We start from the raw sequence: 138,786 nt of genomic DNA on the forward strand, positions 1-138,786 counted from the left end.
AAAGAGGGGCGGACAAGGGCAAAGAGGATCAGACAAGGGCAAAGAGGGGCGGACAAGGGCAAAGAGGGGCGGACAAGGGCAAAGAGGGGCGGACAAGGGCAAAGAGGGGCGGACAAGGGCGGAGATTACGGGAAAAGGGCAAAGAGGGGCGGACAAGTGCAAAGAGGGGTGGACAAGAGCAAAGAGGGGCGGACAAGGGCAATGTGGGACTGAGAAGTGCGGTTTATATGGGACAAGGGCAAAGAGAGGTGTAAAAGGGCAAAGAGGGGCGGACAAGGGCAAAGAGGGGCGGACAAGGGCAAAGAGGGGCGGACAAGGGCAAAGAGGGGCGGACAAGGGCAAAGAGGGGCGGACAAGGGCAAAGAGGGGCGGACAAGGGCAAAGAGGGGCGGACAAGGGCAAAGAGGGGCGGACAAGGGCAAAGAGGGGCGGACAAGGGCAAAGAGGGGCGGACAAGGGCAAAGAGGGGCGGACAAGGGCGGAGAATACAGGACAAGTTTAAAGTGGGGCGGACACGTGCGGAGAATACGGGACAAGGGCAAAGGGGGCGGAGAAGGGGAAAGAGGGGCGGACAAGGGTAAAGAGGGGCGGACAATGCAATAGAGGGGCCGAGAAGGGCGGAGAACACGGGACAAGTGCAAAGAGGGGAGGACAAGGCCAAAGAGGGCCTGACAAAAGCAAAGGCGGGTGGACAAAGGGAAAGAGGGGCGGACAAGTGCGGAGAATACGGGACAAGGGCAAAGAGGGTTGGACAAGTGCAAAGAGGGTCAGACAAGGGCAAAGAGAGGCGGACAATGGGCAAAGAGGGGCGGACAATGGGCAAAGAGGGGCGGAAAATTGCACAGAACACGGGACAAGGGTAAAGAGGGGCCGACAAGGGCAAAGAGGAGCGGACAATGGCAAAGAGGGACTGAGAAGGGCGGAGAATACCGAACAAAGGCAAAGAGGTGCGGACAAGGGCAATGAGGGGCGGACAAATGCAAAGAGGGGCGCAAAAATGGAAAGAGGTGTGGACAAGGGCAAAGAGGGGTGGACAAGGGCATAGAATATGGGTCAAGGGCAAATAGGGGCAGGCAAGTGCAAAGAAGGGAGGACAAGGGCAAAGAAGGGCAGAGAAGTGCGGAGAATACGGGACAAGGACAAAGAGGGACGGATAAGTTCAAAGAGGGGCGGACAAGTGCGGAGAAGATGGGACAAGGGCAAAGAGGGTGGGACTAGGCAAAGAGGGGCAAACAAGGTCAAAGAGTGGCAGACAAGTGCGGAGAATACGGGAAAAGTGCAAAGAGGGGCGGACAAGGGCAAAGAGGGATGGACAAGTTAAAAGAAGGGCGGACAAGTGCGGAGAATACGGGACAAGGGCAAAGACGGTCGGACAAGGGCAAAGACGGTCGGACAAGGGCAAAGACGGTCGGACAAGGGCAAAGACGGTCGGACAAGGGCAAAGACGGTCGGACAAGGGCAAAGACGGTCGGACAAGGGCAAAGACGGTCGGACAAGGGCAAAGAGGGGCGGACAAGGGCAAAGAGGGGAGGACAAGGGCAAAGAGGGGCGGACAAGGGCAAAGAGGGGCGGACAAGGGCAAAGAGGGGCGGACAAGGGCAAAGAGGGGCGGACAAGGGCAAAGAGGGGCGGACAAGAGCGGAGAATACGGGAGAAAAGGAAAGACGGGTGGACAGATGCAGAGAATACGGGAGAAGTGTAAAGAGAGGCGGACAAGGGAGTAGAATACTGGACAAGTGCAAAGAGGGGTGGACAAGGGCAGAGAATACGGGACAAGGGTAAAGAGGGCCGGACAAGGGCAAAGAGGTGCGGACTAATGCAAAGAGGGGTGCACAGGGGCAAAGAGGTGCGGACAAGGGCAAAGAGGGGCGCACAAGGGCAACGAGGGTTGCAGAAGGGCAACGAGGTGCAGACAAGTGCAAAGAGGGTCGGACGAGTGCAAAGATGGGAGGACAAGGGCAAAGAGGGTCAGAGAAGTGCGGAGAATACGGGATAAGGGCAAAGAGGGGCGGACAAGGGCAAAGAGGGGCGGACAAGTTTATAGAGGTTCAGACAATTTCAAAATGCGCGGACAAGGGCAAAGAGGGGCGGACAAATGCAAAGAGGGGCGGACAAGTGCGGAGAATACGGGACAAGGGCAAAGAGTGGCGGACAAGGGCAGAGAATACGGGACAATTGAAAAGAGTTGCGTAAAAGAGCGGAGAATACGGGAGAAGGGCAAAGAGGTACGAAGAAGGGCGGAGAATACGGGACAAGGGCAAAGAGGCGAGGACAAGGGCAAAGAGGGGCAGACAAGGGCAAAGAGGGGCGGAGAAGTGCAGAGAACACGGGACAAGTGTAAAGTGGGGCGGACACGTGCGGAGAATACGGGACAAGGGCAAAGGGGGCGGAGAAGGGGAAAGAGGTGCGGACAAGGGCAAAGAGCGGCGGACAAGGAAAAAGAATTGCGGAGATGTGCGGAGAATACAGGACAAGGTCAAAGAGGGGCGGACAAGGACAAAGAGGTGCGTCCAAGGGCAATAAGAGGCGGACAAGGGCAAAGAGGGTCGGACAAGTGCAAAGAGGGGCGGACAAGTGCGGAGAATACCGGACAAGGGTAAAGAGGGGCAGAAAACAGCAAAGAGGAGTGGACAAGGGCAAAGAGGGGCTGACAAGGGCAAAGAGGGTCGGACTAGGGCAAAGAGGGTCGGACAAGGGCAAAGAAGGGCGGACAAGTGCAAAGAGGGGCGGAAAAGGGCAAAGAGGGGCGGAAAAGGGCAAAGAGGGGCGGAAAAGGGCAAAGAGGGGCGGAAAAGGGCAAAGAGGGACAGAGAAGTGTGGAGAATACCGAACAAGTGCAAAGTGGGGCGGACAAGGGCAAAGAGGGGTGGACAAGAACAAAGAAGGGCGGAGAAGTGCGGAGAATACGAGACAAGGGCAAAGAGGGGCGGACAAGGTCAAAGAGGGGCGGACAAGTGCGGAGAATACAGGACAAGGGCAAAGAGGGTCGGACAAGACAAAGACGGGCGGACAAGGTCAAAGACGGGCGGACAAGGTCAAAGAGGGGCGGACAAGTGCGGAGAATATGGGAAAAGTGCAAAGAGGGGCGGACAAGGGCAAAGAGGGACGGACAAGTTAAAGAAGGGCGGACAAGTGCGGAAAATACGGGACATGGGCAAAGAGGGTCGGAAAAGGGCAAAGAGGGACGGACAAGGGCAAAGAGGAGCAGACAAGTGCAAAGGCGGGCGGACAAGAGCGGAGAAAATGGGAGAAAAGCAAAGATGGGCGGACAGGTGTGGAGAATACGGGAGAAGGGTAAAGAGAGGCGGACAAGGGATTAGAAAACTGGACAACTGCAAAGAGGGGTGGACAAGGGCGGAGAATACGGGACAAGGGCAAAGAGGGGCAGACAAGGGCAAAGAGGGGTGGACAAGTGTGGATAATACGAGACAAGGGAAAGGAGGGAAGGACAAGTTCGTAGAATACGGGAAAATGGTAAAGTGGGGCGGACTAAGGCAAAGAGGGGCGGACAAGTGCAAAGATGGTCGGACAAGGGCAAAGAGGGGCGGACAAGTTCGGAGAATACAGGACAAGGGCAAACTGGAGCAGACAAGGGCAAAGAGGGGCGGACAAGTGTAAAGAGGGGTGGACAAGAGCAAAGAGGGTTGGACAAGGGCAAAGAGGTGAGGAGAAGGGCAAAGAGGCGCGGACAAGGGCAAAGAGGGTTCGGACAAGGGCAAAGAGGGGCGGAGAAGTGCGGAGAATACGGGGTAAGTGCAAAGAGGTGACAAGGGCAGAGAATACGGGGCAAGGGCAAAGAGGGGCGGACAAGGGAAAAGAGGGGCGGACAACGGCAAAGAGGGGCAGACAAGTGCGGAGAATACGGGACAAGGGAAATAGGGGCGGACAAGTACGGAGAGTACGGGACAAGCGCAAACAGGGGCAGAAAAGGGCAAAGAGGGGCGGACAAGTGTGGATAATACGGGACAAGGGAAAGGAGGGACGTACAAGTTCGTAGAATACGGGAAAATGGTACAGTGGGGCGGACTAAGGCAAAGAGGGGCGGACAAGTGCAAAGAGGGGCGGACAAGTGCAAAGAGGGGCGGACAAGTGCAAAGAGGGGCGGACAAGTGCAAAGAGGGGCGGACAAGTTCGGAGAATACAGGACAAGGGCAAACAGGAGCAGACAATGGCAAAGAGGGGCGGACAAGGGCAAATATGGGCGGAAAAGGGAAAAGAGAGGCGGACAAGTGCGGAGAATAGCAGACAAGTGCAAAGAGGGGCGGACAAGGGCCAAGAGGGGCGGACAAGGGCCAAGAGGGGCGGACAAGGGCCAAGAGGGGCGGACAAGGGCCAAGAGGGGCGGAGAAGTGCAGAGAATACAGGACAAGGGCAAAGAGGGGTGGACAAGGGCAAAGAAGTGCGGAGAAGAGCAAAGTGGGGCGAAGAAGTGCGGAGAAAACAGGACAATGGCAAAGAGGGGCGGACAAGTGAAAAGAGGGGCGGACAAGGGCAAAGAGGGGCGGAAAAGGGCAAAGAGGGGCGGAAAAGGGCAAAGAGGGGCGGAAAAGGGCAAAGAGGGGCGGAAAAGGGCAAAGAGGGGTGTACAAGTGCGGAGAATATGGGACAAGTGCAAAGAGCGGCGGACAAGGGCGGAGAATATGGGACAAGGGAAAAGAGAGGAAGACAAGGGCAAAGAGGGGCGGACAAGAGCAAAGAGTTGCGGACAAGTGCAAAGAGGGGCAGACAATGGCAAAGAGGGGTGGACAATGGCAAAGAGGGGCGGACAAATGCAAAGAGGGGCGGACAAGGGCAAAGAGGGGCGGACAAGGGCAAAGAGGGGCGGACAAGGGCAAAGAGGGGCGGACAAGGGCAAAGAGGGGCGGACAAGGGCAAAGAGGGGCGGACAAGGGCAAAGAGGGGCGGACAAGGGCGGAGAACAAGGGACTAATGCAAAGAGGGGCGGGCAAGGGCAAAGAGGGGCGAGCAATTGCAAAGAGGGGCGAGCAAGGGCAAAGAGGGGTGGGCAAGGGCAAAGAGGGGCGGGCAAGGGCAAAGAGGGGCGGGCAAGTGCGGAGAATACGGGACAAGGGCAAATAGGGGAGGACAAGTGCAAAGAGGGTCAGACAAGGGCAAAGAGGGGCAGACAATGGGCAAAGAGGGGCGGACAATGGGCAAAGAGGGGCGGACAATGGGCAAAGAGGGGCGGACAAGTGCACAGAACACGGGACAAGGGTAAAGAGGGGCCGACAAGGGCAAAGAGGAGCGGACAATGGCACAGAGGGACTGAGAAGGGCAGAGAATACCGAACAAGGGCAAAGAGGGGCGGACAAGGGCAATGAGGGGCGGACAAATGCAAAGAGGGGTGCAAAAATGGAAAGAGGTGTGGACAAGGGCAAAGAGGGGTGGACAAGGGTATAGAATATGGGTCAAGGGCAAATAGGGGCAGGCAAGTGCAAAGAAGGGAGGACAAGGGCAAAGAGGGGCGGAAAAGTATAAAGAAGGGCAGAGAAGTGCGGAGAATACGGGACAAGGACAAAGAGGGACGGACAAGGTCAAAGAGGGGCGGACAAGTTTAAAGAGGTTCAGACAATTTCAAAATGCGCGGACAAGGGCAAAGAGGGGCGGACAAATGCAAAGAGGGGCGGACAAGTGCGGAGAATACGGGACAAGGGCAAAGAGTGGCGGACAAGGGCAGAGAATACGGGACAATTGAAAAGAGTTGCGTAAAAGAGCGGAGAATACGGGAGAAGGGCAAAGAGGTATGGAGAAGGGCGGAGAATACGGGACAAGGGCAAAGAGGCGAGGACAAGGGCAAAGAGGGGCAGACAAGGGCAAAGAGGGGAGGAGAAGTGCAGAGAATACGGGACAAGTGTAAAGTGGGGCGGACACGTGCGGAGAATACGGGACAAGGGCAAAGGGGGCGGAGAAGGGGAAAGAGGTGCGGACAAGGGCAAAGATGGGCGGACAAGGGCAAAGAGCGGCGGACAAGGAAAAAGAGTGGCGGAGATGTGCGGAGAATACAGGACAAGGTCAAAGAGGGGCGGACAAGGACAAAGAGGTGCGTCCAAGGGCAATAAGAGGCGGACAAGGGCAAAGAGGGTCGGACAAGGGCAAAGAGGGTCGGACAAGGGCAAAGAGGGTCGGACAAGGGCAAAGAGGGGCGGACAAGGGTAAAGAGGGGCAGAAAACAGCAAAGAGAAGTGGACAAGGGCAAAGAGGGGCTGACAAGGGCAAAGAGGGTCGGACTAGGGCAAAGAGGGTCGGACAAGGGCAAAGAAGGGCGGAAAAGTGCAAAGAGGGGCGGACAAGGGCAAAGAGGGGCGGAGAAGTGCGGAGAATACGAGACAAGGTCAAAGACGGGCGGACAAGGTCAAAGAGGGGCGGACAAGTGCGGAGAATACGGGACAAGGGCAAAGAGGGTCGGACAAGACAAAGACGGGCGGACAAGGTCAAAGACGGGCGGACAAGTGCGGAGAATATGGGAAAAGTGCAAAGAGGGGCGGACAAGGGCAAAGAGGGACGGAGAAGTTAAAGAAGGGCGGACAAGTGCGGAGAATATGGGAAAAGTGCAAAGAGGGTCGGAAAAGGGCAAAGAGGGACGGACAAGGGCAAAGAGGAGCAGACAAGTGCAAAGGCGGGCGGACAAGAGCGGAGAAAACGGGAGAAAAGCAAAGACGGGCGGACAGGTGTGGAGAATACGGGAGAAGGGTAAAGAGAGGCGGTCAAGGGATTAGAAAACTGGACAACTGCAAAGAGGGGTGGACAAGGGCGGAGAATACGGGGCAAGGGCAAAGAGGGGCGGACAAGGGAAAAGAGGGGCGGACAAGTGCGGAGAATACGGGACAAGGGAAATAGGGGCGGACAAGTACGGAGAGTACGGGACAAGCGCAAACAGGGGCAGAAAAGGGCAAAGAGGGGCGGACAAGTGTGGATAATACGGGACAAGGGAAAGGAGGGACGTACAAGTTCGTAGAATACGGGAAAATGGTAAAGTGGGGCGGACTAAGGCAAAGAGGGGCGGACAAGTGCAAAGAGGGGCGGACAAGTCAAAGAGGGGCGGACAAGGACAAAGAGGGGCGGACAAGGGCAAAGAGGGGCGGACAAGTTCGGAGAATACAGGACAAGGGCAAACTGGAGCAGACAATGGCAAAGAGGGGCGGACAAGGGCAAATATGGGCGGAAAAGGGAAAAGAGGGGCGGACAAGGGCAAATATGGGCGGAAAAGGGAAAAGAGGGGCGGACAAGTGGGGAGAATAGCAGACAAGGGCCAAGAGGGGCGGACAAGGGCCAAGAGGGGCGGACAAGGGCCAAGAGAGGTGGACAAGTGTGGATAATACGAGACAAGGGAAAGGAGGGAAGGACAAGTTCGTAGAATACGGGAAAATGGTAAAGTGGGGCGGACTAAGGCAAAGAGGGGCGGACAAGTGCAAAGATGGTCGGACAAGGGCAAAGAGGGGCGGACAAGTTCGGAGAATACAGGACAAGGGCAAACTGGAGCAGACAAGGGCAAAGAGGGGCGGACAAGTGTAAAGAGGGGCGGACAAGAGCAAAGAGGGTTGGACAAGGGCAAAGAGGTGAGGAGAAGGGCAAAGAGGCGCGGACAAGGGCAAATAGGGTTCGGACAAGGGCAAAGAGGGGCGGAGAAGTGCGGAGAATACGGGGTAAGTGCAAAGAGGTGACAAGGGCGGAGAATAGGGGGCAAGGGCAAAGAGGGGCGGACAAGGGAAAAGAGGGGCGGACAACGGCAAAGAGGGGCAGACAAGTGCGGAGAATACGGGACAAGGGAAACAGGGGCGGAGAAGTACGGAGAGTACGGGACAAGCGCAAACAGGGGCAGAAAAGGGCAAAGAGGGGCGGACAAGTGTGGATAATACGGGACAAGGGAAAGGAGGGACGTACAAGTTCGTAGAATACGGGAAAATGGTACAGTGGGGCGGACTAAGGCAAAGAGGGGCGGACAAGTGCAAAGAGGGGCGGACAAGTGCAAAGAGGGGCGGACAAGGACAAAGAGGGGCAGACAAGTTCGGAGAATACAGGACAAGGGCAAACTGGAGCAGACAATGGCAAAGAGGGGCGGACAAGGGCAAATATGGGCAGAAAAGGGAAAAGAGAGGCGGACAAGTGCGGAGAATAGCAGACAAGTGCAAAGAGGGGCGGACAAGGGCCAAGAGGGGCGGACAAGGGCCAAGAGGGGCGGACAAGGGCCAAGAGGGGCGGACAAGGGCCAAGAGGGGCGGACAAGGGCCAAGAGGGGCGGACAAGATCCAAGAGGGGCGGACAAGGGCCAAGAGGGGCGGACAAGGGCCAAGAGGGGCGGACAAGTGCAGAGAATACAGGACAAGGGCAAAGAGGGGCGGACAAGGGCAAAGAGGGGCGGACAAGGGCAAAGAGGGGCGGACAAGGGCAAAGAGGGGCGGACAAGGGCAAAGAGTGGCGGACAAGGGCAAAGAGGGGCGGACAAGGGCAAAGAGGGGCGGACAAGGGCAAAGAGGGGCGGACAAGGGCAAAGAGAGCCGGACAAGGGCAAAGAGAGCCGGACAAGGGCAAAGAGGGGCGGACAAGGGCAAAGAGGGGCGGACAAGGGCAAAGAGGGGCGGACAAGGGCAAAGAGGGGCGGACAAGTGCGGAGAATATGGGACAAGGGAAAAGAGGGGAAGACAAGGGCAAAGAGGGGCGGACAAGAGCAAAGAGTTGCGGACAAGTGCAAAGAGGGGCGGACAATGGCAAAGAGGGGTGGACAATGGCAAAGAGGGGCGGACAAATGCAAAGAGGGGCGGACAAATGCAAAGAGGGGCGGACAAGGGCAAAGAGGGGCGGACAAGGGCAAAGAGGGGCGGACAAGGGCGGAGAACAAGGGACTAATGCAAAGAGGGGCGGACAAGAGCGGAGAACAAGGGACTAATGCAAAGAGGGGCGGGCAAGGGCAAAGAGGGGCGAGCAAGTGCAAAGAGGGGCGGGCAAGGGCAAAGAGGGGCGGGCAAGGGCAAAGAGGGGCGGGCAAGGGCAAAGAGGGGCGGGCAAGGGCAAAGAGGGGCGGGCAAGGGCAAAGAGGGGCGGGCAAGGGCAAAGAGGGGCGGGCAAGGGCAAAGAGGGGCGGGCAAGGGCAAAGAGGGGCGGGCAAGGGCAAAGAGGGGCGGGCAAGGGCAAAGAGGGGCGGGCAAGGGCAAAGAGGGGCGGGCAAGGGCAAAGAGGGGCGGGCAAGGGCAAAGAGGGGCGGGCAAGGGCAAAGAGGGGCGGGCAAGGGCAAAGAGGGGCGGGCAAGGGCAAAGAGGGGCGGGCAATGGGCAAAGAGGGGCGGGCAATGGGCAAAGAGGGGCGGGCAATGGGCAAAGAGGGGCGGGCAATGGGCAAAGAGGGGCGGACAATGGGCAAAGAGGGGCGGACAATGGGCAAAGAGGGGCGGACAATGGGCAAAGAGGGGCGGACAATGGGCAAAGAGGGGCGGACAAGTGCACAGAACACGGGACAAGGGTAAAGAGGGGCCGACAAGGGCAAAGAGGAGCGGACAATGGCACAGAGGGACTGAGAAGGGCAGAGAATACCTAACAAGGGCAAAGAGGGTCGGACAAGGGCAATGAGGGGCGGACAAGGGCATAGAATATGGGTCAAGGGCAAATAGGGGCAGGCAAGTGCAAAGAAGGGAGGACAAGGGCAAAGAGGGGCGGACAAGTATAAAGAAGGGCAGAGAAGTGCGGAGAATACGGGACAAGGACAAAGAGGGAAGGACAAGGTCAAAGAGGGGCGGACAAGTGCGGAGAATACGGGACAAGGGCAAAGAGGGTGGGACTAGGCAAAGAGGGGCGGACAAGGTCAAAGAGTGGCAGACAAGTGTGGAGAATACGGGAAAAGTGCAAAGAGGGGCAGACAAGGGCAAAGAGGGATGGACAAGTTAAAAGAAGGGCGGACAAGTGCGGAGAATACGGGACAAGGGTAAAGACGGGCGGACAAGGGCAAAGACGGGCGGACAAGGGCAAAGACGGGCGGACAAGGGCAAAGACGGGCGGACAAGGGCAAAGACGGGCGGACAAGGGCAAAGACGGGCGGACAAGGGCAAAGACGGGCGGACAAGGGCGGAGAATACGGGAGAAAAGGAAAGACGGGTGGACAGATGCAGAGAATAAGGGAGAAGTGTAAAGAGAGGCGGACAAGGGAGTAGAATACTGGACAAGTGCAAAGAGGGGTGGACAAGGGCGGAGAATACGGGACAAGGGTAAAGAGGGGCGGACAAGGGTAAAGAGGGGCGGACAAGGGTAAAGAGGGGCGGACAAGGGCAAAGAGGGGCGGACAAGGGCAAAGAGGGGCGGACTAATGCAAAGAGGGGCGGACTAATGCAAAGAGGGGCGGACTAATGCAAAGAGGGGCGGACTAATGCAAAGAGGGGCGCACAAGGGCAACGAGGTGCAGACAAGTGCAAAGAGGGTCGGACGAGTGCAAAGATGGGAGGACAAGGGCAAAGAGGGTCAGAGAAGTGCGGAGAATACGGGATAAGGGCAAAGAGGGGCGGACAAGGGCAAAGAGGAGCGGACAAGTTTAAAGAGGTTCAGACAATTTCAAAATGCGCGGACAAGGGCAAAGAGGGGCGGACAAATGCAAAGATGGGCGGACAAGTGCGGAGAATACGGGACAAGGGCAAAGAGTGGCGGACAAGGGCAGAGAATACGGGACAATTGAAAAGAGTTGCGTAAAAGAGCGGAGAATACGGGAGAAGGGCAAAGAGGTACGGAGAAGGGCGGAGAATACGGGACAAGGGCAAAGAGGCGAGGACAAGGGCAAAGAGGGGCAGACAAGGGCAAAGAGGGGAGGAGAAGTGCAGAGAATACGGGACAAGTGTAAAGTGGGGCGGACACGTGCGGAGAATACGGGACAAGGGCAAAGGGGGCGGAGAAGGGGAAAGAGGTGCGGACAAGGGCAAAGATGGGCGGACAAGGGCAAAGAGCGGCGGACAAGGAAAAAGAGTGGCGGAGATGTGCGGAGAATACAGGACAAGGTCAAAGATGGGCGGACAAGGACAAAGAGGTGCGTCCAAGGGCAATAAGAGGCGGACAAGGGCAAAGAGGGTCGGACAAGGGCAAAGAGGGTCGGACAAGGGCAAAGAGGGTCGGACAAGGGCAAAGAGGGTCGGACAAGGGCAAAGAGGGGCGGACAAGTGCGGAGAATACCGGACAAGGGTAAAGAGGGGCAGAAAACAGCAAAGAGGGGCTGACAAGGGCAAAGAGGGTCGGACTAGGGCAAAGAGGGTCGGACTAGGGCAAAGAGGGTCGGACTAGGGCAAAGAGGGTCGGAAAAGTGCAAAGAGGGGCGGACAAGGGCAAAGAGGGGCGGACAAGGGCAAAGAGGGGCGGACAAGGGCAAAGAGGGGCGGACAAGGGCAAAGAGGGGCGGACAAGGGCAAAGAGGGGCGGACAAGGGCAAAGAGGGGCGGACAAGGGCAAAGAGGGGCGGACAAGGGCAAAGAGGGGCGGACAAGGGCAAAGAGGGGCGGACAAGGGCAAAGAGGGGCGGACAAGGGCAAAGAGGGGCGGACAAGGGCAAAGAGGGACAGAGAAGTGTGGAGAATACCGAACAAGTGCAAAGTGGGGCGGACAAGGGCAAAGAGGGGCGGACAAGGGCAAAGAGGGGCGGAGAAGTGCGGAGAATACGAGACAAGGTCAAAGACGGGCGGACAAGGTCAAAGAGGGGCGGACAAGTGCGGAGAATACGGGACAAGGTCAAAGAGGGGCGGACAAGGTCAAAGACGGGCGGACAAGGTCAAAGACGGGCGGACAAGGTCAAAGACGGGCGGACAAGTGCGGAGAATATGGGAAAAGTGCAAAGAGGGGCGGACAAGTGCAAAGAGGGACGGACAAGTTAAAGAAGGGCGGACAAGTTCGGAGAATACGGGACAAGGGCAAAGAGGGTCGGAAAAGGGCAAAGAGGGACGGACAAGGGCAAAGAGGAGCAGACAAGTGCAAAGGCGGGCGGACAAGAGCGGAGAAAACGGGAGAAAAGCAAAGACGGGCGGACAGGTGTGGAGAATACGGGAGAAGGGTAAGGAGAGGCGGACAAGGGATTAGAAAACTGGACAACTGCAAAGAGGGGTGGACAAGGGCGGAGAATACGGGGCAAGGGCAAAGAGGGGCGGACAAGGGAAAAGAGGGGCGGACAACGGCAAAGAGGGGCAGACAAGTGCGGAGAATACGGGACAAGGGAAATAGGGGCGGACAAGTACGGAGTGTACGGGACAAGCGCAAACAGGGGCAGAAAAGGGCAAAGAGGGGCGGACAAGTGTGGATAATACGGGACAAGGGAAAGGAGGGACGTACAAGTTCGTAGAATACGGGAAAATGGTAAAGTGTGGCGGACTAAGGCAAAGAGGGGCGGACAAGTGCAAAGAGGGGCGGACAAGTGCAAAGAGGGGCGGACAAGTGCAAAGAGGGGCGGACAAGGGCAAAGAGGGGCGGACAAGTTCGGAGAATACAGGACAAGGGCAAACTGGAGCAGACAATGGCAAAGAGGGGCGGACAAGGGCAAATATGGGCGGAAAAGGGAAAAGAGGGGCGGACAAGGGCAAATATGGGCGGAAAAGGGAAAAGAGAGGCGGACAAGTGGGGAGAATAGCAGACAAGGGCCAAGAGGGGCGGACAAGGGCCAAGAGGGGCGGACAAGGGCCAAGAGGGGCGGACAAGGGCCAAGAGGGGCGGACAAGGGCCAAGAGGGGCGGAGAAGTTTGCAGAACACCGGACAAGGGCAAAGACGGGCGCACAAGGGCAAAGACGGGCGCACAAGGGCAAAGACGGGCGCACAAGGGCAAAGACGGGCGCACAAGGGCAAAGACGGGCGCACAAGGGCGGAGAACACGGGGCAAGGCCACAGAGCGGCGGACAAGGGCGGAGAACACGGGGCAAGGCCACAGAGGGGCGGACAAGGGCGGAGAACACAGGGCAAAGCCACAGAGGGGCGGACAAGGGCGGAGAATACGGGACAAGGGCACAGAGGGTCGGACAAGTGCGGAGAACACGGGACAAGGCCACAGAGGGCCGGACAAGGGCGGAGAACACGGGACAAGGCCACAGAGGGGCGGACAAGGGCGGAGAACACGGGACAAGGCCACAGAGGGGCGGACAATGGCAGTGAATACGGGACAAGGGCACAGAGGGGCGGACAAGGGCGGAGAACACGGGACAAGGCCACAGAGGGGCGGACAAGGGCGGAGAACACAGGACAAGGCCACAGAGGGGCGGACAAAGGCGGAGAACACGGGACAAGGCCACAGAGGGGCGGACAAAGGCGGAGAACACTGGACAAGGGCCCAAGTCGTGCCGGGATGGGCCCAAGTCGGGCCAGGCAAGTGTGGAAAATACCGGACAAGGGTAAGAGCAGGGCCGCAGAGGGTAAGAGCAGGGCCGCAGAGGGTAAGAGCAGGGCCGCAGAGGGCGGAGGTGCAGTTCAGTCTCAACTCAGTACCTTATATTAAACGTTCTGTTAGTCGAGCTTAACCAGCTTGAAGTGAAAGCACTTCCGGAGAAGACTCTACTGAGAGCCAGCATTTGATTGTAGCAGATTCCCCGCAGTCCTTGTGCTGAACGGTATGAAATTTCAAAGTGACACTTTAACCGCCATTCTGATGTTACTGTACACAAGCCGAGACTGAACATTCTACAAGCCTTGCTTTGCACTGAAAGCACTCTAAGAGAAGACATTCAGAAACAGCAGCATTCCATGCTAGCATCTTCCCTGCGGGAGACACTCTCTTTTCCCAAATCGCCTTATTAGGCGAAAGTAAGTCACAATTCAGTACCCTATACTAAACCGTTCTGTTAGACATTCTTCTGCAGCTTGCAGTGAAGGCGCTTCCAGAGAAGACTCTAACAAAAGCCAGAATTTGATCATAGCAGCTTCCCTACAGTACTTCTCTGCATCCCCTCCATGGTTTCAGAGACTAGCAGAAACTACCACACTTAGGGCTGCTAGCTCTCCAAAGTAATGGATGCCCCTAGACTGCATGGTCTAGTCACATTAAAACATTAAGAACCGGGCCGCTATACCTTGGCTGACTCTTATCACCTCCTCCGTGCACCAGGCAGAGCAGCTTGAACTGGACACAAATACACACGGAACACTAACACACAAGACCGATGTCGTGAACCGAGGACAAAAGAAGATTTGCAGCAACATGGAGGACTCTTGGACCACGCTTGCCAATGGGCAAGGCAATGGACAGGGCTCTGAGGAAGAACCTACGATAGCCCTGGAAAAGCAAAGATGGTTCCAAAGAGATGTGGCTGCAACTGGCAAGATGAACGGGCAAGAAACCCTTTTAAAGTCCTAAAGATGCAGAGGATGGATGGAACAAATCCCAGAACAGGGATCCAACAAAACGGAAGACTAACTATCCTGGATAATAAGGCCGGCTGCAAGGCTGCAGCAGAAGACAACTGACCGGATGCTTCCAAAACACAAGAGCGATCCACGCTTTAAAAATGTGAAGAAAGAAAAGCAGTGCCCCATCGACACTGCTTTGATCAGTACGAGCATTTGGGACCCTAGACATGGTGCCCAAGGCACATCCGGCATGCCTCGAGTACAAAAGAGGACATCAAGACCTGCAGAAAATTTCAGACACAGCACAGTGACTACACAAACTAGATAACAGATACAGGCTGGAACTGCCCTGCCCATTCAGGGTTTGGGCTGAGAAGTACGCCCCTCTGCCTTCACCTGCCCAAAGAGGACTCTCCCTGCACAGCCTAGGCTACCTTCAAAACCCCTCCCTGCTATCCCCAACCCGCCTCCCGCTTCCCACCTCTGCTCCCTCAACTTAGCTTTCAGAGGGCCACGAATGAAGCTGTCCTTGGCCAAAGCAGCTCAAATCACATCAGCTAACAGAAATAATCCTGCAGTCACTGGGTTCCTCTTCAGCATCTGCAAGGAAAACAAGGAGAAAAACGCAGTGCCAAAACACGAGAACGATCCCGGCTTTAGGAGCACGATGCAAGAAAAGCAGTGCCCAATCGACAGTGCATTGATGGGTACAAGCATTCAGGACCCTAGATATGGTGCTCAAGGCATGTCCGGCATGCTGTAAAGGATCCCTCATTACAATGGTATGTGGCCATAACTGGGACGTTGTACATGAAGGAATCACCTTTTAAATGCCTAAAGACACAAGATGCATGGAAGAAGTCTCTGGTTAACTGGGATCCTTGAAAATATAAGACTAGCGATTGTGGCCACCAACACAGTCTGCAAGGGCACAGGAAATGATGGCTGACTAGAAACTTTGAAAATGTGAAGCCAATCCACACTTAGGTTATGATGCAAGAAGAACAGTGCCTAATTGGCATTGTACCCATGAGTACAGGCATTCAAGACCCTCGAGATGCTGCTCAAGTCATATGCTGCACTCCTTTAAAGCAAAGGGGACATCAAGGCTTAAGAAACATGAAAGAGAAACAGAATATAAAGCACACAGCACAGACAAGCTGGAACGGCCCTACCTGGAACATGCTAGCTTTGGGCTGAGAAGTAACACCCTCCTGCTCTCCATGCCCAAAGGGGACATTTCCTGCACAGCCCTCTCCCCTAGGCTACTTTTAAAACTCCTCCCTGCCATCCCCAGCCTTCTCCCCTCTGTCACACCCCACCCCTGCCCCCGTCCCTCAACTTAGCTTTCAGACCACCAGGAGGCTTCCTCAGCAGAAAAAACTCCAAGAGCATCAGCTCCCTGGGATGATCCTACAGTTGCCAGGTTCCACTTGGCCATCTGTAAGAAAACCAATGAGAAAACTAAAATAGTGCCAACAGCCAGCATTGCACTGATCAATGTCAGCACCTTACATGACAACTTGCTCTGCCTAACTGCCATGTTCTTCCACTCACTTGCTCCACAGCAGTTCTTATGTCAGATGCTGCAGCTGTTATCACCCAGGGTAATTAAATTAAGAGAATTACTCACACCTGTGAGAAGTCTGCCCCATGCTCCTTCTCCCTACTACCCAGCTCATCTCAAATGCTCTTCCCATTCCCAAGGTGGCCCACACAGTGCCTGCCAAACCAAAAGTAAATACTATGTTGCCAAAGAACACTTTGCTCTTCTAGACATACTCAACTTCCTCCTCACCATCAGCCCCACAATGATGAGAAAAAGCCTGACTACCTCACTGGCACCCCAAAATTCTCTGCTGTCTGCTTGCTTCTCCTCTCCTCCTCACCACTTAGGTTGTAGGACCAGTAGTGGTGATACCCAGGACAAAAGAAAGATGAGCCATGGAGATCCTAATTCTAGGAAGTTACCAGACTTTAGTCACAGGAGTAAACAAGAAGAACTTGAAAAAGAATATTCTTATCAAAACCCAGTAAAGATTATTAACACAGAAGACATAAAAACACAGGACACTCACCACACAGCAATGGAGACTGGAATTACAGAGGCAGTCAGCCAATGAAAAACTCGCAACAGTGGGATTTGACTGCTCTAAGACCTAAATTGGAAACTCAATGACCGTAAAAAAACACAATGGATAACAGGGACAAGGTAACAACCGCTGTAAGCAATAACAAAGCAAACCTCACTGGTAAGTTCAGGAAAAATCCAAAACTCTACTAAATAAAGGAGGCTTGTGTGCCCACAGACCAGATGAAAAAGAGTTGCTCAGCTGCTAACTGTTACGAGCCAAAACAATATCCAATCTCTTCCCTGAGAAATGCAAGGGAAACAAGGGGCAGAATCCTGCACTGTAGATAGGCAGTGAGTCCATATGTTTAAGTAGCAAGGTGTCTGATATTCATAGGATCACCAGGTTGGAAAAGACCCATTGGATCATTGAGTCCAACCATTCCTATCAATCACTAAACCACGTCCCTCAGCACTTCGGCCACCCGTCCTTTAAACACCTCCAGGGAAGGTGACTCTACCACCTCCTTGGGCAGCCTTTGCCCATCCCTAATAACCCTTTCAGTGAAATATTTTTTCCTGATGTACAGCCTGAACCTTCCCTGGCAGAGCTTGAGGCTATTCCCTCTTGTCCTGTCCCCTGTCACTTTGGAGAGGTGGCCAGCTCCCTTATCTCCACAACCTCCTTTCAGCAATGAGGTCTCCCCTCAGCCTCCTCTTCTCCAGGCTAAACACCCCCAGCTCTCTCAGCCACTCCTCATAAGGCTTATTCACCAGCCCCCTCACCAGCTACAGTACTCTTCTCTGGACATTCAGATGGATGGAGACAGGATGGATGCAAAGAAGTTAGTTGAGGAACACAATAAGTAGAAGGTATAAGGGAGCAGAGATCTCACAGCCCTAGAGATTACATTTCTTAGGGTAACTAATGCTTTTCAACTTGTGTCTCAACCTCATCGTTACCTCGTTGGCTACAGAGAGACTAGAACAACAGACACCTGAATGGCACTTGCACCTGACCACCAAACTGACCCAAGAAAGACTGATGAACCCATCTCCCTTTCCCCAAACCATTAAAGCCCTTTTCTACCCCTGAAGTATCAGAGAAGGAACCCTGCTCCTTCTTAACAGAACCTGTCCTATATTTTAACCCCCCTGACCCTTCTGTGTTGCTGTTCCTTGGGAGCTGAGCTCCTGAGCCCTTCCCAAGGCTCCCCTGGCCCCTTCTATCTTCCACCAACCCACAGACTCAACTTCCTACCACAGGCCAACAAGGCTCATTCCAGGTTATTATCACCCACAAGATGCCCATTACAAACTGCAGAGCCCCTAGGGCCAATACATCATGCCACACAGAATGAGGAACAACAACAAATCATCCCGTAACTAAAAACTTGAGGCAAAGCACCCAGAAAAAAAACAAAGAAGGAAAACAAACCATTAAAACATCTTGCCCCCTCCAACACCCAATCAAAAATTACTGACAAAAAAGCCCCATAGTTACAGCTGTATGTGCTGCTTTGCCTGGACTCTTCCAAAGCTCATACCTCCTCCAACAGACGCCTCTGCTTCTTTAGAGGATCAGAAAAAAAAAATCAAAAAAAAAAGCCAAAAAACACCACTTACCCAACTAGCCTAAAATATATAATGAATTGAAACAGCAGCAAAACTCTAACCTCAAGGATAAACCACAACCTAAATGACCTCCAGAGGCAAGGCCTGTAGCTTATATACCCCCTGGCCCTTCCCACCCACCACCTGTGACTGGGGTGTGGTGAAGCCCTCACAGGTATAAAGAGTGCCTGGGGAGCAGCTGTGTTTTATTAACTCTGCCTTACATTCTCAGCTAGAACAACACTACTATGTGTCTGAAAGCATCCTTACAAGAAATAACAGTATGCGTGCTGTCACTGCAACACTGCTAGTTGTGACAATGATGGAACTAGGTAACGAACATTTTAGACCTGGACTTTTTTGTTCCTTTCATTTATCGTGCTGCTACAATTACTGTTCCCAGGTATCGCTATACCCCTACTCTTTAATTTTTCTGTGCTCTTTTCTCTCTCTTTTTTCCCCCAGTCTTCAGTATCAGTTCTCTGTCCATACTTTTTTTCTCCTTTTCCATCTTTCTCCCAATCTGTGTTCCTCATTCTGATGATACTCCCCTTTGCTCCTCTTGCTGTTTCTGAATCTTTGTGCTAGTCCCTGCCCCTTTTTATAATCCTCTGCCTGTCTGTAGTGTTCCTAGTTCCTCTCAAAAAAGTCAGCGCTTTTTTATGTACACACATGGCCTTATGAGAAACAGCTGAGAGGACTGGGGTTGTTTAGTCTGGAGAAAAGGAGGCTGAGGGGAGACTTCATTGCTCTCTACAATTACCTGAAAGGAAATTGTAGAGAGGAGGATGATGGCCATTTCTCCCAAGTGACAGGGGACAGGACAAGAGGGAATGGCCTCAAGCTCCACCAGGGGAATCTGCAGCTTGCAGTGAAAGCGCTTCCAGAGGCAAGTCTAATGAGGGCAAATATTTGATGGTAGCAGCTTCCCTGCGGGAGATACTCTCTTTGCCAAAATCGCTTTATTAGGCGAAAGTAAGTTACAATTCAGTACCCTATCCTACAGCTTGCTGTTAGGAGGGAATCTGCAGCTTGCAGTGAAAGTGCTTCAAGAGAGGACTCTAACGAGAGCCAGCATTTGATGGTAGCAGCTTCCCTGCGGGAGATACTCTCTTTTCCAAAATCGCATTATTAGGCGAAAGTAAGATACAATTCAGTACACTATCCTAAAGCTTGCTGTTAGGAGGGAATCTGCAGCTTGCAGTGAAAGCGCAAGAGCGGCGAAAGAGGGGCGGAGAAGTGCGGAGAATACGGAACAACGGCAAAGAGGGGCGGACAAGGGCAAAGAGGGACGGACAAAAGCAAAGAGGTGCGGAGAAGGGCAAAGAGGGGCGGAGAAGTGCGGAGCATACAGGACAAAAGGAAAGAGGGGCGGAGAATTGCGGAGAATACGGGGCAAGGTCAAAGAGGGTTGGAAGAGGGCAAAGAGGGGCGGACAAGGGCAAAGAGGGGCGGACAAGGGCAAAGAGGGGAGGACAAAGGCAAAGAGGGGAAGACAAGGAAATAGAGTGACAGACAAGGGCAAAGAGGGGCGGACAAGGGCAAAGAGGGGCGGAAAAGGGCAAAGAGGGGCGGACAATTGCGGAGAATACAGGACAAGGGCAAAGAGGGCGGACAAGGGCAAAGAGGGCGGACAAGGGCAAAGAGGGGCGGACAAGGGCAAAGAGGGGCGGACAAGGGCAAAGAGGGGCGGACAAGGGCAAAGAGGGGCACAGAATGGCAAAGAGGGACGGACAAGTGCAAAGAGGGGCGGACAAGGGCAAAGAGGGGCGGACAAGTGCAAAGAGGGGCGCACAATTTTGGAGAATAATGAAGAAGGACAAAGAGGGGCGGATAAGGGCGGAGAATACGGGAAAACTGCAAAGAGGGGCTGATAAGGGCGGAGAATACGGGACAAGGTCAAAGAGGGGCGGAAAAGGGCAGAGAATAATTGAAAAGTGCAAAGAGGGGCAGATAAGGTCGGAGAATACGGGACAAGGGCAAAGAGGGGTGGAAAAGGGCCGAGAATACGGGACAAGGGCAAAGAGGGGCGGACAAGTGCAAAGAGGGGAGGACAAGTGCAAAGAGGGGAGGACAAGTGCAAAGAGGGGAGGACAAGTGCAAAGAGGGGCGGACAAGGGCAAAGAGGGGCAGACAAAGGCAAAGAGGAGCGGAGAATATGGGAATAGGGATAAGAGGGGAGGAAAAGTGCGGAGAATACGGGACAAGGACAAAGAGGGGCGGAAAAGGGCAAAGAGGGGCGGACAAAGGGCAAAGAGGGTCGGACAAGTGCAAAGAGGGGCAGACAAAAGCAAAGAGGGGCGGACAAGTTCAAAGAGGTGGGGAGAAGGGAAAAGAGGGGCGGACAAGGGCAAACAGGGGCAGATAAGAGCAAAGACGGGCGGAGAAGGGCAAAGAAAACGGGACAAAGGCAAAGAGGGGCTTAGAAGTGCCGAGAATACGGGACAATGGCAAAGACGGTCGGACAAGGGCAAAGAGGGGCGTACTAGGGCAAAGAGGGGCGGACAATGGCAGAGAATACAGGACAAGGGCAAAGAGGGGCGGAGAAGGGCGGAGAATACGGGACAAGGGCAAAGAGGGGCGGACAAGTGTGGAGAATACGGGACAAGGGCAAATAGGGGCAGACAATTGCGGATAATACGGGACAAGGGCAAAGAGGGGCAGACAAGGGCGGACAATACGGGACAAGGGCAAAGAGAGGGGCACAAGGGCAAAGAGGGGTACAGAAGGGCAAAGAGGGGCGGACAAGTGCAAAGAGGGGCGCACAAGGGCAAAGAGGGGCGCACAAGGGTAAAGAGGGGCGGACAAGGGCAAAGAGGGGCGCACAAGGGCAAAGAGGGGCGCACAAGGGCAAAGAGGGGCGGACAATTTTGGAGAATACGGAAGAAGGGCAAAGAGGAGCGGACAAGGGCGGAGAATATGGGAAAAGGGCAAAGAGGGGCTGACAAGGGCGGAGAATACGGGACACGGGCAAAGAGGGGCAGACAAGGGCTGAGAATACGGGGCAAGGGCAAAGAGGGGCGGACAAGGGCGGAGAATACTTGACAAGTGCAAAGAGGGGCACACAAGTTCGGAGATTACGGGACAAGGGCAAAAAGGGGCGGAAAAGGGCGGAGAATACTGGACAAGGGCAAAGAGGGGCAGAGTAGGGCAAAGAGGGGCTGAAGAGGGCAAAGAGGGTCGGACAAGGGCAAAGAGGGTCAGAAAAGGGCCAAGAGGGGCGGACAAGGGCCAAGAGGGGAGGAGAAGTGCTGAGAATACTGGACAAGTGCAAAGAGGGGCGGACAAGGGCAAAGAGGGGCGGTCAAGGGCAAAGAGGTTCGGAGAATATGGGACAAGAGCAAAGAGAGGCAGGGAAAAGCAAAGAGGGGACGAGAAATGCCGAGAATATGGGACAACCGCAAAGAGGGGCGGACAAGGGCAAAGAGAGGCGGACAAGGGCAAAGAGGTGCGGACAAGGGCAATAAGGGGCGCACAAGGGCAAAGAGGGGATCACAAGCGCAAAGAGGGGCGGACAAGGGCAAAGAGGGGCGCACAAGCGCAAAGAGGGGCGGACAAGGGCAAAGAGGGGCGGACAAAGGCAAAGAGGGGAAGACAAGGAAATAGAGTGACGGACAAGGGCAAAGAGGGGTGGACAAGGTCAAAGAGGGGCGGACAATAGCAAAGAGGTGCGGACAAGTGCAAAGAGGTGCGGAGAATGGCAAAGAGGGGCGGACAAGGGCAAAGAGGGGCAGTCAAGGGCGGAGAATACGGGAAAAGTGCAAAGAGTGGCGGACAAGGGCAAAGAGGGGCGGACAAGGGCAAAGAGGGGCGCACAAGGGCGGAGAATACAGGACAAGGGCAAAGAGGGGCAGACAAAAGCAAAGAGGGGCGGACAAGGGCAAAGAGGGGCGGACAAGGTTCAAAGAGGGGTGGAGAATACTGGACAAGGGCAAAGAGGGCGGACAAGGGCAAAGAAGGGCGGACAAGGGCAAAGAGGGGCGGAGAAGGTAAAAGAGGGGCGGACAAGGGCAAAGAGGGGCGGAGAAGGGCAAAGAGGGGAGGACAAGGGCAAAGAATGGCGGACAGGGACAAAGAAGGGGCGGAGAAGTACGGAGAGTACGGGACAAGGGCAAAGAAGGGCGGACAAGGGCAAAGAGGGGCAAACAAGGGCATAGACGGGCGGACAAGGGCAAAGAGTGACCGAGAAGTGCTGACAATACGGGAGAAGTGAAAACAGGGGCGGACTAGGCAATGATGGGAGGACAAGGGAAAAGACAGGCAAACAATGCCAAAGATGGGCGGACAAGTGCAAAGAGTGGCCGACAAGTTCAAAGAGTGACAGAGAATTGCGGAGAATACGGGACAAGGGCAAAGAGGGGCGGACAAGGGCAAAGAAGGGCGGACAAGGGCAAAGAAGGGCGGACAAGGGCAAAGAGGGGTGGAGAATTGCGGAGAATACGGGACAAGGGCATAGACGGGCGGACAAGGGGAAAAGGAGCGGACCAGGGCAAAGAAGGGGCAGATAATGGCAAAGAGGGGCGGACAAGGGCAAAGAGGGTTGGACAAGTGCGGAGAATAAGGGACAAGGGTAAACAGGGTCGGAAAAGGGCTAAGATGGTCAGATAAGGGCAAAGACGGGCGGACATAGGCAAAGACGGGTGGACAAGTGCCAAGACGGGCAGACAAGGGCAAAGACGGGCTGACAAGTGCAAGGAGGGGTGGAGAAGTGCGGAGAATACCGGACAAGGGCAAAGAGGGGCGGAGAATTGCGGAGAATAAGGGACAAGGGCAAAGAGAGGCGGACAAGTGCAAAGAGGGGAGGACAAGGGCAAAGAGGGGAGGACAAGGGCAAAGAGGGGAGGACAAGTGCAAAGAGGGGCGGACAAGGGCAAAGAAGGGCGGACAAGGGCAAAGGCGGTGGACAAGGGCAAAGAGGGGTGGAGAAGTGCAAAGAGGGGTAGACAAGGGCAAAGAGGGGTGGACAAGTGCAAAGAGGATCAGACAATGGCAAACAGGGTCAGAGAATTGCAAAGAGGGGCGGAGAAGGGCAAAGAGGGGTGGACAAGGGAAAAGAGGGGCAGAGAAATGCGGAGAATACGGGACAAGGGCAAAGAGGGGCGGACAAGGGAAAAGAGGGGCAGAGAAGTGCGGAGAATACGGGACAAGGGCAAAGAGGGGTGGACAAGTGCAAAGAGGTTCGGACAAGGGCAAAGAGGGGCGGACAATGGCAAAGAGGGGCGGACAAGTGTAAAGAGGAGCGGAGAAGTGCGGAGAATATGGGACAAGATCAAAGAGGGGCGGACAAGTGAGGAGAATATGGGACAATGGCAAAGTGGGCCGCTCAAGGGCAAAGAGGTGCGGAGAATGGCAAAGAGGGGCAGACAAGGGCAAAGAGGGGCAGTCAAGGGCGGAGAATACAGGACAAGGGCAAAGAGGGCGGACAAGGGCAAAGAGGGCGGACAAGGGCAAAGAGGGGCGGACAAGGGCAAAGAGGGGCGGACAAGGGCAAAGAGGGGCGGACAAGGGCAAAGAGGGGCACAGAATGGCAAAGAGGGACGGACAAGTGCAAAGAGGGGCGGACAAGGGCAAAGAGGGGCGGACAAGTGCAAAGAGGGGCGCACAATTTTGGAGAATAATGAAGAAGGACAAAGAGGGGCGGATAAGGGCGGAGAATACGGGAAAACTGCAAAGAGGGGCTGATAAGGGCGGAGAATACGGGACAAGGTCAAAGAGGGGCGGAAAAGGGCAGAGAATAATTGAAAAGTGCAAAGAGGGGCAGATAAGGTCGGAGAATACGGGACAAGGGCAAAGAGGGGTGGAAAAGGGCCGAGAATACGGGACAAGGGCAAAGAGGGGCGGACAAGTGCAAAGAGGGGAGGACAAGTGCAAAGAGGGGAGGACAAGTGCAAAGAGGGGCGGACAAGGGCAAAGAGGGGCAGACAAAGGCAAAGAGGAGCGGAGAATATGGGAATAGGGATAAGAGGGGAGGAAAAGTGCGGAGAATACGGGACAAGGACAAAGAGGGGCGGAAAAGGGCAAAGAGGGGCGGACAAAGGGCAAAGAGGGTCGGACAAGTGCAAAGAGGGGCAGACAAAAGCAAAGAGGGGCGGACAAGTTCAAAGAGGTGGGGAGAAGGGAAAAGAGGGGCGGACAAGGGCAAACAGGGGCAGATAAGAGCAAAGACGGGCGGAGAAGGGCAAAGAAAACGGGACAAAGGCAAAGAGGGGCTTAGAAGTGCCGAGAATACGGGACAATGGCAAAGACGGTCGGACAAGGGCAAAGAGGGGCGTACTAGGGCAAAGAGGGGCGGACAATGGCAGAGAATACAGGACAAGGGCAAAGAGGGGCGGAGAAGGGCGGAGAATACGGGACAAGGGCAAAGAGGGGCGGACAAGTGTGGAGAATACGGGACAAGGGCAAATAGGGGCAGACAATTGCGGATAATACGGGACAAGGGCAAAGAGGGGCAGACAAGGGCGGACAATACGGGACAAGGGCAAAGAGAGGGGCACAAGGGCAAAGAGGGGTACAGAAGGGCAAAGAGGGGCGGACAAGTGCAAAGAGGGGCGCACAAGGGCAAAGAGGGGCGCACAAGGGTAAAGAGGGGCGGACAAGGGCAAAGAGGGGCGCACAAGGGCAAAGAGGGGCGCACAAGGGCAAAGAGGGGCGGACAATTTTGGAGAATACGGAAGAAGGGCAAAGAGGAGCGGACAAGGGCGGAGAATATGGGAAAAGGGCAAAGAGGGGCTGACAAGGGCGGAGAATACGGGACACGGGCAAAGAGGGGCAGACAAGGGCTGAGAATACGGGGCAAGGGCAAAGAGGGGCGGACAAGGGCGGAGAATACTTGACAAGTGCAAAGAGGGGCACACAAGTTCGGAGATTACGGGACAAGGGCAAAAAGGGGCGGAAAAGGGCGGAGAATACTGGACAAGGGCAAAGAGGGGCAGAGTAGGGCAAAGAGGGGCTGAAGAGGGCAAAGAGGGTCGGACAAGGGCAAAGAGGGTCAGAAAAGGGCCAAGAGGGGCGGACAAGGGCCAAGAGGGGAGGAGAAGTGCTGAGAATACTGGACAAGTGCAAAGAGGGGCGGACAAGGGCAAAGAGGGGCGGTCAAGGGCAAAGAGGTTCGGAGAATATGGGACAAGAGCAAAGAGAGGCAGGGAAAAGCAAAGAGGGGACGAGAAATGCCGAGAATATGGGACAACCGCAAAGAGGGGCGGACAAGGGCAAAGAGAGGCGGACAAGGGCAAAGAGGTGCGGACAAGGGCAATAAGGGGCGCACAAGGGCAAAGAGGGGATCACAAGCGCAAAGAGGGGCGGACAAGGGCAAAGAGGGGGGCACAAGCGCAAAGAGGGGCGCACAAGCGCAAAGAGGGGCGGACAAGGGCAAAGAGGGGCGGACAAAGGCAAAGAGGGGAAGACAAGGAAATAGAGTGACGGACAAGGGCAAAGAGGGGTGGACAAGGTCAAAGAGGGGCGGACAATAGCAAAGAGGTGCGGACAAGTGCAAAGAGGTGCGGAGAATGGCAAAGAGGGGCGGACAAGGGCAAAGAGGGGCAGTCAAGGGCGGAGAATACGGGAAAAGTGCAAAGAGTGGCGGACAAGGGCAAAGAGGGGCGGACAAGGGCAAAGAGGGGCGCACAAGGGCGGAGAATACAGGACAAGGGCAAAGAGGGGCAGACAAAAGCAAAGAGGGGCGGACAAGGGCAAAGAGGGGCGGACAAGGGCAAAGAGGGGCGGACAAGGTTCAAAGAGGGGTGGAGAATACTGGACAAGGGCAAAGAGGGCGGACAAGGGCAAAGAAGGGCGGACAAGGGCAAAGAGGGGCGGAGAAGGTAAAAGAGGGGCGGACAAGGGCAAAGAGGGGCGGAGAAGGGCAAAGAGGGGAGGACAAGGGCAAAGAATGGCGGACAGGGACAAAGAAGGGGCGGAGAAGTACGGAGAGTACGGGACAAGGGCAAAGAAGGGCGGACAAGGGCAAAGAGGGGCAAACAAGGGCATAGACGGGCGGACAAGGGCAAAGAGTGACCGAGAAGTGCTGACAATACGGGAGAAGTGAAAACAGGGGCGGACTAGGCAATGATGGGAGGACAAGGGAAAAGACAGGCAAACAATGCCAAAGATGGGCGGACAAGTGCAAAGAGTGGCCGACAAGTTCAAAGAGTGACAGAGAATTGCGGAGAATACGGGACAAGGGCAAAGAGGGGCGGACAAGGGCAAAGAAGGGCGGACAAGGGCAAAGAAGGGCGGACAAGGGCAAAGAGGGGTGGAGAATTGCGGAGAATACGGGACAAGGGCATAGACGGGCGGACAAGGGGAAAAGGAGCGGACCAGGGCAAAGAAGGGGCAGATAATGGCAAAGAGGGGCGGACAAGGGCAAAGAGGGTTGGACAAGTGCGGAGAATAAGGGACAAGGGTAAACAGGGTCGGAAAAGGGCTAAGATGGTCAGATAAGGGCAAAGACGGGCGGACATAGGCAAAGACGGGTGGACAAGTGCCAAGACGGGCAGACAAGGGCAAAGACGGGCTGACAAGTGCAAGGAGGGGTGGAGAAGTGCGGAGAATACCGGACAAGGGCAAAGAGGGGCGGAGAATTGCGGAGAATAAGGGACAAGGGCAAAGAGAGGCGGACAAGTGCAAAGAGGGGAGGACAAGGGCAAAGAGGGGAGGACAAGGGCAAAGAGGGGAGGACAAGTGCAAAGAGGGGCGGACAAGGGCAAAGAAGGGCGGACAAGGGCAAAGGCGGTGGACAAGGGCAAAGAGGGGTGGAGAAGTGCAAAGAGGGGTAGACAAGGGCAAAGAGGGGTGGACAAGTGCAAAGAGGATCAGACAATGGCAAACAGGGTCAGAGAATTGCAAAGAGGGGCGGAGAAGGGCAAAGAGGGGTGGACAAGGGAAAAGAGGGGCAGAGAAATGCGGAGAATACGGGACAAGGGCAAAGAGGGGCGGACAAGGGAAAAGAGGGGCAGAGAAGTGCGGAGAATACGGGACAAGGGCAAAGAGGGGTGGACAAGTGCAAAGAGGTTCGGACAAGGGCAAAGAGGGGCGGACAATGGCAAAGAGGGGCGGACAAGGGCAAAGAGGTGCGGACAAGTGTAAAGAGGAGCGGAGAAGTGCGGAGAATATGGGACAAGATCAAAGAGGGGCGGACAAGTGAGGAGAATATGGGACAATGGCAAAGTGGGCCGCTCAAGGGCAAAGAGGTGCGGAGAATGGCAAAGAGGGGCAGACAAGGGCAAAGAGGGGCAGTCAAGGGCGGAGAATACGGGAAAAGTGCAAAGAGGGGCGGACAAGGGCAAAGAGGGACGGACAAGGTCAAACAGGGGCGGACAAGTGCGGAGAATATGGGACATGGGCAAAGAGGGGCGGACAAGGGCAAAGAGGGGCGGACAAGGGCGGAGAATACGGGACAAGGGCAAAGAGGGGCAGACAAAAGCAAAGAGGGGCGGAAGAGGGCAAAGAGGGGCGGACAAGGTTCAAAGAGGGGTGGAGAATACTGGACAAGTGCAAAGAGGGGCGGAAAATGGTAAGAAGTGCGGAGAAGTGCGGAGAATATGGGACATGGGCAAATAGGTGCGGACAAGGGCAAAGAGGGGTGCACAAGGGCAAAGAGGGGCGGACAAGTGGAAAGACGGCGGACAAGGGCAAAGGGGGCTTATAAGGACAAAGTGGGGCCGACAAGGGCAAAGAGGGGCGGACAAGGGCAAAGAGGGGCGGAGAAGGGCAAAGAGGGGAGGACAATGGCAAAGAATAACGGACAGGGACAAAGAAGGGGCGGAGAAGTACGGAGAGTACGGGACAAGGGCAAAGAGGGGCGGACAAGGGCAAAGAGGGGCAAACAAGGGTATAGACGGGCGGACAAGGGCAAAGAGTGACCGAGAAGTGCTGACAATACGGGAGAAGTGAAAACAGGGGCGGACGAGCGCAATGATGGGAGGACAAGGGAAAAGACAGGCAAACAATGCCAAAGATGGGCGGACAAGTACAAAGAGTGGCCGACAAGTTCAAAGACTGACAGAGAATTGCGGAGAATACGGGACAAGGGCAAAGAGGGGCGGACAAGGGCAAAGAGGGGCGGACAAGGACAAAGAGGGGAGGAGAATTGCGGAGAATACGGGACAAGGGCATAGACGGGCGGACAAGGGGAAACGGAGCGGACCAGGGCAAAGAAGGGGCAGACAATGGAAAAGAGGGGCGGACAAGGGCAAAGAGGGGCGGACAAGTGCGGAGAATACGGGACAAGGGTAAACAGGGTCGGAAAAGGGCAAAGATGGTCAGACAAGGGCAAAGACGGGCGGACATAGGCAAAGACGGGTGGACAAGTGCCAAGACAGGCAGACAAGGGCAAAGACGGGCTGACAAGTGCAAGGAGGGGTGGAGAAGTGCGGAGAATACCGGACAAGGGCAAAGAGGGGCGGAGAATTGCGGAGAATAAGGGACAAGGGCAAAGAGGGGCGGACAAGTGCAAAGAGGGGCGGACAAGGGTAAAGAAGGGCGGACAAGGGCAGAGGGGGTGGACAAGGGCAAAGAGGGGTGGAGAAGTGCAAAGAGGGGTAGACAAGGGCAAAGAGGGGTGGACAAGGGCAAAGAGGATCAGAAAATGGCAAACAGGGTCAGAGAATTGCAAAGAGGGGCGGAGAAGGGCAAAGAGGGGCGGACAAGGGAAAAGAGGGGCAGAGAATTGCGGAGAATACGGGACAAGGGCAAAGAGGGGCGGACAAGTGCAAAGAGTTTCGGACAAGGGCAAAGAGGGGCGGACAAGGGCAAAGAAGGGCGGACAATGGCAAAGAGGGGCGGACAAGGGCAAAGAGGTGCGGACAAGTGTAAAGAGGAGCGGAGAAGTGCGGAGAATATGGGACAAGAGCAAAGGGGGGCGGACAAGTGAGGAGAATACGGGATCATGGCAACGTGGGCCGGTCAAGGGCAAAGTGGGGCAGAGAATGGCAAAGAGGGGCGGACAAGGGCAAAGAGGGGCAGTCAAGGGCGGAGAATACGGGAAAAGTGCAAAGAGTGGCGGACAAGGGCAAAGAGGGGCGGACAAGGGCAAAGAGGGGCGGACAAGGGCGGAGAATACGGGACAAGGGCAAAGAGGGGCAGACAAAATCAAAGAGGGGCGGACAAGGGCAAAGAGGGGCGGACAAGGTTCAAAGAGGGGTGGAGAATACTGGACAAGTGCAAAGAGGGGCGGAAAATGGTAAGAAGTGCGGAGACATGCGGAGAATATGGGACATGGGCAAATAGGTGCGGACAAGGGCAAAGAGGGGTGCACAAGGGCAAAGAGGGGCGGACAAGGGCAAAGGGGTCTTATAAGGACAAAGTGGGGCCGACAAGGGCAAAGAGGGGCGGACAAGGGCAAAGAGGGGCGGAGAAGGGCAAAGAGGGGAGGACAAGGGCAAAGAATGGCGGACAGGGACAAAGAAGGGGCGGAGAAGTACGGAGAGTACGGGACAAGGGCAAAGAGGGGCGGAGAAGGGCAGAGAGGGGAGGACAAGGGCAAAGAATGGCGGACAGGGACAAAGAAGGGGCGGAGAAGTACGGAGAGTACGGGACAAGGGCAAAGAGGGGCGGACAAGGGCAAAGAGGGGCAAACAAGGGCATAGACGGGCAGACAAGGGCAAAGAGTGACCGAGAAGTGCTGACAATACGGGAGAAGTGAAAACTGGGGCGGACTAGGCAATGATGGGAGGACAAGGGAAAAGACAGGCAAACAATGCCAAAGATGGTAGGAAAAGTGCAAAGAGTGGCCGACAAGTTCAAAGAGTGACAGAGAATTGCGGAGAATACGGGACAAGGGCAAAGAGGGGCGGACAAGGGCAAAGAAGGGCAGACAAGGGCAAAGAAGGGCGGACAAGGGCAAAGAGGGGTGGAGAATTGCGGAGAATACGGGACAAGGGCATAGACGGGCGGACAAGGGGAAAAGGAGCGGACCAGGGCAAAGAAGGGGCAGACAATGGCAAAGAGGGGCGGACAAGTGTAAAGAGGGGCGGACAAGAGGAAAGAGGGGCTGAAAAGTTCAAAGAGGGGCGGACAAGGGCAAAGAGGGTCGGACAAGTGCAAAGAGGGTCGGACAAGTGCAAAGAGGGTCGGACAAGTGCAAAGAGGGACGGACAAGGGCAAAGAAGGGGGAAAAGTGCAAAGAGGGGCGGACAAGGGTAAAGACGCGCGGACAAGGGTAAAGAGGGGCGGACAAGGGTAAAGAAAAGGCGGAGAAGTGCGGAGAATACGGGACAAGGGCAAAGAGGGGCGGAGAAGGGCAAGGAGGGGTGGACAAGGGCAAAGAAGGGTGGAGAAGGGCAAAGAGGGGTGGACAAGGGCAAAGAGGGGCAGAGAATTGCGGAGAATACGCGACAAGGGCCAAGAGCAGCGGAAAAAGGCAAAGAGGGGCGGGGAATTCCGGAGAATACGGGACCATGGCAAAGAGGGGCGGAAAAGGGCACAGAGGTGCGACAAGGTCAAAGGTGGCGGAGAAGGGCAAAAAGGGGCATACAAGGGCAAAGAGGTGTGGACAAGGGCAAAGAGGAGCAGACAGGGGCAAAGACGGGCGTACAAGGGCAAACAGGGTTGGAAAAGTGCGGAGAACACGGGACAATGGCAAAGAGGTTCAGACAAATGCGGAGAACACGGGACAAGGGCAAAGAGGGGCGGACAAGGGCAAAGAGTAGTGGACAAGGGAAAGAGGGGCGGACAAGGGCAAAGATGGGCGGACAAGGGCAACGAGGGGCGGACAAGGGCAAAGAGGGGCAGAGAAGTGCGGAGAATACCGGACATGGGGAAAGAGAGGTGGACAAGGGCAAAGAGGAGCGGACAACGGCAAAGAGGGGCATACAAAAGAAAAGAGGGGTGGACAAGGGGAAAAAGGGGCGGACAAGGGCAAAGAGGTGTGGACAAGGGCAAAGAGTATCGGAGAAGTGCGGAGAATATGGGACAAAGGCAAAGAGGGGCAGACAAGGGCAAAGAGGGGCAGACAAGGGCAAAGAGGGGAGGACAAGGGCAAAGAGGGGAGGACAAGGGCAAAGAGGGGCGGAGAAATGCGGAGAACACTGGACAAGTGCAAAGAGGGGCGGAAAAGGGCAAAGAGGGGCGGTCAAGGGCAAAGAGGTTCGGAGAATACGGGACAAGGGCAAAGAGAGGCGGGCAAAAGCAAAGAGGGGCGGAGAAGTGCGGAGAATACGAGACAACGGCAAAAAAGGGCGGAAAAAGGCAAAGAGGGGTGGACAAGGGCAAAGAGGGGCGCAGAAGTGCGGATAATACGGGACAAGGTCAAAGAGGGGCGGACAAGGGCAAAGGGGTGCGGAGATTTGCGGAGCATACAGGACAAGAGGAAAGAGGGGCGGAGAATTGCGGAGAATACGGGACAAGGTCAATGAGTGTTGGACAAGGGCAAAGAGGTTCGGACAAGATCAAAGAGGGGCAGACAAGGGCAAAGAGGGGCGGACAAGTCAAAGAAGGGCAGAAAACGGCAAAGAGGGGCGGACAAGGGCAAAGAGGGTGGACAAGGGGCAAAGAGGGGCGGACAAGGGCAAAGAGTGACGGAGAAGTGCGGAGAATACGGGACAAGGGCAAAGAGGGGCGGACAAGGGCAAAGATGGGCGGACAAGTGCAAAGACGGGCGGACAAGGGCAAAGAGGGGCGGACAAGGGCAAAGAGGGGCGGACAGGAGAAGGAGGGCCGTAAAAGAGCAAAGAGGGTCGGACAAGTGCTAAGAGGGGCGGAGAAGTGCAGAGAATACTGGACAAGGGCAAAGAGGGGCGGACAAATGCAAAGAGGAGTGGACAAAGGCAAAGAATGGCGGACAAGGGCAAAGAAGGTCAGTCAAGGGCAAAGAGGGTCGGACAAGGGCAAAGAAGGGCGACAAGTGAAAAGAGGGGCGGACAAGGGCAAAGAGGGGCGGAGAAGGTCTAAGAGGGTCGGACAAGGGCAAAGAGGGGCGGAGAATTGCGGAGAATATGGGAAAAGTTCAAAGAGGGTCGGACAAGTGCAAAGAGGGGTGGACAAGGGCAAAGAGGGGCGGACAAGAGCACAGACAGGCGGACAAGGACAAAGAGTGGCGGACAAGGGCAAAGAGGGGCGGAGATGTGCAGAGAATACGGGACAATGGGAAAGAGAGGCGGACAAGGGCAAAGACGGGCGGACAAGGGCAAAGAGGGGCGGACAAGGGGAAAGAGGTGTGGACCAGGTGAAAGAGGGTCGAACAAGTTCAAAGAGGGGCGGAACAGTGCAAAGAGGGGCAGACAAAGGCAAAGAGGGGCGGACAAGTGCAAAGAGGGGCAGACAAGGACAAAGACGGGCGGACAAGGGCAAATAGTTTTGGACAAGGGCAAAGAGGGCCGGACAAGTGTAAAGAAGGGCGGACAAGTGTGGAGAATATGGGACAGTGTAAAAGAAGGTCGGACAAGGGCAAAGAGGTTCAGACAAGGGCAAAGAGTTTTGGACAAGTGCAAAGAGGGGCGGACAAGAGCAAAGAGGGGCGGACAAGGGCAAAGACGGGCGGACAAGGGCAAAGAGGGGAGGACAAGGGCAAAGAGGGGCGGAGAATTTTGGAGAACACGGGACAAGGGCAAAGAGGGGCAGACAAGGGCAAAGAGTGGCGGATAAGGGCAAAGAGGGGCGGAGAAGGGCAAAGAGGTTCACACAGGGCAAAGAGGGGTGCACAAGGGCAAAGAGGGGCGGAGAAAGGCAAAGAGGGGCAAACAAGGGCATAGAGGGGCAGACAATGGCAAAGAGTGGCGGGCAATGGCAAAGAGGGCCGGACAAGGGCAAAGAGGGGCGGACAAGAGCGGAGAATACGGAAAAGGGCAAAGAGGGGCGGACAAGGGCGGAGAATACGGGACAAGGTCAAAGAGGAGCGGACAAGGGCGGAGAAATACGGTACAAGGGAAAAGACGGGCGGACATGGGCGGAGATTACGGGACAAGGGCAAAGAGGGGCGGATAAGGGCAAAGAGGGCGGAGAAGGGCGGAGAATATGGGACAAGAGCAAAGAGAGTCGGACAAGTGCGGAGAATACGGGACAAGGGCAAAGAGGGGCAGACGAGGGCAAAGAGAGACTTAAAAGGGCAAAGAGGGGCGGAGAATACGGGACAAGGGCAAAGAGGGGCGGACAAGGGCAAAGAAGGGCGGAGAAATGCAAAGAGGAGCGGACAAGGGCAAAGGGAGCGTAGAAGTGCAAAGAGGGACGGACAAGGGCAAAGAGTTGCGGACAACGGAAAAGAGGGGCGGACATGGGCAAAGAAGGCCGGACAGGGTCAAAGAAGGGGCGGAGAAGTTTGGAGAATATTGGACAAGGGCAAAGATTGGCAGACAAGGGCAAAGAGGGGCAGACAAGGGCAAAAAGGGGCGGACAAGGGCAAAGAGGGGCAGACAAGGTCAAGGACAGGCGAACAAGGGCAAAGACGGCGGACAAGGGCAAATAGTGACGGAGAAGTGTGGAGAATACGGTACAAGGGCAAAGAGGGGCGGAGAAGGGCAAAGATGGGCGGACAAGGGAAAAGATGATCAGACAACTGCAAAGACGGGCGGACAAGTGGAAAGAGGGGCGGACAACGGGAAAGTGGGGCGGAAAAGGGCAAAGAGGGGCGGACAGGAGAAGGAAGGGCGGAAAAGTGCAAAGAGGGTCGGAAAACTGCTAAGAGGGGCGGAGAAGTGCAGAGAATACGGGACAAGGGCAAAGAGGGGCGGACAAGGGCAAAGAGGTGTGGACAAAGGCAAACAATGGCGGACAAGGGCAAAGAGGGGCGGACAAGGGTAAAGAGGTTTAGACAAGGGCGGAGAATACGGGACAAGGCCAAAGAGGTTCGGAACAGGGCAAAGAAGGTCGGACAAGTGCAAAGAGGATCGGACAAGGGCAAAGAAGGGCGACAACTGAAAAGAGGGGCGGACAAGAGCAAAGAGGGGCGGAGAAGGTCCAAGAGGGGCGGACAAGGGGAAGAAGGGGCGGACAAGTGCGGAGAATATAGGACATGGGCAAAGAGGGGCGGACAAGGGCGGAGAATACGGGACAAGGGCCAAGTGGGGCGGACAAGTGCGGAGAATACGGGACAAGGGCAAAGAGGGGCGGAGAAGGGCAAAGAGGGTCGGACAAGGGCAAAGAGGGGCGGAGAAGGGCAAAGAGGGTTGGACAAGGGCAAAGAGGGGCGGAGAAGGGCAAAGAGGGGCGGAGAAGGGCAAAGAGGGGCGGACAAGGGCAAAGGGGGCGCAAAAGGGCAAAGAGGGTCGGACAAGGGCAAAGAGGGGCGGAGAAGGGCAAAGAGGGTTAGACAAGGGCAGAGAGGGGCAGACAAGGGAAAAGGGGGCGTATAAGGGCAAAGAGGGTCGGACAAGAGAAAAGAGGGGCGGAAAAGGGCAAAGAGTTGCGGACAAGGGCAAGGAGGGGCGGACAAGTGGAAAAAGGTGCGGACAATTGCAAAGCAGGGAGAGAAGTGCGGAGAATATGGGACCAGGGCAAAGAGGGCCGGACAAGGTAAAGGAGGGGTGGACAAGGGCAAAGAGGGACGGACAAAAGCAAAGAGATGTGGAGAAGTGCAAAGAGGGGCGGAGAAGTGCGGAGAATACGGGACAAGGGCAAAGAGGGGCGGAGAAGGGCAAAGAGTGGCAGACAAGAGCAAAGAGGGGCGCACAAGGGCAAAGAGGGGCGCACAAGGGCAAAGAGGGTCGGACAAGGGCAAAGAGGGTCGGACAAGGGCAAAGAGGGGCGGACAAGTGCAAGGATGTGCGGACAACGGGAAAGAGTAGCGTAGAAGTGCGGAGAATACGAGACAAGGGCATAGAGGGGCAGACAAGGGCAAAGAGGGGCGGACAAGGTTAAAGACGGGCTGACAAGGGCAAAGAGGGGCGGACAAGGGCAAAGAGGGTCGGAGAATATGGGACAAGGCCAAAGAGAGGCGGGGAAATGCAAAGAGGGTCGGAGAAGTTTGGAGAATACGGGACAAGGGCAAAGAGGGGCGGACAAGGGCAAAGAGGTGCGGACAAGTTCAATAAGGGGCGCACAAGCGCAAAGAGGGGAGTACAAGTGCAAAGAGGGACGCACAAGGGCAAAGAGTGGTGCACAAGAGCAAAGAGGGGCGGACAACTGCAAAGAGCAGAGCACAAATGCAAAGAGGGGCAGAAAAGTGCAAAGAGGGGCGCACAAGGGCAAAGAGGGTCACACAAGGGCAAAGAGAGGCGGACAAGTGGAAAGGGGGCGGACAAGGGCAAAGAGGGGCGGAAAGGGGAAAGGGGGCAGACAAGGGCAAAAAGTGGTGGACGAGGGGAAAGAGGGGCGGAAAAGGGCAAAGAGGGGCGGACAAGGGCAAAGGGGGCGGACAAGGGCAAAAAGAGGCGGACAAGGGCAAAGAGGGGCGGACAAGGGCAAAGAGGGGCGGACAAGGGCAAAGGGGGCAGACAAGGGCAAAGAGGGGCGGACAAGGGCAAAGAGGGGCGGACAAGGGCAAACAGGGGCGGACAAGGGCAAACAGGGGCGGACAAAAGCAAAGAGGTGCGGAGAAGTGCAAAGAGGGGCGGAGAAGTGCGGAGAATACGGGACAAGGGCAAAGAGGGGCGGAGAAGAGCAAAGAGTGGCAGACAAGGGCAAAGAGGGGCGCACAAGGGCAAAGAGGGTCGGACAAGGGCAAAGAGTGGCGGACAACGGCAAAGAGGGGCGGACAAGTGCAAAGAGTGGCGGAGAATGCAAAGAGTGGCGGACAAGAGCAAAGAGTTTTGGACAAGGGCAAAGAGGGGTGCACAAGGGCAAAGAGGGTCGATCAAGTGCAAATAAGGGCGGACAAGAACAAAGAGGGGCGGACAAGTGCAAGGATGTGCGGACAACGGGAAAGAGTAGCGTAGAAGTGCGGAGAATACGGGACAAGGGCATAGAGGGGCAGACAAGGGCAAAGAGGGGCAGACAAGTTTAAAGAAGGGCTGACAAGGGCAAAGAGGGGCGGACAAGGGCAAAGAGGGTCGGAGAATATGGGACAAGGCCAAAGAGAGGCGGGGAAATTCAAAGAGGGTCGGAGAAGTGCGGAGAATACGGGACAAGGGCAAAGAGGGGAGTACAAGTGCAAAGAGGGACGCACAAGGGCAAAGAGTGGTGCACAAGGGCAAAGAGGGGCGGACAACGGCAAAGAGCGGAGCACAAATGCAAAGAGGGGCGGACAAGTGCAAAGAGGGGCGCACAATGGCAAAGAGGGTCGCACAAGGGCAAAGAGAGGCGGACAAGTGGAAAGGGGGCGGACAAGGGCAAAGAGGGGCGGAAAAGGGCAAAGGGGGCAGACAAGGGCAAAAAGGGGTGGACGAGGGCAAAGAGGGGCGGAAAAGGTCAAAGAGGGGCGGACAAGGGCAAAAGGGGCGGACAAGGGCAAAGGGGGCGGACAAGGGCAAAGAGGGGCGGACAAGGGCAAAGAGGGGCGGACAAGGGCAAAGAGGGGCGGACAAGGGCAAAGAGGGGCGGACAAGGGCAAGGATGTGTGGACAAGGGCAAAGAGTATTGGAGAAGTGTGGAGAATACGGGACAAGGGCAAAGAGGGGCGGACAAGGGCAAAGAGGGGCGGAGAAATGCGGAGAATACTGGATAAGTGCAAAGAGGGGTGGACAAGTGAAAAGAGGGGCGGACAAGGGGAAAGAGGTTCGGAGATTTCAGGACATGGGCAAAGAGAGGCGGGCAAAAGCAAAGAGGGGCGGAGAAGTGCGGAGAATACGGGACAACGGCAAGGAGGGGTGGACAAGGGCAAAGAGGGACGGACAAAAGCAAAGAGTTGTGGAGAAGGGCAAAGAGGCGCGGAGAAGTGCGGAGCATACAGGACAAGAGGAAAGAGGGGCGGAGAATTGCGGAGAATACGGGGCAAGATCAAAGAGGGTTGGAGAAGGGCAAATAGCGTCGGACAAGGTCAAAGAGGGGCAGACAAGAGCAAAGACGGGCGGACAAGGGCAAAGAGGGGCAGACAAGGGCAAAGAGGGGCGAACAAGGGCAAATAGGGGCGAACAAGGGCAAAGAGGGTCGGAGAAGTGCGGAGAATACGGGACAAGGTTAAAGAGGGGCGGAGAAGTGCGGAGAATATGGGACAAGGGCAAAGAGGGGTGGTCAAGGGCAAAGATGTGTGGACAAGGGCAAAGAGGGGTAGACAAGGACAAAGAGGGGCGGACAAGGGCAAGGATGTGCGGACAAGTGCAAAGAGGGTCTGACAAGGGCAAAGAGGGTCGGACAAGGGCAAAGAGGGGCGGTGAAGTGTGGAGAATACGTTACAAGGGCAAAGAGGTGCGGATAATTGCGGAGAATACAGGACAAGGGCAAAGAAGGGCGGACAATGGCAAAGAGGGGCGGAAATGGGCAAAGAGGGGCAGATAAGGGCCAAGAGGGGCGGACAAGTGGAAGAAGGGGCGGACAAGGGCGGAGAATATAGGACATGGGCAAAGAGGTGCGGACAAGTGCGGAGAATACGGGACAAGGGCAAAGTGGGGCGGACAATTGCGGAGAATACGGGACAAGGGCAAAGAGGGTTGGAAAAGGGCAAAGAGGGGCGGACAAGGGCAAAGAGGGGCGGACAAGGGAAAAGAGGTGCTGACAAGGGCAAAGAGGGGCGGAGAAGGGCAAAGGGGTCGCAAAAGGCAAAGAGGGTCGGACAATGGCAAAGAGGGGCGGAAAAGGGCAAAGAGGGTCGGACAAGGGCAAAGAAGGGCAGACACGGTCAAAGAAGGGGCGGAGAATTTCGGAGAATACGGGACAAGGGGAAAGACGGGCAGAGAAGAGCAAAGAGGGGCAGACAAGGGCAAAGAGGGGCGGACAGGAGAAGGAAGGGCGGAAGAGTGCAAAGAGGGTCGGACAAGTGCTAAGAGGGTCGGAGAAGTGCAGAGAATTCGGGACAAGGGCAAAGCGGGGCGGACAAGGGCAAAGAGGTGTGGACAAAGGCAAACAATGGCGGACAAGGGCAAAGAGGGGCGGACAAGGGTAAAGAGGTTTAGACAAGGGCGGAGAATACGGGACAAGGTCAAAGAAGTTCAGAACGGGGCAAAGAAGGTCGGACAAGTGCAAAGAGGATCGGACAAGGGCAAAGAAGGGCGACAACTGAAAAGAGGGGCGGACAAGGGCAAAGAGGGGCGGAGAAGGTCCAAGAGGGGCAGACAAGGGGAAGAAGGGGCGGACAAGTGCGGAGAATATAGGACATGGGCAAAGAGGGGCAGACAAGGGCGGAGAATACGGGACAAGGGCAAATTGGGCCGGAGAATTGTGGAGAATACGGGACAAGGGCAAAGAGGGTTGGACAAGGGCAAAGAGGGGCGGAGAAGGGCAAAGAGGGGCGGACAAGGGCAAAGGGGGCGCAAAAGGGCAAAGAGGGTCGGACAAGGGCAAAGGGGGCGGAGAAGGGCAAAGAGGGTTAGACAAGGGCAGAGAGGGGCAGACAATGGAAAAGGGGGCGTATAAGGGCAAAGAGGGTCGGAAAAGGGCAAAGAGTGGCGGAGAAAGGCAAAGAGTGGCGGACAAGAGCAAAGAGGTTTGGACAAGGGCAAAGAGGGTCGATCAAGTGCAAAAAGGGGCGGACAAGAACAAAGAGGGGAAGACAAGTGCAAGGATGTGCGGACAACGGCAAAGAGAAGCGTAGAAGTGCGGAGAATACGGGACAAGGGCATAGAGGGGCAGACAAGGGCAAAGAGGGTCGGAGAATATGGGACAAGGCCAAAGAGAGGCGGAGAAATGCAAAGAGGGTCGGAGAAGTGCGGAGAATACGGGACAAGGGCAAAGAGGGGCGGACAAGGGCAAAGAGGGGCGGACAAGGGCAAAGAGGGGCGGACAAGGTCAATAAGGGGCGCACAAGCGCAAAGAGGGGAGTACAAGTGCAAAGAGGGACGCACAAGGGCAAAGAGTGGTGCACAAGGGCAAAGAGGGGCGGACAACGGCAAAGAGCGGAGCACAAATGCAAAGAGAGGCGGACAAGTGGAAAGGGGGCGGACAAGGGCAAGAGGGGCGGAAAAGGGCAAAGGGGGCAGACAAGGGCAAAAAGGGGTGGACGAGGGCAAAGAGGGGCGGAAAAGGGCAAAGAGGGGCGGAAAAGGGCAAAGGGGGCGGACAAGGGCAAAGACGGGCGGACAAGGGCAAAGAGGGGCGGACAAGGGCAAAGAGGGGCGGACAAGGGCAAAGAGGGGCGGACAAGGGCAAAGATGGGCGGACAAGGGCAAGGATGTGTGGACAAGTGCAAAGAGGGGTGGACAAGTGAAAAGAGGGGCGGACAAGGGGAAAGATGTTCGGAGATTTCGGGACATGGGCAAAGAGAGGCGGGCAAAAGCAAAGAGGGGCGGAGAAGTGCGGAGAATACGGGACAACGGCAAAGAGGGGTGGACAAGGGCAAAGAGGGACGGACAAAAGCAAAGAGGTGCAGAGAAGGGCAAGGAGGGGCGGAGAAGTGCGGAGCATACAGGACAAGAGGAAAGAGGGGCGGAGAATTGCGGAGAATACGGGGCAAGATCAAAGAGGGTTGGACAAGGGCAAATAGCGTCGGACAAGGTCAAAGAGGGGCAGACAAGAGCAAAGACGGGCGGACAAGGGCAAAGAGGGGCGGACAAGGGCCAAGAGGGGTGGACAAGGGCAAATAGGGGCGGACAAGTGCAAATAGGGTCGGAGAAGTGCGGAGAATATGGTACAAGGTTAAAGAGGGGCGGAGAAGTGCGGAGAATATGGGACAAGGGCAAAGAGGGGCGCTCAAGGGCAAAGAGGTGTGGACAAGCGCAAAGAGGGGTAGACAAGGACAAAGGGGGCGGACAAGGGCAAGGATGTGCGGACAAGGGCAAAGAGTATCGGAGAAAGTGCGGAGAATATGGGACAAAGGCAAAGAGGGGCAGACAACGGCAAAGAGGGGAGGACAAGGGCAAAAAGGGGCAGAGAAGGGCAAAGAGGGGCGGAGAAGTGCGGAGAACACTGCACAAGTGCAAAGAGGGGCGGAAAAGGGCAAAGAGGGGCGGTCAAGGGCAAAGAGGTTCGGAGAATACGGGACAAGGGCAAAGAGAGGCGGGCAAAAGCAAAGAGGTGGGGAGAAGTGCGGAGAATACGGGACAATGGCAAAAAAGGGCGGAAAAGGGCAAAGACAGGCGGACAAGGGCAAAGAGGGGTGCAGAAGTGCGGATAATACGGGACAAGGTCAAAGAGGGGCGGACAAGGGCAAAGGGGTGCAGAGAATTGCGGAGCATACAGGACAAGAGGAAAGAGGGGCGGACAATTGCGGAGTATACGGGACAAGGTCAATGAGTGTTGGACAAGGGCAAAGAGGTTCGGACAAGATCAAAGAGGGGCAGACAAGGGCAAAGAGGGGCGGACAAGGACAAAGAGGGGCAGACAAGGGCAAAGAGGGGCGGACAAGGGCAAAGAGGGTGGACAAGGGGCAAAGAGGGGCGGACAAGGGCAAAGAGTGACGGAGAAGTGCAGAGAATACGGGACAAGGGCAAAGGGGCGGACAAGGGCAAAGATGGGCGGACAAGTGCAAAGACGGGCGGACAAGGGGAAAGAGGGGCGGACAGATGAAGGAGGGTCGTAAAAGTGCAAAGAGGGTCGGACAAGAGCTAAGAGGGGCGGAGAAGTGCAGAGAATACGGGACAAGGGCAAAGAGGGGCAGACAAAGGCAAAGAGGTGTGGACAAAGGCAAAGAATGGCGGACAAGGGCAAAGAAGGTCAGTCAAGAGCAAAGAGGGGTGTACAAGGGCAAAGAGTGACGGAGAATTTCAGAGAATACGGGACAAGGGCAAAGAGATGCAGACAAGTGCAAAGAGGTGCGGACAAGGGCAAAGAGGGGCGGAACAGGTCAAAGAGGGGTGGACAATGGCAAAGAGTGTCGGACAAGGGCAAAGAGGGGCAAACAAGGGCAAAGAGGGGCAAACAAGGGCAAAGAGGGGCGGAAAAGTTCGGAAAATACGGGACAAGGTCAAAGAGTGGCGGACAATTTCAAAGAGGGGTGGAGAACGGCAAAGAAGGGTGGACAAGGGCAAAGAGGGGCGGAAAATAGCAAGGAGGGGCAGACAAGGGGCAATAGGGGCGGACAAGGGCAAAGAGGGAAGATAAGGTCGAAGAGGGGCGGACAAAGGCAAAGAGGGGCGGACATGGGTAAAGACAGGCGGACAAAGGCAAAGAGGGGCGAACAAGGGCAAAGAGGCGCAGACAAGGGCATAGAGGGGCGGACAAGGGCAAAGAGGGTCGGACAAGGGCAAAGAGGGTCGGACAAGTGTGAACAAGGGCGGACAAGGGCAAAGAGGGGCGGACAAGGGCAAAGAGAGGCGGACAAGGGCAAAGAGAGGTGGACAAGGACAAAGAGGGGCGGAAAAGGGCAAAGAGGGGCTGAGAATACTGGAGAAGGGCAAAGAGGGGCTTACAAGGGCAAGCGGTGTGGAGAAGTGCGGAGAATATGGGACAAGGGCAAAGAGAGGCAGACAAGGGCAAAGGGGGGCGGACAATTGCAAAGAGGGGCATACAAGGGCAAAGAGCATCGGACAAGGGCAAAGAGGGGCGGACAAGGGCAAAGAAGGGAGGACAGGGACAAAGAAAGGGCGGAGAAGTTTGGAGAATAAGGGACAAGGGCAAAGAGGGGCGGACAAGGTCAAAGAGAGGCGGACAAGTGCTAAGAGTTGCGGACAAGGGCAAAGAGGGGCGGACAAGGGCAAAGAGGGGCGGACAAGGGCAAAGAGGGGCGGACAAGTGCGGATAATACGGGACAAGGGCAAAGAGGGGTGGATAAGGGAAAAGAGGGGCGGAGAAGTGCAAAGAGGTGCGGACAAGGGCAAAGAGGGTCGGACAAGTGCGGAGAAATACGGTGCAATGGCAAAGACCTGCGGACAAGTGCGGAGAATACGGGACAAGAGCAAAGAGTGGTGGACAAGGGCCGAGAATACGGGACAAGGGCAAAGAGGGGTGGACAAGGGCAAAGAGGGGCTGACAAGGGCAAAGAGGGACGGACAAGGGCAAAGAGTTGCGGACAAGGGCAAAGAGGGGTGGACAAGGTAAAAGAGGGGTGGACAAGGACAAAGAGGAACAGACAAAAGCAAAGAGGTGGGGAGAAGTTCAAAGAGGGGCGGAGAAGTGCGGAGAATACGAGACAAGGGCAAAGAGAGGCAGAGAATTTCGGAGAATATGGGACAAGTGCAAAGAGGGGCGGACAAATGCATAGAGGGGTGGACAAGGGCAAAGAGGGGCGAACAATGGCAAAGAGGGGCGGAGAAGGGCAAAGAGGGTTGGACAAGGGCAATGAGGGCCGGAGAAGTGCGGAGAATAAGGGACAAGGGCCAAGAAGGGCGGACAAGGGCAAAGAGGTGTGGAAAAAAGCAAAGAGTTTTCGACAAAGGCAAAGAAGGTCGGAAAAGTTCAAAGAGGTGCGGACAAGTGCAAAGAGGGGTGAACAAGAGCAAAGAGGGGCAGACAAGGGCAAAGAGGGGCGGAGAATTGCGGAGACTACGGGACAAGTGCAATGAGGGGTGTAGAAGTGCGGAGAATACTTGACAAGGGTAAAGAGGGGCAGACAAGTGCAAAGAATGGTGGACAAGAACAAAGAGGGGTGGAAAAGGGCAAAGAGGGGCGGAGAATACGGGACAAGGGCAAAGAGGTGCGGGCAAAAGCAAAGAGGGGCGGAGAAGTGCGGAGAATACGGGACAAGGGGAAAGACGGGCGGACAAGGGCAAAGAGGGTCGGACAAGGGCAAAGACGGGCGAAGAAGTGCAAAGAGGGGCGGACAAGGGCAAAGAGGGGTGGACAAGTGGAAAGAGGGGCGGAGAATTGCGGAGAACGCGGGACAAGTTCAAAGAGGGGCGGACAATGGCAAAGAGGGGCGGAGAAAGGCAAAGAGGGGCGGACAAGAGCAAAGAGGTTTGGACAAGGGCAAAGAGGGGCAGAGAAGGGCAAAGAGGGTCGGACAAGGGCAAAGAGGGGCTGACAAGGGCAAAGAGTGGTTGAGAAAGGCAAAGAGTGGCGGACAAGAGCAAAGAGGTTTGGACAAGGGCAAAGAGGGGCGCACAAGGGCAAAGAGGGTCGATCAATTGCAAAATGGGGCGGACAAGTACAAAGAGGGGTGCACAAGTGCAAGGATGTGCGGACAACGGCAAAGAGGAGCGTAGAAGCGCGGAGAATAATGGACAAGGGCATAGAGGGGCAGACAAGGGCAAAGAGGGGCGAAAAAGGGCAAAGAGGGGCGGACAAGGGCAAAGAGTGACGGAGAATTCCGGAGAATACAGGACAAGTTCAAAGTGGGGCAGACAAAGGCAAAGAGGGGTGGACAAGGGCAAAGAGGGGCGGACAAGAGCGGAGAATACGGGACAAGGGCAAATTGGGCCGGAGAATTGTGGAGAATACGGGACAAGGGCAAAGAGGGTTGGACAAGGGCAAAGAGGGGCGGAGAAGGGCAAAGAGGGTTAGACAAGGGCAGAGAGGGGCAGACAAGGGAAAAGGGGGCGTATAAGGGCAAAGAGGGTCGGACAAGGGCAAAGAGTGGCGGAGAAAGGCAAAGAGTGGCGGACAAGAGCAAAGAGGTTTGGACAAGGGCAAAGAGGGGCGCACAAGGGCAAAGAGGGTCGATCAAGTGCAAAAAGGGGCGGACAAGAACAAAGAGGGGAAGACAAGTGCAAGGATGTGCGGACAACAGCAAAGAGAAGCGTAGAAGTGCGGAGAATACGGGACAAGGGCATAGAGGGGCAGACAAGGGCAAAGAGGGGCGGACAAGGGTAAAGAAGGGCTGACAAGGACAAAGAGGGGCGGACAAGGGCAAAGAGGGTCGGAGAATATGGGACAAGGCCAAAGAGAGGCGGAGAAATGCAAAGAGGGTCGGAGAAGTGTGGAGAATACGGGACAAGGGCAAAGAGGGGCGGACAAGGGCAAAGAGAGGCGGACAAGGGCAAAGAGGGGCGGACAACGGCAAAGAGCGGAGCACAAATGCAAAGAGGGGCGGACAAGTGCAAAGAGGGGCGCACAAGGGCAAAGAGAGGCGGACAAGTGGAAAGGGGGCGGACAAGGGCAAGAGGGGCGGAAAAGGGCAAGAGGGGCGGAAAAGGGCAAAAAGGGGTGGACGAGGGCAAAGAGGGGCGGACAAGGAAAAAGAGGGGCGGACAAGGGCAAAGAGGGGCGGACAAGGGCAAAGGGGGCGGACAAGGGCAAAGAAGGGTAGACAAGGGCAAAGAGGGGCGGACAAGGGCAAGGATGTGTGGACAAGTGCAAAGAGTATCGGAGAAGTGTGGAGAATACGGGACAAGGGCAAAGAGGGGCGGACAAGGGAAAAGAGGGGCGGAGAAATGCGGAGAATACTGGATAAGTGCAAAGAGGGGTGGACAAGTGAAAAGAGGGGCGGACAAGGGGAAAGAGTATCGGAGAAGTGCGGAGAATATGGGACAAAGGCAAAGAGGGGCAGACAACGGCAAAGAGGGAAGGACAAGGGCAAAAAGGGGCAGACAAGGGCAAAGAGGGGCGGAGAAGTGCGGAGAACACTGGACAAGTGCAAAGAGGGGCGGAAAAGGGCAAAGAGGGGCGGTCAAGGGCATAGAGGTTCGGAGAATACGGGACAAGGGCAAAGAGAGGCGGACAAGGGCAAAGGGGGCGCAAAAGGGCAAAGAGGGTCGGACAAGGGCAAAGTGGGCGGAGAAGGGCAAAGAGGGTTAGACAAGGGCAGAGAGGGGCAGACAAGGGAAAAGGGGGCGTATAAGGGCAAAGAGGGTCGGACAAGGGCAAAGAGTGGCGGAGAAAGGCAAAGAGTGGCGGACAAGAGCAAAGAGGTTTGGACAAGGGCAAAGAGGGGCGCACAAGGGCAAAGAGGGTCGATCAAGTGCAAAAAGGGGCGGACAAGAACAAAGAGGGGAAGACAAGTGCAAGGATGTGCGGACAACAGCAAAGAGAAGCGTAGAAGTGCGGAGAATACGGGACAAGGGCATAGAGGGGCAGACAAGGGCAAAGAGGGGCGGACAAGGGTAAAGAAGGGCTGACAAGAGCAAAAAGGGCGGACAAGGGCAAAGAGGGTCGGAGAATATGGGACAAGGCCAAAGAGAGGCGGAGAAATGCAAAGAGGGTCGGAGAAGTGCGGAGAATACGGGACAAGGGCAAAGAGGGGCGGACAAGGGCAAAGAGGGGCGGACAAGGGCAAAGAGGGGCGGACAAGGGCAAAGAGGGGCGGACAAGGTCAATAAGGGGCGCACAAGCGCAAAGAGGGGAGTACAAGTGCAAAGAGGGACGCACAAGGGCAAAGAGTGGTGCACAAGGGCAAAGAGGGGCGGACAACGGTAAAGAGCGGAGCACAAATGCAAAGAGGGGCGGAAAAGTGCAAAGAGGGGCGCACAAGGGCAAAGAGGGGCGCACAAGGGCAAAGAGAGGCGGACAAGTGGAAAGGGGGCGGACAAGGGCAAGAGGGGCGGAAAAGGGCAAAGGGGGCAGACAACGGCAAAGAGCGGAGCACAAATGCAAAGAGGGGCGCACAAGGGCAAAGAGGGGCGCACAAGGGCAAAGAGGGGCGGACAAGTGGAAAGGGGGCGGACAAGTGGAAAGGGGGGCGGAAAAGGGCAAAGGGGGCAGACAAGGGCAAAAAGGGGTGGACGAGGGCAAAGAGGGGCGGACAAGGAAAAAGAGGGGCGGACAAGGGCAAAGAGGGGCGGACAAGGGCAAAGGGGGCGGACAAGGGCAAAGAAGGGTAGACAAGGGCAAAGAGGGGCGGACAAGGGCAAGGATGTGTGGACAAGTGCAAAGAGTATCGGAGAAGTGTGGAGAATACGGGACAAGGGCAAAGAGGGGCGGACAAGGGCAAAGAGGGGCGGAGAAATGCGGAGAATACTGGATAAGTGCAAAGAGGGGCGGACAAGTGAAAAGAGGGGCGGACAAGGGGAAAGAGTATCGGAGAAGTGCGGAGAATATGGGACAAAGGCAAAGAGGGGCAGACAACGGCAAAGAGGGAAGGACAAGGGCAAAAAGGGGCAGACAAGGGCAAAGAGGGGCGGAGAAGTGCGGAGTATACGGGACAAGGTCAATGAGTGTTGGACAAGGGCAAAGAGGTTCGGACAAGATCAAAGAGGGGCAGACAAGGGCAAAGAGGGGCGGACAAGGACAAAGAGGGGCAGACAACGGCAAAGAGGGGCGGACAAGGGCAAAGAGGGTGGACAAGGGGCAAAGAGGGGCGGACAAGGGCAAAGAGTGACGGAGAAGTGCGGAGAATACGGGACAAGGGCAAAGGGGCGGACAAGGGCAAAGATGGGCGGACAAGTGCAAAGACGGGCGGACAAGGGCAAAGAGGGGCGGACAAGGGCAAAGAGGGGCGGACAGATGAAGGAGGGTCGTAAAAGTGCAAAGAGGGTCGGACAAGAGCTAAGAGGGCCGGAGAAGTGCAGAGAACACGGGACAAGGGCAAAGAGGGGCAGACAAAGGCAAAGAGGTGTGGACAAAGGCAAAGAATGGCGGACAAGGGCAAAGAAGGTCAGTCAAGGGCAAAGAGGGTCGGACAAGGGCAAAGAAGGGCGACAAGTGAAAAGAGGGGCGGACAAGTGCAAAGCGGGGCGGAGAAGGTCTAAGAGGGGCAGACAAGGGCAAAGAGGTTCGAACAAGTGCAAAGAGGGTCGGACAAGGGCAAAGAGGGTCTGACAAGGGCAAAGAGGGGCGGACAAGCGCAAAGTGGGGCGGTGAAGTGCGGCGAATATGTTACAAGGGCAAAGAGGGGCGGATAATTGCGGAGAATTCAGGACAAGGGCAAAGAAGGGCGGACAAGGGCAAAGAGGGGCGGAAAATGGCAAAGAGGGGTGGAAAAGGGCAAAGAGGGGTGGAAAAGGGCAAAGAGGGCGGAAAAGGGCAAAGAGGGGCGGACAAGTGGAAGAAGGGGCGGACAAGGGCGGAGAATATAGGACATGGGCAAAGAGGTGCGGACAAGTGAGGAGAATATGGGACAAGGGCAAAGTGGGGCGGACAAGTGAGGAGAATACGGGACAAGGGCAAAGTGGGGCGGACAATTGCGGAGAATACGGGACAAGGGCAAAGTGGGGCGGAAAAGGGCAAAGAGGGTTTGAAAAGGGCAAAGAGGGGCGGACAAGGGCAAAGAGGGGCGGACAAGGGCAAAGAGGGGCGGAGAAGGGCAAAGGGGTCGCAAAAGGGCAAAGAGGGTCGGACAAGGGCAAAGAGGGGCGGACAAGGGCAAAGAGGGGCTGACAAGGGCAAAGAGGGGCGGACAACGGCAGAGAGGGGCGGACAACGGCAGAGAGGGGCGGACAAGTGAAAATGGGGCGTATAAGATCAAAGAGGGTCGGACAAGGGCAAAGAGGTGCGGAAAAGTGCAAAGAGGGTCGGACAAGGGCAAAGAAGGGCAGACTCGGTCAAAGAAGGGGCGGAGAATTTCGGAGAATACGGGACAAGGGGAAAGAGGGGCAGAGAAGATCAAAGAGGGGCGGACAAGGGCAAAGAGGGGCGGACAAGGGAAAAGTCGGGCGAACAAGGGCAAAGAGGGGTGGACAAGGGCAAAGAGTGACGGAGAATTGCGGAAAATACGGGACAAGGGCAAAGGGGGGCGGACAATGGCGGAGAATACGGGACAAGGGCTAAGAGGGGTGGAGAAGGGCAAAGAGGATCGGACAAGGGAAAAGAGGGGAGGAGAAGGGCAAAGAAGGTAGGACAGGGGCAAGGAAGGGGCGGAGAATTTTGGAGAATAAGGGACAAAGGCAAAGAGTTTCGGACAAGGGCTAAGAGGGGCGGAGAAGTGCAAAGAGGGGCGGACAAGTGCAAAGAAGGGCAGAGAAGGGCAAAGAGTGACGGAGAAGTGCAGAGAATACGGGACAAGGGCACAGAGGGACGGACAAGGGCAAAGAGTTGCGGAGAATTTCAAAGACGGGCGGACATTGCAAAGACGGTTGGAGAAGGGCAAAGAGGGGCGGACCAGGGAAAAGAGGGGCGGACATGGGCAAAGAAGGGCGGACGAGGGCAAAGAGGGATGGACAAGTGGAAAGAGGGGCGGACAAGGGCAAAGAGGGTGGACAAGGGCAAAAAGTGGCGGACAAGGGCAAATAGGGGCGGACAAGGCCAAAGAGGGGTGGAGAAGTGCAAAGAGGGGTTGAGAAGTGCAAAGAGGGGCGGACAAGGGCTAAGAGGGGCGGACAAGGGCGGAGAACAAGGGACAAGTGTAAAGAAGGGCCCACAAGTGCAAAGAGGGGCGGAGAAGGGCAAACTGGGGAGGAGAAGTGGAGAGAGGGGCGCACAAGTGCAAAGAGGGGCGCAAAAGGGCAAAGAGTGGCGGACAAGGGCAAAGAGGGGCGGACAGGCAAAAAGTGTCGGAGAAGTGCAGAGAATACGGGCAAGGGCAAAGAGGGGCGGACAAGGGCAAAGAGCGGCGGACAAGGGCAAAGAGGGGAGGACAAGGTTAAAGTGGGGCGGACAAGTGCAGAGAATACAGGACAAGAGAAAGGGGGCGGAGAAGTGTGGAGAATATGGGACAAGTTCAAAGAGGAGCTGACAAGGGCAAAGAGGGGCGGACAAGAGTAAAGAGGGGCGGACTAGAGCAAAAAGGGGCGGACACGGGAAAAGACGGGCGGACAAGTCCAAAGAAGGGCGGAGAAGTCCAAAGAGGGTCGGACCAGGGCAAAGAGGGTCGGACCAGGGCAAAGAGGGGCGGACCAGGGCAAAGAGGGGCGGACCAGGGCAAAGAGGGGCGGACCAGGGCAAAGAGGGGTGGACAAGGGCAAAGAGGGGCGGACAAGGGCAAAGAGGGGCGGACAAGGGCAAAGAGGGGCGGAGAAGTGAGGAGAATAGGGGACAGGGGCAAAGAGGGTCGGACAATGGCAAAGAGGGACGGACAAGGGGAAAGAGGGGCGGTGAAGGGCAAAGAGGGATGGACAAGGGCACAGAGGGGCGGACAATTGTGGACAATACTTGACAAGGGCAAAGAGGGGCGGACAAGGGCAAAGGGGGGCGGAGAAGTGCGGAGAATACAGGACAAGGAGAAAGAGGTGCGGAGAAGAGCAAAGACGGGTGGACAAGAGCAAAGAGGGTCGGACAAGGGCAAAGAAGGGGCGGAGAAATGCGGAAAATACGGCACAAGAGCAAAGAGGGTGGGACAAGTGTAAATAGAGGCCGACAAGGGCAAAAAGTGTCGGACAAGGTCATAGAGGGGGTGAGAATTGCAAAGAGGTTGGACAAGGGCAAAGAGGGGTAGACAAGATCAAAGAGCTGTGGACAAGGGCAAAGAGGGGTGGACAATTGCAAAGAGGGGCGGGCAAGGGCAAAGAGGTCCCGACAAGGGAAACGAGGAGCGGACAATGGCAAGGAGGGGCAGACAATGTCAAAGAGGGGCAGACAAGTTCAAAGAGGGGCAGACAAGGTCAAAGTGGGGCAGACAAGGTCAAAGTGGGGCAGACAAGGTCAAAGTGGGGCAGACAAGGGCAAAGAATGGAGGACAATGGCAAAGAGGGGCGGACAAGTGCAAAGATGGTCCGACAAGGGCAAATAGGGGCGGACAATTGCGGAGAATACGGGACAAGGGCAAAGAGTTGCGGAGAAGGGCAAAGAGTTGCGGAGAAGGGCAAAGAGTTGCGGAGAAGGGCAAAGAGTTGCGGAGAAGGGCAAAGAGTTGCGGAGAAGGGCAAAGAGGTGCGGACAAAGAGCAAAGAGGGGCGGACTAGTGCAAAAAGGGGCGGAGAAGGGCAAAGAGGGGCGGAGAAGGGCAAAGAGGGGCGGAGAAGGGCAAAGAGGGGCGGAGAAGGACAAAGAGGGGCGGAGAAGGACAAAGAGGGGCGGACAAGGACAAAGAGGGATGGACAAGTGGAAAGAGGGGCGGACAAGGGCAAAGAGGGATGGACAATGGCAAAGAGGGGCAGACAAGAGCAAAGAGGGGGGGACAAGGGCACAGAGGGGCGGACAATTGTGGAGAACATGGGACAAGGGCAAAGAGGGGCGGACAAGGGCAAAGAGGTGCGGAGAAGTGCGGAGAATACAGGACAAGGAGAAAGAGTTGCGGACAAGTGCAAAGAAGGGTGGACAAGAGCAAAGAGTGTCGGACAAGGGCAGAGTGGGGTGGACAAGGGCAAAGAGGGGCGGACAAGGGCAAAGAGGGGCGGACAAAGGCAAAGAGGGGCGGACAAAGGCAAAGAGGGGCGGACAAAGGCAAAGAGGGGCGGACAAAGGCAAAGAGGGGCGGACCAGGGTGGAGAATATGGGACAAGGGCAAAGAGGGTCGGACAAGTGCAAAGAGGGTCGGACAAGTGCAAAGAGGGTCGGACAAGTGCAAAGAGGGGCGGACAAGTGCAAAGAGGGGCGGACAAGTGCAAAGAGGGGCGGACAAGTGCAAAGAGGGGCGGACAAGTGCAAAGAGGGGCGGACAAGTGCAAAGAGGGGCGGACAAGGGCGAAGAGGGGCGGACAAGGGCAAAGAGGGGCGGACAAGGGCAAAGAGGGGCGGACAAGGGCAAAGAGGGGCGGACAAGGGCAAAGAGGGGCGGACAAGGGCAAAGAGGGGCGGACAAGGGCAAAGAGGGGCGGACAAGGGCAAAAAGTTTTGGAAAATAGCAAAGAGGGGCGGAGAAGTGCGGAGAATACGCGACAAGGTCAAAGAGTGGCTTTGAACTGCGGAGAATACCGGAGAAGGGCAAAGAGGGGCAGAGAAGTGCGGAGAATACGGGACAAGGGTAAAGAGGGGTGGACAATGGCAAATAGGGGCGGACAAGGGCAAAGAGGGGCGGACAAGGGCAAAAAGGGGCGGACAAGGGCAAAGAGTGGTGGACAAGGGCAAAGAGGGGTGGATAAGGGCAAAGAGGGGTGGAGAATGGCAAATAAGGGCGGACAAGGGCAAAGAGTGGTGGAGAATTGCGGAGAATATGGGACAAGGGCAAAGAGGGGCGGAAAAGTGCAAAGACAGGCAGACAAGTGCAAAGAGGGTCGTACAAGGGCAAAGAGGGGCGGACAAGGTCAAAGAGGGACGGACTAGGGTGGAGAATACAGGAGAAGGGCAAAGAGCGGCGGAGAAGTGCAAAGAACATGGGACAACGGCAAATAGGGGCGGACAATGCAAAGAGGGGTGGACAAGGTCAAAGAGCCGCGGACAAGGGCAAAGAGGGGTGGAAACTTCGGAGAATATGGAACAAGGGCAAAGAGGGACGGACAAGGGCAAAGAGGGGCGGACAAGGGCAAAGAGGGCCGGACAAGGGCAAAGAGGGCCGGACAAGGGCAAAGAGGGCCGGACAAAGGGAAAGAGGTCCGAACAAGTGCTAAGAGGGGCGGACAAGGGCAAAGAAGTCCGGATAAGTGCCAAGAGGGGCGGACAAGGGCAAAACGGTTTGGAAAATAGCAAAGAGGGGCGGAGAAGTGAGGAGAATACGGGACAAGGTCAAAGAGTGGCTAAGAACTGCGTAGAATACGGGAGAAGGGCAAAGAGGGGCAGAGAAGTGCGGAGATTACGGGACAAGGGTAAAGAAAGGTGGACAACAGCAAAGAGGGGTGGACAAGGGCAAAGAGCGGCGGACAAGGGAAAGAGGGTCGGACAAGTTCAAAGAGGGGCGGACAAGGGCAAAGAGGTGCGGAGAAGGGCAAAGAGGGGCGGAGAATTGCGTAGAATACGGGACAAGGACAAAGAGGTGGGGAGAAGAGCAAAGACGTGTGGACAAGAGCAAAGAGGGTCGGACAAGGGCAGAGACGGTTGGACAAAGGCAAAGAGGAGCGGAAAAGTGCAAAGAGGGGCGGACAAGGGCAAAGAGGGGCGGAGAAGTGCAGAAAATACTGGACAGGGGCAAAGAGGGGCGGACAAGATCAAAGAGGGTCGGAGAAGGGTAAGGAGGGGCGGACAAGGGCAAAGATTGGCGGACAAGGGCAAAGAAGGGCGGACAAGTGTTAAGAGGCGCGGAGAAGTGCGGAAAAATCAGCACAAGGGCAAAGAGGAGCGGACAAGTGCAAAGAGGGGCGGACAAGGTGAAAGAGGGGCGGAGAAGTGCGGAGAATACGGGACAAAGGCAAAGAGGGGCAGACAAGGGCAAAGAGGGGCGGACAAGGGCAAAGAGGGTCGGACAACGGCAAAGAGGGGCGGACAAGGGCAAAGAGGGGCGGAGAAGTGCGGAGAATACGTGACAAGGTCAAAGAGGGGCGGATAATTGTGGAGAATACGGGACAAGTGCAAAGAGGGTCGGAGAAGGTTGGAGAATATGGGACAAGGGCAAAAAGGGGCAGAGAAGGGCGGAGAATACGGGAGAAGGGAAAAGAAAGGTGGACAAGTGCGGAGAACACGGGACAAGTGCACAAGGGCAAAGACGGGCGGACAAAGGACAAACAGGGGCGGACAAAGGACAAACAGGGGCGGAAAATAGCAAAGAGGGACGGACAAGGGCAAAGAGGGGCGGACAAGGGCAAAGAGGGTCGAACAAGAGCAAAGAGGGTCGGACAAGAGCAAAGAGGGTCGGACAAGAGCAAAGAGGGGCGGACAAGGAAGAAGACGGGCGGACAAGGGCAATGACGGGCGGACAAGGGCAAAGAGGCTCGGACAAAGGCAAAGAGGTGCGGGCAAGAGCAAAGAGGGGCGGAGAAGTGCGGAGAATACTGGACAAGGGCAAAGAGGGGCAGACAACGGCAAAGAGGGACAAACAAGGGTAAGGATGGGAGGACAAAGGCAAAGAGGGGTGGACAAGGGATAAGAGGGGCGGACAAGGGATAAGAGGGGCGGAAAAGCGCAAAGAGGGGCGGACAAGTGCAAAGAGGGGTGGACAAGGGCAAAGAGGGGAGGAAAAGTGCTAAGAGGGGCGGACAAGGGCAAAGAGGGGCAGATGAGTTCAAAGAGGGGCGGACAAGGGCAAAGAGGGGCGTACAAGGGCAAAGAGGGTCGGACAAGAGCAAGGAGGGGCCTACAAGGGCAATGAGGGGGGGACAAGTGCATAGAATACTGGAAAAGGGCAAAGAGGGGGGGAGAAGGGTGGACAATGTGGGACAATGGCAAAGAGGGGCGCAAAAGGGCAAAGAGGGGCGGACAAGTGTAAGGAGGTGTGGACCAGGGCAAAGAGGGGCGGACAAGGGCAAAAAGGGGCGGAGAAGTGCAAAGAGGAGCGGACCATGGTAAAGAGGGGTGGACAAGTGCAAATAGGGGCGGACAAGCGCAAAGAGGGTCGGACAAGGGTAAAGAGATGCGGACAAAGGCAGAGAACAAGGGAAAGGGTCAAAGAGGGTCGGACAAATGTAAAGAGGGTCGGACAAGTGCAAAGAGGGGCGGAAAAATGGCAAAGGTGTGCGGACAAGAGCAAAGAGGGGCGGAGAAGCACAAAGAGGGGCGGAAAAGGGCAAAGAGGGGCGGACAAGGACAAAGAAGGACGGACAAGGGCAAAGAGGGACGGACAAGAGCAAAGAGGGGCGGACAAGTGAAAGGACGAGCTGACAATGGCAAAGAGTGACGGACAAGTACAGAGAATACGGGACAAGGGCAAAGAGGGGCGGATAAGGGCAAAGACGGGCGGACAAGTTCAAAGAGGGGCGGACAAGGGGAAAGACGGGTGGACAAGGGAAAAGATGGGCGGCCAAGGGCAAAGACGGGCAGACAAGTGCAAAGAGTGATGGAGAATTGCGGAGAATACAGGACAAGGGCAAAGAGGGTCAGACAAGGGCAAAGAGGGGCGGACAAGGGAAAAGAGGGGCGGAGAATTGAGGAGAATACGGGACAAGGGCAAAGACGGGCGGAGAATGGCAAAGAGGGGTGGAGAAAGGCAAAGAGGAGTGGACAAGTTCAAAGAGGGGTAGACAAGAGCAAAGAAGGGCAGAAAAGGGCAGAGAGGGTCGGAAACAGCAAAGAGGGGCGGACCAGGGCAAAGAGGGGCGGACAAAGGCAAAGACGGGCGGACAAAGGCAAAGACGGGCGGACTAGGGCAAAGAGGGGCGGACTAGGGCAAAGACGGGCGGACTATGGCAAAGACGGGCGGACTAGGGCAAAGAGGGGTGGACTAGGGCAAAGAGGGGCGGACAAGGGCAAAGAGGGGCGGACAAGGGCAAAGAGGGGCGGACAAGGGCAAAGAGGGGCGGACAAGGGCAAAGAGGGGCAGAGAAGTGCGGAGAGTACGGGACAAGGTCAAAGAGGGGCGCACAAAGGCAAAGAGGGGCGGACAAGGGCAAAGAGGGGCGGACAAGGGCAAAGAGGGGCGGACAAGGGCAAAGAGGGGCGGACAAGGGGAAAGAGGTGCGGACAAGGGCAAAGAGTGGCGGACAAGGGCAAAGAGGGACGGACAAGGATAAAGAGGCGCAGAAAAGGGCAAAGAGCGGCGGACAAGGGGAAAAAGGGGCGGACAAGAGGAAAAAGGAGCGGACAAGGGCAAAGAAGGGTGGACAAGGGCAAAGAGGGGCGGAAATGGCAAAGACGGGCGGACAAGGGCCAAGAGGTTCGGACAAGGGCAAAGAGAGGCAGACCAGGGCAAAGAGGGGCGTACAAGGGCAAATATGGGCGGACAAGTGCAAAGAGTGTCGGACAAGTGCAAAGGTGTGCATACAAGAGCAAAGAGGGGCGGAGAAGGGCGGAGAACACGGGACAGGTTCAAAGAGGGTCGGACAAGGGCAAAGATGTGCGGACAAGGGCAAAGAGGGGCGGACAAGGGCAAAGAGGGGTGCACAAGTTTAAAGAGGGGCGGAGAAGGGCAAAGAGGGGCGGACAAGGGCAAAGAGGGGCGGACAAGTACATAGAGGGGCGGAGAATTGCTGAGAATACGGGACAAGGGCAAAGAGGGACGGACAAGGGCAAAGAGGAGCGGAGAAATGTAAAGAGGGGCGGACAAGTGCAAAGAGGGTCAGACAAGGGCAAAGAGGTGTGGACAAGGGGAAAGAGGGGAGGAGAAGTGCATAGAGGGGCGTACAAGGGCAAAGAGGGGCGCACAAGGGCAAAGAGGGGCGCACAAGGGCAAAGAGGGGCGGACAAGGGCAAAGAGGGGAGGACAAGGGCAAAGAGGGGCGGACAAGGGCAAAGAGGGGCAGAGAAGTTCGGAGAATAATGGTAAAGGGCAAAGAGGTGCGGACAAGATTGGGGAATACAGGACAGGGGCAAAAAGGGGCGGACAAGGTCGCAGAATACGGGACAAGGGAAAAGAGGGGTGGACAAGGGCGGAGAATACGGGACAAGGGCAAAGGGGCGTGGACAAGGGCAAAGAGGGTCGGTCAAGGGCAAAGAGGGGCGGAGAAGGGCAAAGAGGGGCGGAGAAGGGCAAAGAGGGGCGGAGAAGGGCAAAGAGGGGCGGAGAAGAGGAAAGAGTGGCGGACAAGGGAAAAGAGCAGAGGACAACGGCAAAGAGAGGCGGACAAGGTCATAGAGGGGCGGAGAAGAGAAAAGAGTGGCGGAGAAGTGCGGAAAATAAGGGACAAAGGCAAAGAGGGTCGGAGAAGGGCGAAGAGTGTCGGACAAGGACAATAAGTGGCGGACAAGGGCAAAGAGGGTCGGAGAAGTGCAAAGAGGGGCGGAGAATTGCAAAGAGTGTCAGACCAGGCCAAAGATGGGCGGACAAGGGCAAAGAGGGGGGGACAAGGGTAAGGAGGGGCCGACAAGTGCTGAGAATACGGGACAAGGGCAAAGAAGGGCGGACAAGGGCAAAGAAGTGCGGACAAGGACAAAGAGGGGCAGAAAAGGGCAAACAGGGGCGGAGAAATGTGGAGAACACGGGACAAGGTGAAAGAGGGACGGACAAGGGCAAAGAGGGGTGGACAAGGTCAAAGAGAGGCGGACAAGTGCAAAGAGGGGCGGACAAGTGCGGAGAATATGGGACAAGTGCAAAGACGAGCGGACAAGGGCGGAGATAAAGGACAAGGGCAAAGAGGGGCAGACAATGGCATAGAGGGGCGGACAAGGGCAAAGAGGGGCGGACAAGTGCGGAAAATACGGGACAAATTCAAAGAGGGGCGGACAATTGGCGGAGAACACGGGACAAGGGCAAAGAGGGGCGGACAAGGGCAAAGAGGGGCGGAAAAGAGCAAAGAGTGTCGGACAAGTGCAAAGAGGGGCGGTAAGGGCGGAGAATACGGGACAAAGGAAAACAGGGGCGGAGAAAGGCAAAGAGGGGCGGACAAGGGCAATTAGGGGCAGACAAGTGCAAAGAGGGGCGGACAAGTGCAAAGAGGGGCGGACAAGTGCAAAGAGGGGCGGACAAGTGCAAAGAGGGGCGGACAAGTGCAAAGAGGGGCGGAAAAGTGCGGAGAATACCGGACGAGGGCAAAGACGGGCGGACAAGGGCAAAGAGGGGTGGACAAGGGCAAAGAGGGGCCGACAAGCGCTGAGAATACGGGACAAGGGCAAAGAAGGGCGGACAAGGACAAAGAGGGGCAGAAAAGGGCAAAGAGGGGCGGAGAAATGTGGAGAACACGGGAAAAGGTGAAAGAAAGACGGACAAGGGCAAAGAGGGGTGGAAAAGGTCAAAGAGAGGCGGACAAGTGCAAAGAGGGGCGGACAAGGGCAAGGAGGGGCGGACAAGTGCGGAGAATAAGGGACAAGTGCAAAGAGGAGCGGACAAGGGCGGAGATAAAGGACAAGGGCAAAGAGGGGCAGACAATGGCATAGAGGGGCGGTCAAGGGCAAAGAGGGGCGGACGAGGGCAAAGAGGGGCGGACGAGGGCAAAGAGGGGCGGACGAGGGCAAAGAGGGGCGGACGAGGGCAAAGAGGGGCGGACAAGTGCTGAGAATACGGGACAAGGGCAAAGAAGGGCGGACAAGGACAAAAAGGGGCAGAAAAGGGCAAAGAGGGGCGGAGAAATGTGGAGAATACGGGACAAGGTGAAAGAGGGACGGACAAGGGCAAAGAGGGGTGGACAAGGTCAAAGAGAGGCGGACAAGTGCAAACAGGGGCGGACAAGGGCAAGGAAGGTCGGACAAGTGCGGAGAATATGGGACAAGTGCAAAGAGGAGCGGACAAGGGCGGAGATAAAGGACAAGGGCAAAGAGGGGCAGACAAGGGCAAAGAGGGGCGGACAAGGGCAAAGAGGGGCGGACAAGGGCAAAGAGGGGCGGACAAGGGCAAAGAGGGGCGGACAAGGGCAAAGACTAGGGGAAAAGTGCAAAGAGGGGTGTACAAGGGCAACGAGGGGCAGACAAAGGCAGATAGGGGCGGACAAGGGCAAAGAGGGGCGGAGAAGTGCATATAATACGGGACGAGGGCAAAGAGGGTCGGACAAGGGCAAAGAGGGGCGGACAAGTGTAAAGAGGGGCGGACAAAGGCAAAGACGGGTGGAGAAGGGCAAAGAGGGGCGGAGAACAGCAAAGATGGGCGAAAAAGTGCAAAGACGGGCGGAGAATTTCAGAGAATACCTGAAAAGGGCAAAGAGGGGAGGACAAGGGCATATAGGTGTGGACAAGGGCAAAGAGGGGCGGTCAAGGGCAAAGAGAGTCGGACAAATGCGGAGAATACGGGATTAGGGCAAAGAGGGGCGGACAAGGGCAAAGAGGGGCGGACAAGTGCAAAGAGGGGCGGACAAGTGCAAAGAGGGGCGGACAAGTGCAAAGATGGGTGGAAAAGTGCAAAGACATGCAGAGAATTTCTGAGAATACGATACAAGGGCAAAGAGGGGCGGACAAGTACAAAGAAGGCCGGACAAGGGCAAAGAGGGGAGGAGAATTGCGGAGAATACGGGACAAGTGCTAAGAGGAGCGGAAAAGGGCAAAGAGGTGCGGAAAAGGGCAAAGAGGGGCGGACAAAGCCAAAGAGGGGCGGAGAAGTGCAAAGAGGGAAGGACAAGTGCGGAGAATACCGGACGAGTGCAAAGACGGGCGGACAAGGGCAAAGAGGGTTGGACAAGGGCAAAGACGGGCGGACAAGGGCAAAGAGGGTTGGACAAGGGCAAAGAGGGTTGGACAAGGGCAAAGACGGGCGGACAAGGGCAAAGACGGGCGGACAAGGGCAAAGACGGGCGGACAAGGGCAAAGACGGGCGGAAAATTTCGGAGAATACGAGACAAGGGCAAAGAGGGGTGGACAAGGGGAAAGAGGGGCGGACAAGGGCAAAGAGGGCGGACAAGGGCAAAGAGGGCGGACAAGGGCAAAGATGGGCGGACAATTGCAAAGAGGGGCGGACAATTGCAAAGAGGGGCGGACAATTGCAAAGAGGGGCGGACAATTGCAAAGAGGGGCGGACAATTGCAAAGAGGAGCAGACAAGGGCAAAGAGGGGCGGAAAATGGCAAAGATGGGCAGAGAAGTGCAAAGAGGGGTGGAGAAGTGCAAAGAGGGGAGGACAAGTGCAAACAGGGGCGGACAAGGGAAAGAGGTGTGGACATCGGGCAAAGAGGGGCGGAAAAGTGCAGACAGGGGCGGACAAGGGCAAAGAGGGCGGACAAGGGCACAGAGGGGCTGACAATTGCAAAGAGGGGCGGAGAAGTTCAAAGAGGGGCGGAGAAGTGCAAAGAGGGGCGGAGAAGTGCAAAGAGGGGCGGAGAAGTACAAACAGGGGAAGACAAGGTAAAGAGGTGTGGACAAGGGCAAAGAGAGGCGGAGAGGTGCGTAGAATACTGGACAAGTGCAAAGAGGGGCGGACAAGGGCAAAGAGGGTCGGACAATTGCGGAGAATATGGGATTAGGGCAAAGAGGGGCAGACAAGGGCAAAGAGGGGCGGACAAGTGCAAAGAGGGGCGGACAAGTGCAAAGAGGGGCGGACAAGGGCGGAGAATACGGGACAATGGCAAAGAAGTGCGGAGAAAGTCAAAGAGGGGCGGACAAGGGCAAAGAGGGGCAGACAAGCTCAAAGAGGGGCGGACAAGGGCAAAGAGGGGCGGACAAGGGCGTAGACTAGGGGAAAAGTGCAAAGAGGGGTGGATAAGTGCAAAGAGGGGCAGACAGAGGCAAATAGTGTCGGACAAGGGCAAAGAAGGGCGGACAAGTGCGTATAATACGGGACGAGGGCAAAGAGGGGCGGACAAGGGCAAAGAGGGGCGGACAAGGGCAAAGAGGGGCGGACAAGGGCAAAGAGGGGCGGACAAGGGCAAAGAGGGGCGGACAAGGGCAAAGAGGGGCGGACAAGGGCAAAGAGGGGCGGACAAGGGCAAAGAGGGGCGGACAAGGGCAAAGAGGGGCGGACAAGGGCAAAGAGGGGCGGACAAGGGCAAAGAGGGGCGGAAAATTGCAAAGAGGAGCGGACAAGGGCAAAGGGTGGTGGATAAGGGCAAAGAAGGGCGGAAAAAGTCTAAGAGGGGCGGACATGTGCAAAGAGGGGCAGACAAGGGCAAAGAGGGGCAGACAAGGGCAAAGAGGGGCGGACAAGGGCAAAGAGGGGCGGACAAGGGCAAAGAGGGGCGGACAAGGGCAAAGAGGGGCGGACAAGGGCAAAGAGGGGCGGACAAGGGCAAAGAGGGGTGGACAAGGGCAAAGAGGTGCGGACAAGGGCTAAGAGGGGCGGATAAGAGCAAAGAGATTCGGAGAAGTGCGGAGAATACGGGACAAGTGCAAAGAAGGGCAGACAAAGGCAGAGAATACGGGACAAGGGCAAAGAGGGGGGGACAAGGGCGGAGAATACGGGACAAGGGAAAGAGGGGCGGACAAGGGCAAAGAGGGGCGGACAAGGGCAAAGAGGGGCGGACAAGTGTGGAGAACACGGGATAAGGGCAAAGAGGGGCAGACAAGTGTGGAGAACACGGGACAAGGGCAAAGAGGGGCGGACAAGGGCAAAGAGGGGCGGACAAGGGCAAAGAGGGGCGGACAAGGGCAAAGAGGGGCGGACAAGGGCAAAGAGGGGCGGACAAGGGCAAAGAGGGGCGGACAAGGGCAAAGAGGGGCGGACAAGGGCAAAGAGGGGCGGACAAGGGCAAAGAGGGGCGGACAAGGGCAAAGAGGGGCGAGAAGGGCAAAGAGGGGCGAGAAGGGCAAAGAGGGGCGAGAAGGGCAAAGAGGGGCGAGAAGGGCAAAGAGGGGCGAAAAAGGGCATAGAGGGTCGGAGAAGGGCATAGAGGGTCGGAGAAGGGCAAAGAGCAGCGGAGAAGGGCAAAGAGCAGCGGAGAAGGGCAAAGAGCAGCGGAGAAGGGCAAAGAGCAGCGGAGAAGGGCAAAGAGCAGCGGAGAAGAGCAGAGAATAAGGGAGAAGGGCAAAGAGTGGCGGACAAGTGCAAAGAGGGGCTGAGAAGGGCGGAGAATATGGGAAAAGCAGAAAGAGGAGTGGACAAGTTTGGAGAATACAGGACAAGTGCAAAGAGGAGCGGACAAGGGCAAAGACAGGCGGAAAAGGGCTAAAACGGGCGGAGAAGGGGAAAGAAGTGCGGACAAGTGCAAAGACGGCCGGACAATGGCAAAGAGGGGCAGACAAGTGCGGAAAATACGGGACAAGGGAAAGGAGGAGCAGACAAGAGCGGAGAATACGGGACAAGGGCAAAGAGGGGCGGACAAGGGCAAAGAGGGGCGGACAAGGGCAAAGAGGGGCGGACAAGGGCAAAGAGGGGCGGACAAGGGCAAAGAGGGGCGGACAAGGGCAAAGAGGGGCGGACAAGGGCAAAGAGGGGCGGACAAGGGCAAAGAGGGGCGGACAAGGGCAAAGAGGGGCGGACAAGGGCAAAGAGGGGCGGAGAAGGGCAAAGAGGGGCGGAGAAGGGCAAAGAGGGGCGGAGAAGGGCAAAGAGGGGCGGAGAAGGGCAAAGAGGGGCGGACAACTGCGGAGAATAAGGGACAAATGCAAAGAGGTGCGGACAAGGGCAAAGGGGGGCGGACAATTGCAAAGAGGGTCAGACAGGGGCAAAGAAGGGCGTACAAGGGCAAAGAGGGTTGGAAAAGTGCGGAGAACACGGGACAAGTGCAAAGAGGGTCAGACAAGTGTGGAGAACACGGGACAAGGGCAAAGAGGGGTGGACAAGGGCAAAGACTAGTGGACAAGGGGAAAGAGTGGCGGACAAGGTCAAAGAGTGGCGGACAAGAGCAAAGGGGGTCGGACAAGGGCAAAGGGGGTCGGACAAGGGCAAAGGGGGTCGGACAAGGGCAAAGGGGGTCGGACAAGGGCAAAGAGGGGCGGACAAGGGCGGAGAATAAGGGACAAGTGCAAAGAGGGGCGGACAAGTGCGGAAAATACAGGACAAGTGCAAAGAGGGGCGGACAAGAGCATAGAGGGGCGGACAAGGGCAAAGAGGGCGGACAAGGGCAAAGAGGGGCGGACAAGGGCAAAGAGGGGCGGACAAGGGCAAAGAGGGGCCGACAAGAGGAAAGAGGGGCGGACAAGAGAAAAGAGGGACGTACAAGGGCAAAGAGGGGCGGACAAGAGCATAGAGGGGCGGACAAGGGCAAAGAGGGGCGGACAAGATCGGAGAGTACGGGAAAAGGGCAAAAAGGGGCGGACAAGTGAAGAGAACACGGGACAAGTGAAAAGAATGGTGGACAAAGGCGGAGAACACGGGTCAAGGGCAAAGAGGGGCAGACAAGTGCAAAGAGGTTCGGACAAGGGCAACGAGGGGCGTACAAGGGCAAAGAGGGGCGGACAAGAGCATAGAGGGGCGGACAAGGGCAAAGAGGGGCGGACAAGATCGGAGAGTACGGGAAAAGGGCAAAAAGGGGCGGACAAGTGAAGAGAACACGGGACAAGTGAAAAGAATGGTGGACAAAGGCGGAGAACACGGGTCAAGGGCAAAGAGGGGCAGACAAGTGCAAAGAGGGGCGGACAAGGGCAAAGAGGGGCGGACAAGGGCAAAGAGGGGCGGACAAGGGCAAAGAGGGGCGGACGAGGGCAAAGAGGGGCAGAAAAATGCAAAGAGGGGCGGAGAAGGGCAAAGAGGGGCGGAGAAGGGCAAAGAGGGGCGGAGAAGGGCAAAGAGGGGCGGAGAAGGGCAAAGAGGGGCGGAGAAGGGCAAAGAGGGGCGGAGAAGGGCAAAGAGGGGCGGAGAAGGGCAAAGAGGGGCGGAGAAGGGCAAAGAGGGGCGGAGAAGGGCAAAGAGGGGCGGAGAAGGGCAAAGAGGGGCGGAGAAGGGCAAAGAGGGGCGGAGAAGGGCAAAGAGGGGCGGAGAAGTGCAGAGAATACGGGAAAAGGGCAAAGAGGGGCGAACATTTGCGGAGAATATGGGACAAGTGCAAAGAAGGGCGGACAAGGGAAAAGAGGGACGCAGAAGTGCGGAGACTATGGGACAATGGCAAAGAAAGGCGGACAAGGGAAAAGAGGGGTAGACTAGGGCAAAGAGGGGCGGACAAGGGCAAAGACGGGCGGAGAAAGGCAAAGATGGGCGGACAAGGGCAAAGAGGGCCAGACAAGGGCAAAGAGGACGGAGATATGGTGAGAATACGGGACAATGGCAAAGAGGGGCGGACAAGGGCAAATATGGGCGGAAAAGGGCAAAGAGGGGCGGAAAAGAGCAAAGAGGGGCGGAAAAGGGCAAAGAGGGGCGGAAAAGGGCAAAGAGGGGCGGAAAAGGGCAAAGAGGGGCGGAGAAGGGCAAAGAGGGGCGGAGAAGGGCAAAGAGGGGCGGAGAAGGGCAAAGAGGGGCGGAGAAGGGCAAAGAGGGGCGGACAACTGCGGAGAATAAGGGACAAATGCAAAGAGGTGCGGACAAGGGCAAAGGGGGGCGGACAATTGCAAAGAGGGTCAGATAGGGGCAAAGAAGGGCGTACAAGGGCAAAGAGGGTTGGAAAAGTGCGGAGAACACGGGACAAGTGCAAAGAGGGTCAGACAAGTGTGGAGAACACGGGACAAGGGCAAAGAGGGGTGGACAAGGGCAAAGACTAGTGGACAAGGGGAAAGAGTGGCGGACAAGGTCAAAGAGTGGCGGACAAGAGCAAAGGGGGTCGGACAAGGGCAAAGGGGGTCGGACAAGGGCAAAGGGGGTCGGACAAGGGCAAAGGGGGTCGGACAAGGGCAAAGGGGGTCGGACAAGGGCGGAGAATAAGGGACAAGTGCAAAGAGGGGCGGACAAGTGCGGAAAATACAGGACAAGTGCAAAGAGGGGCGGACAAGAGCATAGAGGGGCGGACAAGGGCAAAGAGGGCGGACAAGGGCAAAGAGGGGCGGACAAGGGCAAAGAGGGGCGGACAAGGGCAAAGAGGGGCCGACAAGAGGAAAGAGGGGCGGACAAGAGAAAAGAGGGGCGTACAAGGGCAAAGAGGGGCGGACAAGAGCATAGAGGGGCGGACAAGGGCAAAGAGGGGCGGACAAGATCGGAGAGTACGGGAAAAGGGCAAAAAGGGGCGGACAAGTGAAGAGAACACGGGACAAGTGAAAAGAATGGTGGACAAAGGCGGAGAACACGGGTCAAGGGCAAAGAGGGGCAGACAAGTGCAAAGAGGTTCGGACAAGGGCAAAGAGGGTCGGACAAGGGCAAAGAGGGTCGGACAAGGGCAAAGAGGGTCGGACAAGGGCGGAGAATAAGGGACAAGTGCAAAGAGGGGCGGACAAGTGCGGAAAATACAGGACAAGTGCAAAGAGGGGCGGACAAGAGCATAGAGAGGCGGACAAGGGCAAAGAGGGGCGGACAAGAGCATAGAGAGGCGGACAAGGGCAAAGAGGGGCGGACAAGGGCAAAGAGGGGCGGACAAGGGCAAAGAGGGGCGGACAAGGGCAAAGAGGGGCGGACAAGGGCAAAGAGGGGCGGACAAGGGCAAAGAGGGTGGACAATGGCAAAGAAGGGCTGAAAAGGGCAAAGAGGAGCGGAAAAGGGCAAAGAGGAGTGGACAAGAGCTAAGAGGGGTGTACAAGGGCAAAGAGGGGCGTACAATGGCAAAGACGGGCAGAGAATTGCAAAGAGGGGCGGAGAAGTTCAAAGAGGGGCAGACAAGGGAAAGAGGGGTGGACAAGGGCAAAGAGAGGCGGAGAAGTGCGTAGAATACGGGACAAGTGCAAAGAGGGGCGGACAAGTGCAAAGAGAGCCAGACAAAGGCAAAGAGGGGCGGACAAGGGCATTGAGGGGTGGACAAGTGCAAAGAGGGGCGGTCAAAGGCAAAGAGGGTCGGACAGTTGCGGAGATTACGGGATTAGGGCAAAGAGTGGCGAACAAGGGCAAAGAGGGGTGGACAAGTGCGGAGACTAGGGGAAAAGTGCAAAGAGGGGCGGACAAGGGCAAAGAGGGGCGGACAAAGGAAAATAGTGGCGGACAAGAGCAAAGAGGGGCAGACAAGTGCAAAGAATACGGGACGAGGGCAAAGAGGGTCGGACAAGGGCAAAGAGGGTCGGACAAGGGCAAAGAGGGTCGGACAAGGGCAAAGAGGGTCGGACAAGTGTAAAGAGGGGCGGACAAGGGCAAAGAGGGGCGGACAAGGGCAAAGAGGGGCGGACAAGTGCAAAGAGGGGCGAACAAGGGCAAAGAGGGGCGGACAAGGGCAAAGAGGGTCGGACAAGGGCAAAGAGGGTAGGACAAGGGCGGAGAATAAGGGACAAGTGCAAAGAGGGGCGGACAAGTGCGGAAAATACAGGACAAGTGCAAAGAGGGGCGGACAAGAGCATAGAGAGGCGGACAAGGGCAAAGAGGGGCGGACAAGGGCAAAGAGGGGCGGACAAGGGCAAAGAGGGGCGGACAAGGGCAAAGAGGGGCGGACAAGGGCAAAGAGGGGCGGACAAGGGCAAAGAGGGTGGACAATGGCAAAGAAGGGCTGAAAAGGGCAAAGAGGAGCGGAAAAGGGCAAAGAGGAGTGGACAAGAGCTAAGAGGGGTGTACAAGGGCAAAGAGGGGCGTACAATGGCAAAGACGGGCAGAGAATTGCAAAGAGGGGCGGAGAAGTTCAAAGAGGGGCAGACAAGGGAAAGAGGGGTGGACAAGGGCAAAGAGAGGCGGAGAAGTGCGTAGAATACGGGACAAGTGCAAAGAGGGGCGGACAAGTGCAAAGAGAGCCAGGCAAAGGCAAAGAGGGGCGGACAAGGGCATTGAGGTGTGGACAAGTGCAAAGAGGGGCGGTCAAAGGCAAAGAGGGTCGGACAGTTGCGGAGATTACGGGATTAGGACAAAGAGTGGCGAACAAGGGCAAAGAGGGGTGGACAAGTGCGGAGACTAGGGGAAAAGTGCAAAGAGGGGCGGACAAGGGCAAAGAGGGGCGGACAAAGGAAAATAGTGGCGGACAAGAGCAAAGAGGGGCAGACAAGTGCAAAGAATACGGGACGAGGGCAAAGAGGGTCGGACAAGGGCAAAGAGGGTCGGACAAGGGCAAAGAGGGTCAGACAAGGGCAAAGAGGGTCGGACAAGTGTAAAGAGGGGCGGACAAGGGCAAAGAGGGGCGGACAAGGGCAAAGAGGGGCGGACAAGGGCAAAGAGGGGCGGACAAGGGCAAAGAGGGGCGGACAAGTGCAAAGAGGGGCGAACAAGGGCAAAGAGGGGCGGACAAGGGCAAAGAGGGGCGGACAAGGGCAAAGAGGGGCGGACAAGGGCAAAGAGGGGCGGACAAGGGCAAAGAGGGGCGGACAAGGGCAAAGAGGGGCGGACAAGGGCAAAGAGGGGCGGACAAGGGCTAAGAGGGGCGGACAAGGGCTAAGAGGGGCAGAAAAAGGCAAAGAGGGGCGGAGAAGGGCAAAGAGGGGCGGAGAAGGGCAAAGAGGGGCGGAGAAGGGCAAAGAGGGGCGGAGAAGGGCAAAGAGGGGCGGAGAAGGGCAAAGAGGGGCGGAGAAGGGCAAAGAGGGGCGGAGAAGGGCAAAGAGGGGCGGAGAAGGGCAAAGAGGGGCGGAGAAGGGCAAAGAGGGGCGGAGAAGGGCAAAGAGGGGCGGAGAAGGGCAAAGAGGGGCGGAGAAGTGCAGAGAATACGGGAAAAGGGCAAAGAGGGGCGAACATTTGCGGAGAATATGGGACAAGTGCAAAGAAGGGCGGACAAGGGAAAAGAGGGACGCAGAAGTGCGGAGACTATGGGACAATGGCAAAGAAAGGCGGACAAGGGAAAAGAGGGGTAGACTAGGGCAAAGAGGGGCGGACAAGGGCAAAGACGGGCGGAGAAAGGCAAAGATGGGCGGACAAGGGCAAAGAGGGCCAGACAAGGGCAAAGAGGACGGAGAAATGGTGAGAATACGGGACAATGTCAAAGAGGGGCGGACAAGGGCAAAGAGGGGCGGAAAAGGGCAAAGAGGGGCGGAAAAGGGCAAAGAGGGGCGGAAAAGGGCAAAGAGGGGCGGAAAAGGGCAAAGAGGGGCGGAAAAGGGCAAAGAGGGGCGGAAAAGGGCAAAGAGGGGCGGAAAAGGGCAAAGAGGGGCGGACAAGGGCAAAGAGGGGCAGAAAAGGCAAAGATGAGGGGACAAGGGCAAAGAGGTCTGGACAAGAGAAAAGAAGGGGCGGAGAATTGCGACGAATACGGGACAAGGGAAAAGAGGGGCGGACAAGGGCAAAGAGGGGTGGACAAGGGCAAAGAGAGGCGGAGAAGTGCGGAGAATACGGGACAAGGGCAAAAAGCAGCGGAAAAGTGGAAAGAGTTGCCGAGAATTACGGAGAATACGGGACAAGGGCAAAGAGGGGCGGAAAAGGGCAAAGAGGGGCGGACAAGGGCAAAGAGGGCCGGACAAGGGCAAAGAGGGGCGGACAAGGGCAAAGAGGGGCGGACAAGGGCAAAGAGGGGCGGACAAGAGCAAAGAGGGTTGGAAAAGTGGGGGTAACACGGCACAAGGGCAAAGAGTGTCGGACAAGTGCGGAGAACACGGGACAAGGGTAAAGAGGGGCGGACAAGGGCAAAGACTAGGGGACAAGGGCAAAGAGGGGCGGACAAGGGCAAAGAGGGGCGGACAAGGGCAAAGAGGGGCGGACAAGGGCAAAGAGGGGCGGAAATGGCAAAGACGGGCGGACAAGGGCCAAGAGGTTCGGACAAGGGCAAAGAGAGTCAGACCAGGGCAAAGAGGGGCGTACAAGGGCAAATATGGGCGGACAAGTGCAAAGAGTGTCGGACAAGGGCAAAGGTGTGCAGACAAGAGCAAAGAGGGGCGGAGAAGGGAGGAGAACACGGGACAGGTTCAAAGAGGGTCGGACAAGGGCAAAGATGTGCGGACAAGGGCAAAGAGGGGCGGACAAGGGCAAAGAGGGGCGGACAAGGGCAAAGAGGGGCGGACAAGGGCAAAGAGGGGCGGACAACTGCGGAGAATACCGGACGAGGGCAAAGATGGGCGGACAAGGGCAAAGAGGGGGGGACAAGGGTAAGGAGGGGCCGACAAGTGCTGAGAATACGGGACAAGGGCAAAGAAGGGCGGACAAGGACAAAGAGGGGCAGAAAAGGGCAAACGGGGCGGAGAAATGTGGAGAACACGGGACAAGGTGAAAGAGGGACGGACAAGGGCAAAGAGGGGTGGACAAGGTCAAAGAGAGGCGGACAAGTGCAAAGAGGGGCGGACAAGTGCGGAGAATATGGGACAAGTGCAAAGACGAGCGGACAAGGGCGGAGATACAGGACAAGGGCAAAGAGGGGCAGACAATGGCATAGAGGGGCGGACAAGGGCAAAGAGGGGCAGACAAGTGCGGAAAATACGGGACAAATTCAAAGAGGGGCGGACAATTGGCGGAGAACACGGGACAAGGGCAAAGAGGGGCGGACAAGGGCAAAGAGGGGCGGAAAAGAGCAAAGAGTGTCGGACAAGTGCAAAGAGGGGCGGTAAGGGCGGAGAATACGGGACAAAGGAAAACAGGGGCGGAGAAAGGCAAAGATGGGCGGACAAGGGCAATTAGGGGCGGACAAGTGCAAAGAGGGGCGGACAAGAGCAAAGAGGGGCGGACAAGTGCAAAGAGGGGCGGACAAGGGAAAAGAGGAGAGGACAAGTGCAGAGACTAGGGGAAAAGTGCAAAGAGGGGTGTACAAGGGCAACGAGGGGCAGACAAAGGCAGATAGGGGCGGACAAGGGCAAAGAGGGGCGGAGAAGTGCGTATAATACGGGACGAGGGCAAAGAGGGTCGGACAAGGGCAAAGAGGGGCGGACAAGTGTAAAGAGGGGCGGACAAAGGCAAAGACGGGTGGAGAAGGGCAAAGAGGGGCGGAGAACAGCAAAGATGGGTGGAAAAGTGCAAAGACGGGCGGAGAATTTCAGAGAATACCTGAAAAGGGCAAAGAGGTGCGGACAAGGGCATATAGGTGTGGACAAGGGCAAAGAGGGGCGGTCAAGGGCAAAGAGAGTCGGACAAATACGGAGAATACGGGATTAGGGCAAAGAGGGGCGGAAAAGGGCAAAGAGGGGCGGACAAGTGCAAAGAGGGGCGGACAAGTGCAAAGAGGGGCGGACAAGTGCAAAGAGGGGCGGACAAGTGCAAAGAGGGGCGGACAAGTGCGGAGAATACCGGACGAGGGCAAAGACAGGCGGACAAGGGCAAAGAGGGGTGGACAAGGGCAAAGAGGGGCCGACAAGCGCTGAGAATACGGGACAAGGGCAAAGAAGGGCGGACAAGGACAAAGAGGGGCAGAAAAGGGCAAAGAGGGGCGGAGAAATGTGGAGAACACGGGAAAAGGTGAAAGAGGGACGGACAAGGGCAAAGAGGGGTGGAAAAGGTCAAAGAGAGGCGGACAAGTGCAAAGAGGGGCGGACAAGGGCAAGGAGGGGCGGACAAGTGCGGAGAATAAGGGACAAGTGCAAAGAGGAGCGGACAAGGGCGGAGATAAAGGACAAGGGCAAAGAGGGGCGGTCGAGGGCAAAGAGGGGCGGTCGAGGGCAAAGAGGGGCGGTCGAGGGCAAAGAGGGGCGGACGAGGGCAAAGAGGGGCGGACGAGGGCAAAGAGGGGCGGACGAGGGCAAAGAGGGGCGGACGAGGGCAAAGAGGGGCGGACGAGGGCAAAGAGGGGCGGACGAGGGCAAAGAGGGGCGGACAAGTGCTGAGAATACCGGACAAGGGCAAAGAAGGGCGGACAAGGACAAAGAGGGGCAGAAAAGGGCAAAGAGGGGCGGAGAAATGTGGAGAATACGGGACAAGGTGAAAGAGGGACGGACAAGGGCAAAGAGGGGTGGACAAGGTCAAAGAGAGGCGGACAAGTGCAAACAGGGGCGGACAAGGGCAAGGAAGGGCGGACAAGTGCGGAGAATATGGGACAAGTGCAAAGAGGAGCGGACAAGGGCGGAGATAAAGGACAAGGGCAAAGAGGGGCAGACAATGGCATAGAGGGGCGGACAAGGGCAAAGAGGGGCGGACAAGTGCAGAGACTAGGGGAAAAGTGCAAAGAGGGGTGTACAAGGGCAACGAGGGGCAGACAAAGGCAGATAGGGGCGGACAAGGGCAAAGAGGGGCGGAGAAGTGCATATAATACGGGACGAGGGCAAAGAGGGTCGGACAAGGGCAAAGAGGGGCGGACAAGTGTAAAGAGGGGCGGACAAAGGCAAAGACGGGTGGAGAAGGGCAAAGAGGGGCGGAGAACAGCAAAGATGGGCGAAAAAGTGCAAAGACGGGCGGAGAATTTCAGAGAATACCTGAAAAGGGCAAAGAGGGGAGGACAAGGGCATATAGGTGTGGACAAGGGCAAAGAGGGGCGGTCAAGGGCAAAGAGAGTCGGACAAATGCGGAGAATACGGGATTAGGGCAAAGAGGGGCGGACAAGGGCAAAGAGGGGCGGACAAGTGCAAAGAGGGGCGGACAAGTGCAAAGAGGGGCGGACAAGTGCAAAGAGGGGTGGAAAAGTGCAAAGACATGCAGAGAATTTCTGAGAATACGATACAAGGGCAAAGAGGGGCGGACAAGTACAAAGAAGGCCGGACAAGGGCAAAGAGGGGAGGAGAATTGCGGAGAATACGGGACAAGTGCTAAGAGGAGCGGAAAAGGGCAAAGAGGTGCGGAAAAGGGCAAAGAGGGGCGGAAAAGGGCAAAGAGGGGCGGAAAAGGGCAAAGAGGGGCGGAAAAGGGCAAAGAGGGAAGGACAAGTGCGGAGAATACCGGACGAGTGCAAAGACGGGCGGACAAGGGCAAAGAGGGTTGGACAAGGGCAAAGACGGGCGGACAAGGGCAAAGAGGGTTGGACAAGGGCAAAGAGGGGCGGACAAGGGCAAAGACGGGCGGACAAGGGCAAAGACGGGCGGACAAGGGCAAAGACGGGCGGACAAGGGCAAAGACGGGCGGAAAATTTCGGAGAATACGAGACAAGGGCAAAGAGGGGTGGACAAGGGGAAAGAGGGGCGGACAAGGGCAAAGAGGGCGGACAAGGGCAAAGAGGGCGGACAAGGGCAAAGAGGGCGGACAAGGGCAAAGAGGGCGGACAAGGGCAAAGATGGGCGGACAATTGCAAAGAGGGGCGGACAATTGCAAAGAGGGGCGGACAATTGCAAAGAGGGGCGGACAATTGCAAAGAGGGGCGGACAATTGCAAAGAGGGGCAGACAAGGGCAAAGTGGGGCGGAAAATGGCAAAGATGGGCAGAGAAGTGCAAAGAGGGGTGGAGAAGTGCAAAGAGGGGAGGACAAGTGCAAACAGGGGCGGACAAGGGAAAGAGGTGTGGACATCGGGCAAAGAGGGGCGGAAAAGTGCAGACAGGGGCGGACAAGGGCAAAGAGGGCGGACAAGGGCACAGAGGGGCTGACAATTGCAAAGAGGGGCGGAGAAGTGCAAAGAGGGGCGGAGAAGTGCAAAGAGGGGCGGAGAAGTGCAAAGAGGGGCGGAGAAGTACAAACAGGGGAAGACAAGGTAAAGAGGTGTGGACAAGGGCAAAGAGAGGCGGAGAGGTGCGTAGAATACTGGACAAGTGCAAAGAGGGGCGGACAAGGGCAAAGAGGGCAAGACAAGGGCAAAGAGGGGCGGACAAGGGAATAGAGGTGTGGACAAGTGCAAAGAGGGGCGGTCAAGGGCAAAGAGGGTCGGACAATTGCGGAGAATACGGGATTAGGGCAAAGAGGGGCAGACAAGGGCAAAGAGGGGCGGACAAGTGCAAAGAGGGGCGGACAAGTGCAAAGAGGGGCGGACAAGGGCGGAGAATACGGGACAATGGCAAAGAAGTGCGGAGAAAGTCAAAGAGGGGCGGACAAGGGCAAAGAGGGGCAGACAAGCTCAAAGAGGGGCGGACAAGGGCAAAGAGGGGCGGACAAGAGCGTAGACTAGGGGAAAAGTGCAAAGAGGGGTGGATAAGTGCAAAGAGGGGCAGACAGAGGCAAATAGTGTCGGACAAGGGCAAAGAAGGGCGGACAAGTGCGTATAATACGGGACGAGGGCAAAGAGGGGCGGACAAGGGCAAAGAGGGGCGGACAAGGGCAAAGAGGGGCGGACAAGGGCAAAGAGGGGCGGACAAGGGCAAAGAGGGGCGGACAAGGGCAAAGAGGGGCGGACAAGGGCAAAGAGGGGCGGAAAATTGCAAAGAGGAGCGGACAAGGGCAAAGGGTGGTGGATAAGGGCAAAGAAGGGCGGAAAAAGTCTAAGAGGGGCGGACATGTGCAAAGAGGGGCAGACAAGGGCAAAGAGACGCAGACAATTGCAAAGAGGGGCGGACAAGGGCAAAGAGGGGCGGACAAGGGCAAAGAGGGGCGGACAAGGGCAAAGAGGGGCGGACAAGGGCAAAGAGGGGTGGACAAGGGCAAAGAGGTGCGGACAAGGGCTAAGAGGGGCGGATAAGAGCAAAGAGATTCGGAGAAGTGCGGAGAATACGGGACAAGTGCAAAGAAGGGCAGACAAAGGCAGAGAATACGGGACAAGGGCAAAGAGGGGGGGACAAGGGCGGAGAATACGGGACAAGGGAAAGAGGGGCGGACAAGGGCAAAGAGGGGCGGACAAGGGCAAAGAGGGGCGGACAAGGGCAAAGAGGGGCGGACAAGTGTGGAGAACACGGGATAAGGGCAAAGAGGGGCAGACAAGTGTGGAGAACACGGGACAAGGGCAAAGATGGGCGGACAAGGGCAAAGAGGGGCGGACAAGGGCAAAGAGGGGCGGACAAGGGCAAAGAGGGGCGGACAAGGGCAAAGAGGGGCGAGAAGGGCAAAGAGGGGCGAGAAGGGCAAAGAGGGGCGAGAAGGGCAAAGAGGGGCGAGAAGGGCAAAGAGGGGCGAGAAGGGCAAAGAGGGGCGAGAAGGGCAAAGAGGGGCGAGAAGGGCAAAGAGGGGCGAGAAGGGCAAAGAGGGGCGAGAAGGGCAAAGAGGGGCGAGAAGGGCAAAGAGGGGCGAGAAGGGCAAAGAGGGGCGGAGAAGGGCAAAGAGGGGCGGAGAAGGGCAAAGAGGGGCGGAGAAGGGCAAAGAGGGGCGGAGAAGGGCAAAGAGGGGCGGAGAAGGGCAAAGAGGGGCGGACAACTGCGGAGAATAAGGGACAAATGCAAAGAGGTGCGGACAAGGGCAAAGAGGGGCGGACAATTGCAAAGAGGGTCAGACAGGGGCAAAGAAGGGCGTACAAGGGCAAAGAGGGTTGGAAAAGTGCGGAGAACACGGGACAAGTGCAAAGAGGGTCAGACAAGTGTGGAGAACACGGGACAAGGGCAAAGAGGGGTGGACAAGGGCAAAGACTAGTGGACAAGGGGAAAGAGTGGCGGACAAGGTCAAAGAGTGGCGGACAAGAGCAAAGGGGGTCGGACAAGGGCAAAGGGGGTCGGACAAGGGCAAAGAGGGTCGGACAAGGGCAAAGGGGGTCGGACAAGGGCAAAGAGGGGCGGACAAGTGCGGAAAATACAGGACAAGTGCAAAGAGGGGCGGACAAGAGCATAGAGGGGCGGACAAGGGCAAAGAGGGCGGACAAGGGCAAAGAGGGGCGGACAAGGGCAAAGAGGGGCGGACAAGGTCAAAGAGGGGCGGACAAGGGCAAAGAGGGGCCGACAAGAGGAAAGAGGGGCCGACAAGAGGAAAGAGGGGCCGACAAGAGAAAAGAGGGGCCGACAAGAGAAAAGAGGGGCCGACAAGAGAAAAGAGGGGCGGACAAGAGCATAGAGGGGCGGACAAGGGCAAAGACGGGCGGACAAGATCGGAGAGTACGGGAAAAGGGCAAAAAGGGGCGGACAAGTGAAGAGAACACGGGACAAGTGAAAAGAATGGTGGACAAAGGCGGAGAACACGGGTCAAGGGCAAAGAGGGGCAGACAAGTGCAAAGAGGGTCGGACAAGGGCAAAGAGGGTCGGACAAGGGCAAAGAGGGTCGGACAAGGGAAAAGAGGGTAGGACAAGGGCGGAGAATAAGGGACAAGTGCAAAGAGGGGCGGACAAGTGCGGAAAATACAGGACAAGTGCAAAGAGGGGCGGACAAGAGCATAGAGTGGCGGACAAGGGCAAAGAGGGGCGGACAAGGGCAAAGAGTGGCGGACAAGGGCAAAGAGGGGCGGACAAGGGCAAAGAGGGGCGGACAAGGGCAAAGAGGGGCGGACAAGGGCAAAGAGGGTGGACAATGGCAAAGAAGGGCTGAAAAGGGCAAATAGGAGCGGAAAAGGGCAAAAAGGAGTGGACAAGAGCTAAGAGGGGTGTACAAGGGCAAAGAGGGGCGTACAATGGCAAAGACGGGCAGAGAATTGCAAAGAGGGGCGGAGAAGTTCAAAGAGGGGCAGACAAGGGAAAGAGGGGTGGACAAGGGCAAAGAGAGGCGGAGAAGTGCGTAGAATACGGGACAAGGGCAAAGAGGGGCGGACAATTGCAAAGACAGCCAGACAAAGGCAAAGAGGGGCGGACAAGGGCATTGAGGGGTGGACAAGGGCAAAGAGGGGCGGTCAAAGGCAAAGAGGGTCGGACAGTTGCGGAGATTACGGGATTAGGGCAAAGAGGGGCGAACAAGGGCAAAGAGGGGTGGACAAGTGCGGAGACTAGGGGAAAAGTGCAAAGAGGGGCGGGCAAGGGCAAAGAGGGGCGGACAAAGGAAAATAGTGGCGGACAAGTGCAAAGAGGGGCAGACAAGTGCGAAGAATACGGGACGAGGGCAAAGTGGGTCGGACAAGGGCAAAGAGGGTCGGACAAGGGCAAAGAGGGTCGGACAAGTGTAAAGAGGGGCGGACAAGAGGAAAGAGGGGCTGAAAAGTTCAAAGAGGGGCGGACAAGGGCAAAGAGGGTCGGACAAGAGCAAAGAGGGTCGGACAAGAGCAAAGGGGGTCGGACAAGGGCAAAGGGGGTCGGACAAGGGCAAAGGGGGTCGGACAAGGGCAAAGGGGGTCGGACAAGGGCAAAGAGGGGCGGACAAGGGCAAAGAGGGGCGGACAAGGGCGGAGAATAAGGGACAAGTGCAAAGAGGGGCGGAGAAGTGCGGAAAATACAGGACAAGTGCAAAGAGGGGCGGACAAGGGCAAAGAGGGGCGGACAAGGGCAAAGAGGGGCGGACAAGGGCAAAGAGGGGCGGACAAGGGCAAAGAGGGGCGGACAAGGGCAAAGAGGGTGGACAATGGCAAAGAAGGGCTGAAAAGGGCAAAGAGGAGCGGAAAAGGGCAAAGAGGAGTGGACAAGAGCTAAGAGGGGTGTACAAGGGCAAAGAGGGGCGTACAATGGCAAAGACGGGCAGAGAATTGCAAAGAGGGGCGGAGAAGTTCAAAGAGGGGCAGACAAGGGAAAGAGGGGTGGACAAGGGCAAAGAGAGGCGGAGAAGTGCGTAGAATACGGGACAAGTGCAAAGAGGGGCGGACAAGTGCAAAGAGAGCCAGACAAAGGCAAAGAGGGGCGGACAAGGGCATTGAGGGGTGGACAAGTGCAAAGAGGGGCGGTCAAAGGCAAAGAGGGTCGGACAGTTGCGGAGATTACGGGATTAGGACAAAGAGTGGCGAACAAGGGCAAAGAGGGGTGGACAAGTGCGGAGACTAGGGGAAAAGTGCAAAGAGGGGCGGACAAGGGCAAAGAGGGGCGGACAAAGGAAAATAGTGGCGGACAAGAGCAAAGAGGGGCAGACAAGTGCAAAGAATACGGGACGAGGGCAAAGAGGGTCGGACAAGGGCAAAGAGGGTCGGACAAGGGCAAAGAGGGTCAGACAAGGGCAAAGAGGGTCGGACAAGTGTGGAGAACACGGGACAAGGGCAAAGAGGGGTGGACAAGGGCAAAGACTAGTGGACAAGGGGAAAGAGTGGCGGACAAGGTCAAAGAGTGGCGGACAAGAGCAAAGGGGGTCGGACAAGGGCAAAGGGGGTCGGACAAGGGCAAAGAGGGTCGGACAAGGGCAAAGGGGGTCGGACAAGGGCAAAGAGGGGCGGACAAGTGCGGAAAATACAGGACAAGTGCAAAGAGGGGCGGACAAGAGCATAGAGGGGCGGACAAGGGCAAAGAGGGCGGACAAGGGCAAAGAGGGGCGGACAAGGGCAAAGAGGGGCGGACAAGGTCAAAGAGGGGCGGACAAGGGCAAAGAGGGGCCGACAAGAGGAAAGAGGGGCCGACAAGAGGAAAGAGGGGCCGACAAGAGAAAAGAGGGGCCGACAAGAGAAAAGAGGGGCCGACAAGAGAAAAGAGGGGCGGACAAGAGCATAGAGGGGCGGACAAGGGCAAAGACGGGCGGACAAGATCGGAGAGTACGGGAAAAGGGCAAAAAGGGGCGGACAAGTGAAGAGAACACGGGACAAGTGAAAAGAATGGTGGACAAAGGCGGAGAACACGGGTCAAGGGCAAAGAGGGGCAGACAAGTGCAAAGAGGGTCGGACAAGGGCAAAGAGGGTCGGACAAGGGCAAAGAGGGTCGGACAAGGGAAAAGAGGGTAGGACAAGGGCGGAGAATAAGGGACAAGTGCAAAGAGGGGCGGACAAGTGCGGAAAATACAGGACAAGTGCAAAGAGGGGCGGACAAGAGCATAGAGTGGCGGACAAGGGCAAAGAGGGGCGGACAAGGGCAAAGAGTGGCGGACAAGGGCAAAGAGGGGCGGACAAGGGCAAAGAGGGGCGGACAAGGGCAAAGAGGGGCGGACAAGGGCAAAGAGGGTGGACAATGGCAAAGAAGGGCTGAAAAGGGCAAATAGGAGCGGAAAAGGGCAAAAAGGAGTGGACAAGAGCTAAGAGGGGTGTACAAGGGCAAAGAGGGGCGTACAATGGCAAAGACGGGCAGAGAATTGCAAAGAGGGGCGGAGAAGTTCAAAGAGGGGCAGACAAGGGAAAGAGGGGTGGACAAGGGCAAAGAGAGGCGGAGAAGTGCGTAGAATACGGGACAAGGGCAAAGAGGGGCGGACAATTGCAAAGACAGCCAGACAAAGGCAAAGAGGGGCGGACAAGGGCATTGAGGGGTGGACAAGGGCAAAGAGGGGCGGTCAAAGGCAAAGAGGGTCGGACAGTTGCGGAGATTACGGGATTAGGGCAAAGAGGGGCGAACAAGGGCAAAGAGGGGTGGACAAGTGCGGAGACTAGGGGAAAAGTGCAAAGAGGGGCGGGCAAGGGCAAAGAGGGGCGGACAAAGGAAAATAGTGGCGGACAAGTGCAAAGAGGGGCAGACAAGTGCGAAGAATACGGGACGAGGGCAAAGTGGGTCGGACAAGGGCAAAGAGGGTCGGACAAGGGCAAAGAGGGTCGGACAAGTGTAAAGAGGGGCGGACAAGAGGAAAGAGGGGCTGAAAAGTTCAAAGAGGGGCGGACAAGGGCAAAGAGGGTCGGACAAGAGCAAAGAGGGTCGGACAAGAGCAAAGGGGGTCGGACAAGGGCAAAGGGGGTCGGACAAGGGCAAAGGGGGTCGGACAAGGGCAAAGGGGGTCGGACAAGGGCAAAGAGGGGCGGACAAGGGCAAAGAGGGGCGGACAAGGGCGGAGAATAAGGGACAAGTGCAAAGAGGGGCGGAGAAGTGCGGAAAATACAGGACAAGTGCAAAGAGGGGCGGACAAGGGCAAAGAGGGGCGGACAAGGGCAAAGAGGGGCGGACAAGGGCAAAGAGGGGCGGACAAGGGCAAAGAGGGGCGGACAAGGGCAAAGAGGGTGGACAATGGCAAAGAAGGGCTGAAAAGGGCAAAGAGGAGCGGAAAAGGGCAAAGAGGAGTGGACAAGAGCTAAGAGGGGTGTACAAGGGCAAAGAGGGGCGTACAATGGCAAAGACGGGCAGAGAATTGCAAAGAGGGGCGGAGAAGTTCAAAGAGGGGCAGACAAGGGAAAGAGGGGTGGACAAGGGCAAAGAGAGGCGGAGAAGTGCGTAGAATACGGGACAAGTGCAAAGAGGGGCGGACAAGTGCAAAGAGAGCCAGACAAAGGCAAAGAGGGGCGGACAAGGGCATTGAGGGGTGGACAAGTGCAAAGAGGGGCGGTCAAAGGCAAAGAGGGTCGGACAGTTGCGGAGATTACGGGATTAGGACAAAGAGTGGCGAACAAGGGCAAAGAGGGGTGGACAAGTGCGGAGACTAGGGGAAAAGTGCAAAGAGGGGCGGACAAGGGCAAAGAGGGGCGGACAAAGGAAAATAGTGGCGGACAAGAGCAAAGAGGGGCAGACAAGTGCAAAGAATACGGGACGAGGGCAAAGAGGGTCGGACAAGGGCAAAGAGGGTCGGACAAGGGCAAAGAGGGTCAGACAAGGGCAAAGAGGGTCGGACAAGTGTAAAGAGGGGCGGACAAGGGCAAAGAGGGGCGGACAAGGGCAAAGAGGGGCGGACAAAGGAAAATAGTGGCGGACAAGAGCAAAGAGGGGCAGACAAGTGCAAAGAATACGGGACGAGGGCAAAGAGGGTCGGACAAGGGCAAAGAGGGTCGGACAAGGGCAAAGAGGGTCGGACAACGGCAAAGAGGGTCGGACAAGTGTAAAGAGGGGCGGACAAGGGCAAAGAGGGGCGGACAAGGGCAAAGAGGGGCGGACAAGGGCAAAGAGGGGCGAACAAGGGCAAAGAGGGGCGGACAAGGGCAAAGAGGGGCGACAAGTTCAAAGGGGGCGGAGAAGGGCAAAAAGGGGCGGACAAGGGCAAAGACGGGCATACAAGGGCAAAGAGGGTTGGAAAAGTGCGGAGAACACAGGACAATGGCAAAGAGGTTCAGACAAATGCGGAGAACACGGGACAAGGGCAAAGAGGGGCAGACAAGGGCAAAGAGGGGCAGACAAGGGCAAAGAGGGGCGGACAAGGGCAAAGAGGGGCGGACAAGGGCAAAGAGGGGCGGACAAGGGCAAAGAATACGGGACGAGGGCAAAGAGGGTCGGACAAGGGCAAAGAGGGTCGGACAAGGGCAAAGAGGGTCGGACAAGGGCAAAGAAGGTCGGACAAGGGCAAAGAGGGTCGGACAAGGGCAAAGAGGGTCGGACAAGGGCAAAGAGGGGCGGACAAGGGCAAAGAGGGGCGGACAAGGGCAAAGAGGGGCGGACAAGGGCAAAGAGGGGCGGACAAGGGCAAAGAGGGGCGGACAAGGGCAAAGAGGGGCGGACAAGGGCAAAGAAAAGGCGGAGAAGTGCGGAGAAGAAGGGACAAGGGCATAGACGGGCGGGCAAGGGCATAGACGTGCGGAAATGCAAAAATTGGCAGACAAGGACAAAGAGGGCCGGAAAAGAGCAAAGAAGGGGCGGAGAAGTGCGGAGAAAACGGGACAAGGGCAAAGAGGGGCGGAGAGGGGCAAGGAGGGGTGGACAAGGGCAAAGAAGGGCAGAGAATTGCGGAGAATACGCGACAAGGGCCAAGAGCAGCGGAAAAGGGCAAAGAGGGGCGGAGAATTCCGGAGAATACGGGACAAGGGCAAAGAGGGGCGGAAAAGGGCAAAGAGGGGCGACAAGTTCAAAGGGGGCGGAGAAGGGCAAAAAGGGGCGGACAAGGGCAAAGACGGGCATACAAGGGCAAAGAGGGTTGGAAAAGTGCGGAGAACACAGGACAATGGCAAAGAGGTTCAGACAAATGCGGAGAACACGGGACAAGGGCAAAGAGGGGCAGACAAGGGCAAAGAGGGGCAGACAAGGGCAAAGAGGGGCGGACAAGGGCAAAGAGGGGCGGACAAGGGCAAAGAGGGGCGGACAAGGGCAAAGAGGGGCGGACAAGGGCAAAGAGGGGCGGACAAGGGCAAAGAGGGGCGGACAAGGGCAAAGAGGGGCGGACAAAGGCAAAGAGGGGCGGACAAGGGCAAAGAGGGGCGGACAAGGGCAAAGAGGGGCGGACAAGGGCAAAGAGGGGCGGACAAGTGCGGAGAATACGGGACAAGGGCAAAGAGAGGTGGACAAGGGCAAAGAGGAGCAGAAAACGGCAAAGAGGGGCGTACAAAAGAAAAGAGGGGCGGACAAGAGTAAAGAAGGGTGGACAAGGGGAAAAATGGGCGGACAAGAGCAAAGAGGGGCGGACAAGGGCATAGAGGGTCGGACAAGGGCAAAGAGCAGCGGAGAAGGGCAAAGAGCAGCGGAGAAGGGCAAAGAGCAGCGGAGAAGGGCAAAGAGGGGCGGACAAATGCAAAGAGGGGCGGATAAGTGCAGAGAATATGGGAGAAGGGCAAAGAGGGGCAGACAAGTGCAAAGAGGGGCTGAGAAGGGCGGAGAATACGGGAAAAGCAGAAAGAGGAGCGGACGAGTTTGGAGAATACGGGACAAGGGCAAAGAGGAGCGGACAAGGGCAAAGACAGGCGAAAAAGGGCTAAAACGGGCGGAGAAGGGGAAAGAAGTGCGGACAAGTGCAAAGACGGCCGGACAATATCAAAGAGGGGCAGAAAAGTGCGGAAAATACGGGACAAGGGAAAGGAGGAGCAGACAAGAGCAGAGAATATGGGACAAGGGCAAAGAGGGGCGGAGAAGGGCAAAGAGGGGCGGAGAAGGGCAAAGAGGGGCGGAGAAGGGCAAAGAGGGGCGGAGAAGGGCAAAGAGGGGCGGAGAAGGGCAAAGAGGGGCGGAGAAGGGCAAAGAGGGGCGGAGAAGGGCAAAGAGGGGCGGAGAAGGGCAAAGAGGGGCGGAGAAGGGCAAAGAGGGGCGGAGAAGGGCAAAGAGGGGCGGAGAAGGGCAAAGAGGGGCGGAGAAGGGCAAAGAGGGGCGGAGAAGGGCAAAGAGGGGCGGAGAAGGGCAAAGAGGGGCGGAGAAGGGCAAAGAGGGGCGGAGAAGGGCAAAGAGGGGGGGACAACTGCGGAGAATAAGAGACAAAGGCAAAGAGGTGCGGACAAGAGCAAAGAGGGGCGGAGAATTGCAAAGAGGGTCGGACAGGGGCAAAGAAGGGCGTACAAGGGCAAAGAGGGTTGGAAAAGCGCGGAGAACACGGGAAAAGTACAAAGAGGGTCAGACAAGTGCGGAGAACACGGGACAAGTGCAAAGAGGGGCGGACAAGGGCAAAGAGGGGCGGACAAGGGCAACGAGGGGCGGACAAGGGCAACGAGGGGCGGACAAGGGCAAAGAGGGGCGGACAAGGGCAAAGAGGGGCGGACAAGGGCAAAGAGGGGCGGACAAGGGCAAAGAGGGGCGGACAAGATCAGAGAGTACGGGACAAGGGCAAAAAGGGGCGGACAAGTGAAGAGAACACGGGACAAGTGAAAAGAATGGTGGACAAAGGCGGAGAACACGGGTCAAGGGCAAAGAGGGGCAGACAAGGGCAAAGAGGGGCGGACAAGGGCAAAGAGGGGCGGACAAGGGCAAAGAGGGGCGGACAAGGGCAAAGAGGGGCGGACAAGGGCAAAGAGGGGCGGACAAGGGCAAAGAGGGGCGGACAAGGGCAAAGAGGGGCGGACAAGGGCAAAGAGGGGCGGACAAGGGCAAAGACGGGCAGAGAATTGCAAAGAGGAGCGGAGAAGTTCAAAGAGGGGCAGACAAGGGAAAGAGGGGTGGACAAGGGCAAAGAGAGGCGGAGAAGTGCATAGAATACGGGACAAGTGCAAAGAGGGGTGGACAAGGGCATTGAGGGGTGGACAAGGGCAAAGAGGGGCGGTCAAGGGCAAAGCGGGTCGGACAGTTGCGGAGATTACGGGATTAGGGCAAAGAGGGGCGAACAAGGGCAAAGAGGGGTGGACAAGTGCGGAGACTAGGGGAGAAGTGCAAAGAGGGGCGGACAAGGGCAAAGAGGGGCGGACAAAGGAAAATAGTCGCGGACAAGTGCAAAGAGGGGCAGACAAGTGCGTAGAATACGGGACGAGGGAAAAGAGGGTCGGACAAGGGCAAAGAGGGTCGGACAAGTGTAAAGAGGGGCGGACAAGAGGAAAGAGGGGCTGAAAAGTTCAAAGAGGGGCGGACAAGGGCAAAGAGGGTCGGACAAGTGCAAAGAGGGGCGGACAAGGGCAAAGTGGGGCGGCAGAGGGCAAAGAGGGGGGGACAAGATCGGAGAGTACGGGACAAGGGTAAAAAGGGGCAGACAATTGAAGAGAACACGGGACAAGTGCAAAGAATGTCGGACAAGGGAGGAGAACACGGGTCAAGGGCAAAGAGGGGCAGACAAGTGCAAAGAGGGGCGGACAAGGGCAAAGAGGGGCTGACAAGGGCGGAGAATAAGGGACAAGGGCAAAGAGGGGCGGACAAGAGCGGAGAATACAGGACAAGGGCAAAGAGGGGCGGACAAGGGCATAGAGGGGCAAAAAAGGGCAAAGAGGGGTGGACAAGTGCGAAAATACGGGACTAGGGCAAAGAGGGGCGGACAAGGGCAAAGAGGGGCGGACAAGGGCAAAGAGGGGCGGACAAGGGCAAAGAGGGGCGGACAAGGGCAAAGAGGGGCGGACAAGGGCAAAGAGGGGCGGAAAATTGCAAAGAGGAGCGGACAAGGGCAAAGGGTGGTGGATAAGGGCAAAGAAGGGCGGAAAAAGTCAAAAAGGGGCGGACATGTGCAAAGAGGGGCGGACAAGGGCAAAGAGGGGCGGACAAGGGCTAAGAGGGGCGGACAAGGGCTAAGAGAGTCGGAGAAGTGCGGAGAATACGGGACAAGTGCAAAGAGGTGCGGACAAGGGCAAAGAGGGGCGGACAATTGCAAAGAGGGTCAGACAGGGGCAAAGAAGGGCGTACAAGGGCAAAGAGGGTTGGAAAAGTGCGGAGAACACGGGACAAGTGCAAAGAGGGTCAGACAATTGTGGAGAACACGGGACACGGGCAAAGAGGGGTGGACAAGGGCAAAGACTAGTGGACAAGGGGAAAGAGTGGCGGACAAGGTCAAAGAGTGGCGGACAAGAGCAAAGGGGGTCGGACAAGGGCAAAGGGGGTCGGACAAGGGCAAAGGGGGTCGGACAAGGGCAAAGAGGGGCGGACAAGGGCAAAGAGGGGCGGACAAGGGCGGAGAATAAGGGACAAGTGCAAAGAGGGGCGGACAAGTGCGGAAAATACAGGACAAGTGCAAAGAGGGGCGGACAAGAGCATAGAGGGGCGGACAAGGGCAAAGAGGGCGGACAAGGGCAAAGAGGGGCGGACAAGGGCAAAGAGGGGCGGACAAGGGCAAAGAGGGGCCGACAAGAGGAAAGAGGGGCGGACAAGAGAAAAGAGGGGCGTACAAGGGCAAAGAGGGGCGTACAAGGGCAAAGAGGGGCGTACAAGGGCATAGAGGGGCGGACAAGAGCATAGAGGGGCGGACAAGAGCATAGAGGGGCGGACAAGATCGGAGAGTACGGGAAAAGGGCAAAAAGGGGCGGACAAGTGAAGAGAAAACGGGACAAGTGAAAAGAATGGTGGACAAATGCGGAGAACACGGGTCAAGGGCAAAGAGGGGCAGACAAGTGCAAAGAGGTTCGGACAAGGGCAAAGAGGGTCGGACAAGGGCAAAGAGGGTCGGACAAGGGCAAAGAGGGTCGGACAAGGGCGGAGAATAAGGGACAAGTGCAAAGAGGGGCGGACAAGTGCGGAAAATACAGGACAAGTGCAAAGAGGGGCGGACAAGAGCATAGAGAGGCGGACAAGGGCAAAGAGGGGCGGACAAGGGCAAAGAGGGGCGGACAAGGGCAAAGAGGGGCGGACAAGGGCAAAGAGGGGCGGACAAGGGCAAAGAGGGGCGGACAAGGGCAAAGAGGGGCGGACAAGGGCAAAGAGGGGCGGACAAGGGCAAAGAGGGGCGGACAAGGGCAAAGAGGGGCGGACAAGGGCAAAGAGGGGCGGACAAGGGCAAAGAGGGTGGACAATGGCAAAGAAGGGCTGAAAAGGGCAAAGAGGAGCGGAAAAGGGCAAAGAGGAGTGGACAAGAGCTAAGAGGGGTGTACAAGGGCAAAGAGGGGCGGACAATGGCAAAGACGGGCAGAGAATTGCAAAGAGGGGCGGAGAAGTTCAAAGAGGGGCAGACAAGGGAAAGAGGGGTGGACAAGGGCAAATAGAGGCGGACAAGTGCAAAGAGAGCCAGACAAAGGCAAAGAGGGGCGGACAAGGGCATTGAGGGGTGGACAAGGGCAAAGAGGGGCGGTCAAAGGCAAAGAGGGTCGGACAGTTGCGGAGATTACGGGATTAGGGCAAAGAGGGGCGAACAAGGGCAAAGAGGGGTGGACAAGTGCGGAGACTAGGGGAAAAGTGCAAAGAGGGGCGGACAAGGGCAAAGAGGGGCGGACAAAGGAAAATAGTGGCGGACAAGTGCAAAGAGGGGCAGACAAGTGCGAAGAATACGGGACGAGGGCAAAGTGGGTCGGACAAGGGCAAAGAGGGTCGGACAAGGGCAAAGAGGGTCGGACAAGTGTAAAGAGGGGCGGACAAGAAGAAAGAGGGGCTGAAAAGTTCAAAGAGGGGCGGACAAGGGCAAAGAGGGGCGGACAAGGGCAAAGAGGGGCGGACAAGAGCAAAGGGGGTCGGACAAGGGCAAAGGGGGTCGGACAAGGGCAAAGGGGGTCGGACAAGGGCAAAGAGGGGCGGACAAGGGCAAAGAGAGGCGGACAAGGGCGGAGAATAAGGGACAAGTGCAAAGAGGGGCGGACAAGTGCGGAAAATACAGGACAAGGGCAAAGAGGGGCGGACAAGGGCAAAGAGGGGCGGACAAGGGCAAAGAGGGGCGGACAAGGGCAAAGAGGGGCGGACAAGGGCAAAGAGGGGCGGACAAGGGCAAAGAGGGGCGTACAAGGGCAAAGAGGGGCGTACAAGGGCAAAGAGGGGCGGACAAGAGCATAGAGGGGCGGACAAGGGCAAAGAGGGGCGGACAAGATCGGAGAGTACGGGAAAAAAGCAAAAAGGGGCGGACAAGTGAAGAGAACACGGGACAAGTGAAAAGAATGGTTGACAAAGGCGGAGAACACGGGTCAAGGGCAAAGAAGGGCAGACAAGTGCAAAGAGGTTCGGACAAGGGCAAAGAGGGTCGGACAAGGGCAAAGAGGGTCGGACAAGGGCAAAGAGGGTAGGACAAGGGCGGAGAATAAGGGACAAGTGCAAAGAGGGGCGGACAAGTGCGGAAAATACAGGACAAGTGCAAAGAGGGGCGGACAAGAGCATAGAGGGGCGGACAAGGGCAAAGAGTGGCGGACAAGGGCAAAGAGGGGCGGACAAGGGCAAAGAGGGGCGGACAAGGGCAAAGAGGGGCGGACAAGGGCAAAGAGGGGCGGACAAGGGCAAAGAGGGGCGGACAATGGCAAAGAAGGGCTGAAAAGGGCAAAGAGGAGCGGAAAAGGGCAAAGAGGAGTGGACAAGAGCTAAGAGGGGTGTACAAGGGCAAAGAGGGGCGGACAATGGCAAAGACGGGCAGAGAATTGCAAAGAGGGGCGGAGAAGTTCAAAGAGGGGCAGACAAGGGAAAGAGGGGTGGACAAGGGCAAAGAGAGGTGGAGAAGTGTGTAGAATACGGGACAAGTGCAAAGAGGGGCGGACAAGGGCAAAGAGAGCCAGACAAAGGCAAATAGGGGCGGACAAGGGCATTGAGGGGTGGACAAGTGCAAAGAGGGGCGGTCAAAGGCAAAGAGGGTCGGACAGTTGCGGAGATTACGGGATTAGGGCAAAGAGGGGCGAACAAGGGCAAAGAGGGGTGGACAAGTGCGGAGACTAGGGGAGAAGTGCAAAGAGGGGCGGACAAGGGCAAAGAGGGGCGGACAAAGGAAAATAGTCGCGGACAAGTGCAAAGAGGGGCAGACAAGTGCGTAGAATACGGGACGAGGGAAAAGAGGGTCGGACAAGGGCAAAGAGGGTCGGACAAGTTCAAAGAGGGGCGGACAAGAGGAAAGAGGGGCTGAAAAGTTCAAAGAGGGGCGGACAAGGGCAAAGAGGGTCGGACAAGTGCAAAGAGGGGCGTACAAGGGCAAAGTGGGGCGGCAGAGGGCAAAGAGGGGGGGACAAGATCGGAGAGTACGGGACAAGGGCAAAAAGGGGCAGACAATTGAAGAGAACACGGGACAAGTGCAAAGAATGTCGGACAAGGGAGGAGAACACGGGTCAAGGGCAAAGAGGGGCAGACAAGTGCAAAGAGGGGCGGACAAGTGCAAAGAGGGGCTGACAAGGGCGGAGAATAAGGGACAAGGGCAAAGAGGGGCGGACAAGAGCGGAGAATACAGGACAAGGGCAAAGAGGGGCGGACAAGGGCATAGAGGGGCAAAAAAGGGCAAAGAGGGGTGGACAAGTGCGAAAATACGGGACTAGGGCAAAGAGGGGCGGACAAGGGCAAAGAGGGGCGGACAAGGGCAAAGAGGGGCGGACAAGGGCAAAGAGGGGCGGACAAGGGCAAAGAGGGGCGGACAAGGGCAAAGAGGGGCGGACAAGGGCAAAGAGGGGCGGACAAGGGCAAAGGGTGGTGGATAAGGGCAAAGAAGGGCGGAAAAAGTCAAAGAGGAGCGGACATGTGCAAAGAGGGGCAGACAAGGGCAAAGAGACGCAGACAATTGCAAAGAGGGGCGGACAAGGGCAAAGAGGGGCGGACAAGGGCAAAGAGGGGCGGACAAGGGCAAAGAGGGGTGGACAAGGGCTAAGAGGGGCGGATAAGAGCAAAGAGAGTCGGAGAAGTGCGGAGAATACGGGACAAGTGCAAAGAAGGGCAGACAAAGGCAGAGAATACGGGACAAGGGCAAAGAGGGGGGGACAAGGGCGGAGAATACGGGACAAGGGAAAGAGGGGCGGACAAGGGCAAAGAGGGGCGGACAAGGGCAAAGAGGGGCGGACAAGGGCAAAGAGGGGCGGACAAGTGTGGAGAACACGGGATAAGGGCAAAGAGGGGCAGACAAGTGTGGAGAACACGGGACAAGGGCAAAGAGGGGCGGACAAGGGCAAAGAGGGGCGGACAAGGGCAAAGAGGGGCGGACAAGGGCAAAGAGGGGCGGACAAGGGCAAAGAGGGGCGGACAAGGGCAAAGAGGGGCGGACAAGGGCAAAGAGGGGCGGACAAGGGCAAAGAGGGGCGGACAAGGGCAAAGAGGGGCGGACAAGGGCAAAGAGGGGCGAGAAGGGCAAAGAGGGGCGAGAAGGGCAAAGAGGGGCGAGAAGGGCAAAGAGGGGCGAGAAGGGCAAAGAGGGGCGAAAAAGGGCATAGAGGGTCGGAGAAGGGCAAAGAGCAGCGGAGAAGGGCAAAGAGCAGCGGAGAAGGGCAAAGAGCAGCGGAGAAGGGCAAAGAGCAGCGGAGAAGGGCAAAGAGCAGCGGAGAAGGGCAAAGAGCAGCGGAGAAGGGCAAAGAGCAGCGGAGAAGGGCAGAGAATAAGGGAGAAGGGCAAAGAGTGGCGGACAAGTGCAAAGAGGGGCTGAGAAGGGCGGAGAATATGGGAAAAGCAGAAAGAGGAGTGGACAAGTTTGGAGAATACGGGACAAGGGCAAAGAGGAGCGGACAAGGGCAAAGACAGGCGGAAAAGGGCTAAAACGGGCGGAGAAGGGGAAAGAAGTGCGGACAAGTGCAAAGACGGCCGGACAATGGCAAAGAGGGGCAGACAAGTGCGGAAAATACGGGACAAGGGAAAGGAGGAGCAGACAAGAGCGGAGAATACGGGACAAGGGCAAAGAGGGGCGGACAAGGGCAAAGAGGGGCGGACAAGGGCAAAGAGGGGCGGACAAGGGCAAAGAGGGGCGGACAAGGGCAAAGAGGGGCGGACAAGGGCAAAGAGGGGCGGAGAAGGGCAAAGAGGGGCGGAGAAGGGCAAAGAGGGGCGGAGAAGGGCAAAGAGGGGCGGAGAAGGGCAAAGAGGGGCGGAGAAGGGCAAAGAGGGGCGGAGAAGGGCAAAGAGGGGCGGAGAAGGGCAAAGAGGGGCGGAGAAGGGCAAAGAGGGGCGGAGAAGGGCAAAGAGGGGCGGAGAAGGGCAAAGAGGGGCGGAGAAGGGCAAAGAGGGGCGGAGAAGGGCAAAGAGGGGCGGAGAAGGGCAAAGAGGGGCGGAGAAGGGCAAAGAGGGGCGGAGAAGGGCAAAGAGGGGCGGACAACTGCGGAGAATAAGGGACAAATGCAAAGAGGTGCGGACAAGGGCAAAGAGGGGCGGACAATTGCAAAGAGGGTCAGACAGGGGCAAAGAAGGGCGTACAAGGGCAAAGAGGGTTGGAAAAGTGCGGAGAACACGGGACAAGTGCAAAGAGGGTCAGACAATTGTGGAGAACACGGGACACGGGCAAAGAGGGGTGGACAAGGGCAAAGACTAGTGGACAAGGGGAAAGAGTGGCGGACAAGGTCAAAGAGTGGCGGACAAGAGCAAAGGGGGTCGGACAAGGGCAAAGGGGGTCGGACAAGGGCAAAGGGGGTCGGACAAGGGCAAAGAGGGGCGGACAAGGGCAAAGAGAGGCGGACAAGGGCGGAGAATAAGGGACAAGTGCAAAGAGGGGCGGACAAGTGCGGAAAATACAGGACAAGTGCAAAGAGGGGCGGACAAGAGCATAGAGGGGCGGACAAGGGCAAAGAGGGCGGACAAGGGCAAAGAGGGGCGGACAAGGGCAAAGAGGGTGGACAAGGGCAAAGAAGGGCTGAAAAGGGCAAAGAGGAGCGGAAAAGGGCAAAGAGGAGTGGACAAGAGCTAAGAGGGGTGTACAAGGGCAAAGAGGGGCGGACAATGGCAAAGACGGGCAGAGAATTGCAAAGAGGGGCGGAGAAGTTCAAAGAGGGGCAGACAAGGGAAAGAGGGGTGGACAAGGGCAAAGAGAGGCGGACAAGTGCAAAGAGAGCCAGACAAAGGCAAAGAGGGGCGGACAAGGGCATTGAGGGGTGGACAAGGGCAAAGAGGGGCGGTCAAAGGCAAAGAGGGTCGGACAGTTGCGGAGATTACGGGATTAGGGCAAAGAGGGGCGAACAAGGGCAAAGAGGGGTGGACAAGTGCGGAGACTAGGGGAAAAGTGCAAAGAGGGGCGGACAAGGGCAAAGAGGGGCGGACAAAGGAAAATAGTGGCGGACAAGTGCAAAGAGGGGCAGACAAGTGCGAAGAATACGGGACGAGGGCAAAGTGGGTCGGACAAGGGCAAAGAGGGTCGGACAAGGGCAAAGAGGGTCGGACAAGTGTAAAGAGGGGCGGACAAGAGGAAAGAGGGGCTGAAAAGTTCAAAGAGGGGCGGACAAGGGCAAAGAGGGGCGGACAAGGGCAAAGAGGGGCGGACAAGAGCAAAGGGGGTCGGACAAGGGCAAAGGGGGTCGGACAAGGGCAAAGGGGGTCGGACAAGGGCAAAGGGGGTCGGACAAGGGCAAAGAGGGGCGGACAAGGGCGGAGAATAAGGGACAAGTGCAAAGAGGGGCGGACAAGTGCGGAAAATACAGGACAAGTGCAAAGAGGGGCGGACAAGAGCATAGAGGGGCGGACAAGGGCAAAGAGGGGCGGACAAGGGCAAAGAGGGGCGGACAAGGGCAAAGAGGGGCGGACAAGAGCATAGAGGGGCGGACAAGGGCAAAGAGGGGCGGACAAGATCGGAGAGTACGGGAAAAAAGCAAAAAGGGGCGGACAAGTGAAGAGAACACGGGACAAGTGAAAAGAATGGTTGACAAAGGCGGAGAACACGGGTCAAGGGCAAAGAAGGGCAGACAAGTGCAAAGAGGTTCGGACAAGGGCAAAGAGGGTCGGACAAGGGCAAAGAGGGTCGGACAAGGGCAAAGAGGGTAGGACAAGGGCGGAGAATAAGGGACAAGTGCAAAGAGGGGCGGACAAGTGCGGAAAATACAGGACAAGTGCAAAGAGGGGCGGACAAGAGCATAGAGGGGCGGACAAGGGCAAAGAGTGGCGGACAAGGGCAAAGAGGGGCGGACAAGGGCAAAGAGGGGCGGACAAGGGCAAAGAGGGGCGGACAAGGGCAAAGAGGGGCGAACAAGGGCAAAGAGAGTTGGAAAAGTGCGGAGAACACGGGAAAAGTGCAAAGAGGGTCAGACAAGTGCGGAGAACACGGGACAAGGGCAAAGAGGGGCGGACAAGGGCAAAGACTAGTGGACAAGGGGAAAGAGTGGCGGACAAGGGCAAAGAGAGACGGACAAGGTCAAAGAGTGGCGGACAAGTGCAAAGGGGGTCGGACAAGGGCAAAGAGGGGTGGACAGGGGCAAAGAGGGGCAGAGAAGTGTAGAGAATACCGGACAAGGGCAAAGAGGGGTGGACAAGAGAAAAGAGGGGCGGACAAAGGTAAAGAAGGGCGGACAAGGGCATAGAGGGGCGGACAAGAGCTTAGAGGGGCGGACAAGAGCTTAGAGGGGCGGACAAGGGCAAAGAGGGGCGGACAAGTGCAAAGAGGGGCGGACAAGGGCAAAGAAGGGCGGACAAGGGCAAAGAGGGGAGGACAAGATCGGAGAGTACGGGAAAAGGGCAAAAAGGGGCGGACAAGTGAAGAGAACACGGGACAAGTGAAAAGAATGGTGGACAAAGGCGGAGAATACGGGTCAAGGGCAAAGAGGGGCAGACAAGTGCAAAGAGGGGCGGACAAGGGCAAAGAGGGGCGGACAAGGGCAAAGAGGGGCGGACAAGGGCAAAGAGGGGCGGACAAGGGCAAAGAGGGGCGGACAGTTGCGGAGATTACGGGATTAGGGCAAAGAGGGGCGAACAAGGGCAAAGAGGGGTGGACAAGTGCAGACACTAGGGGAAAAGTGCAAAGAGGGGCAGACAAGTGCAAAGAGGGGCGGACAAGTGCAAAGAGGGGCAGACAAGTGCGTAGAATACGGGACGAGGGCAAAGAGGGTCGGACAAGGGCAAAGAGGGGCGGACAAGGGCAAAGAGGGGCGGACAAGGGCAAAGAGGGGCGGACAAGGGCAAAGAGGGGCGGACAAGGGCAAAGAGGGGCGGACAAGGGCAAAGAGGGGCGGACAAGGGCAAAGAGGGGCTGAAAAGTTCAAAGAGGGGCTGAAAAGTTCAAAGAGGGGCGGACAAGGGCAAAGAGGGACGGACAAGGGCAAAGAGGGGCAGAGAATTTCGTAGAATAGGAGTCAAGGGCAAAGAGGGGCGGACAAGGGTAAAGACGGGCGGACAAGGGTAAAGAAGGGCGGACAAGGGCAAAGAGGGGCGGACAAGGGTAAAGAGGTGCGGACAAGGGCAAAGAGGGTGGACAAGGGCAAAGAGGGGCGGACAAGGGCAAAGAGGGACGGACAAGGGCAAAGAGGGACGGACAAGGGCAAAGAGGGACGGACAAGGGCAAAGAGGGTTGGAAAAGTGCGGAGAACACGGGAAAAGTGCAAAGAGGGTCAGACAAGTGCGGAGAACACGGGACAAGGGCAAAGAGGGGCGGACAAGGGCAAAGAGGGGCAGAGAAGTGTGGAGAATACCGGAAAAGGGCAAAGAGGGGTGGACAAGAGAAAAGAGGGGCGGACAAAGGTAAACAAGGGCGGACAAGGGCAAAGAGGGGCGGAAAAGAGCATAGAGGGGCGGACAAGGGCAAAGAGGGGCGGACAAGGGCAAAGAGGGGCGGACAAGGGCAACGAGGGGCGGACAAGGGCAAAGAGGGGCGGACAAGATCGGAGAGTACGGGAAAAGGGCAAAAAGGGGCGGACAAGTGAAGAGAACACGGGACAAGTGAAAAGAATGGTGGACAAAGGCGGAGAACACGGGTCAAGGGCAAAGAGGGGCAGACAAGGGCAAAGAGGGGCGGACAAGGGCAAAGAGGGGCGGACAAGGGCAAAGAGGGGCGGACAAGGGCAAAGAGGGGCGGACAAGGGCAAAGATGGGGCGGACAAGGGCAAAGAGGGGCGGACAGTTGCGGAGATTACGGGATTAGGGCAAAGAGGGGCGAACAAGGGCAAAGAGGGGTGGACAAGTGCGGAGACTAGGGGAAAAGTGCAAAGAGGGGCGGACAAGAGCAAAAGAGGGGCGGACAAGAGCAAAGAGGGGCAGACAAGTGCGTAGAAAACGGGACGAGGGCAAAGAGGGGCGGACAAGAGCAAAGAGGGGCGGAAAAGGGCAAAGAGGGGCGGACAAGGGCAAAGAGGGGCGGACAAGGGCAAAGAGGGGCGGACAAGGGCAAAGAGGGGCGGACAAGGGCAAAGAGGGGCGGACAAGGGCAAAGAGGGGCGGACAAGGGCAAAGAGGGGCTGAAAAGTTCAAAGAGGGGCGGACAAGGGCAAAGAGGGTCGGACAAGGGCAAAGAAGGGGGAAAAGTGCAAAGAGGGACGGACAAGGGCAAAGAGGGGCGGAGAATTTCGGAGAATAGGAGACAAGGGCAAAGAGGGGCGGACAAGGGTAAAGACGGGCGGACAAGGGTAAAGAGGGGCGAACAAGGGTAAAGAGGGGTGGACAAGGGTAAAGAGGGGCGGACAAGGGTAAAGAAAAGGCGGAGAAGTGCGGAGAAGAAGGGACAAGGGCATAGACGGGCGGGCAAGGGCATAGACGTGCGGAAAAGGCAAAAATTGGCGGACAAGGGCAAAGAGGGCCGGAAAAGAGCAAACAAGGGGCGGAGAAGTGCGGAGAATACGGGACAAGGGCAAAGAGGGGCGGAGAAGGGCAAGGAGAGGTGGACAAGGGCAAAGAAGGGTGGAGAAGGGGAAAGAGGGGCAGAGAATTGCGGAGAATACGCGACAAGGGCCAGGAGCATCGGAAAAGGGCAAAGAGGGGCGGAGAATTCTGGAGAATACGGGACCATGGCAAAGAGGGGCGACAAGGTCAAAGGGGGCGGAGGAGGGCAAAAAGGGGCGGACAAGGGCAAAGAGGAGCGGACAGGGGCAAAGACGGGCGTACAAGGGCAAAGAGGGTTGGAAAAGTGCGGAGAACACGGGACAATGGCAAAGAGGTTCAGACAAATGCGGAGAACACGGGACTAGGGCAAAGAGGGGCGGACAAGGGCAAAGAGTAGTGGACAAGGGAAAGAGGGGCGGACAAGTGCAAAAAGGGTCGGACAAGGGCAAAGAGGGGCGGACAAGGGCAAAGAGGGGCGGACAAGGGCAAAGAGGGGCGGACAAGGGCAAAGAGGGGCAGAGAAGTGCGGAGAATACCGGACATGTGGAAAGAGAGGTGGACAAGGACAAAGAGGAGCGGACAACAGCAAAGAGGGGCGTGCAAAAGAAAAGAGGAGCGGACAAGGGTAAAGAAGGGTGGACAAGGGGAAAAAGGGGCGGACAAGAGCATAGAGGGGCGGACAAGAGCAAAGTGGACCGGCACATAGTAAAGAGGGGCGGAAAAATGCAAAGAGGGGCGGACAAGTTCGGAGAGTACGGGACAAGCGAAAAAAGGGGCGGAAAAGTGCAAAGAACACGGGACAAGTGCAAAGAATGGCGGACAAGGGCGGAGAACACGGCTCAAGGGCAAAGAGGGGCGGACAAGGGCAAAGAGGGGCGGACAAGGGCAAAGAGGGGCGGACAAGGGCAAAGAGGGGCGGACAAGGGCAAAGAGGGGCGGACAAGGGCAAAGAGGGGCGGACAAGGGCAAAGATTATCGGACAAGTTCAAAGAGGTGCGGAAAAGGGAAAGAGGGGCAGACAAGGGCAAAGAGTGGCGGAGAAGTGCGGAGAATACAGGACAAGGTCAAAGAGGGATGGAGAAGGGCAAAGAGGGGCGGACCAGTGAGGAGAATACGGGTCAAGCGGAAATACGGGCGGAAAAGGGGGGAGAATACCGGACAAGGGCAAAGAGGGGCCGACAAGGGCATAGAGGGGCGGACAAGTGCAAAGAGGGGCGGACAAGTGTGGAGAATACGGGACAAATTGAAAGAGGGGCGGACAATGGGGGGAGAATACGGGACAAGGGAAAAGATGGGCAGACAAAGGCAAAGACGGGCGGAGAATTGCAAAGAGGGGCGGACAATGGATAAGATTGACGGAGAAGGGCACAGACGGGCGGACAAGGGCACAGACGGGCGGACAAAGGCACAGACGGGCGGACAAAGGCACAGACGGGAGGACAAGGGCTGATAATAATGGACAACGGAAAGGAGGGGCGGACAAGGGCGGAGAATACGGGACAAGGCAAATATTTGCGGACAAGGGCGGAGAATATTGGACAAGTGCAAAGAGGGGCTGACAAGGGCAAAGAGGGGCGGAAAAGGGCAAAGAGGGGCGGACAAGGGCACAGAGGGGCGGACAAGGGCACAGAGGGGCGGACAAGGGCACAGAGGGGCGGACAAGGGCACAGAGGGGCGGACAAGGGCAAAGAGGGGCGGAGAGGTGCAGAGAATACGGGACAAGGGCAAAAAGGGGCGGAGAATTGCTGAGAATACGGGACAAGTGCATAGAGGGGCGGACAAGGACTAAGAGGGGTAGACAAGGGCAGAGAGGGGCGGACAAGTGGAAAAGGGACAGACAAGGTCAAAGAGGGGAAGACAAGTGCAAAGAGGGGTGGACAACGGCAAAGAGGAAGTGACAAGCGCAAAGAGGGGTGGACAAGGCCAAAGAGGGGCGGAGAAGTACAGAGAATACGGGAAAAGTGCAAAGAGGGGCAGAGAAGTGCGGAGAATACGGGACAAGGGCAAAGAGGGGCGGACAAGGGCAAATAAAGGTGGACAAATGCGGAGAATACTGGACAAGGGAAAAGAGAGATGGACAAGCGCAAAGAGGGGCGGACAAGGGCAAAGATGGGCTGAAAATGGCAAAGAGGAGCGGACAAGTGCGGAGAATACGGGAAAAGGGCAAAGAGGGACGGACAAGTGCGGAGAATATGGGACAAGGGCAAAGAGAGGTGGACAAGGGCAAAAAGGGGTGGACAAGGGCAAAGAGGGGCTGAAAAGGGCAAAGAGGGGCTGAAAAGGGCAAAGAGGGGCTGAAAAGGGCAAAGAGGAGCAGACAAGTTCGGAGAATACGGGAAAAGTGGAAAGAGTGTCGGACATGTGCAAAGAGGGTTGGAAAAGGGCAAAGAGGGGCGGACAAGTGTGGAGAATACAGGACAAGGGCAAAGAGGGACGGAGAAGGGCAGAGAATACGGGACAAGGGCACAGAGGGGCGGACAAGGGCAAAGAGTGGCGGACAAGGGCAAAGAGTGGCGGACAAGGGCAAAGAGGGACGGACAAGTGCGGAGAATACGGGACAAGGGCAAAGAGTGGCGGACAAGCGCGGAGAATACGGGACAAGGGCAAAGAGGGTGGGACAAGGGCAAAGAGGGGTGGACAAGGGCAAAGAGGGGTGGACAAGGGCAAAGAGGGGTGGACAAGGGCAAAGAGGGGCGGACAAGAGTGGAGAATACAGGAAAAGGGCAAAAAGGGGCGGACAAGGGCAAAGTGGGGCGTACAAGTGCAGAGAATACGGGACAAGGGCAAAGAGGGGAAGACAAGTGCAAAGAGTGAAGGACAAGGTCAAAGAGGGGCGGACAAGGGTAAAGAGGGTCGCACAAAGGCAAAGAGGGATGGAGAAGTGCGGAGAATTAAGGGACAAGTGCAAAGAGGGGCGGACAACTGTGGAGAATACGGGACAAGGGCAAAGAGGGGCGGACAAGGGCATAGAGGGGAGGACAATTGCGGAGAATAACCGAGAAAGAGGGGCGGACAAGGGCAAAGAGGGGCGGACAAGGGCAAAGAGGGGCGGACAAGGGCAAAGAGGGGCGGACAAGAGTGGAGAATACGGGAAAAGGGCAAAAAGGGGCGGACAAGGGCAAAGTGGGGCGTACAAGTGCGGAGAATACGGGACAAGGGCAAAGAGGGGAAGACAAGTGCAAAGAGTGAAGGACAAGGTCAAAGAGGGGCGGACAAGGGTAAAGAGGGTCGCACAAAGGCAAAGAGGGGCGGACAACTGTGGAGAATACGGGACAAGGGCAAAGAGGGGCGGACAAGTGCGGAGAATACGGGACAAGGGCAAAGAGGGGCGGACAAGTGCGGAGAATACGGGACAAGGGCAAAGAGGGGCGGACAAGGGCAAAGAGGGGCGGACAAGGGCAAAGAGGGGCGGACAAGGGCAAAGAGGGGCGGACAAGGGCAAAGAGGGGCGGACAAGGGCAAAGAGGGGCGGACAAGGGCAAAGAGGGGCGGACAAGGGCAAAGAGGGGCGGACAAGGGCAAAGAGGGGCGGACAAGGGCAAAGAGGGGCGGACAAGGGCAAAGAGGGGCGGACAAGGGCAAAGAGGGGCGGACAAGGGCAAAGAGGGGCGGACAAGGGCAAAGAGGGGCGGACAAGGGCAAAGAGGGGCGGACAAGGGCAAAGAGGGGCGGACAAGGGCAAAGAGGGGCGGACAAGGGCAAAGAGGGGCGGAAAAGGGCAAAGAGGGGCGGACAAGGGCAAAGAGGGGCGGACAAGGGCAAAGAGGTGCGGACAAGGGCAGAGAGGTGCGGACAAGAGCAAAGAGGGGCGGAGAAGTGCGGAGAATACGGGACAAGGGCAAAGAGGGGCAGACAAAGGCAGAGAATACGGGACAAGGGAAAGAGGGGCGGACGAGGGCAAAGAGGGGCGGACGAGGGCATAGAGGGGCGGACGAGGGCAAAGGGGGGCGGACGAGGGCAAAGGGGGGCGGACGAGGGCAAAGGGGGGCGGACGAGGGCAAAGGGGGGCGGACGAGGGCAAAGGGGGGCGGACGAGGGCAGAGAATACGGGAGAAGGGCAAAGAGGGGCGGACAAGTACAAAGAGGGGCTGACAACGGCGGAGAATACGGGAAAAGCAGAAAGAGGAGTGGACGAGGTTGGAGAATACGGGACAAGGGCAAAGAGGAGCGGACAAGGGCAAAGACGGACGGAAAAGGGCTAAGACGGACGGAAAAGGGCTAAGACGGACGGAAAAGGGCTAAGACGGGCAGAGAGGGGAAAGAAGTGCGGACAAGGGCAAAGACGGGCGGACAAAGGCAAAGACGGGTGGACAATGGCAAAGAGGGGCACACAACTGCGGAGAATAAGGGACAAAGGCAAAGAGGTGAGGACAAGGGCAAAGAGGGTCGGACAAGTTCAAAGAGGGGCGGACAAGTGCGGAGAATACGGGACAAGGGCAAAGAGTGGCGGACAAGGGCAAAGAGGGACGGACAAGTGCGGAGAATACGGGACAAGGGCAAAGAGGGTGGGACAAGGGCAAAGAGGGGTGGACAAGGGCAAAGAGGGGCGGACAAGTGTGGAGAATACAGGAAAAGGGCAAAAAGGGGCGGACAAGGGCAAAGTGGGGCGTACAAGTGCAGAGAATACGGGACAAGGGCAAAGAGGGGCGGACAAGGGCAAAGAGGGGCGGACAAGGGCAAAGAGGGGCGGACAAGGGCAAAGAGGGGCGGACAAGGGCAAAGAGGGGCGGACAAGGGCAAAGAGGGGCGGACAAGGGCAAAGAGGGGCGGACAAGGGCAAAGAGGGGCGGACAAGGGCAAAGAGGGGCGGACAAGGGCAAAGGGTGGCGGACAAGGGCAAAGGGTGGCGGACAAAGTAAAAGAGGGGCGGACAAAGTAAAAGAGGGGCGGACAAGGGCAAAGAGGGGCGGACAAGGGCAAAGAGGGGCGGACAAGGGCAAAGAGGGGCGGACAAGGGCAAAGAGGGGCGGACAAGGGCAAAGAGGTGCGGACAAGGGCAGAGAGGTGCGGACAAGGGCAGAGAGGTGCGGGCAAGGGCAGAGAGGGGCGGACAAGGGCAGAGAGGGGCGGACAAGGGCAAAGAGGGGCGGAGAAGTGCGGAGAATTCGGGACAAGGGCAAAGAGGGGCAGACAAAGGCAGAGAATACGGGACAAGGGCAAAGAGGGGGGGACAAGTGCGGAGAATACGGGACGAGGGCAAAGAGGGGCGGACGAGGGCAAAGGGGGGCGGACGAGGGCAAAGGGGGGCGGACGAGGGCAAAGGGGGGCGGACGAGGGCAAAGGGGGGGCGGACGAGGGCAAAGGGGGGGCGGACGAGGGCAAAGGGGGGCAGAGAATTGCAAAGAGGAGCGGAGAAGTTCAAAGAGGGGCAGACAAGGGAAAGAGGGGTGGACAAGGGCAAAGAGAGGCGGAGAAGTGCATAGAATACGGGACAAGTGCAAAGAGGGGTGGACAAGGGCATTGAGGGGTGGACAAGGGCAAAGAGGGGCGGTCAAGGGCAAAGCGGGTCGGACAGTTGCGGAGATTACGGGATTAGGGCAAAGAGGGGCGAACAAGGGCAAAGAGGGGTGGACAAGTGCGGAGACTAGGGGAGAAGTGCAAAGAGGGGCGGACAAGGGCAAAGAGGGGCGGACAAAGGAAAATAGTCGCGGACAAGTGCAAAGAGGGGCAGACAAGTGCGTAGAATACGGGACGAGGGAAAAGAGGGTCGGACAAGGGCAAAGAGGGTCGGACAAGTGTAAAGAGGGGCGGACAAGAGGAAAGAGGGGCTGAAAAGTTCAAAGAGGGGCGGACAAGGGCAAAGAGGGTCGGACAAGTGCAAAGAGGGGCGGACAAGGGCAAAGTGGGGGGGACAAGTTCGGAGAGTACGGGACAAGGGCAAAAAGGGGCAGACAATTGAAGAGAACACGGGACAAGTGCAAAGAATGTCGGACAAGGGAGGAGAACACGGGTCAAGAGCAAAGAGGGGCAGACAAGTGCAAAGAGGGGCGGACAAGGGCAAAGAGGGGCTGACAAGGGCGGAGAATAAGGGACAAGGGCAAAGAGGGGCGGACAAGAGCGGAGAATACAGGACAAGGGCAAAGAGGGGCGGACAAGGGCATAGAGGGGCAAAAAAGGGCAAAGAGGGGTGGACAAGTGCGAAAATACGGGACTAGGGCAAAGAGGGGCGGACAAGGGCAAAGAGGGGCGGACAAGGGCAAAGAGGGGCGGACAAGGGCAAAGAGGGGCGGACAAGGGCAAAGAGGGGCGGACAAGGGCAAAGAGGGGCGGACAAGGGCAAAGAGGGGCAGACAAGGGCAAAGAGGGGCAGACAAGGGCAAAGAGGGGCAGACAATTGCAAAGAGGGGCGGACAAGGGCAAAGAGGGGCGGACAAGGGCAAAGAGGGGCGGACAAGGGCAAAGAGGGGCGGACAAGGGCTAAGAGGGGCGGATAAGAGCAAAGAGAGTCGGAGAAGTGCGGAGAATACGGGACAAGTGCAAAGAAGGGCAGACAAAGGCAGAGAATACGGGACAAGGGCAAAGAGGGGCGGACAAGGGCAAAGAGGGGCGGACAAGGGCAAAGAGGGGCGGACAAGGGCAAAGAGGGGCGGACAAGGGCAAAGAGGGGCGGACAAGGGCAAAGAGGGGCGGACAAGGGCAAAGAGGGGCGGACAAGGGCAAAGAGGGGCGGACAAGTGTGGAGAACACGGGATAAGGGCAAAGAGGGGCAGACAAGTGTGGAGAACACGGGACAAGGGCAAAGAGGGGCGGACAAGGGCAAAGAGGGGCGGACAAGGGCAAAGAGGGGCGGACAAGGGCAAAGAGGGGCGGACAAGGGCAAAGAGGGGCGGACAAGGGCAAAGAGGGGCGGACAAGGGCAAAGAGGGGCGGACAAGGGCAAAGAGGGGCGGACAAGGGCAAAGAGGGGCGGACAAGGGCAAAGAGGGGCGAGAAGGGCAAAGAGGGGCGAGAAGGGCAAAGAGGGGCGAGAAGGGCAAAGAGGGGCGAGAAAGGCAAAGAGGGGCGAGAAGGGCAAAGAGGGGCGAGAAGGGCAAAGAGGGGCGAGAAGGGCAAAGAGGGGCGAGAAGGGCAAAGAGGGGCGAGAAGGGCAAAGAGGGGCGAAAAAGGGCATAGAGGGTCGGAGAAGGGCAAAGAGCAGCGGAGAAGGGCAAAGAGCAGCGGAGAAGGGCAAAGAGCAGCGGAGAAGGGCAAAGAGCAGCGGAGAAGGGCAAAGAGCAGCGGAGAAGGGCAAAGAGCAGCGGAGAAGGGCAGAGAATAAGGGAGAAGGGCAAAGAGTGGCGGACAAGTGCAAAGAGGGGCTGAGAAGGGCGGAGAATATGGGAAAAGCAGAAAGAGGAGTGGACAAGTTTGGAGAATACGGGACAAGGGCAAAGAGGAGCGGACAAGGGCAAAGACAGGCGGAAAAGGGCTAAAACGGGCGGAGAAGGGGAAAGAAGTGCGGACAAGTGCAAAGACGGCCGGACAATGGCAAAGAGGGGCAGACAAGTGCGGAAAATACGGGACAAGGGAAAGGAGGAGCAGACAAGAGCGGAGAATACGGGACAAGGGCAAAGAGGGGCGGACAAGGGCAAAGAGGGGCGGACAAGGGCAAAGAGGGGCGGACAAGGGCAAAGAGGGGCGGACAAGGGCAAAGAGGGGCGGACAAGATCGGAGAGTACGGGAAAAAAGCAAAAAGGGGCGGACAAGTGAAGAGAACACGGGACAAGTGAAAAGAATGGTTGACAAAGGCGGAGAACACGGGTCAAGGGCAAAGAAGGGCAGACAAGTGCAAAGAGGTTCGGACAAGGGCAAAGAGGGTCGGACAAGGGCAAAGACGGTCGGACAAGGGCAAAGAGGGTAGGACAAGGGCGGAGAATAAGGGACAAGTGCAAAGAGGGGCGGACAAGTGCGGAAAATACAGGACAAGTGCAAAGAGGGGCGGACAAGGGCATAGAGAGGCGGACAAGGGCAAAGAGGGGCGGACAAGGGCAAAGAGGGGCGGACAAGGGCAAAGAGGGGCGGACAAGGGCAAAGAGGGGCGGACAAGGGCAAAGAGGGGCGGACAAGGGCAAAGAGGGGCGGACAAGGGCAAAGAGGGGCGGACAAGGGCAAAGAGGGGCGGACAAGGGCAAAGAGGGGCGGACAAGGGCAAAGAGGGGCGGACAATGGCAAAGAAGGGCTGAAAAGGGCAAAGAGGAGCGGAAAAGGGCAAAGAGGAGTGGACAAGAGCTAAGAGGGGTGTACAAGGGCAAAGAGGGGCAGACAATGGCAAAGACGGGCAGAGAATTGCAAAGAGGGGCGGAGAAGTTCAAAGAGGGGCAGACAAGGGAAAGAGGGGTGGACAAGGGCAAAGAGAGGCGGACAAGTGCAAAGAGAGCCAGACAAAGGCAAAGAGGGGCGGACAAGGGCATTGAGGGGCGGACAAGGGCAAAGAGGGGCGGTCAAAGGCAAAGAGGGTCGGACAGTTGCGGAGATTACGGGATTAGGGCAAAGAGGGGCGAACAAGGGCAAAGAGGGGTGGACAAGTGCGGAGACTAGGGGAAAAGTGCAAAGAGGGGCGAACAAGGGCAAAGAGGGGCAGACAAGTGCGAAGAATACGGGACGAGGGCAAAGTGGGTCGGACAAGGGCAAAGAGGGTCGGACAAGGGCAAAGAGGGTCGGACAAGTGTAAAGAGGGGCGGACAAGAGGAAAGAGGGGCTGAAAAGTTCAAAGAGGGGCGGACAAGGGCAAAGAGGGGCGGACAAGAGCAAAGGGGGTCGGACAAGGGCAAAGGGGGTCGGACAAGGGCAAAGGGGGTCGGACAAGGGCAAAGGGGGTCGGACAAGGGCAAAGAGGGGCGGACAAGGGCAAAGAGGGTAGGACAAGGGCAAAGAGGGGCGGACAAGGGCAAAGAGGGGCGGACAAGGGCAAAGAGGGGCGGACAAGGGCAAAGAGGGGCGGACAAGGGCAAAGAGGGGCGTACAAGGGCAAAGAGGGGCGGACAAGAGCATAGAGGGGCGGACAAGGGCAAAGAGGGGCGGACAAGATCGGAGAGTACGGGAAAAAAGCAAAAAGGGGCGGACAAGTGAAGAGAACACGGGACAAGTGAAAAGAATGGTTGACAAAGGCGGAGAACACGGGTCAAGGGCAAAGAAGGGCAGACAAGTGCAAAGAGGTTCGGACAAGGGCAAAGAGGGTCGGACAAGGGCAAAGAGGGTAGGACAAGGGCAAAGAGGGTAGGACAAGGGCGGAGAATAAGGGACAAGTGCAAAGAGGGGCGGACAAGTGCGGAAAATACAGGACAAGTGCAAAGAGGGGCGGACAAGAGCATAGAGAGGCGGACAAGGGCATAGAGAGGCGGACAAGGGCAAAGAGGGGCGGACAAGGGCAAAGAGGGGCGGACAAGGGCAAAGAGGGGCGGACAAGGGCAAAGAGGGGCGGACAAGGGCAAAGAGGGGCGGACAAGGGCAAAGAGGGGCGGACAAGGGCAAAGAGGGGCGGACAAGGGCAAAGAGGGGCGGACAATGGCAAAGAAGGGCTGAAAAGGGCAAAGAGGAGCGGAAAAGGGCAAAGAGGAGTGGACAAGAGCTAAGAGGGGTGTACAAGGGCAAAGAGGGGCGGACAATGGCAAAGACGGGCAGAGAATTGCAAAGAGGGGCGGAGAAGTTCAAAGAGGGGCAGACAAGGGAAAGAGGGGTGGACAAGGGCAAAGAGAGGCGGACAAGTGCAAAGAGAGCCAGACAAAGGCAAAGAGGGGCGGACAAGGGCATTGAGGGGCGGACAAGGGCAAAGAGGGGCGGTCAAAGGCAAAGAGGGTCGGACAGTTGCGGAGATTACGGGATTAGGGCAAAGAGGGGCGAACAAGGGCAAAGAGGGGTGGACAAGTGCGGAGACTAGGGGAAAAGTGCAAAGAGGGGCGGACAAGGGCAAAGAGGGGCGGACAAAGGAAAATAGTGGCGGACAAGTGCAAAGAGGGGCAGACAAGTGCGAAGAATACGGGACGAGGGCAAAGTGGGTCGGACAAGGGCAAAGAGGGTCGGACAAGGGCAAAGAGGGTCGGACAAGGGCAAAGAGGGGCGGACAAGAGGAAAGAGGGGCTGAAAAGTTCAAAGAGGGGCGGACAAGGGCAAAGAGGGGCGGACAAGGGCAAAGAGGGGCGGACAAGAGCAAAGGGGGTCGGACAAGAGCAAAGGGGGTCGGACAAGGGCAAAGGGGGTCGGACAAGGGCAAAGAGGGGCGGACAAGGGCAAAGAGGGGCGGACAAGGGCAAAGAGGGGCGGACAAGGGCAAAGAGGGGCGGACAAGGGCAAAGAGGGGCGGACAAGGGCAAAGAGGGGCGTACAAGGGCAAAGAGGGGCGGACAAGAGCATAGAGGGGCGGACAAGGGCAAAGAGGGGCGGACAAGATCGGAGAGTACGGGAAAAAAGCAAAAAGGGGCGGACAAGTGAAGAGAACACGGGACAAGTGAAAAGAATGGTTGACAAAGGCGGAGAACACGGGTCAAGGGCAAAGAAGGGCAGACAAGTGCAAAGAGGTTCGGACAAGGGCAAAGAGGGTCGGACAAGGGCAAAGAGGGTCGGACAAGGGCGGAGAATAAGGGACAAGTGCAAAGAGGGGCGGACAAGTGCGGAAAATACAGGACAAGTGCAAAGAGGGGCGGACAAGAGCATAGAGGGGCGGACAAGGGCAAAGAGTGGCGGACAAGGGCAAAGAGGGGCGGACAAGGGCAAAGAGGGGCGGACAAGTGCAAAGAGGGGCGGACAAGAGCATAGAGGGGCGGACAAGGGCAAAGAGTGGCGGACAAGGGCAAAGAGGGGCGGACAAGTGCAAAGAGGGGCGGACAAGGGCAAAGAGGGGCGGACAAGGGCAAAGAGGGGCGGACAAGGGCAAAGAGGGGCGGACAATGGCAAAGAAGGGCTGAAAAGGGCAAAGAGGAGCGGAAAAGGGCAAAGAGGAGTGGACAAGAGCTAAGAGGGGCGTACAAGGGCAAAGACGGGCAGAGAATTGCAAAGAGGGGCGGAGAAGTTCAAAGAGGGGCAGACAAGGGAAAGAGGGGTGGACAAGGGCAAAGAGAGGTGGAGAAGTGTGTAGAATACGGGACAAGTGCAAAGAGGGGCGGACAAGGGCAAAGAGAGCCAGACAAAGGCAAATAGGGGCGGACAAGGGCATTGAGGGGTGGACAAGTGCAAAGAGGGGCGGTCAAAGGCAAAGAGGGTCGGACAGTTGCGGAGATTACGGGATTAGGGCAAAGAGGGGCGAACAAGGGCAAAGAGGGGTGGACAAGTGCGGAGACTAGGGGAAAAGTGCAAAGAGGGTTGGAGAAGGGCCAAGAGGGGCGGACAACTGCGGAGAATAAGGGACAAAGGCAAAGAGGTGCGGACAAGGGCAAAGAGGGCGGACAAGGGCAAAGAGGGCGGAAAAGGGCAAAGAGGGGCGGACAAGGGCAAAGAGGGGCGGACAAGGGCAAAGAGGGGCGGACAAGGGCAAAGAGGGGCGGACAGGGGCAAAGAGAGTTGGAAAAGTGCGGAGAACACGGGAAAAGTGCAAAGAGGGTCAGACAAGTGCGGAGAACACGGGACAAGGGCAAAGAGGGGCGGACAAGGGCAAAGACTAGTGGACAAGGGGAAAGAGTGGCGAACAAGGGCAAAGAGAGACGGACAAGGTCAAAGAGTGGCGGACAAGTGCAAAGGGGGTCGGACAAGGGCAAAGAGGGGTGGACAGGGGCAAAGAGGGGCAGAGAAGTGTAGAGAATACCGGACAAGGGCAAAGAGGGGTGGACAAGAGAAAAGAGGGGCGGACAAAGGTAAAGAAGGGCGGACAAGGGCATAGAGGGCGGACAAGGGCATAGAGGGGCGGACAAGGGCATAGAGGGGCGGACAAGGGCATAGAGGGGCGGACAAGGGCATAGAGGGGTGGACAAGAGCTTAGAGGGGCGGACAAGGGCAAAGAGGGGCGGACAAGGGCAAAGAGGGGCGGACAAGATCGGAGAGTACGGGAAAAGGCAAAAAGGTGCGGACAAGTGAAGAGAACACGGGACAAGTGAAAAGAATGGTGGACAAAGGCGGAGAATACGGGTCAAGGGCAAAGAGGGGCGGACAAGGGCAAAGAGGGGCGGACAAGGGCAAAGAGGGGCGGACAAGGGCAAAGAGGGGCGGACAAGGGCAAAGAGGGGCGGACAAGGGCAAAGAGGGGCGGACAGTTGCGGAGATTACGGGATTACGGCAAAGAGGGGCGAACAAGGGCAAAGAGGGGTGGACAAGTGCGGACACTAGGGGAAAAGTGCAAAGAGGGGCAGACAAGTGCAAAGAGGGGCGGACAAGTGCAAAGAGGGGCAGACAAGTGCGTAGAATACGGGACGAGGGCAAAGAGGGTCGGACAAGGGCAAAGAGGGTCGGACAAGGGCAAAGACGGGCGGACAAGGGCAAAGAGGGGCGGACAAGGGCAAAGAGGGGCGGACAAGGGCAAAGAGGGGCGGACAAGGGCAAAGAGGGGCGGACAAGGGCAAAGAGGGGCGGACAAGGGCAAAGAGGGGCGGACAAGGGCAAAGAGGGGCGGACAAGGGCAAAGAGGGGCGGACAAGGGCAAAGAGGGGCGGACAAGGGCAAAGAGGGGCGGACAAGGGCAAAGAGGGACGGACAAGGGCAAAGAGGGGCAGAGAATTTCGTAGAATAGGAGTCAAGGGCAAAGAGGGTCGGACAAGGGTAAAGACGGGCGGACAAGGGTAAAGAAGGGCGGACAAGGGCAAAGAGGGGCGGACAAGGGTAAAGAGGTGCGGACAAGGGCAAAGAGGGCGGACAAGGGCAAAGAGGGGCGGACAAGGGCAAAGAGGGACGGACAAGGGCAAAGAGGGACGGACAAGGCAAAGAGGGGCGGACAAGGGCAAAGAGGGGCGGAAAAGTGCGGAGAACACGGGAAAAGTGCAAAGAGGGTCAGACAAGTGCGGAGAACACGGGACAAGGGCAAAGAGGGGCGGACAAGGGCAAAGAGGGGCGGACAAGGGCAAAGAGGGGCGGACAAGGGCAAAGACTAGTGGACAAGGGGAAAGAGTGGCGGACAAGGGCAAAGAGAGACGGACAAGGTCAAAGAGTGGCGGACAAGTGCAAAGGGGGTCGGACAAGGGCAAAGAGAGGCGGACAAGGGCAAAGAGGGGTGGACAGGGGCAAAGAGGGGCAGAGAAGTGTGGAGAATACCGGAAAAGGGCAAAGAGGGGTGGACAAGAGAAAAGAGGGGCGGACAAAGGTAAACAAGGGCGGACAAGGGCAAAGAGGGGCGGAAAAGATCATAGAGGGGCGGACAAGGGCAAAGAGGGGCGGACAAGGGCAAAGAGGGGCGGACAAGGGCAAAGAGGGGCGGACAAGGGCAAAGAGGGGCGGACAAGATCGGAGAGTACGGGAAAAGGGCAAAAAGGGGCGGACAAGTGAAAAGAACACGGGACAAGTGAAAAGAATGGTGGACAAAGGCGGAGAACACGGGTCAAGGGCAAAGAGGGGCAGACAAGGGCAAAGAGGGGCGGACAAGGGCAAAGAGGGGCGGACAAGGGCAAAGAGGGGCGGACAAGGGCAAAGTGGGGCGGACAAGGGCAAAGTGGGGCGGACAAGGGCAAAGTGGGGCGGACAAGGGCAAAGTGGGGCGGACAAGGGCATTGAGGGGCGGACAAGGGCATTGAGGGGCGGACAAGGGCATTGAGGGGCGGACAAGGGCAAAGATGGGGCGGACAAGGGCAAAGAGGGGCGGACAGTTGCGGAGATTACGGGATTAGGGCAAAGAGGGGCGGACAAGGGCAAAGAGGGGTGGACAAGTGCGGAGATTACGGGATTAGGGCAAAGAGGGGCGGACAAGAGCAAAAGAGGGGCGGACAAGAGCAAAGAGGGGCAGACAAGTGCGTAGAAAACGGGACGAGGGCAAAGAGGGGCGGACAAGGGCAAAGAGGGGCGGACAAGGGCAAAGAGGGGCGGACAAGGGCAAAGAGGGGCGGACAAGGGCAAAGAGGGGCGGACAAGGGCAAAGAGGGGCGGACAAGGGCAAAGAGGGGCTCAAAAGTTCAAAGAGGGGCGGACAAGGGCAAAGAAGGGGGAAAAGTGCAAAGAGGGACGGACAAGGGCAAAGAGGGGCAGAGAATTGCGGAGAATACGCGACAAGGGCCAAGAGCATCGGAAAAGGGCAAAGAGGGGCGGAGAATTCTGGAGAATACGGGACCATGGCAAAGAGGGGCGACAAGGTCAAAGGGGGCGGAGAAGGGCAAAAAGGGGCGGACAAGGGCAAAGAGGAGCGGACAGGGGCAAAGACGGGCGTACAAGGGCAAAGAGGGTTGGAAAAGTGCGGAGAACACGGGACAATGGCAAAGAGGTTCAGACAAATGCGGAGAACACGGGACTAGGGCAAAGAGGGGCGGACAAGGGCAAAGAGTAGTGGACAAGGGAAAGAGGGGCGGACAAGTGCAAAAAGGGTCGGACAAGGGCAAAGAGGGGCGGACAAGGGCAAAGAGGGGCGGACAAGGGCAAAGAGGGGCGGACAAGGGCAAAGAGGGGCAGAGAAGTGCGGAGAATACCGGACATGTGGAAAGAGAGGTGGACAAGGACAAAGAGGAGCGGACAACAGCAAAGAGGGGCGTGCAAAAGAAAAGAGGAGCGGACAAGGGTAAAGAAGGGTGGACAAGGGGAAAAAGGGGCGGACAAGAGCATAGAGGGGCGGACAAGAGCAAAGTGGACCGGCACATGGGAAAGAGGGGCGGAAAAATGCAAAGAGGGGCGGACAAGTTCGGAGAGTACGGGACAAGCGAAAAAAGGGGCGGAAAAGTGCAAAGAACACGGGACAAGTGCAAAGAATGGCGGACAAGGGCGGAGAACACGGCTCAAGGGCAAAGAGGGGTGGACAAGGGCAAAGAGGGGCGGACAAGGGCAAAGAGGGGCGGACAAGGGCAAAGAGGGGCGGACAAGGGCAAAGAATATCGGACAAGTTCAAAGAGGTGCGGAAAAGGGAAAGAGGGGCTGACAAGGGCAAAGAGGGGCGGAAAAGGGCAAAGAGGGGCGGACAAGGGCACAGAGGGGCGGACAAGGGCACAGAGGGGCGGACAAGGGCAAAGAGGGGCGGACAAGGGCAAAGAGGGGCGGACAAGGGCAAAGAGGGGCGGAGAGGTGCTGAGAATACGGGACAAGGGCAAAAAGGGGCGGAGAATTGCTGAGAATACGGGACAAGTGCATAGAGGGGCGGACAAGGACTAAGAGGGGTAGACAAGGGCAGAGAGGGGCGGACAAGTGGAAAAGGGACAGACAAGGTCAAAGAGGGGAAGACAAGTGCAAAGAGGGGTGGACAACGGCAAAGAGGAAGTGACAAGCGCAAAGAGGGGTGGACAAGGCCAAAGAGGGGCGGAGAAGTACAGAGAATACGGGAAAAGTGCAAAGAGGGGCAGAGAAGTGCGGAGAATACGGGACAAGGGCAAAGAGGGGCGGACAAGGGCAAATAAAGGTGGACAAATGCGGAGAATACTGGACAAGGGAAAAGAGAGATGGACAAGCGCAAAGAGGGGCGGACAAGGGCAAAGATGGGCTGAAAATGGCAAAGAGGAGCGGACAAGTGCGGAGAATACGGGAAAAGGGCAAAGAGGGACGGACAAGTGCGGAGAATATGGGACAAGGGCAAAGAGAGGTGGACAAGGGCAAAAAGGGGTGGACAAGGGCAAAGAGGGGCTGAAAAGGGCAAAGAGGGGCTGAAAAGGGCAAAGAAGGGCTGAAAAGGGCAAAGAGGAGCAGACAAGTTCGGAGAATACGGGAAAAGTGGAAAGAGTGTCGGACATGTGCAAAGAGGGTTGGAAAAGGGCAAAGAGGGGCGGACAAGTGTGGAGAATACAGGACAAGGGCAAAGAGGGACGGAGAAGGGCAGAGAATACGGGACAAGGGCACAGAGGGGCGGACAAGGGCAAAGAGTGGCGGACAAGGGCAAAGAGTGGCGGACAAGGGCAAAGAGGGACGGACAAGTGCGGAGAATACGGGACAAGGGCAAAGAGTGGCGGACAAGCGCGGAGAATACGGGACAAGGGCAAAGAGGGTGGGACAAGGGCAAAGAGGGGTGGACAAGGGCAAAGAGGGGTGGACAAGGGCAAAGAGGGGTGGACAAGGGCAAAGAGGGGCGGACAAGAGTGGAGAATACAGGAAAAGGGCAAAAAGGGGCGGACAAGGGCAAAGTGGGGCGTACAAGTGCAGAGAATACGGGACAAGGGCAAAGAGGGGAAGACAAGTGCAAAGAGTGAAGGACAAGGTCAAAGAGGGGCGGACAAGGGTAAAGAGGGTCGCACAAAGGCAAAGAGGGATGGAGAAGTGCGGAGAATTAAGGGACAAGTGCAAAGAGGGGCGGACAACTGTGGAGAATACGGGACAAGGGCAAAGAGGGGCGGACAAGGGCATAGAGGGGAGGACAATTGCGGAGAATAACCGAGAAAGAGAAAGAGGGGCGGACAAGGGCAAAGAGGGGCGGACAAGAGTGGAGAATACGGGAAAAGGGCAAAAAGGGGCGGACAAGTGCAAAGAGTGAAGGACAAGGTCAAAGAGGGGCGGACAAGGGTAAAGAGGGTCGCACAAAGGCAAAGAGGGGCGGACAACTGTGGAGAATACGGGACAAGGGCAAAGAGGGGCGGACAAGTGCGGAGAATACGGGACAAGGGCAAAGAGGGGCGGACAAGTGCGGAGAATACGGGACAAGGGCAAAGAGGGGCGGACAAGTGCGGAGAATACGGGACAAGGGCAAAGAGGGGCGGACAAGGGCAAAGAGGGGCGGACAAGGGCAAAGAGGGGCGGACAAGGGCAAAGAGGGGCGGACAAGGGCAAAGAGGGGCGGACAAGGGCAAAGAGGGGCGGACAAGGGCAAAGAGGGGCGGACAAGGGCAAAGAGGGGCGGACAAGGGCAAAGAGGGGCGGACAAGGGCAAAGAGGGGCGGACAAGGGCAAAGAGGGGCGGACAAGGGCAAAGAGGGGCGGACAAGGGCAAAGAGGGGCGGACAAGGGCAAAGAGGGGCGGACAAGGGCAAAGAGGGGCGGACAAGGGCAAAGAGGGGCGGACAAGGGCAAAGAGGGGCGGACAAGGGCAAAGAGGGGCGGACAAAGTAAAAGAGGGGCGGACAAAGTAAAAGAGGGGCGGACAAAGTAAAAGAGGGGCGGACAAAGTAAAAGAGGGGCGGACAAAGTAAAAGAGGGGCGGACAAAGTAAAAGAGGGGCGGACAAAGTAAAAGAGGGGCGGACAAGGGCAAAGAGGGGCGGACAAGGGCAAAGAGGGGCGGACAAGGGCAAAGAGGGGCGGACAAGGGCAAAGAGGGGCGGACAAGGGCAAAGAGGGGCGGACAAGGGCAAAGAGGGGCGGACAAGGGCAAAGAGGGTCGGAAAAGGGCTAAGACGGGCAGAGAGGGGAAAGAAGTGCGGACAAGGGCAAAGACGGGCGGACAAAGGCAAAGACGGGTGGACAATGGCAAAGAGGGGCACACAACTGCGGAGAATAAGGGACAAAGGCAAAGAGGTGAGGACAAGGGCAAAGAGGGCGGACAAGGGCAAAAACGGGCTGACAAGTGTAAAGAGGGGCGGACAAGGGCAAAGAGGGTCGGACAAGTTCAAAGAGGGTCGGACAAGTTCAAAGAGGGTCGGACAAGTTCAAAGAGGGTCGGACAAGGGCATAGAGGGTCGGAGAAGTGCAGAGAATACGGGACAAGGGCAAAGAGTGGCAGACAAAGGCAGAGAATACGGAACAAGGGCAAAGAGCGGGGGACAAGGGCAAAGAGTTGCGGACAAGTGTGGAGAACACGGGACAAGGGCAAAGAGGGGCAGACAATTGTGGAGAACACGGGACAAGGGCAAAGAGGGGCAGACAAGTGTGGAGAACACGGGATAAGGGCAAAGAGGGGCAGACAAGTGTGGAGAACACGGGATAAGGGCAAAGAGGGGCAGACAAGTGTGGAGAACACGGGACAAGGGCAAAGAGGGGCAGACAAGTGTGGAGAACACGGGACAAGGGCAAAGAGGGGCAGACAAGGGCAAAGAGGGGCGGACGAGGGCAAAGAGGGGCGGACGAGGGCAAAGAGGGGCGGACGAGGGCAAAGAGGGGCGGACGAGGGCAAAGAGGGGCAGACGAGGGCAAAGAGGGGCGGACGAGGGCAAAGAGGGGCGGACGAGGGCAAAGAGGGGCGGACGAGGGCAAAGAGGGGCGGACGAGGGCAAAGAGGGGCGGACGAGGGCAAAGAGGGGCGGACGAGGGCAAAGAGGGGCGGACGAGGGCAAAGAGGGGCGGACGAGGGCAAAGAGGGGCGGACGAGGGCAAAGAGGGGCGGACGAGGGCAGAGAATACGGGAGAAGGGCAAAGAGGGGCGGACAAGTACAAAGAGGGGCTGACAACGGCGGAGAATACGGGAAAAGCAGAAAGAGGAGTGGACGAGGTTGGAGAATACGGGACAAGGGCAAAGAGGAGCGGACAAGGGCAAAGACGGACGGAAAAGGGCTAAGACGGGCAGAGAGGGGAAAGAAGTGCGGACAAGGGCAAAGACGGGCGGACAAAGGCAAAGACGGGTGGACAATGGCAAAGAGGGGCACACAACTGCGGAGAATAAGGGACAAAGGCAAAGAGGTGAGAACAAGGGCAAAGAGGGCGGACAAGGGCAAAAACGGGCTGACAAGTGTAAAGAGGGGCGGACAAGGGCAAAGAGGGTCGGACAAGTTCAAAGAGGGGCGGACAAGGGCAAAGAGGGACGGACAAGTGCGGAGAATACGGGACAAGGGCAAAGAGTGGCGGACAAGGGCAAAGAGGGACGGACAAGTGCGGAGAATACGGGACAAGGGCAAAGAGTGGCGGACAAGCGCGGAGAATACGGGACAAGGGCAAAGAGGGTGGGACAAGGGCAAAGAGGGGTGGACAAGGGCAAAGAGGGGTAGCCAAGGGCAAAGAGGGGTAGCCAAGGGCAAAGAGGGGTAGCCAAGGGCAAAGAGGGGCGGACAAGAGTGGAGAATACAGGAAAAGGGCAAAAAGGGGCGGACAAGGGCAAAGTGGGGCGTACAAGTGCAGAGAATACGGGACAAGGGCAAAGAGGGGCGGACAAGGGCAAAGAAGGGCGGACAAGGGCAAAGAGGGGCGGACAAGGGCAAAGAGGGGCGGACAAGGGCAAAGAGGGGCGGACAAGGGCAAAGAGGGGCGGACAAGGGCAAAGAGGGGCGGACAAAGTAAAAGAGGGGCGGACAAAGTAAAAGAGGGGCGGACAAAGTAAAAGAGGGGCGGACAAGGGCAAAGAGGGTCGGACAAGGGCAAAGAGGGTCGGACAAGGGCAAAGAGGGGCGGACAAGGGCAGAGAGGTGCGGACAAGGGCAGAGAGGTGCGGACAAGGGCAGAGAGGGGCGGACAAGGGCAGAGAGGGGCGGACAAGGGCAGAGAGGGGCGGACAAGGGCAGAGAGGGGCGGACAAGGGCAGAGAGGGGCGGACAAGTGCAGAGAGGGGCGGACAAGTGCAGAGAGGTGCGGAGAAGTGCGGAGAATACGGGACAAGGGCAAAGAGGGGCAGACAAAGGCAGAGAATACGGGACGAGGGCAAAGGGGGGCGGACGAGGGCAAAGGGGGGCGGACGAGGGCAAAGGGGGGCGGACGAGGGCAAAGGGGGGCGGACGAGGGCAAAGGGGGGCGGACGAGGGCAAAGGGGGGCGGACGAGGGCAAAGGGGGGCGGACGAGGGCAAAGGGGGGCGGACGAGGGCAAAGAGGGGCGGACGAGGGCAGAGAATACGGGAGAAGGGCAAAGAGAGGCGGACAAGTGCAAAGAGGGGCTGACAACGGCGGAGAATACGGGAAAAGCAGAAAGAGGACTGGACGAGGTTGGAGAATACGGGACAAGGGCAAAGAGGAGCGGACAAGGGCAAAGACGGACGGAAAAGGGCTAAGACGGGCAGAGAGGGGAAAGAAGTGCGGACAAGGGCAAAGACGGGCGGACAAAGGCAAAGACGGGTGGACAATGGCAAAGAGGGGCTCACAACTGCGGAGAATAAGGGACAAAGGCAAAGAGGTGAGGACAAGGGCAAAGAGGGCGGACAAGGGCAAAAACGGGCTGACAAGTGTAAAGAGGGTCGGACAAGGGCAAAGAGGGTCGGACAAGGGCAAAGAGGGTCGGACAAGTTCAAAGAGGGTCGGACAAGTTCAAAGAGGGTCGGACAAGTTCAAAGAGGGTCGGACAAGGGCATAGAGGGTCGGAGAAGTGCAGAGAATACGGGACAAGGGCAAAGAGTGGCAGACAAAGGCAGAGAATACGGGACAAGGGCAAAGAGAGGGGGACAAGGGCAAAGAGGGGCGGACAAGTGTGGAGAACACGGGACAAGGGCAAAGAGGGGCAGACAAGTGTGGAGAACACGGGACAAGGGCAAAGAGGGGCAGACAAGTGTGGAGAACACGGGACAAGGGCAAAGAGGGGCAGACAAGTGTGGAGAACACGGGACAAGGGCAAAGAGGGGCAGACAAGTGTGGAGAACACGGGACAAGGGCAAAGAGGGGCAGACAAGTGTGGAGAACACGGGACAAGGGCAAAGAGGGGCGGACAAGGGCAAAGAGGGGCGGACAAGGGCAAAGAGGGGCGGACAAGGGCAAAGAGGGGCGGACAAGGGCAAAGAGGGGCGGACAAGGGCAAAGAGGGGCGGACAAGGGCAAAGAGGGGCGGACAAGGGCAAAGAGGGGCGGACAAGGGCAAAGAGGGGCGGACAAGGGCAAAGAGGGGCGGACAAGGGCAAAGAGGGGCGGACAAGGGCAAAGAGGGGCGGACAAGGGCAGAGAGGGGCGGACAAGGGCAGAGAGGGGCGGACAAGGGCAGAGAGGGGCGGACAAGGGCAGAGAGGGGCGGACAAGGGCAGAGAGGGGCGGACAAGGGCAGAGAGGGGCGGACAAGGGCAGAGAGGGGCGGACAAGGGCAGAGAGGGGCGGACAAGGGCAGAGAGGGGCGGACAAGGGCAGAGAGGGGCGGACAAGGGCAGAGAGGGGCGGACAAGGGCAGAGAGGGGCGGACAAGGGCTAAGAGGGGCGGAGAAGTGCGGAGAATACGGGACAAGGGCAAAGAGGGGGGGACAAGGGCGGAGAATACGGGACAAGGGAAAGAGGGGGGGACGAGGGCAAAGGGGGGCGGACGAGGGCAAAGGGGGGCGGACGAGGGCAAAGGGGGGCGGACGAGGGCAAAGGGGGGCGGACGAGGGCAGAGAATACGGGAGAAGGGCAAAGAGGGGCAGACAAAGGCAGAGAATACGGAACAAGGGCAAAGAGGGGCAGACAAGTGTGGAGAACACGGGACAAGGGCAAAGAGGGGCAGACAAGTGTGGAGAACACGGGACAAGGGCAAAGAGGGGCAGACAAGTGTGGAGAAAACGGGATAAGGGCAAAGAGGGGCAGACAAGTGTGGAGAACACGGGACAAGGGCAAAGAGGGGCAGACAAGTGTGGAGAACACGGGACAAGGGCAAAGAGGGGCGGACAAGGGCAAAGAGGGGCGGACAAGGGCAAAGAGGGGCGGACAAGGGCAAAGAGGGGCGGACAAGGGCAAAGAGGGGCGGACAAGGGCAAAGAGGGGCGGACAAGGGCAAAGAGGGGCGGACAAGGGCAAAGAGGGGCGGACAAGGGCAAAGAGGGGCGGACAAGGGCAAAGAGGGGCGGACAAGGGCAAAGAGGGGCGGACAAGGGCAAAGAGGGGCGGACAAGGGCAAAGAGGGGCGGACAAGGGCAAAGAGGGGCGGACAAGGGCAAAGAGGGGCGGACAAGGGCAAAGAGGGGCGGACAAGGGCAAAGAGGGGCGGACAAGGGCAAAGAGGGGCGGACAAGGGCAAAGAGGGGCGGACAAGGGCAAAGAGGGGCGGACAAGGGCAAAGAGGGGCGGACAAGGGCAAAGAGGGGCGGACAAGGGCAAAGAGGGGCGGACAAGGGCAAAGAGGGGCGGACAAGGGCAAAGAGGGGCGGACAAGGGCAAAGAGGGGCGGACAAGGGCAGAGAATACGGGAGAAGGGCAAAGAGGGGCGGTCAAGTGCAAAGAGGGGCTGACAACGGCAGAGAATACGGGAAAAGCAGAAAGAGGAGTGGACGAGGTTGGAGAATACGGGACAAGGGCAAAGAGGAGCAGACAGGGGCAAAGACGGACGGAAAAGGGTTAAGATAGGCGGAGAGGGGAAAGAAGCGCGGACAAGGGCAAAGACGGGCGGACAAACGCAAAGACGGGTGGACAATGGCAAAGAGGGGCACACAACTGCGGAGAATAAGGGACAAATGCAAAGAGGGGCGGACAAGGGCAAAGAGGGGCGGACAAGGGCAAAGAGGGGCGGACAAGGGCAAAGAGGGGCGGACAAGGGCAAAGAGGGGCGGACAAGGGCAAAGAGGGGCGGACAAGGGCAAAGAGGGGCGGACAAGGGCAAAGAGGGGCGCAAAACTACGGAGAATAAGGGACAAAGGCAAAGAGGTGCGGACAAGGGCAAAGAGGGCGGACAAGGGCAAAGAGGGGCGGACAAGGGCAAAGAGGGGCGGACAAGGGCAAAGAGGGGCGGACAAGGGCAAAGAGGGGCGGACAAGGGCAAAGAGGGGCGGACAAGGGCAAAGAGGGGCGGACAAGGGCAAAGAGGAGCGGAAAAGAGCTAAGAGGGATGTACAAGGGCAAAGAGGGGTGGACAATGGCAAAGACGGGCAGAGAATTGCAAAGAGGGGTAGAGAAGTTCAAAGAGGGGCAGACAAGGGAAAGAGGGGTGGACAAGGGCAAAGAGAGGCGGAGAAGTGCGTAGAATACGGGACAAGTGCAAAGAGGGGCGGACAAGGGCAAAGAGAGCCAGACAAAGGCAAAGAGGGGCGGACGAGGGCAAAGAGGGGCGGACGAGGGCAAAGGGGGGCGGACGAGGGCAAAGGGGGGCGGACGAGGGCAAAGGGGGGCGGACGAGGGCAAAGGGGGGCGGACGAGGGCAAAGGGGGGCGGACGAGGGCAAAGGGGGGCGGACGAGGGCAAAGGGGGGCGGACGAGGGCAAAGGGGGGCGGACGAGGGCAAAGGGGGGCGGACGAGGGCAAAGAGGGGCGGACGAGGGCAAAGAGGGGCGGACGAGGGCAAAGAGGGGCGGACGAGGGGAAAGGGGGGCGGACGAGGGCAAAGAGGGGCGGACGAGGGCAGAGAATACGGGAGAAGGGCAAAGAGGGGCGGACAAGTACAAAGAGGGGCTGACAACGGCGGAGAATACGGGAAAAGCAGAAAGAGGACTGGACGAGGTTGGAGAATACGGGACAAGGGCAAAGAGGAGCGGACAAGGGCAAAGACGGACGGAAAAGGGCTAAGACGGGCAGAGAGGGGAAAGAAGTGCGGACAAGGGCAAAGACGGGCGGACAAAGGCAAAGACGGGTGGACAATGGCAAAGAGGGGCACACAACTGCGGAGAATAAGGGACAAAGGCAAAGAGGTGAGTACAAGGGCAAAGAGGGCGGACAAGGGCAAAAACGGGCTGACAAGTGTAAAGAGGGTCGGACAAGGGCAAAGAGGGTCGGACAAGTTCAAAGAGGGGCGGACAAGGGCAAAGAGGGACGGACAAGTGCGGAGAATACGGGACAAGGGCAAAGAGTGGCGGACAAGGGCAAAGAGGGACGGACAAGTGCGGAGAATACGGGACAAGGGCAAAGAGTGGCGGACAAGCGCGGAGAATACGGGACAAGGGCAAAGAGGGTGGGACAAGGGCAAAGAGGGGTGGACAAGGGCAAAGAGGGGCGGACAAGAGTGGAGAATACAGGAAAAGGGCAAAAAGGGGCGGACAAGGGCAATGTGGGGCGTACAAGTGCAGAGAATACGGGACAAGGGCAAAGAGGAGCGGACAAGGGCAAAGAAGGGCGGACAAGGGCAAAGAGGGGCGGACAAGGGCAAAGAGGGGCGGACAAGGGCAAAGAGGGGCGGACAAGGGCAAAGAGGGGCGGACAAGGGCAAAGAGACTCGGAAAATTGCAAAGAGGGGCGGACAAGGGCAAAGGGTGGCGGACAAGGGCAGAGAGGGGCGGACAAGGGCAGAGAGGTGCGGACAAGGGCAGAGAGGTGCGGACAAGGGCAGAGGGGGCGGAGAAGTGCGGAGAATACGGGACAAGGGCAAAGAGGGGCAGACAAAGGCAGAGAATACGGGACAAGGGCAAAGAGGGGGGGACAAGGGCGGAGAATACATGACGAGGGCAAAGAGGGGCGGACGAGGGCAAAGAGGGGCGGACGAGGGCAAAGAGGGGCGGACGAGGGCAAAGGGGGGCGGACGAGGGCAAAGGGGGGCGGACGAGGGCAAAGGGGGGCGGACGAGGGCAAAGGGGGGCGGACGAGGGCAAAGGGGGGCGGACGAGGGCAAAGGGGGGCGGACAAGGGCAAAGAGACTCGGAAAATTGCAAAGAGGGGCGGACAAGGGCAAAGGGTGGCGGACAAGGGCAGAGAGGGGCGGACAAGGGCAGAGAGGTGCGGACAAGGGCAGAGAGGTGCGGACAAGGGCAGAGAATACGGGACAAGGGCAAAGAGGGGCAGACAAAGGCAGAGAATACGGGACAAGGGCAAAGAGGGGGGGACAAGGGCGGAGAATACATGACGAGGGCAAAGAGGGGCGGACGAGGGCAAAGGGGGGCGGACGAGGGCAAAGGGGGGCGGACGAGGGCAAAGGGGGGCGGACGAGGGCAAAGGGGGGCGGACGAGGGCAAAGGGGGGCGGACGAGGGCAAAGGGGGGCGGACGAGGGCAAAGAGGGGCGGACGAGGGCAAAGAGGGGCGGACGAGGGCAAAGAGGGGCGGACGAGGGCAAAGAGGGGCGGACGAGGGCAAAGAGGGGCGGACGAGGGCAAAGAGGGGCGGACGAGGGCAAAGAGGGGCGGACGAGGGCAGAGAATACGGGAGAAGGGCAAAGAGGGGCGGACAAGTGCAAAGAGGGGCTGACAACGGCGGAGAATACGGGAAAAGCAGAAAGAGGACTGGACGAGGGTGGAGAATACGGGACAAGGGCAAAGAGGAGCGGACAAGGGCAAAGATGGACGGAAAAGGGCTAAGACGGGCAGAGAGGGGAAAGAAGTGCGGACAAGGGCAAAGACGGGCGAACAAAGGCAAGGACGGGTGGACAATGGCAAAGAGGGGCACACAACTGCGGAGAATAAGGGACAAAGGCAAAGAGGTGCGGACAAGGGCAAAGAGGGCGGACAAGGGCAAAAACGGGCTGACAAGGGCAAAGAGGGTCGGACAAGTTCAAAGAGGGTCGGACAAGTTCAAAGAGGGTCGGACAAGTTCAAAGAGGGTCGGAGAAGTGCAGAGAATACGGGACAAGGGCAAAGAGTGGCAGACAAAGGCAGAGAATACGGAACAAGGGCAAAGAGCGGGGGACAAGGGCAAAGAGTTGCGGACAAGTGTGGAGAACACGGGACAAGGGCAAAGAGGGGCAGACAAGTGTGGAGAACACGGGACAAGGGCAAAGAGGGGCAGACAAGTGTGGAGAACACGGGACAAGGGCAAAGAGGGGCAGACAAGTGTGGAGAACACGGGACAAGGGCAAAGAGGGGCAGACAAGTGTGGAGAACACGGGACAAGGGCAAAGAGGGGCAGACAAGTGTGGAGAACACGGGACAAGGGCAAAGAGGGGCGGACAAGGGCAAAGAGGGGCGGACAAGGGCAAAGAGGGGCGGACAAGGGCAAAGAGGGGCGGACAAGGGCAAAGAGGGGCGGACAAGGGCAAAGAGGGGCGGACAAGGGCAAAGAGGGGCGGACAAGGGCAAAGAGGGGCGGACAAGGGCAAAGAGGGGCGGACAAGGGCAAAGAGGGGCGGACAAGGGCAAAGAGGGGCGGACAAGGGCAAAGAGGGGCGGACAAGGGCAAAGAGGGGCGGACAAGGGCAAAGAGGGGCGGACAAGGGCAAAGAGGGGCGGACAAGGGCAAAGAGGGGCGGACAAGGGCAAAGAGGGGCGGACAAGGGCAAAGAGGGGCGGACAAAGTAAAAGAGGGGCGGACAAAGTAAAAGAGGGGCGGACAAAGTAAAAGAGGGGCGGACAAAGTAAAAGAGGGGCGGACAAGGGCAAAGAGGGGCGGACAAGGGCAAAGAGGGGCGGACAAGGGCAAAGAGGGGCGGACAAGGGCAAAGAGGGGCGGACAAGGGCAAAGAGGGGCGGACAAGGGCAAAGAGGGGCGGACAAGGGCAAAGAGGGGCGGACAAGGGCAAAGAGGGGTGGACAAGGGCAAAGAGGGGCGGACAAGGGCAAAGAGGGGCGGACAAGGGCAAAGAGGGGCGGACAAGGGCAAAGAGGGGCGGAGAAGTGCGGAGAATACGGGACAAGGGCAAAGAGGGGCAGACAAAGGCAGAGAATACGGGGCAAGGGCAAAGAGGGGGGGACAAGGGCGGAGAATACGGGACAAGGGAAAGAGGGGCGGACGAGGGCAAAGAGGGGCGGACGAGGGCAAAGGGGGGCGGACGAGGGCAAAGGGGGGCGGACGAGGGCAAAGGGGGGCGGACGAGGGCAAAGGGGGGCGGACGAGGGCAAAGGGGGGCGGACGAGGGCAAAGGGGGGCGGACGAGGGCAAAGGGGGGCTGACAACGGCGGAGAATACGGGAAAAGCAGAAAGAGGAGTGGACGAGGTTGGAGAATACGGGACAAGGGCAAAGATGAGCGGACAAGGGCAAAGACGGACGGAAAAGGGCTAAGACGGGCAGAGAGGGGAAAGAAGTGCGGACAAGGGCAAAGACGGGCGGACAAAGGCAAAGACGGGTGGACAATGGCAAAGAGGGGCACACAACTGCGGAGAATAAGGGACAAAGGCAAAGAGGTGAGGACAAGGGCAAAGAGGGCGGACAAGGGCAAAAACGGGCTGACAAGTGTAAAGAGGGGCGGACAAGGGCAAAGAGGGTCGGACAAGTTCAAAGAGGGGCGGACAAGGGCAAAGAGGGGCGGACAAGGGCAAAGAGGGGCGGACAAGGGCAAAGAGGGGCGGACAAGGGCAAAGAGGGGCGGACAAGGGCAAAGAGGGGCGGACAAGGGCATAGAGGGGCGGAGAAGTGCAGAGAATACGTGACAAGGGCAAAGAGGAGCAGACAAAGGCAGAGAATACGGAACAAGGGCAAAGAGCGGGGGACAAGGGCAAAGAGTTGCGGACAAGTGTGGAGAACACGGGATAAGGGCAAAGAGGGGCAGACAAGTGTGGAGAACACGGGACAAGGGCAAAGATGGGCAGACAAGTGTGGAGAACACGGGACAAGGGCAAAGAGGGGCAGACAAGTGTGGAGAACACGGGACAAGGGCAAAGAGGGGCAGACAAGTGTGGAGAACACGGGATAAGGGCAAAGAGGGGCAGACAAGTGTGGAGAACACGGGACAAGAGCAAAGAGGGGCGGACAAGGGCAAAGAGGGGCGGACAAGGGCAAAGAGGGGCGGACAAGGGCAAAGAGGGGCGGACAAGGGCAAAGAGGGGCGGACAAGGGCAAAGAGGGGCGGACAAGGGCAAAGAGGGGCGGACAAGGGCAAAGAGGGGCGGACAAGGGCAAAGAGGGGCGGACAAGGGCAAAGAGGGGCGGACAAGGGCAAAGAGGGGCGGACAAGTGCAGAGAATACAGGAGAAGGGCAAAGAGGGGCGGACAAGTGCAAAGAGGGGCTGACAACGGCAGAGAATACGGGAAAAGCAGAAAGAGGAGTGGACGAGGTTGGAGAATACGGGACAAGGGCAAAGAGGAGCGGACAAGGGCAAAGACGGACGGAAAAGGGCTAAGATGGGCGGAGAGGGGAAAGAAGCGCGGACAAGGGCAAAGACGGGCGGACAAAGGCAAAGACGGGTGGACAATGGCAAAGAGGGGCACACAACTGCGGAGAATAAGGGACAAATGCAAAGAGGGGCGGACAAGGGCAAAGAGGGGCGGACAAGGGCAAAGAGGGGCGGACAAGGGCAAAGAGGGGCGGACAAGGGCAAAGAGGGGCGGACAAGGGCAAAGAGGGGCGCAAAACTACGGAGAATAAGGGACAAAGGCAAAGAGGTGCGGACAAGGGCAAAGAGGGCAGACAAGGGCAAAGAGGGCGGACAAGGGCAAAGAGGGCGGACAAGGGCAAAGAGGGGCGGACAAGGGCAAAGAGGGGCGGACAAGGGCAAAGAGGGGCGGACAAGGGCAAAGAGGGGCGGACAAGGGCAAAGAGGGGCGGACAAGGGCAAAGAGGGGCGGACAAGGGCAAAGAGGGGCGGACAAGGGCAAAGAGGGGCGGACAAGGGCAAAGAGGGGCGGACAAGGGCAAAGAGGGGCGGACAAGGGCAAAGAGGGGCGGACAAGGGCAAAGAGGGGCGGACAAGGGCAAAGAGGGGCGGACAAGGGCAAAGAAAAGGCGGAGAAGTGCGGAGAAGAAGGGACAAGGGCATAGACGGGCGGGCAAGGGCATAGACGTGCGGAAAAGGCAAAAATTGGCGGACAAGGGCAAAGAGGGCCGGAAAAGAGCAAAGAAGGGGCGGAGAAGTGCGGAGAATACGGGACAAGGGCAAAGAGTAGTGGACAAGGGAAAGAGGGGCGGACAAGTGCAAAAAAGGTCGGACAAGGGCAAAGAGGGGCGGACAAGGGCAAAGAGGGGCAGAGAAGTGCGGAGAATACCGGACATGGGGAAAGAGAGGTGGACAAGGGCAAAGAGGAGCGGACAACGGCAAAGAGGGGCGTACAAAAGAAAAGAGGAGCGGACAAGGGTAAAGAAGGGTGGACAAGGGGAAAAAGGGGCGGACAAGAGCATAGAGGGGCGGACAAGGGCAAAGTGGACCGGCACATGGTAAAGAGGGGCGGAAAAATGCAAAGAGGGGCGGACAAGTTCGGAGAGTACGGGACAAGGGAAAAAAGGGGCGGAAAAGTGCATAAGAACACGGGACAAGTGCAAAGAATGGCGGACAAGGGCGGAGAACACGGCTCAAGGGCAAAGAGGGGCGGACAAGGGCAAAGAGGGGCGGACAAGGGCAAAGAGGGGCGGACAAGGGCAAAGAGGGGCGGACAAGGGCAAAGAGGGGCGGACAAGGGCAAAGAATATCGGACAAGGTCAAAGAGGCGCGGAAAAGGGAAAGAGGGGCAGAAAAGGGAAAAGAGGGGCGGAGAAGTGCGGAGAATACGGGAAAACGGCAAAGTGGGGCGGACAAATGCAAAGTGGGGTGGAAAAGGGCAAAGAGGGGCGGAGAACACGGGACAATGGCAAAGAGGGGCGGACCAGATCAAAGATGGCAGAGACGGGCAAAGAGGGTCGGAGAAGGGTAAAGAGGGACCCACAAGGGCAAAGAGGGGCGGAAAAGGGCGAACAGGGGCGGACAAGGGCGAACAGGGGCGGACAAGGGCGAACAGGGGCGGACAAGGGCAAAGAGGGGCGGACAAGGGCAAAGAGGGGTGGAGAAGTGCGCATAATACCGGAAAAGGGCAAAGAAGAGTGGACAAGGGCAAAGAGGGGCGGAGAAGTGCAGAGAAAATGGGACAAGGGCAAAGTGGGGCGGACAAGGCCAAAGAGGGGCGAACAAGGGCAAAGAGGGGCGGACAAGGGCAAAGAGGGGCGGAATAAGGTGGAGAATACGGGACAAAGGCAAAGAGGGTCGGACAAGGGCAAAGAGGGGCGGACAAGTGGAAAGAGGGGCGGACAAGGGTTAAGAGGTTCGGAAAGAGGCAAAGAGGGCGGAGAAGTGCGGAGAATACGGGACAAGAGCAAAGAGGGGCGGACAAGTGCGGTAAATACGGTAAAACGGCAAAGAGTGGCGGACAAGGGCAAAGAGGGGCGGATTAAGGTGGAGAATACGGGACAAAGGCAAAGAGGGTCGGACAAGGGCAAAGAGGGGCGGACAAGTGCAAAGAGGGGCGGAAAAGGGCAAAGAGGGGCGGAAAAGGGCAAAGAGGGGCGGAAAAGTGCGGGTAATATGGGACAAGTTCAAAGAGCCGTTTAGAACTGCGGAGAATACGGGACAAGGACAAAGAGGGGCACAGAATTGCGGAGAATACGGTACAAGGTGAAAAAGGGGTGGACAAGGGCAAAGAGGGGCGGACAAAGGCAAAGAGGGGCGGACAAGGGCAAACAGGGGCGGACAAGTGCAAAGAGGGGCGGACAAGGGCAAAGAGGGGCGGACAAGGGCAAAGAGGGGCGGACAAGGGCAAAGAGGGGCGGACAAGGGCAAAGAGGGGCAGAGAAGTGCGGAGAATACCGGACAAGGGGAAAGAGAGGTGGACAAGGGCAAAGAGGAGCAGAAAACGGCAAAGAGGGGCGTACAAAAGAAAAGAGGGGCGTACAAAAGAAAAGAGGGGCAGACAAGAGTAAAGAAGGGTGGACAAGGGGAAAAATGGGCGGACAAGAGCAAAGAGGGGCGGACAAGGGCATAGAGGGTCGGACAAGGGCAAAGAGCGGCGGAGAAGGGCAAAGAGCGGCGGAGAAGGGCAAAGAGCGGCGGAGAAGGGCAAAGAGCGGCGGAGAAGGGCAAAGAGCGGCGGAGAAGGGCAAAGAGCGGCGGAGAAGGGCAAAGAGCGGCGGAGAAGGGCAAAGAGCGGCGGAGAAGGGCAGAGAATATGGGAGAAGGGCAAAGAGGGGCGGACAAATGCAAAGAGGGGCTGAGAAGGGCGGAGAATACGGGAAAAGCAGAAAGAGGAGTGGACGAGTTTGGAGAATACGGGACAAGGGCAAAGAGGAGCGGACAAGGGCAAAGACAGGCGAAAAAGGGCTAAAACGGGCGGAGAAGGGGAAAGAAGTGCGGACAAGTGCAAAGACGGCCGGACAATAGCAAAGAGGGGCAGAAAAGTGCGGAAAATACGGGACAAGGGAAAGGAGGAGCAGACAAGAGCGGAGAATATGGGAGAAGGGCAAAGAGGGGCGGAGAAGGGCAAAGAGGGGCGGAGAAGGGCAAAGAGGGGCGGAGAAGGGCAAAGAGGGGCGGAGAAGGGCAAAGAGGGGCGGAGAAGGGCAAAGAGGGGCGGAGAAGGGCAAAGAGGGGCGGAGAAGGGCAAAGAGGGGCGGAGAAGGGCAAAGAGGGGCGGAGAAGGGCAAAGAGGGGCGGAGAAGGGCAAAGAGGGGCGGAGAAGGGCAAAGAGGGGCGGAGAAGGGCAAAGAGGGGCGGAGAAGGGCAAAGAGGGGCGGAGAAGGGCAAAGAGGGGCGGAGAAGGGCAAAGAGGGGCGGAGAAGGGCAAAGAGGGGCGGAGAAGGGCAAAGAGGGGCGGAGAAGGGCAAAGAGGGGCGGAGAAGGGCAAAGAGGGGCGGAGAAGGGCAAAGAGGGGCGGAGAAGGGCAAAGAGGGGCGGAGAAGGGCAAAGAGGGGCGGAGAAGGGCAAAGAGGGGCGGAGAAGGGCAAAGAGGGGCGGAGAAGGGCAAAGAGGGGCGGAGAAGGGCAAAGAGGGGCGGAGAAGGGCAAAGAGGGGCGGAGAAGGGCAAAGAGGGGCGGAGAAGGGCAAAGAGGGGCGGAGAAGGGCAAAGAGGGGCGGAGAAGGGCAAAGAGGGGCGGAGAAGGGCAAAGAGGGGCGGAGAAGGGCAAAGAGGGGCGGAGAAGGGCAAAGAGGGGCGGAGAAGGGCAAAGAGGGGCGGAGAAGGGCAAAGAGGGGCGGAGAAGGGCAAAGAGGGGCGGAGAAGGGCAAAGAGGGGCGGAGAAGGGCAAAGAGGGGCGGAGAAGGGCAAAGAGGGGCGGAGAAGGGCAAAGAGGGGCGGAGAAGGGCAAAGAGGGGCGGAGAAGGGCAAAGAGGGGCGGAGAAGGGCAAAGAGGGGCGGAGAAGGGCAAAGAGGGGCGGACAACTGCGGAGAATAAGGGACAAAGGCAAAGAGGTGTGGACAAGAGCAAAGAGGGGCGGACAATTGCAAAGAGGGTCGGAAAAGTGCGGAGAACACGGGACAAGGGCAAAGAGGGGCGGACAAGGGCAAAGAGGGGCGGACAAGGGCAAAGAGGGGCGGACAAGGGCAAAGAGGGGCGGACAAGGGCAAAGAGGGGCGGACAAGGGCAAAGAGGGGCGGACAAGGGCAAAGAGGGGCGGACAAGGGCAAAGAGGGGCGGACAAGGGCAAAGAGGGGCGGACAAGGGCAAAGAGGGGCGGACAAGGGCAAAGAGGGGCGGACAAGGGCAAAGAGGGGCGGACAAGGGCAAAGAGGGGCGGACAAGGGCAAAGAGGGGCGGACAAGGGCAAAGAGGGGCGGACAAGATCGGAGAGTACGGGACAAGGGCAAAAAGGGGTGGACAAGTGAAGAGAACACGGGACAAGTGAAAAGAATGGTGGACGAAGGCGGAGAACATGGGTCAAGGGCAAAGAGGGGCGGACAAGGGCAAAGAGGGGCGGACAAGGGCAAAGAGGGGCGGACAAGGGCAAAGAGGGGCGGACAAGGGCAAAGAGGGGCGGACAAGGGCAAAGAGGGGCGGACAAGGGCAAAGAGGGGCGGACAAGGGCAAAGAGGGGCTCACAAGGGCAAAGAGGGGCTGACAAGGGTGGAGAATAAGGGACAAGTGCAAAGAGGGGCGGACAAGGGCGGAAAATACAGGACAAGGGCAAAGAGGGGCGGACAAGAGCATAGAGGGGCGGACAAGGGCAAAGAGGGCGGACAAGGGCAAAGAGGGGCGGACAAGGGCAAAGAGGGGCGGACAAGGGCAAAGAGGGGCGGACAAGGGCAAAGAGGGGCGGACAAGGGCAAAGAGGGGCGGACAAGGGCAAAGAAGGGCGGAAAAGGGCAAAGAGGAGCGGAAAAGGGCAAAGAGGAGCGGAAAAGGGCAAAGAGGAGCGGAAAAGGGCAAAGAGGAGCGGAAAAGGGCAAAGAGGGGCGTACAATGGCAAAGACGTGCAGAGAATTGCAAAGAGGGGCGGAGAAGTTCAAAGAGGGGCAGACAAGGGAAAGAAGGGAGGACAAGGGCAAAGAGGGGTGGACAAGGGCATTGAGGGGTGGACAAGGGCAAAGAGGGGTGGACAACGGCAAAGAGGGGCGGACAAGGGCAAAGAGGGGCAGACAGTTGCGGAGATTACGGGATTAGGGCAAAGAGGGGCGAACAAGGGCAAAGAGGGGTGGACAAGTGCGGAGACTAGGGGAGAAGTGCAAAGAGGGGCGGACAAAGGAAAATAGTGGCGGACAAGTGCAAAGAGGGGCAGACAAGTGCGTAGAATACGGGACGAGGGCAAAGAGGGTCGGACAAGGGCAAAGAGGGTCGGATAAGTGTAAAGAGGGGCGGACAAGAGGAAAGAGGGGCTGAAAAGTTCAAAGAGGGGCGGACAAGGGCAAAGAGGGTCGGACAAGTGCAAAGAGGGACGGACAAGGGCAAAGAAGGGGGAAAAGTGCAAAGAGGGACGGACAAGGGCAAAGAGGGGCGGAGAATTTCGGAGAATACGAGACAAGGGCAAAGAGGGGCGGACAAGGGTAAAGAGGGGCGGACAAGGGTAAAGAGGGGCGGACAAGGGTAAAGAGGGGCGGACAAGTGTAAAGAAAAGGCGGAGAAGTGCGGAGAAGAACGGACAAGGGCATAGACGGGCGGGCAAGGGCATAGACGTGCGGAAAATGCAAAAATTGGCGGACAAGGGCAAAGAGGGCCGGAAAAGAGCAAAGAAGGGGCGGAGAAGTGCGGAGAATACGGGACAAGGGCAGAGAGGGGCGGAGAAGGGCAAGGAGGGGTGGACAAGGGCAAAGAAGGGTGGAGAAGGGCAAAGAGGGGTGGACAAGGGCAAAGAGGGGCAGAGAATTGCGAAGAATACGCGACAAGGGCCAAGAGAAGCGGAAAAGGGCAAAGAGGGTCGGAGAATTCCGGAGAATACGGGACAAGGGTAAAGAGGGGCGGACAAGGGCAAAGACGGGCGTACAAGGGCAAAGAGGGTTGGAAAACTGCGGAGAACACGGGACAATGGCAAAGAGGTTCAGACAAATGCGGAGAACACGGGACAAGGGCAAAGAAGGGCGGACAAGGGCAAAGAAGGGCGGACAAGGGCAAAGAGGGGCGGACAAGGGCAAAGAGGGGCGGACAAGGGCAAAGAGGGGCGGACAAGGGCAAAGAGGGGCGGACAAGGGCAAAGAGGGGCGGACAAGGGCAAAGAGGGGCGGACAAGGGCAAAGAGGGGCGGACAAGGGCAAAGAGGGGCGGACAAGGGCAAAGAGGGGCGGACAAGGGCAAAGAGGGGCGGACAAGGGCAAAGAGGGGCGGACAAGGGCAAAGAGGGGCGGACAAGGGCAAAGAGGGGCGGACAAGTGCAGAGAATACGGGAGAAGGGCAAAGAGGGGCGGACAAGTGCAAAGAGGGGCTGAGAAGGGCGGAGAATACGGGAAAAGCAGAAAGAGGAGTGGACGAGTTTGGAGAATACGGGACAAGGGCAAAGAGGAGCGGACAAGGGCAAAGAGAGGCGGAAAAGGGCTAAAACGGGCGGAGAAGGGGAAAGAAGTGCGGACAAGTGCAAAGACGGCCGGCAATGGCAAAGAGGGGCAGAAAAGTGCGGAAAATACGGGACAAGGGAAAGGAGGAGCAGACAAGAGCGGAAAATACGGGACAAGAGCAAAGAGGGGCGGACAAGGGCATAGAGGGTCGGACAAGTGTAAAGAAGGGCGGACAAGGACAAAGACGGTCGGACAAGGGCAAAGAGGGGTGGAGAAGTGCGGAGAATACGGGGCAAGGCTAAAGAAGGGCGGATGATTGCGGCGAATAAGGGACAAAGGCAAAGAGGTGCGGAGAAAGGCAAAGAGAGTCCGACAAAGGCAAAGAGTGTTGGAGAAGGGCCAAGAGGGGCGGACAACTGCGGAGAATAAGGGACAAAGGCAAAGAGGTGCGGACAAGGGCAAAGAGGGCGGACAAGGGCAAAGAGGGGCGGACAAGGGCAAAGAGGGGCGGACAAGGGCAAAGAGGGGCGGACAAGGGCAAAGAGGGGCGGACAAGGGCAAAGAGGGGCGGACAAGGGCAAAGAGGGGCGGACAAAGGAAAAGAAGGGCGGACAAAGGTAAAGAAGGGCGGACAAAGGTAAAGAAGGGCGGACAAAGGTAAAGAAGGGCGGACAAAGGTAAAGAAGGGCGGACAAAGGTAAAGAAGGGCGGACAAGGGCATAGAGGGGCGGACAAGAGCTTAGAGGGGCGGACAAGATCGGAGAGTACGGGAAAAGGGCAAAAAGGGGCGGACAAGTGAAGAGAACACGGGACAAGTGAAAAGAATGGTGGACAAAGGCGGAGAACACGGGTCAAGGGCAAAGAGGGGCGGACGAGGGCAAAGAGGGGCGGAGGAGGGCAAAGAGGGGCGGAGGAGGGCAAAGAGGGGCGGAGGAGGGCAAAGAGGGGCGGAGGAGGGCAAAGAGGGGCGGACGAGGGCAAAGAGGGGCGGACGAGGGCAAAGAGGGGCGGACGAGGGCAAAGAGGGGCGGACGAGGGCAAAGAGGGGCGGACAGTTGCGGAGATTACGGGATTAGGGCAAAGAGGGGCGAACAAGGGCAAAGAGGGGCCAACAAGGGCAAAGAGGGGCCAACAAGGGCAAAGAGGGGCCAACAAGGGCAAAGAGGGGCCAACAAGGGCAAAGAGGGGCCAACAAGGGCAAAGAGGGGCCAACAAGGGCAAAGAGGGGCCAACAAGGGCAAAGAGGGGCCAACAAGGGCAAAGAGGGGCCAACAAGGGCAAAGAGGGGCCAACAAGGGCAAAGAGGGGCCAACAAGGGCAAAGAGGGGCCAACAAGGGCAAAGAGGGGCCAACAAGGGCAAAGAGGGGTGGACAAGTGCGGAGACTAGGGGAAAAGTGCAAAGAGGGGCAGACAAGTGCGTAGAATACGGGACGAGGGCAAAGAGGGGCGGACAAGGGCAAAGAGGGGCGGACAAGGGCAAAGAAGGGCGGACAAGGGCAAAGAAGGGCGGACAAGGGCAAAGAAGGGCGGACAAGGGCAAAGAAGGGCGGACAAGGGCAAAGAAGGGCGGACAAGGGCAAAGAGGGGCGGACAAGGGCAAAGAGGGGCGGACAAGGGCAAAGAGGGGCGGACAAGGGCAAAGAGGGGCGGAGAATTTCGTAGAATAGGAGACAAGGGCAAAGAGGGGCGGACAAGGGCAAAGAGGGGCGGACAAGGGCAAAGAGGGGCGGACAAGGGCAAAGAGGGGCGGACAAGGGCAAAGAGGGGCGGACAAGGGCAAAGAGGGGCGGACAAGGGCAAAGAGGGGCGGACAAGGGCAAAGAGGGGCGGACAAGGGCAAAGAGGGGCGGACAAGGGCAAAGAGGGGCGGACAAGGGCAAAGAGGGGCGGACAAGGGCAAAGAGGGGCGGACAAGGGCAAAGAGGGGCGGACAAGGGCAAAGAGGGGCGGACAAGGGCAAAGAGGGGCGGACAAGGGCAAAGAGGGGCGGACAAGGGCAAAGAGGGGCGGACAAGGGCAAAGAGGGGCGGACAAGGGCAAAGAGGGGCGGACAAGGGCAAAGAGGCGCGGAAAAGGGCAAAGAGTGGCGGAGAAGTGCGGAGAATACAGGACAAGGTCAAAGAGGGATGGAGAAGGGCAAAGAGGGGCGGACCAGTGAGGAGAATACGGGTCAAGCGGAAATACGGGCGGAAAAGGGGGGAGAATACCGGACAAGGGCAAAGAGGGGCCGACAAGGGCATAGAGGGGCGGACAAGTGCAAAGAGGGGCGGACAAGTGTGGAGAATACGGGACAAATTGAAAGAGGGGCGGACAATGGGGGGAGAATACGGGACAAGGGAAAAGATGGGCAGACAAAGGCAAAGACGGGCGGAGAATTGCAAAGAGGGGCGGACAATGGATAAGATTGACGGAGAAGGGCACAGACGGGCGGACAAGGGCACAGACGGGCGGGACAAGGGCACAGACGGGCGGACAAGGGCACAGACGGGCGGACAAGGGCACAGACGGGCGGACAAGGGCTGATAATAAGGGACAACGGAAAGGAGGGGCGGACAAGGGCGGAGAATATGGGACAAGGCAAATATTTGCGGACAAGGGCGGAGAATATTGGACAAGTGCAAAGAGGGGCTGACAAGGGCAAAGTGGGGCGGAAAAGGGCAAAGAGGTGCAGACAATGGCAAATTGGGGCGGACAAGGGCACAGAGGGAAGGGCAAGGGCAAAGAGGGGCGGACAAGGGCAAAGAGGGGCGGACAAGGGCAAAGAGGGGCGGAGAGGTGCGGAGAATACGGGACAAGGGCAAAAAGGGGCGGAGAATTGCTGAGAATACAGGACAAGTGCATAGAGGGGCGGACAAAGACTAAGAGGGGTAGACAAGGGCAGAGAGGGGCGGACAAGTGGAAAAGGGACAGACAAGGTCAAAGAGGGGCAGACAAGTGCAAAGAGGGGCGGACAACGGCAAAGAGGAGGTGACAAGCGCAAAGAGGGGTGGACAAGGCCAAAGAGGGGCGGAGAAGTACAGAGAATACGGGAAAAGTGCAAAGAGGGGCAGAGAAGTGCGGAGAATACGGGACAAGGGCAAAGAGGGGCGGACAAGGGCAAAGAAAGGTGGACAAATGCGGAGAATACTGGACAAGGGCAAAGAGAGATGGACAAGCGCTAAGAGGGGCGGACAAGGGCAAAGATGGGCAGAAAATGGCAAAGAGGAGCGGACAAGTGCGGAGAATACGGGAAAAAGGCAAAGAGGGGCGGAGTAGTGCGGAGAATATGGGACAGGGGCAAAGAGAGGTGGACAAGGGCAAAGAGGGGTGGACAAGTGCAAAGAGGGGCTGAAAAGGGCAAAGAGGAGCAGACAAGTTCGGAGAATACGGGAAAAGTGGAAAGAGTGTCGGACATGTGCAAAGAGGGTTGGAAAAGGGCAAAGAGGGGCGGACAAGTGTGGAGAATACAGGACAAGGGCAAAGAGGGACGGAGAAGGGCAGAGAATACGGGACAAGGGCACAGAGGGGCGGACAAGGGCAAAGAGTGGCGGACAAGGGCAAAGAGGGACGGACAAGGGCGGAGAATACGGGACAAGGGCAAAGAGTGGCGGACAAGCGCGGAGGAAAAGGGCAAAAAGGGGCGGACAAGGGCAAAGTGGGGCGTACAAGTGCGGAGAATACGGGACAAGGGCAAAGAGGGGAAGACAAGTGCAAAGAGTGAAGGACAAGGTCAAAGAGGGGCGGACAAGGGTAAAGAGGGTCGCACAAAGGCAAAGAGGGATGGAGAAGTGCGGAGAATTAAGGGACAAGTGCAAAGAGGGGCGGACAACTGTGGAGAATACGGGACAAGGGCAAAGAGGGGCGGACAAGGGCATAGAGGGGAGGACAATTGCGGAGAATACCCGAGAAAGAGAAAGAGGGGCGGACAAGGGCAAAGAGGGGCGGACAAGGGCAAAGAGGGGCGGACAAGGGCAAAGAGGGGCGGACAAGAGTGGAGAATACGGGACAAGGGCAAAGAGGGGCGGACAAGTGCGGAGAATACGGGACAAGGGCAAAGAGGGGCGGACAAGTGCGGAGAATACGGGACAAGGGCAAAGAGGGGCGGACAAGTGCGGAGAATACGGGAAAAGGGCAAAGAGGGGCGGACAAGTGCGGAGAATAAGGGACAAGGGCAAAGAGGGGCGGAAAACTGTGGAGAATACGGGACAAGGGCAAAGAGGGGCGGACAAGTGCGGAGAATACGGGACAAGGGCAAAGAGTGGCGGACAAGGGCAATGAGGGGCGAATAAGAGCGGAGAATACGGGACAAGGGCAAAGAGGGGCGGACAAGGGCAAGGAGGGGCGGACAAGGGCAAGGAGGGGCGGACAAGGGCAAGGAGGGGCGGACAAGGGCAAGGAGGGGCGGACAAGGGCAAGGAGGGGCGGACAAGGGCAAGGAGGGGCGGACAAGGGCAAGGAGGGGCGGACAAGGGCAAGGAGGGGCGGACAAGGGCAAAGAGGGGCGGACAAGGGCAAAGAGGGGCGGACAAGGGCAAAGAGGGGCGGACAAGGGCAAAGAGGGGCGGACAAGGGCAAAGAGGGGCGGACAAGGGCAAAGAGGGGCGGACAAGGGCAAAGAGGGGCGGACAAGGGCAAAGAGGGGCGGACAAGGGCAAAGAGGGGCGGACAAGGGCAAAGAGGGGCGGACAAGGGCAAAGAGGGGCGGACAAGGGCAAAGAGGGGCGGACAAGGGCAAAGAGGGGCGGACAAGGGCAAAGAGGGGCGGAAAACTGCGGAGAATACGGGACAAGGGCAAAGAGGGGCGGACAAGGGCAATGAGGGGCGAATAAGAGCGGAGAATACGGGACAAGGGCAAAGAGGGGCGGACAAGGGCAAGGAGGGGCGAATAAGAGCGGAGAATACGGGACAAGGGCAAAGAGGGGCGGACAAGGGCAAAGAGGGGCGGACAAGGGCAAAGAGGGGCGGACAAGGGCAAAGAGGGGCGGACAAGGGCAAAGAGGGGCGGACAAGGGCAAAGAGGGGCGGACAAGGGCAAAGAGGGGCGGACAAGGGCAAAGAGGGGCGGACAAGGGCAAAGAGGGGCGGACAAGGGCAAAGAGGGGCGGACAAGGGCAAAGAGGGGCGGACAAGGGCAAAGAGGGGCGGACAAGGGCAAAGAGGGGCGGACAAGGGCAAAGAGGGGCGGACAAGGGCAAAGAGGGGCGGACAAGGGCAAAGAGGGGCGGACAAGGGCAAAGAGGGGCGGACAAGGGCAAAGAGGGGCGGACAAGGGCAAAGAGGGGCGGACAAGGGCAAAGAGGGGCGGACAAGGGCAAAGAGGGGCGGACAAGGGCAAAGAGGGGCGGACAAGAGCGGAGAATACGGGACAAGAGCAAAGAGGGGCGGACAAGGGCAATGAGGGGCGAATAAGAGCGGAGAATACGGGACAAGGGCAAAGAGGGGCGGACAAGGGCAATGAGGGGCGAATAAGAGCGGAGAATACGGGACAAGGGCAAAGAGGGGCGGACAAGGGCAAAGAGGGGCGGACAAGGGCAAAGAGGGGCGGACAAGGGCAAAGAGGGGCGGACAAGGGCAAAGAGGGGCGGACAAGGGCAAAGAGGGGCGGACAAGGGCAAAGAGGGGCGGACAAGGGCAAAGAGGGGCGGACAAGGGCAAAGAGGGGCGGACAAGGGCAAAGAGGGGCGGACAAGGGCAAAGAGGGGCGGACAAGGGCAAAGAGGGGCGGACAAGGGCAAAGAGGGGCGGACAAGGGCAAAGAGGGGCGGACAAGGGCAAAGAGGGGCGGACAAGGGCAAAGAGGGGCGGACAAGGGCAAAGAGGGGCGGACAAGGGCAAAGAGGGGCGGACAAGGGCAAAGAGGGGCGGACAAGGGCAAAGAGGGGCGGACAAGGGCAAAGAGGGGCCGACAAGGGCAAAGAGGGGCCGACAAGGGCAAAGAGGGGCCGACAAGGGCAAAGAGGGGCCGACAAGGGCACACAGGGGCCGACAAGGGCACACAGGGGCCGACAAGGGCACACAGGGGCCGACAAGGGCACACAGGGGCCGACAAGGGCACACAGGGGCGGAGAAGTGCGGAGAATACGGGACAAGGGCAAAGAGGGGCAGACAAAGGCAGAGAATACGGAACAAGGGCAAAGAGCGGGGGACAAGGGCAAAGAGGGGCGGACAAGGGCAAAGAGGGGCGGACAAGGGCAAAGAGGGGCGGACAAGTGTGGAGAACAGGGGACAAGGGCAAAGAGGGGCGGACAAGGGCAAAGAGGGGCGGACAAGGGCAAGGAGGGGCGGACAAGGGCAAGGAGGGGCGGACAAGGGCAAGGAGGGGCGGACAAGGGCAAGGAGGGGCGGACAAGGGCAAGGAGGGGCGGACAAGGGCAAGGAGGGGCGGACAAGGGCAAGGAGGGGCGGACAAGGGCAAGGAGGGGCGGACAAGGGCAAGGAGGGGCGGACAAGGGCAAGGAGGGGCGGACAAGGGCAAGGAGGGGCGGACAAGGGCAAGGAGGGGCGGACAAGGGCAAGGAGGGGCGGACAAGGGCAAGGAGGGGCGGACAAGGGCAAGGAGGGGCGGACAAGGGCAAGGAGGGGCGGACAAGGGCAAGGAGGGGCGGACAAGGGCAAGGAGGGGCGGACAAGGGCAAGGAGGGGCGGACAAGGGCAAGGAGGGGCGGACAAGGGCAAGGAGGGGCGGACAAGGGCAAGGAGGGGCGGACAAGGGCAAGGAGGGGCGGACAAGGGCAAGGAGGGGCGGACAAGGGCAAGGAGGGGCGGACAAGGGCAAAGAGGGGCGGACAAGGGCAAAGAGGGGCGGACAAGGGCAAAGAGGGGCGGAAAACTGCGGAGAATACGGGACAAGGGCAAAGAGGGGCGGACAAGGGCAATGAGGGGCGAATAAGAGCGGAGAATACGGGACAAGGGCAAAGAGGGGCGGACAAGGGCAATGAGGGGCGAATAAGAGCGGAGAATACGGGACAAGGGCAAAGAGGGGCGGACAAGGGCAAAGAGGGGCGGACAAGGGCAAAGAGGGGCGGACAAGGGCAAAGAGGGGCGGACAAGGGCAAAGACGGACAAGGGCAAAGAGGGGCGGACAAGGGCAAAGAGGGGCGGACAAGGGCAAAGAGGGGCGGACAAGGGCAAAGAGGGGCGGACAAGGGCAAAGAGGGGCGGACAAGGGCAAAGAGGGGCGGACAAGGGCAAAGAGGGGCGGACAAGGGCAAAGAGGGGCGGACAAGGGCAAAGAGGGGCGGACAAGGGCAAAGAGGGGCGGACAAGGGCAAAGAGGGGCGGACAAGGGCAAAGAGGGGCGGACAAGGGCAAAGAGGGGCGGACAAGGGCAAAGAGGGGCGGACAAGGGCAAAGAGGGGCGGACAAGGGCAAAGAGGGGCGGACAAGGGCAAAGAGGGGCGGACAAGGGCAAAGAGGGGCGGACAAGGGCAAAGAGGGGCGGACAAGGGCAAAGAGGGGCGGACAAGGGCAAAGAGGGGCGGACAAGGGCAAAGAGGGGCGGACAAGGGCAAAGAGGGGCGGACAAGGGCAAAGAGGGGCGGACAAGGGCAAAGAGGGGCGAATAAGAGCGTAGAATACGGGACAAGAGCAAAGAGGGGCGGACAAGGGCAATGAGGGGCGAATAAGAGCGGAGAATACGGGACAAGGGCAAAGAGGGGCGGACAAGGGCAATGAGGGGCGAATAAGAGCGGAGAATACGGGACAAGGGCAAAGAGGGGCGGACAAGGGCAAAGAGGGGCGGACAAGGGCAAAGAGGGGCGGACAAGGGCAAAGAGGGGCGGACAAGGGCAAAGAGGGGCGGACAAGGGCAAAGAGGGGCGGACAAGGGCAAAGAGGGGCGGACAAGGGCAAAGAGGGGCGGACAAGGGCAAAGAGGGACGGACAAGGGCAAAGAGGGGCGGACAAGGGCAAAGAGGGGCCGACAAGGGCAAAGAGGGGCCGACAAGGGCAAAGAGGGGCCGACAAGGGCAAAGAGGGGCCGACAAGGGCAAAGAGGGGCCGACAAGGGCAAAGAGGGGCCGACAAGGGCAAAGAGGGGCCGACAAGGGCAAAGAGGGCCGACAAGGGCAAAGAGGGGCCGACAAGGGCAAAGAGGGGCCGACAAGGGCAAAGAGGGGCCGACAAGGGCAAAGAGGGGCCGACAAGGGCAAAGAGGGGCCGACAAGGGCAAAGAGGGGCCGACAAGGGCAAAGAGGGGCCGACAAGGGCAAAGAGGGGCCGACAAGGGCAAAGAGGGGCCGACAAGGGCAAAGAGGGGCCGACAAGGGCACAGAGGGGCCGACAAGGGCACAGAGGGCCGACAAGGGCACAGAGGGGCCGACAAGGGCACAGAGGGGCCGACAAGGCACAGAGGGGCCGACAAGGGCACACAGGGGCCGACAAGGGCACACAGGGGCCGACAAGGGCACACAGGGGCCGACAAGGGCACACAGGGGCCGACAAGGGCACAGAGGGGCGGAGAAGTGCGGAGAATACGGGACAAGGGCAAAGAGGGGCAGACAAAGGCAGAGAATACGGGACAAGGGCAAAGAGGGGGGGACAAGGGCGGAGAATACGGGACAAGGGAAAGAGGGGCGGACGAGGGCAAAGAGGGGTGGACGAGGGCAAAGAGGGGCGGACGAGGGCAAAGAGGGGCGGACGAGGGCAAAGAGGGGCGGACGAGGGCAAAGAGGGGCGGACGAGGGCAAAGAGGGGCGGACGAGGGCAAAGAGGGGCGGACGAGGGCAAAGAGGGGCGGACGAGGGCAGAGAATACGGGACAAGGGAAAGAGGGGCGGACGAGGGCAAAGAGGGGCGGACGAGGGCAAAGAGGGGCGGACGAGGGCAAAGAGGGGCGGGACGAGGGCAAAGAGGGGCGGACGAGGGCAAAGAGGGGCGGACGAGGGCAAAGAGGGGCGGACGAGGGCAGAGAATACGGGAGAAGGGCAAAGAGGGGCGGACGAGGGCAGAGAATACGGGAGAAGGGCAAAGAGGGGCGGACAACGGCGGAGAATACGGGAGAAGCAGAAAGAGGAGTCGACGAGGTTGGAGAATACGGGACAAGGGCAAAGAGGAGCGGACAAGGGCAAAGACGGACGGAAAAGGGCAAAGACGGACGGAAAAGGGCAAAGACGGACGGAAAAGGGCAAAGACGGACGGAAAAGGGCAAAGACGGACGGAAAAGGGCAAAGACGGACGGAAAAGGGCAAAGACGGACGGAAAAGGGCAAAGACGGACGGAAAAGGGCTAAGACGGGCAGAGAGGGGAAAGAAGTGCGGACAAGGTCAAAGACGGGCGGACAAAGGCAAAGACGGGTGGACAATGGCAAAGAGGGGCACACAACTGCGGAGAATAAGGGACAAAGGCAAAGAGGTGAGGACAAGGGCAAAGAGGGCGGACAAGGGCAAAAACGGGCTGACAAGGGCAAAGAGGGGCGGACAAGGGCAAAGAGGGGCGGACAAGGGCAAAGAGGGGCGGACAAGGGCAAAGAGGGGCGGACAAGGGCAAAGAGGGGCGGACAAGGGCAAAGAGGGGCGGACAAGGGCAAAGAGGGGCGGACTAGGGCAAAGAGGGGCGGACTAGGGCAAAGAGGGGCGGACTAGGGCAAAGAGGGGCGGACTAGGGCAAAGAGGGGCGGACTAGGGCAAAGAGGGGCGGACAAGGGCAAAGAGGGGCGGACAAGGGCAAAGAGGGGCGGACAAGGGCAAAGAGGGGCGGACAAGGGCAAAGAGGGGCGGACAAGGGCAAAGAGGGGCGGACAAGGGCAAAGAGGGGCGGACAAGGGCAAAGAGGGGCGGACAAGGGCAGAGAATACGGGACAAGGGCAAAGAGGGGCAGACAAAGGCAGAGAATACGGAACAAGGGCAAAGAGCGGGGGACAAGGGCAAAGAGGGGCGGACAAGGGCAAAGAGGGGCGGACAAGTGTGGAGAACAGGGGACAAGGGCAAAGAGGGGCGGACAAGGGCAAAGAGGGGCGGACAAGGGCAAAGAGGGGCGGACAAGGGCAAAGAGGGGCGGACAAGGGCAAAGAGGGGCGGACAAGGGCAAAGAGGGGCGGACAAGGGCAAAGAGGGGCGGACAAGGGCAAAGAGGGGCGGACAAGGGCAAAGAGGGGCGGACAAGGGCAAAGAGGGGCGGACAAGGGCAAAGAGGGGCGGACAAGGGCAAAGAGGGGCGGACAAGGGCAAAGAGGGGCGGACAAGGGCAAAGAGGGGCGGACAAGGGCAAAGAGGGGCGGACAAGGGCAAAGAGGGGCGGACAAGGGCAAAGAGGGGCGGACAAGGGCAAAGAGGGGCGGACAAGGGCAAAGAGGGGCGGACAAGGGCAAAGAGGGGCGGACAAGGGCAAAGAGGGGCGGACAAGGGCAAAGAGGGGCGGACAAGGGCAAAGAGGGGCGGACAAGGGCAAAGAGGGGCGGACAAGGGCAAAGAGGGGCGCAAAACTACAGAGAATAAGGGACAAGGGCAAAGAGGGGCGGACAAGGCAAGAGGGGCGGACAAGGGCAAAGAGGGGCGGACAAGGGCAAAGAGGGGCGGACAAGGGCAAAGAGGGGCGGACAAGGGCAAAGAGGGGCGGACAAGGGCAAAGAGGGGCGGACAAGGGCAAAGAGGGGCGGACAAGGGCAAAGAGGGGCGGACAAGGGCAAAGAGGGGCGGACAAGGGCAAAGAGGGGCGGACAAGGGCAAAGAGGGGCGGACAAGGGCAAAGAGGGGCGGACTAGGGCAAAGAGGGGCGGACTAGGGCAAAGAGGGGCGGACTAGGGCAAAGAGGGGCGGACTAGGGCAAAGAGGGCGGACTAGGGCAAAGAGGGGCGGACTAGGGCAAAGAGGGGCGGACTAGGGCAAAGAGGGGCGGACTAGGGCAAAGAGGGGCGGACTAGGGCAAAGAGGGGCGGACTAGGGCAAAGAGGGGCGGACTAGGGCAAAGAGGGGCGGACTAGGGCAAAGAGGGGCGGACTAGGGCAAAGGGGGCGGACTAGGGCAAAGAGGGGCGGACTAGGGCAAAGAGGGGCGGACTAGGGCAAAGAGGGGCGGACTAGGGCAAAGAGGGGCGGACTAGGGCAAAGAGGGGCGGACTAGGGCAAAGAGGGGCGGACTAGGGCAAAGAGGGGCGGACTAGGGCAAAGAGGGGCGGACTAGGGCAAAGAGGGGCGGACTAGGGCAAAGAGGGCGGACTAGGGCAAAGAGGGGCGGACTAGGGCAAAGAGGGGCGGACTAGGGCAAAGAGGGGCGGACTAGGGCAAAGAGGGGCGGACTAGGGCAAAGAGGGGCGGACTAGGGCAAAGAGGGGCGGACTAGGGCAAAGAGGGGCGGACTAGGGCAAAGAGGGGCGGAAAAGGGCAAAGAGGGGCGGAAAAGGGCAAAGACGGGCAGAGAATTGCAAAGAGGGTAGACAAGGGAAAGAGGGGTGGACAAGGGCAAAGAGAGGCGGAGAAAGTGCGTAGAATACGGGACAAGTGCAAAGAGGGGCGGACAACGGCAAAGAGAGCCAGACAAAGGCAAAGAGGGGCGGACAAGGGCATTGAGGGGTGGACAAGGGCAAAGAGGGGCGGTCAAGGGCAAAGAGGTTTGGACAATTGCGGAGAATACGGGATTAAGGCAAAGAGGGGCGGACTAGGGCAAAGAGGGGCGGACTAGGGCAAAGAGGGGCGGACTAGGGCAAAGAGGGGCGGACTAGGGCAAAGAGGGGCGGACTAGGGCAAAGAGGGGCGGACTAGGGCAAAGAGGGGCGGACTAGGGCAAAGAGGGGCGGACAAGGGCAAAGAGGGGCGGACAAGGGCAAAGAGGGGCGGACAAGGGCAAAGAGGGGCGGACAAGGGCAAAGAGGGGCGGACAAGGGCAAAGAGGGGCGGAAAAGGGCAAAGAGGGGCGGAAAAGGGCAAAGAGGGGCGGAAAAGGGCAAAGACGGGCAGAGAATTGCAAAGAGGGGCGGACAAGGGAAAGAGGGGTGGACAAGGGCAAAGAGAGGCGGAGAAGTGCGTAGAATACGGGACAAGTGCAAAGAGGGGCGGACAACGGCAAAGAGAGCCAGACAAAGGCAAAGAGGGGCGGACAAGGGCATTGAGGGGTGGACAAGGGCAAAGAGGGGCGGTCAAGGGCAAAGAGGTTTGGACAATTGCGGTCAATACGGGATTAAGGCAAAGAGGGGCGAACAAGGGCAAAGAGGGGTGGACAAGTGCGGAGACTAGGGGAAAAGTGCAAAGAAGGGCGGACAAGGGCAAAGAGGGGCGGACAAAGGAAAATAGTGGCGGACAAGTGCAAAGAGGGGCAGACAAGTGCGTAGAATACGGGACGAGGGCAAAGAGGGGCGGACAAGGGCAAAGAGGGGCGGACAAGGGCAAAGAGGGGCGGACTAGGGCAAAGAGGGGCGGACAAGGGCAAAGAGGGGCGGACAAGGGCAAAGAGGGGCGGACAAGGGCAAAGAGGGGCGGACAAGGGCAAAGAGGGGCGGACAAGGGCAAAGAGGGGCGGACAAGGGCAAAGAGGGGCGGACAAGGGCAAAGAGGGGCGGACAAGGGCAAAGAGGGGCGGACAAGGGCAAAGAGGGGCGCAAAACTACAGAGAATAAGGGACAAGGGCAAAGAGGGGCGGACAAGGGCAAAGAGGGGCGCAAAACTACAGAGAATAAGGGACAAGGGCAAAGAGGGGCGGACAAGGGCAAAGAGGGGCGGACAAGGGCAAAGAGGGGCGGACTAGGGCAAAGAGGGGCGGACTAGGGCAAAGAGGGGCGGACTAGGGCAAAGAGGGGCGGACTAGGGCAAAGAGGGGCGGACTAGGGCAAAGAGGGGCGGACTAGGGCAAAGAGGGGCGGACTAGGGCAAAGAGGGGCGGACTAGGGCAAAGAGGGGCGGACTAGGGCAAAGAGGGGCGGACTAGGGCAAAGAGGGGCGGACTAGGGCAAAGAGGGGCGGACTAGGGCAAAGAGGGGCGGACTAGGGCAAAGAGGGGCGGACTAGGGCAAAGAGGGGCGGACTAGGGCAAAGAGGGGCGGACTAGGGCAAAGAGGGGCGGACTAGGGCAAAGAGGGGCGGACTAGGGCAAAGAGGGGCGGACTAGGGCAAAGAGGGGCGGACTAGGGCAAAGAGGGGCGGACTAGGGCAAAGAGGGGCGGACTAGGGCAAAGAGGGGCGGACTAGGGCAAAGAGGGGCGGACTAGGGCAAAGAGGGGCGGACTAGGGCAAAGAGGGGCGGACTAGGGCAAAGAGGGGCGGACTAGGGCAAAGAGGGGCGGACTAGGGCAAAGAGGGGCGGACTAGGGCAAAGAGGGGCGGACTAGGGCAAAGAGGGGCGGACTAGGGCAAAGAGGGGCGGAGAAGTGCAGAGAATACTAGACAAGGGCAAAGACGGGCAGACAAAGGCAGAGAATACGGGACAAGGGCAAAGAGCGGGGGACAAGGGCAAAGAGGGGCGGACAAGGGCAAAGAGGGGCGGACAAGGGCAAAGAGGGGCGGACAAGGGCAAAGAGGGGCGGACAAGTGTGGAGAACAGGGGACAAGGGCAAGGAGGGGCGGACAAGGGCAAGGAGGGGCGGACAAGGGCAAGGAGGGGCGGACAAGGGCAAGGAGGGGCGGA

The sequence above is a fragment of the Phaenicophaeus curvirostris genome, unplaced genomic scaffold (assembly GCF_032191515.1).
Source record: "Phaenicophaeus curvirostris isolate KB17595 unplaced genomic scaffold, BPBGC_Pcur_1.0 scaffold_143, whole genome shotgun sequence".
NCBI classification, from domain to species: domain Eukaryota; kingdom Metazoa; phylum Chordata; class Aves; order Cuculiformes; family Cuculidae; genus Phaenicophaeus; species Phaenicophaeus curvirostris.